Here is a 123,332-nt window from a genome sequence, read left to right as displayed (position 1 = left end):
AAAGGCTCATAGACAGTAAAGAATTATCAACTGATGGTATTCACAAATGTTTTTTAATTTGCGTATTGTTCTGGTTACCACATATACAATTCGTTGTTCCCTCTGAACACATGACTTAACAGCCCCTTTCAGTGAACGATGAACGTACGAAATGTTTTATTTAGTAAGGTTAACTTAAAAGTATTACAATGATAAATTAAAGCAGTTATAAAATACCTTGATCAGTCTGTTAATGATTCTTTGACGTACGATATGATGATAGACTTGATCGATGACTATGTAATAAACTGATAAGCAATAGCGTATTTTATTTAAACTACTACTAATCCCAATGCTTATTGGTCAATAAACAGATAGTACACTTTTATTTCAGAGGAAACTCTTTCTAGATTTCTTCACTATATTGTCGACAAGCTTTTTACCACGGAAATTAACAATGTAAAATATCCTACTTGGTAACAAACATGAGAATAATTATCCACTTCAATGTACATAAATACTTATGTATAGCTTCTGAGTTGAAGAAAAGTTTAAATGATGCTAATAGATGTCATTGTAGCTACTTTTTTTTTTACTTCAAACTATAAATCCATTAAGTATTGATATCTAATTTAAATTTTCGCTGTTATTCAATGAAATACTCACACCTGTGTATCACAATATCATTCCAGTATGGATAGGATTGATAGTTTGAAAGAAAAAAAAAATCGAAACCTAGTTATCATCCATATAAGTCTTTACTTTATAAATAACCAATCATATACGAGGATTTACTGACTCTAGGGTAATTGGGCAGATTGATTAGATTATTCACTTGCTTCGAATTCTATCATGTCATTTTGAGCTTACAATTTAAAATTATGACATATTTAGGAACATGCGTTATAATATTATGAAAAACATTGGTATATGAACTTGGTAAGTTCTTTGAGATGTTCAAATTTGAGAATAATTTCTTTTTTCTTTTTATCACTAGAGTATATAATATAAACTCGAAGAAAATGACTCATAATTTTAAACTGCTTTTAGGTTATTTTTATATACTATTTATCATATGGTAGGTGAAATTTCTATTTTGATGTTATATACAATTATGATTGAAGTAATCTGGAAAAAGTATAACAACTTTTATGTAAATATTGCTTTTTCCCTTAGATATACAGAATGAATTATGTATTTACATGTAAAGTTAATAAAGAGATGTACTTATTGTTTCTATAACATTTATCTATGGCTAATTTGTATTTCTCAACTGGTTATACTTCAATGAGCTGTACACGAAAGATAAATTAAACTACAAAAGTTAAGTATAACTACAGTTTAATCTTATATCTTTAAGTCACCATAATAGTGGAATGTATTATTTAAAGACTAAATGATTTGAAAGTAATAAACTGTCAAAAAATTAGGATATAATATTTAAACCGTCAATCTGATTCATTTTTACATTGAAGTTTTGACTACATTGTTTGATAGTTACCGACTCAATTAATTTAGTACTCTTGGGAAACTTACAGATATCCCTTATTTGTCCTTAACTATCAAATTTTATGTAACTAAATATCGACAGGGTTCTCTTCATAAAACTTTTATTAGGTACTCTTCAGTGTTATATTTTTTAAATTGTGGTCAGATCGTCTGTATGATTTAAATAACACGTTTATTGTAGGTATCGCAGTGTTCTAAAGATCTCAAGTCTTTTTTTCGAGTTAATGTACGACATTAAGTGATAGCTGATCAGATTAAATCAGTGAAAAACCCTGGACCTGTACTTTTCATTAATTCATAATTATGGTCAAGTAGCATTTGCAATCTTGGAAAAACTTATGATCTGTTAGAAATTTATCACATAAATGTACTAACCCTTTATAGCGAAACGACAATTTCAGTAATTGGATTTTAGTTCACATTTCAGAAGAAAGAAACTGTCAAAAAGTTAATCGTCATGAATGTTACTTGCTACTTCATAAAGTCATACACTCCTACGTAGAAACTATTGTATTTGTTATCAACCTAAAGACTTCCTAAGCAAGATTCGATATTATATCTTATTCAGTCTATGAATGAAGTCGATTCGATTAACTGTCAGTTTTCATCTATGATAGGAAAGTAATATTCAAAACATAATTGAAATATCAGAAGGGGTTTTGTGGATATTATAGTAATTTTAATAGTTGAGATCATGAGTCAATTGAAACTAGACCATCATGGAAAACCTGGAAGCACTGGATGGCCGTTTCGTCCTATTGTGGGACCCCTCAGTAGTGCGCATCTACCATCCCGCCTCGCAGGATTCGAACACAGGACTGTTGTGAAACAGTAACTCACTGAAGACAATAGCGGATGTGTCACTCAATCTTGTAGATTAGTTGAAGTTAGACATTAACACCGTTAAATGCTGGCTCAGTGGTCTAGAAGTTAAGCATTCACGCATGTGACCGATAGATCCTGGGTTCGAATCTCGCGAAGTGGGATCATGGATTCGCACTCCTGAGGAGTCCCATACTGGGAGGAAACGATCTTCCAATGCTTTCAGCTTCTTCATGATGGTCTAGCTTCAATTGATTCATGATCTCAACTATTAAAATAAGTGAAATAATTCCAGGATTTATCTCTTTATAAATGAATATTCATTTATTTTGTCATTTTAAGTAATTATTCATTCATGTTTTCTCGTTAGTTAAAATATTAGGTACTAAGCAATATTCTTTTTGACATTAGTTTCATACTGTACATTTGAGTAATAATTACCATAATTTGAAGATTGACTTCAATGATGGCCTTATAGGATGTTTTCTTTAAAATGATTTTTAATGTTTAGGAATCGTTGATATTTTAAAGATTTATGACTATATTCATACTTACAGAATATTAGACTAATAAGATATCATATTATAAAACAATATGTATTGAAATCATATCTCATTGTGTGTAGTTTACACTTTAACAATCGAATCAGGTTAACATTCAGCAAGATTAGAAAATCCTCCTTTTATAATATACATGTGTATTTTGTCGTTTTGTTCAACGTATCTAAATGAAAAGTTTTAAAAACATGAATTATACGAACACTTCAGTCAAATGAGTTCCTCAGATTCTTTTGTCTCAGGTAATTTAATCTAATAAATGATTTCATTTGAAATATTGCAGAAATATTGTAATTGAAATGTAGAATTAATATTTAAGTGAATGCTCTTTGTATATAACTGTGTATTTTTCTTTTTGGGTTTCTTACTAGATAGAAATGGATCAATCTGAAGAACCACTTGATTTAAGAGTAAGTTAAGTTTTTTTTATTATTATTTGGATATAATTTTTAGAAACTGCCTTAGGTTGAACTTTTCTTTTACATCCTAGACTGGATGCAGCAGTTCGTCTCAGGTTTTGGAAAGCTATGAAAATAAACACGAGCATTATGTGAAACGGAGACCAACATATTTAGAATTAGAATTTGGGGTAAATTTGTTCTAGTTTGTTCATTTCAAATTTTTGTGCTCAGTTTCAATTAACCTTGTCAGATCCAAATATCATATAGAGATTTTCAGCCACAAGGTTAGTCATGCTTCATTGGCGAAGCCAATCAGCTTTTCTGACAGGAAAACTGTCATTTTGAGGCACATCCGCCATATGTATTTATCTTCATAAGAAATCCGTGAGTTTTCTCTGAGTCTTGGCGCGCGAGCGTCTCACCTAAGACTAGTATACGTTGCACGCATACCGGTAACACATAGGTTTTCAACTATTCATCCCATGTTGTCTATCCACAGTTTGATTGTCAACTTATCAGAACAAAACTGTTTCACAACTATTTTTCTTTACCGAATACCTTAATTAATATCTAGATTAACAGCCTTGTTTAGATAATGTTACATACATAATTAACTTGAACTCATAACGATTATTCGTGTTTCAAGTAACCGTTTAATAAAACCGATTACAGAAACGTTTTACTTTCCTGAAGTCTTGAGAATGTCTACGCTAATTGGTGTAAACACACATAACTTCAAATGAAACTAGTCATTACTCAATGACTAATTAATTTTAAACATATCAATTCTACAAATGAAAAATGACAACCCGAATAGCTGTGGTAAGCTCTGTGATTGCGAAGCTGGGTGACACAGAATCGAATGCACTAGGTAGCATCAGTTACCTCAAAATTAGAGGTATGCCTGTCTGACAAGTGTCAAGTGGCACGAAAAATATAGGTTCAGGCTTCCCTGTTGACTACCTCAAATCACCATAATCACCTAACCACAAATGTTCCTGTCCAACTAAAATGTATTCCACCTCGTTTGTATATAAAGGCAATTACCACTTTTTAAAATACATACTTAGTATCTTGTGCATATATTTAAATGCAAAAATGAATGTAAGCAGTTCAAAATGAATCAAAACATCTTTCTTAAAGTTATAGCATTTTTAATATTCTTGTTGTTGGTCATCATCGCTTACTCTTAGTCTTTTCACCATTGTTTATCTATACTCTTCATGGTTAAAGTTTGTTATTATGAAGAATTTTTAATATGAAGCTGTAGTGACATTGGTTCCCAACTACATTATTCTTGAAACCGAATATACAATAAATGAGAAGACTTACGTTAGTAACTGAACACTCGGAGAAAGTCAGAAAATTTCAATGTGGGAACATTTAATGAATATGGCATGGCTCTGCCATGTAGGCGTAGTCACTCTATGTAACCTTATGTTTTTTATAATAAATATTTTATTATATTAACACCGTGAATATATTCTGTAATGGTTCTTGAGAGAAACATTACTGACATTTACGAAAGGATGAGACAGTACATATTATATCATGACTTCGATGTAAGAACTTGTAATAATGATAATAATAATTTCTGGGATTAATAATTACAGAACTTATGTCAGTTTACGGGTATGATCAGTTTGATATAGATAGTAATATTAAATTTAGAAAACATATGTGATATAAGGTTGTTTTAAATGATCTAGTTCAAAATTGTTTAGGTAACACATTTTTCATACGTGTTACAGCAATGAAAGGTATCAGTCGTGAACTCTTAACTCTTTTTAAGTTGATGTATGAACGATGCATTCAAAGTCATTTCTGCTCCATGATGATAACCATCTACAATTTGAGAAAATAAAACGGAATTAGAGAGCATGGAACAAAAAAGACAACAATTACTGCTGCTATAGTTTAGGTAATTATATCATGGCAAGTCCATAATATCGGATTAAGTCTCTTATTCTATCTAGTATAGATAAGTGTGCTAATACCATCATAGATGTAAATACTACATTGCCATCATATGAATATAATTTAAATTTAATTTTAGGTTCTCTTGTACATTGATTCTAATTGTTTTATTCTAATGATAGCGTTTTGTCCGAAGATTAACTCACGAGTTACTCGATCCTGATCTTTCAATTACTCAACAATCACAAGAACATTTAACTCAAATAGAAGAGGCTTGTAAAACCTCATTTCCTCAATTTGATTCACGTCAAATCAGATTAAAAATACGTGGCCAGCTGAAACTGTATAGACGTAATTTGAACAAAGTGAATAAGAATATATCAACATCTGGTCAATCCACTCTATCCCTAAAAGTAAATACCAGTATATCAATAAGTTCTATATACATGGTACCATTACAGTCAACTGTTATTTCTTCTTTAGCATCTCTTCCATCGACTAATCATTTAATTCCAAGTGACAAAGTAGTTTTTCAACAACAATCAAATACATCACTTTCATCAAATTTCAATGACCGATTCAATAGAAGTCCTGTTAACTCTGAATTAATTAACTTCATTCAACAAATGAGTGAAGAATATAAGTGTGAAGCGAAAAATAAGGAGAGATCAATAAATACATCCAAAAATGATGATAATGTTCAGCTGTTTAAATTTAAAGACAATTTATCTACCCAAAGTGATATAGTTGGGCTAGTTACAGCACCAGATGCCTTCACAGGAAAGGTAATTTAGTTTTTCTTTTAGATGACTTTAATCGGTTGCTTTTTTACGAATAATAAAATTCGGTATAATTTGACAATAAACATATTATCAGTTACAAACACAGAAAACTAAATATTTCATACTGTCAGTTCCTCCAATATTGTAGACAATCTCTGTTTAGGGGCTCCGATGATAACGGAGCCCAGGCAAAGGGCTTCTTTTCAGTCTTCTGTATATGACTCTCTACGTGAAGGGTAACCACAGTTAGAAAAAACTTTGTAAGGCTTAGAACAGTATTAGGTCTCTCTACTCACTTCAATGTATGATGGCTTATGATACTCACACTACAGATGCCTTATCAACTATAAGCTTCATTAAATCTTTTCTTTACTTGTTCGTAATGGTCTCGTTTATTACTTCTCTAATTAGTGTAACTATAATTCTTTTATATTGTTTGCATGTAAAATCAAAGTTCATAATAAAATCCATCCCAAACCATGTTGGAATCCTAGTACTTTTATGCTTTATTTTGCAATGTTTAGTCACACCTGAAAATGGAAAACCGAAAGACAGTTATTTACGCTTATTTTTGTATTATGTTACTAATCTTAATAATATTTGAATGACTAATTGGGCAACTACTTTAAAGCAACAGGTTCTTTGGTTTCGTTTTCATCTGTTTACTAGTAAGAAGCTAATCAATTCAGGTGAAAAATTTTTCAAAAATTCTAATCAACTTAATTATGATAAACATAAATTTAAATATCTTTGAGGGATTTTTTCTTTTTCAGCCAATATCATCTAACTCGACATCGAACTCAAGCATGTTAAACATACTGTATCCAGTTTCAGGGAATACAGATAGTATGATATCCAAAATGGAACTTAATCAAATAAACGCAACATCCAACACTTCTGTAGATAATAAAAATGATAATAATATAAATATGATAAACACTGAATATGTCTATTTACCAAATAATTCTATCTCAAATATTCCTTTTATTTATCCAATGTCGTTTACTCAACCATCATTAATCTATCATTTAAAACATAATGAATCGAATCCAATCAATTCAACTGTAAGTGTCTATAATAGTTGATTTGTTATTGATAATAGTTTTCTAATACTAAGTGTGTAATGTAATTAAAATTTCATTCAATAGTTTAGAACTAACCACATTGTTTAATTTTTGTTTGTACATTTCTTGAACTGATGTGCGTACGTACGAAGTTCTACGTTGTTACTGACTGACTGACTGTTTATTTCTCATTAAGTCTTCTACTTTCAAATGAAAGCTCCATCACTGAGTGTTGCTTACTTCTTCAATCTCGAAAATAAACAAATAAATAAATAAACATGAACTTTATTAATACATGAAAATATGTAACAGAAATTACTGCTACAAATAGTTTCAAATCAAAGTGAAAAATGTAAAAAATGATGTAGAACAGTACCTATAACTAGTACAAATTTTAAAAAAAGCAACACCCTTTAGTTTTTTTTCGAAAATATCTGACATTTTAGTTTCATGATTTATAAGAGAATTTCAATTCTTTACGGGTAATGAGAAATTGTTCACATCTGAACTCATTTATCCAACCAGTTTCATTTTGATTTTATATGCTTTGTATATATTATAGGGAAGAGAAAAAACCACTGTAAACAACAATATGTATTATAAGCAAAGATGAATGGTGGCTAACAGTGAAAACCAGGATGCGTGTTTTGCCCTGTTTGGGACTCGTCAGTTGGATGTACCTGCATCCTGGATTCCCTTGCTAGCCACCACTCATCTTTATTTATAATGCTTGTGACTTAAGGCAATCTCGAAGCAATTCGTATAGGATGCACATATGCCAATAAGAAACTGATGAATTTCAGTCTTAAACGTCATTGAGAAGATTCAAACAAGCAACACAAAATGAATTTTAACAATATGTATTAACTAAACATTTAAAATACATTGTTTTACATTTGCATCTTCTATTCATTTGTGATATTGCACTTTCATCATACATGCTATTGATGATATCGATCTCATGATATTGTTCACTAAACATAACTCACTGTTTTTTATTGGTTCTTCCACTAACATCTACTCATGAATAAAACTTCAAAAGTTTATACTTAAATTATTTAAACCTACATTCCTAACTCGAACACAACCGGTAGAGTGGGAGCTTATGGCGAACTGTCATCAGAATTGATTACCTCAAGTGGTGTTCGTCAGGGCTGCTCACTCTCTCTATTCTTGTTCAACTTTGTGGTCGACGTACTTTTAGAGATAACACTTTCCTCATCTAAATTTCCAGGGGTTGAACTTCTACCGGGAGGTTTACTTGTCGACTTAGAATATGCTGATGACATAGTTTTATTTGGTGAAGACGCTGACAAAATGCAGAGTCTTATGACCACTCTAAGCAACAATGCTAGCATGTTCGGGATACGATTCTCCCCACCGAAATGCAAAATGTTGCTTCAAGATTGAGTTGCATCGACACCCGAACTAGTGATAGGGAGTGAAGTAGTTGAGTGTGTCGACCGCTTCACTTATCTGGGAAGTCTCATCAGCCGTTGTGGTCTGGTGTGTGACGAAATCTCAGCACAGATACAGAAGGCTCGACTAGCTTTTGCCAACCTGCGTCATTTATGGCGTAGGCGAGATATCCGTCTATCAACCAAAGGACGCGTTTACTGCGCAGCAGTTCGTTCCGTCCTACTTTATGGCAGTGAAACATGGCCATTAAGAGTAGAGGATATTCGTAGGTTACTAGTATTCGATCATAGGTGTCTTCGAAACATCGCTCGTATATCCTGGGACCATCGAGTAAATAACGCGGTTGTTAAGAAACGGGTACTATGTAAGAATGGCAAATGAAGTAGTGAACTTCGATCAGTTGAGATGGCTGGGACACGTGTTACGTATGCCCAACCACCGACTGCCTCGATGTGCGATGTTTCGTTGTATAGGAGTAGATTGGAAGAAAGCTAGGGGCGGCCAGACCAAAACATGGCACAAGTCCATGAAGTCACTGACAAGTGGACTGAGCCATGTTGGTAGGTGTAGACTATCTGGTTGGGGACCGCGAGATGATAGCAACCGATGGTTAGAGACCCTGAGTGACATGGCTCAAAATCGTTTGCAATGGCGCAGATGCATCCACTCTTTGTGTTCTCCCAAATTCTAATCTTCTGAATTCTTCATGTCCTTTTCTTTTTTCTCGTTCCAAATTTATTTCACTGGATTATACTCCTTGAATAACATCTTCAAACCCTAATTTTTCTGATTACAGCTTGCAATTTTACTACATTTAGCACTACGGGATTTGAATCGACCACTGCATCTGTGTGCTGATGTGGTGTGGCAACTCGAACTGATGTACGTACGTACGAAGTTCTACGTTGTTACTGACTGACTGACTGACATTTCTAACTTATAAATACATCATCCATATTCACGATCAACTAATTTTTAGTTTCACTGTAAAATGTATTTTATAAATATCTTTTTTGAACTAAAATGTCTATTTACTTTTAGTGTGCAACTGATTTGTCAAATACAACAAAATATTTAGAGCCAGCAGTTTCAAATATTACAACTGGTATAGTATCCATGTCGTCTACAACTACACCATTGTCAGTCTTCTCAACACCAAATACTATTACCAGTCTGTTAGCTTTATCTCTACGTGCAAGTGCAAGTCATCTTATCCAAACTGCCAGATTATATAAAATGTTCATTCAACCTATTCAAAGCATCAGTGATAATCACCAGTTAAGCATTTTAAATTCTCAATATATAAATAATATATTTCATGGTACTAATCATCCACCAGAACTAGAAGACTTAACGAATATCCCATTAAATCTTGAACATAAACTATCCAAAACCAATTTACAACCGAAATAATTCTTCATTTATAGAAACTAAATATAATGTGGATAAAAATAAGTAATTAAAAAATCTCACGTTTTAAAATAAATTTTATAATATGTATATATTTACCTTTTTTTGTTAATATACAAACATGTTTTTACGATAATCTTATTTTCTTGGTTTATTCCGAAGGTGTGTTCCACGAAGTAGGTAACTCATCAAAGTAGCATGACGAACCAAGGTTAATTTTTCGATGAAATAATAGTACTCGCTACTGAACATTTCAAACGTACTAGGAGATTTTTTAAAAAATATTCCTTGATCACAAGAGAATCAATGTCGAAGTTATCATTTTAGATCGATATCATGAATGGATAAATGTCAGACCACCATTGAAAACCTTGAAGCCCTGGACGGCCGTTTCGTCCTAGTATGGGACTTCTCACCACTTATTTAACATCAAATGAGTGAATTAGATTCATTCAATAAGTTTAAGATTCCTTTCGATATGTTTAAAACAATATTCTCAACAACTGTGATAAAATCATGAATATGAATTTTTTAGGAGTTATTCTAAAACAGTTTATCCATTCATTTTCAGTCATTATGAATGTAGAACTTAGCACAAATATTTATCGTCACAGTCCGGTACACTTTACTATGATCTTTGTCATATAGTAAGTAATAACACACAAAATTAAAAAAAGATCAAAAAAATCTATATCAACCATAACAAAACCCAAAAGGTAACACATAAGTTTGAGACGGAGAATACAAAATCACAATAATAATATTCAAATTTCAGAAGCAGATAAAGATTGAATGAATCTGCACCACTGCTAAAGATTTCTGCACAAAATTACCTAAATTTTCCCCTTATATTATTTGTATTTTTTCAACAAATCTCAGGCAACCGAGATTTTACGTCTGTTCACTGTCAGATGTACTATTTATCGTAGTGTACATTACAAACTGACTTTAGTTGGGCAACCGCTGAAAACTGGGAAGTAATTATTATGGTGCTCTGCAGCAGTTCACAATCTCAAGTTCACCAGGGATTGAATCCAGGACCTTAAGGTCCAGTGATAAATACCCAAGCTTTGGACTACTAAGCACTTATCCAGTAATTTACATTTTAATTTTCAACCAGTTTGCAATTTCGCGCAACAGTTTTCCAATACCATTTGTGGGTTAGTGTCTCATACAAAACATGATTAGACTCTAATCGTCCCAATTTTTCATCGGATCTCTCAAAATTAACTGCTATCGAGGAAATTATTATTAATAGTACAAGGGGTTTTTACATATTTTTCACTTGCTTATATTTAGAACTTAGAGTTTAAGCCATTGGACGTTGACTCATTGGTCTAAAGGTTAATCGCTAACCGCGTGACTTGAAAGTTCTGTGTCCGATTTTACATTGTCATAATAAAGTCCTCTACTTGGATGAGACAGCTGTCCAGTACATCATGATTTTTATTGGCCACCTAACTAAAGTCTATCTGTGATGTAAACAACATAATTCAACAATCTCTACAATCTTTTTAGACTAATATTACTGGCTACATTTACTGTAGCCCAACCAACCAGCATATGACATGTCACAAACTTTAATCTGACATGGCTACACGAATTAACAAAACCGATATATTAAAAATATATAATTATAAAGCTTATAGATTTATATTCTGATTATGTAGTCTGACATATTCTATTACATATATCACAAAAATAATTTGGTTATATAAGTAATCCTATTGATATATAGACTAGTAATTGTTTAATCTATAACCGGTTATATTGTGTAAGCTTATTCACCACTTATTAATGACGCAAAGTAGGTTTAACTTTTCAATTTAAATGACCTGGCTTACTAATAATACATATATTATAATTAAAAATATTCTATAGGACAAGTGTATTTATACGTTCATTTGTTCATATACAATACCATTGTAATGATGTGTGCTGTAAACTGACCGAAATGTTTATTTAAATACTGAAAATGTAACTGAGTGAAACTGTGGAAGTTCATGCACAACCTTATAATTAAACACATAAAAAATATCGATAAATTCATTCGAATGATGAATACATTTGCAGCTTATATTGAAATCCTAGGATTATTGAAGTAAGTAATTAGTCGAGCATAACTACATAAATATTAATTGAATACGTATTTGTAATATTATATGAGGTTAATTTTTCAATAGTCAACTGAAATCAATAATCTAGAGAGACGTTGGAAATTCAGAAATAATGAATAATTGTTTTCTTACTAATTTTACGAATTTTTCAGTCCTAAACATACAGTTTTTATTTTTTGAATGAAAGTGTTACGAATAAACCATCCAGCTCAGAGAAAGAAATTTCGTGATGAAAACTATTTCAAGATTCTCTATAACTGTTTGTTTTACCTGGGACTCTTACCCGAAAAATCTAAAAATGTAGTTTAATATTTAAAAAAAACTTGGGTATAAAAATGGACGAAGGTGGGAATTAAACTCATTTTGCCTTCTACATTGGATGGTTGGCGATAATCATTATGAGATTTAAAACTTAGATTTCGTACTAGCTACTATTGTGCATTAGTAGTGATATCTTGAGAAGACGTATTCTCCTCTGATTTTATCGCATGCTGCTCAGTGGCATGATCAATGGCCATATTACTGAACTGTTTTGGCCCCAATTAATCTCCAATATAATTGAGATATTTGCACCAACCGTTCGCTAACTACCAAGCGATTGCTTATTATCTAATCCTTGACCAACTTACAATGTTTTCAATATTCGCACTAACTCGACACTCCAGTGGACTTTATCTGATATCATGTAGTAAGTAGGCAGTCTGCGGAAAGTCTTGAAGTACAATTAAGATTGTTTAAACATATGAGTACTTAATTGAGACTTAGAGACTAACTGGAGATTATGATTTCTTAAATTTATTTATTTAACTATGTACTTTTCCACTAGACGGATAGATTCATTGACAGTATTTGACAAATTTGAAATAATTTCTAAATTGGACACTTTAAGTTGAACAAACGAAAAGCATATAGTATTATTATTATTAATTAATTAGATGTTGCAACTTGTTGTTTCAGCGTGACCACAACTGGCATATATTCAAGCGGGAACAATATATAATTAGTTTTTAAGTTTATTGATATAATCATAAACTGGTTTTTAAGGCTGTAGATAGTTTACACAATTTGTCGTTTTTGTGCACCATTAATCTGTACGTTTATTCAGTATCCAGATATGAACAGTAGCATCTCGTTAGCGTCCGATAAATGAGTTGACTGTTCCGCACATCAGTGTCTCTACAGACACTAGTTTAAGTAGCTGTTTATAGACGATTTATGATGTACGATGACACTAAATAAAAAAGTAGTTTGTTAAACGGCGAGTACCATTTAGTTATCTTGTACTTTAGGCATTAGCAATATATACATGAAAACTTTCTAAGACAACACTTGGTGAGGACACTTCATACATGATTTAGAATTCGACATGGTAAATTTATTGTTTAGAATTATGGCATTTGAATTTAAGGTTGTACGTACACTAATTAAAGAAAGTCATTTTATAACTAAGAAAACTGCTGATTTATTGGAACTGAAGTTGGCTAATGTAAGATAATTAAGGGAATTAAATGTATGTAAGAGAAGGAGTTGAACACATTTCTTTTGTACAGATAGTTCCATTTTCTAAATCCGAATAACTATTACTTCTGTCATTTGGAACACTTCGAGGAGGATCGACTTTGGCATAAAAGCACATATTTCGATATTTACTGACAGATGCATAAGCTGTAGATAACCACATAGTATTAGGACAACTTTCGATGAATTCAAATAGTTTGAAATTCCATATTTGATTGATTTCATTAACACTTGAAAAGTGTATCTCTGCCATCTACTACCTCAGTTTTTAATCAGTAACTCATCGTCAAATCAAGTTTTAGTTGTTTTTCTCTATAACTTTTATATAAAAGCAGCCACAAAATTATCATGTTACTCATACACACCCAGCAATAGGCACTAATGTTAGTAACGTTGAGAAAAATATTCTTTTATGGGTTAATTTAATAGTTTAATTGGAAGACTGTTCATATAGTCAAAACATTAATATATTATCTTTGTAATCAACGAAAAAATGTTTCAGTCGTCTTAATGAACAATAATTAATTGACTGATAGTCAGTCTATTGGAATACTCGATACAATTGGGCGTACATTTCAACATCCATAAAAATAAATCAAATAGTTTTTTACTAGCTGACCTACTTAGAATCTGTCAATGAATAACAACGCTTAATGATAATTTGGAATTTATTAAAGAGTATAACAGAATCGTATGTATATCTCATGTACAAACGGGCATAGACTATACTCATCCTATATCAGTTAACTTCAGGTAGTAATTTTTTAATAATGAGTTTCTATAGTAAATAGCCATATGTCACGTAACAGTGTTTGTAGTTCAATATTCAACTTTTATTACATAATTAAGCATAAGTTGATCTGATGTATGTTCTATAAAATAAATACATATCCTAATATATATGTTTCTTTTAATAACACTTGTCATATTGTTATTTCAACATAAGTTTAAACTTATAATAACATATACTTTAATCGGCGATAATTCAACCAACCGATTAAAGAACATATTCAGAAAATAATGTATTTTAGGTAAACTATCACTTGTTAACAATCAATTTAATTTTTACAAAGACGCAAATCAATACATTATTTACTGTTTTAAGAACAACTGAAGAACATGTTGAATTTCATTGAAATGTTCTAAATCAACCTTATATTGAGAAAATAAAATTAGTTCATGGATCAAGTTATATGATAGATCTTTCAAAAATCTATTTGTTATTTAACGGTTTCATGTTTTAAAATTATTTCGATCACATTTACTTGTTTTAAAAAAAACTCAAATGATGAGGTAATTGCATATATTTAAAATGGTAATAAGACAATTGATTTAAGTTGGGATGAGAATACTCGCCTTGATAATAGTATTATTTGTTCAATATTTAGTTGAAACTTGATCATCAATTTAGTCACAAAATTTGGTGGATAAAACTATGAATCAGAATACAGATCCACATAACTTTGAGTGAAATCACTGATAACATTTGTATGAATAATTATAATTTGAAATGACATGAATAAAGTGGCCAAGTGTGATGTTTACCGGATCATAAGTGTGATCTGCATTCCCAACAACGAAAGACAGAATAGATGGTTAACAAAAATGAGTTATTTTATATAACGTAATAAAACACTTTCCCATAAAATTTAGACAAAAAACTACTTACTCCTGTTACCCCTCATGGGCGAGAATAGGCCGCCCATCAGCATTCTCCATCCAACTCTGTCCTGGACAATCCTTTCCAGTTGCTATGCATCCTTTTCATGTCTGATTCTATTTTTCGGGGCAGTGTGTTCTTTCACCTTCTTTTCCGTTAGCGCTTGCATCGTGATGCAGTTTGATGGTATACGCACCGTATGTCCTACCCACCTCCAGAGTCTTTTCTTGATTTCTTCGTCATTTGAAAGTTGTTATTTTCTCTCTCGCTGTAGGGTCTAACTGATGATATCCAGCAACCGGGTATTAGGTTACTTGAGTAGACTTGTTTATAAATACTTTTACCTTTTTGATGATGGTTATGGTAGTTCTCCAAGTTTCAATTCCGTAGGATAGAAATGTCTCGACGTTTGCATTGAACATTGTGACTGTGATATTGACTAACAGCTGTTTGGAGTTCCATATGTTGTTCAACTGTAGGAATGCTGCCGTTGCTTTGCCAATCCTCGCTCTTACGTCTGCATCGGGACCTCTTCGTTCATCAACGATGTTTCCAAGGATGTGACAGATTCCACATCTTCCAGAACTTCTCAATCAAGTGTGATTGTATCGGTGTTCTGTGTGTTGTATTTGAAGATTTTGCTTTTTCCCTTGTGTACGTTGAGGCTCACTGCTGCAGAGACTGTTGCTACACTAGTTGTCTTCAACTGTATTTGTTGGTGTGTATGGAATAGGAGGACTAGGTCAACTGTGAAGTCCAGATCGTCTAGCTGGATGCAAGCTGTCCACTGCATTCCGTGCTTCCTCTCAGATATCGAGGTCTTCACAATCCAATCAACCATCAGAAAAGAGAAAAAAGGGAAGAGTAAGCAGCCTTTTCTGACTCCGGGCCTCGCTTGGAATGTGTCTATCAGCTGTCCTCCATGCATCACTTTGCAGTGTACTCCGTCGTATGAATTTCAGATGGTGCTGATAATTTACTCAATTACTCCACAAGTTCGAAGAAGTCTATAATGTTCTCCTATCCACACTGTTAGACGCTTTTTCATGATCAAGGAAGTTGGTGTGTAGTGACGAGTTCCACTCAACTGATTGTTCAACAATGATCCGTAGTGTCGCGATTTGGTCTGTGCACGACTAATCCATATAGAGTCCGATTTGTTGATCTCGAAGCTGGGCGTCTACTGAATCTTTCATTCTCTTCAGCAACACTCTATTGAAAACTTTTCCTGGTACCGATAGTAGTTTGATGTCTGTGTAGTTCTCACATGTGTTCAGATCTCCTTTCTTTGGTATCTTGATGATATCCTTCTTTCCAGTCGGTCGGCAATTGTTCCTCATCCCAAATTTTCCTGAATAGATTGTGGAGCATGTTTGCGGTTTCTTTTATTTCTGATTTTAGTGCTTCAGCTGGTATATTTTCAGGTTCAGCTTCTTTCCCAATCCTTATTTGTCTAACGGCCATCCTGATTCTTTGGTCGTTGATGGGTTGCCACCCATAAGAAGGTGTATGTGCTGCTTTGATATCCGGTGGTTTTGATGGAGTTGGTTTATTCGAGAGGTCCTCGAAGTGTTCCGCCCATGTATTCATCTGTTCTTGAATCTTGGTGATTGTCTTGCTTTCTTTGTCCTTGACCAATCTCTGTGGTTTACAATATTTCCCTACCAGTTTCTTTGTCGTCATATAGTTGTTTCATATCTCCCTCTCTTGAAGCTTTTTTCACTGTGGTTGCTAGGTCTTCCACGTATTTCTGCTTGTCAGCTCTAATGCTTCTCTTCACTTGTTTGTATTCAGCTTGTGCCTTGACTTCCTCTGTTCTTGTTTGGCTGTTGTTAATTGCGGTCTTCTTGTTCTTCCCTTCTTGAATCTTATCTAGGGTTTCGATAGGGATCCATTCCATATGATGATGCTTTTTTAGACTCATCGCTTCCTGACACGTTGAAGTTAATGTTTCTTTGATCCCTTTCTAGTTGTCCTCCATAATAGTTTCTTCTTTCGGTAGATCCTATAAGACTTGAAACCTGTTGTTAAGACTTACCTTGAGTTGGTTTAGTTTGTCAGTATCTTGAGGAAAGGCTGTACTGAACCGTTGTACTTCTGGTTCCCCAGTTGTCCAATGTTTCTTCAGCTTCAGTTTCAAGCTAGCAACCACCAACCAGTGGTGATCTGAAGCTATGCCAGCTCCTCTTCTGGTTTTCACATCTTCCGTTCTCCTTTTGAATTTTTAGTCACTCGAATATGACCGATCTGATTCTCTGTAGAGTGGTCTGGTGAAACCGTACTAACCAACATACTTAAAATTCTTTGAATGCTTTTATGAGATGAAGGATTTTAAGTTCTATCATTCATTAAAGTATGATATCATGACCTAAATATCAGTCCATTCTAGAAATAAAATAAAGAATTGCAAAGTCTCTGGTCATATTAAAGAAATATTTATGTCTACATCGTAGAGAAAGTTGTCTAAATTCTGTTGTCTTTAGAAGTAAAATATTAGAACAATATTCGCTGACTTCTTGCTTAGATCTTTCATACATCAATGAATCGAAAGAAAAACCTCTCCGTTGTTCAATCGATATATATCTATATATATATATACCATTTTGACTATTTTATGGATGTCTTTTGTGATTAGTTTACGCAACCGACTAGCATAAATTGAGACTTCATATATGTACATGCGTACCCGTGAGTAATTAGAAATCAAAATAACTGTTCATTACTTCATAGTTTTTAGTTTATCTCTGTTTTTCTAACAAAATGTTTTTGTCAATTGTGTATATAAATATAAGTTTATGAAGAGTAATCTCAAACATTGTTATTTTTAAATCCAGAAATTAAATAAAATTGTATAATCTCTTTGAGAAACCTCTTATTAACTAACCTTAAAATGATACAAACGATACATTTTTACTTCAGAAACAACTTCCAAGTTCTAATTAGTTAGTTGAATGGAAAAAAAACAAATACAGATTATTAAAATCAAAAGATTTTTCATAGTGATGATACACTTACTTACGGCTGTTACTCCCGATGGAGGGCTTGTCTTGTAACACAGTTAAGTGCTTTCCTCAATGTGTGTCCTATCCACTTCCAGCGCCTCTTCCTGATTTCTTCCTCCGCTGGGATCTGGTTTGTTCTCTCTCACAATAGGTTATTGCCAATAGTGTCTGATCAACGGATCCGAAGTATTTTGCGTAGACAACTGTTAATAAACACTTGTGTCTTCTGGATGATTGCTTTCGTAGTTCTCCAGGTTTCCGCCCCATACAGTAGAACTGTCATGACATTTGTATTGAAAATTCTGACTTTGGTGTTGGTTGACAGTTGTTTTGAGTTCCAGATGTTCTTCAACTGTAAATATGCTGCTCTTGCTTTTTCGATCCGCGCCCTCACATCTGCATCAGATCCATCATGTTCATCAATGATACTGCCCAGATATGTTAAGGTTTTTACATCTTCCAAATCTTCTCCGTCAATTGTGATTGGGTTGGTGCATGCTGTGTTGTGTCGGAGAATCTTGCTTTTGCCTTTGTGTATATTGGGATCTACAGCTGCTGAGGCTATTGCTACACTGGTCGTCTTCTCCTGCATTTGCTGTTGCGTGTACCATAGAAGAGAGAATAAACTCACAGACCAATAATAATCTTGAAATCATTCATTTAAAGCTGATTCTGTTCACATGTATCTCAGATTTGTTTTATTATTTTGATTTGGTTATTTAATCAAACTTAATATTTCATTAAATATAATTAAATTTGCATTTTATTGTTTTATTTTCGTTAAACTTACCATCTTTACTGCCCTTAAAATAACCTAATTATTTGTAAAATTATAACTTCTTCTTTTGTTGTTGACAAACTGTTATCTAAATCAAATGAATCTAATTTCCTAATTGCCTAATGTTATTAATAATATTATCATCAGAAATACTGTAACGAACAGAACACGGTTGGGGACAACCTGATGTACATGGCACGAAATTACAGAGCATCTCAATAAAATCTGAGAACTATATATTAAATCGTTAATTTGCAAAATGTACACCAATTGTCTCAAAATGCCTCAGACTTCATTGTTCTTACATTTTCATACAAATTGCATTTTATTCCCGCTCTTGCTTCCTTGATCTTCCCCCATCTTCTGCTGCCAGACATTACATTCCGGACTCGCATAATATACTACTTATATCAATATAAGTAGCACGCACCACAATACTAGTAATCATGGCTAAAGAAGACTTGACATTTTTTCCCAAATTAAAGGATTACAATAAAAAAAATCATTAACAAATATGACCTGAAAATATTTAAACTTATTAAAGGTGTACACTTCCAAGAGTGACTCATTTATATAGTAATAATAATGTTTTTACAAATAACAAAAAAAATACTTCAATTTATGAAATAAAACAGTTATGTGCTGCAAGTATTACATGTACAACCTATAACCCCATCAATCTAACCAGTTTACTCTTTAAAATGTTTTAACTAACCCATCTAGAATGAATAGATAAATAAGTGAAGTCGACAAATTGATTTAATAGCTTATATGAATTCAATATCCAATGTTGTACACATTGTTGTCATATTTTTTTAGTCTATGTTATAAAAATCATCAAGATCTCAAAATACAAGTGCTAATTATGGGAGTAATATAATTGAATCTCTCAAATTCATTAATATGATAGTCAGTATTAGTAAACGGCAAAGTTATACTGTCTTTATAAACAGTTTTCACCATTTTATGCCAAAAATAAAATCACATTCAATTATTTTGGGAATTTTTTACATATATATATATATATATACGGACAGTTGAACTCATTAGTCAAACTCAGCTAAACTACCATTGGAAATCTTGAATCACTGGACGACCGTCTCTTCCTAGTATGGGACTCCTCAACATTGCACACCCATAATTTCGCACTCAAAACTCGAACCCAAGACCTTCAGACACACACTCAAATGCTTAACATCTAGACCACTGAACCGGCATATGGTGGTGTCAATATCTAAGTTCAATCAATCCATGGTCTTGCGCAACCCTTCATCCATTGTCTAAGGTGGATAACTGTATTCACCCTACACGGATTGAACTCCAATGATAGTGGCCTCTCACTAGAACTTCAGGAAATCCATCTTGAATCTAGTTACTAGTGAGCACATGATTACTATCAGAATGGAGATTTATGGAAATTGTAATAACTTTAACAATTGAATTCATGCGTTGATCTTCGCTTAACCACCATTAGATCGTGGATGTTCACTGCTGAGGAGTCCCATGCTAGGACGAAACGATCGTTACGTGTTTCCAGATTTTCAGTAGTGGTCTAGTTTAAATCAACTTATGAATTGAACTGTTAAAATCACTACAATCTCCACAAATCTGCATTTCGATATATATATAATGCAATATTTACTAATCTACAGATTGGAAAATATTTAAAGGAACATGGATTTATTATCTTCAATAAGTAGTAGCTTCAACAAATGTATCAGACGTTCTACATAACGTTCACTTGTATCCTTGATTTATTTCTCAACTAACAAGTCATATCATCTTAATTGAATCTAATAATTTTAAAGTCCATTATACGTTCTTATCCATTTAATCAACTAGTCAGTAATTCTATTTTACCCACTATATATGTATATATACAAACTAAAGTTTAAGTAAGAATTTTATAAGTAAACCACATAAGTGATCACTTGAATTATTTCAGTAGTTTACCAAGGTGATTATCTTTTAATAAATGTCATTTTATCCATCGTATTAATTCCACTCTGTTTACTGTTCATTTTGTAAAGTTGTTATAATAGTATCATGGAAATTAAATTTGAATAAGCATGATCACACAGTGTATAAATTGTTCATACTTATTTGTGACAGAGTTATAAATTAAGCAAAGATTGAAAATATTGTTACATTTTTCAAATGTGTTTATTTTTACCTACTCTTTGACTTTACTATGATCAGAATAAAATGACTGTCTTTTCAACAATATAATTCAATTTAACTAAACATATAAAACAGCTTATAAACAATATTCATATCATACCAATAAGTTATCGGGATGAATGTTAACAAGATCTACATAAATGTCTATACACTTGATATGATAATATTTATTCTTAGTGTGAGGGTTTCTTTAATTCTTTTTTATATTTCAATGGTTAAGATCATGAGTCAGTTGAAGCTAGACTGCCATAGAAAACCTGGAAGCAACGAATGGCCGTTTCGTCCTATTGTGCTCGCGCGCGAAACCAGTAGGTCCTGGGTTCGAATCTCGCGGGGGGCGAGGTCATGGATACGCACTGCTGAGGAGTCCCACAATAGGACGAAACGGCCGTCCTATGGTGGTCTAGCTTCAACTGACTCATGATCCTAACCATTGAAATTACTATAATATCCACAAAACCCATCTTTTTTATATGTTTGATAGTCGGTGAATTAATTGGTTTAGCATCATCATCAAACCATGCAAGATCACCAGTTAATCATCATTCCTCTAAATTAATCGACAAGCTGTCGGACATACCTACCTATACATATCAAACATACATACATATATATAAAATAATTATATCCTTACTACATGTTCACACTAAATAAGAGCTGAATTAATTTAAGATATTTTTTTAAATGAAACTACTTAAAGCAAGAACATACTAATGTTGATTGGTTTGTTAAATAACATCGGTTACACTCATTTTGAAATCACAGAATAGACATTACCACCCTCATGTTCAACATTTTGGGTAAAAAGTATCGTACGAAAATAATATTAACCTTATATTATGACTCATATTATATATAAGTAAAAGAAATTCATAATCCACACATCTATACAGGATTTTTTTTCTCCATCAAGTTAAGTTAGAACTGGAGAACTTGTGACTTCATTTAACATATCAATAAGGTAATACTCATATATATTTAGGACTTGTAGTGTTTGTTATCAATAATACGAATTATTATTCACATTCCATACGTATGTTCATGTTCATTCATCAATGAATGAAAGAGAGGTGGTCGTAACATCATTCGAACAACCGATAATTCAGACAACCATTGAAGCTATCAATATAATCGACTATATTTACAAAGAATAAGTATATTTATATTAATAATATAAAAAAGATTTTAGTTTCAAACGACTAGTATCTAATTGAAACCAGTTTAGAATGTAAATTATGATCTATCGTTAATAAGTTACATTGTTAGTTAGTTTAAATCTGGACGAAATTTAACCAGTGATAATAGAATGACTCATTATTCATCGAATTATTTATTTAATACTAATTTCAGTTCTATACGGGCTCGTTTGAATAAATCACAACATAAAATTCAATTTCGTAATGTTATTTATTTTTAAAGAACCTACCAGTAAAACATTATAAAGTTGTTTACAGTTACCATGTTAAAGTTTAATCGTTTATTTCAAGTTCAATTAAACAACATAACATGACTAGTTTTTTCTTTCAGCAAGATGTTTTTCTACATGATAAGGTTGCCGACCCCATGTCTAACCCTTCTCCTTTACCCGGGTTTGAGACTGACATTAAATCTAGAAGAACTACATGAAGAGTTAGAAGTCTGAATAAGTCGATTCAAATTAAAATAACTAACATCAAGGCATGTCAAATCATTAAAACATTTTTCCAGGATAAAATCATGCTATTATTGATTTTTTAAAGATATGATTATTTTTCGTACTTTTGAAACTTTTATACACCAAAACACTATAGCCACTTTGTATATATTTCGTTATTCTGTTCAGTATTTGTGACTATTTCCATTCTTTACTTATAAAATGCTACATTGGTGTAAAACTACTACACATAGTTATGATTACTTTTTCAAATAAGAAGAAACAAAACACTCTTTTAGTTCGTTTACAATGTTTATTCATTTGACCTAACTAAAAGTATAAACATAAAGTTTCAGATAACAATATCACTCAAAAAGAATGTAGTCTTTGTTGAATTATCGTGAACTTCTTGATAGAGTACAGCCGAATAAGATCTCATCTATAAAATATTGTCAAAACTCTTTAATTAAATCCTTACTTTAATCTATCAATTAAGATGCTTAATAATTGCATAACTAGTGATAGCATGTGATTTTTGTCCGTAATGTTCAATTTGTTTTCTTTCTTCTCTTGAGATTATATTCATCAATTATTTATGGTAATATGAAGAAAAAATCTTGCACAATTAATTATAGGCCCGATTAGCAATAATCCAATATTTTAAAAAGTGATAAACAGCTTGCGTACAATAAAAAGATAAAAACCAGTTTTTTATGTTTGACTATTGGTGATACTAATTTATGGATGACCTTTGAGTGACACTAAAGTAGCACTGAGAATGTCCACCTACGTACTATGGCTAAACGAGGGTTATAAAGCGGTGCGAGGAATTAGAATTATGATTTATAGTTGATGGTTAGGGTTAGGAACTAGATTTAAGGTTTTCATCATGAACTGACATCATTTAAAATACCGAAATGCTATCCAGCAAAATGGATGAATGGAAGTTGCGCCAAAGTCCAGGACCTGTTATCATAAATCTGATTGGTTCGTCCATAAATTATAATCTGGCTAGGCTATTTACTTCTTCAAAAGAGAAAACTATGGTGATCAAAACTCTATTCAGTAAATATTATTAATATGACTATGGAAAACGCATAGAAGGATAATTAAATGTAATAACGGCGACAAAAATTTTATTTCTGACGTTTCGTGACTTGATGAAAGTCATTTCTTCAGAATAAATAAGTCATTATTTACTTTGGAGAAGTGACTTATGAAACGTCGTGAAACGTCAGAAATACAATTTGCTACTCGTTGGGATATCACGAAAAAAAACATGTTTATGATTAACCTTCTACCCAATGCTCAATTTATTTGGAACTATCAAATCCTTTGATAAACCTTTGTAAAATAACAAACTTTTTGATATGAAAACAATTCTTCTCTTCCATATATCCACTAAAATAACTTACAATGATAATATTATGAAGAGTGCGGTTTAAGTAACATGGTTCGTTATCAAAAAATAATCATTAATTCTTTACACAACCATCAAAGTCTAAAATATAACTAATAGTTAAGATTTATTCGAATCTGCTTCCCCCTCCATGTATGTTGATCAGGTCAATTTCGGCATATATGTATCTAATGCCAATTGTCTCGGCATTCTCATTAAGTCATAAGCAGTTTAAGCAGAGTTTCTATATTATGCAAAAACAAAATAATTGAAATAATATTTTGATGTTATTTGATCGCAAGAAACATGTTCAACGTCTTTTTAGTGTGGGTGAACCAATCAATAGAAAACTGACGGTATTTATGCAAAAAATGATAAATTTATCGTAATAATTGTAAATTATACTCTAATGTTGTATTAAAAACTTTACAAACGTGTTCAGATAAAGTGGTAGCAAGTCTAATCGCTTTTTCCAAATATGAATTATATTAAAAAGTATTATTATTATTATCACTATTATTATTATTATTATTATTATTATTATTATTATTATTATTATTGGAAGAGACAAGAAAATATAACTTAAACCAAAGATAACAAAAGAAATATAACAAAATGGTTGGTTGTAGCGTGTTTTGGAGTATTAACTATTATTCATCTGATATAATTTCGTGGAAGTTGGTTTAATTTGTAGGTTGTTTTCATCACAGACTGATCTCTACGGTAGTTATGGCGTTCGACGCCTACCAAGCAGTTCTAATAGCCAAACGTTCCCATAAAGACTTGAAAGTATTGAGTTCAACTTCTTGTTAGATCTTTGATATGCACTTCTGAAAAGCTCTATGATAGGATAAAACAGCTACTTAGTGTTCCCTGATTTTGAATATTATCTCAGATGAGAACTGTAAGCAGTAAATCCAATCTATGTATTTTTTAAACAAACAATAATTAAGATTTCGCTAAAATTGTCTATATTTTGTAGTGTCCTAATTATCACAAATAGTTACTCATCGGTTATCCAGAAATCATCAAATGAATATCCCATTGATCAAACCGTTTCATATTCTTTACCAAAGGAATGTACACTTTTACCAAATCAAAAATTTCTTAGTGTATTACCTGGATTTGGATGGGATAATCTGGTCAACCGTGAAAGAGGTCCTATAATAGATGTGGAAAGATATTCACTATGTCGACGTTCTGCAGACGGGAACTTTCTAATTCCGGATGATATAACTGTTCGTATGTAATTGATTTTAACGTTATTCTTTAATTTAAATTATTACTTGTAAAATGAAACGTGGACTCATTATTTTAGTTTTTTGTGTTAGGTTACTAATGGGTAGCAAGACAATAATAAAATGATTTTCTTACTTCAATAGAAACATAGCTTGTATTTACTTTTTACTACTTATTTCATTAAACGTCAAATGATATATTGCACTGATTTTTTCTACAGGAAATAATCTGTTATTCGTGGTTGCAGTATCTAGACTGACATTCAGAAAGTGGAAAATCACATTATATATAGTTATACGTTATTCAGTGATCAGGTTCGTAAAAACAGAAAACATACACCTGGTCAACGAATGCTAGTTATTTAAACGTGAATCAATGTCCAGTGTTTCCTAATTATTGTTTTTATGTTAAATAAACTGCAAAAAACCGCACAAACATAATGAATGATTTAAATTACTGACCATATATTGCAATTCTATCAGCACTGATGACTAGATAAACATGATATTAGTTAGCAAACAGTGATGATTTATTGCAAACATCTTATATTCCACATTCAGGAACAGTAGAATTAAAAGGAATATTTCAATGCTCCAGATTCGACTAGGTAAGTAGTATCAACAGACGTGATACCTATGTCAAAGTTTTATGATGATCGAGTCCTACTACTCAGATTTAAAACAGAATAAGTTATAACAAAAAAGTTCTTCACTAAACTTCTTTTGATGATGGTTTAATACCAAGGTTACACTTGATAATTTCAAATTAACTGAATATTCAATAAGAACTTTCGTCTAAATTTGAACGAATAGTTTCGCAATATTTGGGCGCCGAGTTAATGTGAGTCATTAAAGAGGAATAACTGAATATTCGTTAGAAAGTTATTCATAATAGAATAGATATATTTTTGTTATATCCTAATGAGTGAGAAATATAGATTTTTGACGCCTCACAACATGATGTAGGTCACTTCATTAGAATAAGTAAATAATTTGGTTATTTATTTAACTATTCTGAAGAAGCAAACTACATCAAGTCACAAGATATCAAAAATCCGAATTTCCACTCTTGAATATTCGGTTAAAAGTGTTAACTGTATGAAAATTCCCATTTTGACATTTGGTAAATAAAGAAGGGACGAATCGAGCGAAGAAGTTTCTTTTCAGTTAGTTTTTCATCATGGCTCTACACTAATATATATATATATATATATTACAATAATGAAATAATACTCATCAAGTGGATAAGTTACGTAATAATTACATAGTAACATTTCGATTATAAATTAACATCGAGTAATTGGAAGAGAGATGAATAATAATAATCAAAGTAATTATTCGAAAATCAAGAAGTTGCTACGTTACATAATATATGAAAAAGAGAAGGAACAGAATATTTTGATGAATGGTCAGTAGAATAGTAGATATGTAAGAGTCAGGAGATGAATGTTGAGAATAAGCAAAACACGAAGTTCAAAATACAAACAACAAAATGGAAGAAGTATGAAAATAGTTTATCAATGTTCTGTTACAAACTATATGACTTACTTGACAAATATTAAGTGATAACAATTTCAAAAATTTTCCACACATAGATCCATTTATTAGTTTGAAGAGAGAAAACACAAAAATTAAGGCAGAATGATATGAATTAATTTTATTTTGCCAGGTTCTCATCAACTACTTACAACTGATAAAATATTTATAAATATATATGTCATGATAGGGAGAAGATTTCAATAAAGTTAAAATGATCGTAAGAAATTCACTTGATATAATATAAGATTTCAGATGGAATTTTCCAAAATATCAAAATAACGATTAAAAATTGTAGAGTTAACAAACTTTCAATGGTTCTTTAATAAAGTAACTAAAAATAGAAATTTAATGATTATAAAGAATAATCCAAGTTAAAATTACATGTTCAAGACCAATAAAAATGATGTAATCTAAACTTGAGAAAGAATTCAAATAAAGAATAATTAAATAAAACAATTCTTCATGTATTCTTTTAAACAATTGCGATCATTTCTATACATTTACATTATTGCCGTTTCCAGTGTAATTTACTTATTATATACTTAATACATATATACATTTGATATTTAGAACCAATAAAGAATTCGAAAATTAAATTATCCTCTGAAGTCTATGAATCAATTAGTCAATGTCATTCATTGGTAGCTTATTCCATTAATTCAGCTGTTGGTGGTGAATATTCGTTTTTTCGTATTAATGGAGATTTTTCATCGGATAAAGAAACATTACGTGAAAAACTAGTATGTTATTATGTTAATAGACTATTACTATAAGTACAGTTATATTGTTTTATTTTAAATTAAATTATATTTTGAAATTATAAAGGCTGACTATTACTTCACCTTTCATTAATGGAATGACATTTTCATGCTTTAGGTCTATCATGAAACTGTCCTATTTTTCAAACAATCAATTAAAAGACAAATGGAATAAAGTAAATCATCAGTTTACAATTCTTATCATTCATAAATCTAAATAATTATACAATTAAGATATTTCTTGTAAACATGCTAACCATCCAGTTTTCTTTGTTTGTCATTTACATAAAGACTGTAGCTCTTCAAATGACAAATATATTGTATATTTTAACTAGTCATTTGATTTATTTACCGAAATCCATTCATTTTCTTTAAAAGAAAGTGTATTTTATCAGTAATTTGTCCTTTGTAATTAAACGTGATTTGATTGGACTTCATATCACTTAGAAGTTCGACTAAGTAATCACAACCAGAACTATTGTGATATTCCATACTCACATGAAATTACTTTGGAAAACCTTCGACTAGAGTTGTATGACTGAAACTTATGTCATCAGATTAAAAATTGAGGTAATATCTTTCTGTCTGTAATGTAAGTAGTTTCCTCATCTTAATTGTTGTGTAGATATGGATTGGAAATTTTGCATTATCATAAACATGCGATGTAAACCATTGTAATATAATAATGAACGTACGATTGTGCTTAATATATATACACTAAGTTTTAAACAAATACTGACTAATAATTAATACGGACACAACAGTAATTTAATTTGAATTGCTGAACTAACAAACACGGAACACTTTTTTTTACTGTGCGACAATGTTTATTAGTAGTATACACACACTTCATTTGTACATTTGTACGGTTAAGTCGTTGTTAATAATGGCACACATCAATCAAAGTAATGACTATAGAATAGTGGATAGATATGTACTTTATATCATTATATTAACTGGAAAAGACAACACGAAATTAATTGATTGTTATTTGATGAATTATTTTCAAAATGATCATCAGGAGATACTAAAATTATTGATTTAATACTATTATAAACAGATGATTTTCCCTATTCAATAGTTTTAATTTAGTATCAGAAGAGGTTTTTGTGGATGTTATAGTAATTTCAATAGTTGAGATCACGAGTCAATTGAAACTAGACCACGATGGAAAACCTGGAAGCACTGGACAGTCGTTTCGTTCTATTGTGGGACTCATCAGCAGTGGGATCCATAATCCCGCCTCGCAAGATTCGAACCTAGGACCTATCGGTCTCGCGAGGCGGGATCGTGGATTGCACTGCTGAGGAGTCCCACAACAGGAAGAAACGACTGTCCAGTGCTTCCAGGTTTTTCATGGTGGTCTAGTTTCAATTAACTCATGATCTCAACTATTGAAGTTTCAATTTAATTCAAAATATTGGTTCACAATTTGTCCTAATATAAGACTGTTAAATAATGTACATTTAAAACCTCACTAGTTGTCGAACCCAAGTTTCAGTTAAATATTCATATATTTATGTTTTACGGTTATATCATTCACATTCTAATGTCTATTATTTATTCTGATTTAACAGAGTCAAAAATTAGGACTTATTGTTCAAAGTGAAATGCGTCATAATCGTTATTTTATTCAATTAATACCTGATTCAAAATTACATCCACGTTTTAAAAATCGTCTACTAGATATTGCTGCTTATTTAGAACATGGAAATGTAACAATGGAAACTATTGAATTATTTAATAATGGTTTAATTGGTAATACATTAAGAAATTCATTAGGAATTGTAACAAATGATAATTTTAAATCATTAAGTCAAGGTACAAATGCATTTTATCTAGCTGATCTAGTTGTTCGGTAAGTAATTGTGAATTAACAGTTTATTAATAATAATTACTATTATTGACTTTTATAGCCGAATAATCTGCGCAAAGCTCATGTATATATTACTAATTCAGATTTCCAAGTAATGACTTAGACTGTTAGGTGAATTATTCATATAATCTAATATTATGTTTAGTTTGTACCTCTCATCTAACAGTGGGCATAAGACAAGTAATCATTTTGCAATAAATAAAGTGGGAAAAATCATCCAGATCATCATTTACTTAGGAACTGATCTGAATTAGGAAGCAGTTTCGATCTGACATTAAAAGATACTTGTTTTATTCTAGTTTAAAATTACCTAACAGAATGCACTCATTAACCCACAAGTAATCGATCTTAAGGCCTAAAAGTCTCTCATCAACTATGATGCATATATGATTACGAAGCTGAAATTTCAGTAGTTTATATTTATAGTCTAGAATCAATCCCTTGATGATAATTAACTACAATCTACGCTTGAGGCATTGTTTATATGTACATATCTCCGCACATAATGTCCAACAAAATACACTAATTTCAAATTTATTTTGTATGTTCTTTTATACATATCAATTTTTCTTCTTAAGTATTTAACAAATTAAAACATATATGTATTTCTTTATGTAATTATGTTTTCTAAGCGACTTTGGTACACATTGTATAAACTCAGTTCATGCTGGAGGTGTTTTGGCAAAAATTGACACATTGGATACAAATTCACTAAATACTAAAAAAGAGGATCGATGGCATTTGGGTGCATCAGCTACAATAAGTTTTGCTAATCTCTTTAACGTTAAACTTGGTGGATCTGTAAACATTAACGATTCTTTGGTAAGTTTCATTTCATTTTTCTAGATTTTAACGACGAAATATCTTTCAGCCATCATTGTAGCGTTTTTATTGTTTTTTTTAAAGATTTCAGATTTTTGGAATTAGAACATACAATTATTTATTCGTTGTATTCAGTATAATTGTTTGTCGGAACGTTATTTATTTTTAATTGCAACACATGCCAGGGTCAAATTCATTTTTTATTGTACAAAATAGTGGCTGCCTGGAATGTAGCTAAATGGATAACGCAATGGCGTTTGAAGTAAACTGAATTGGGTTCGAGTCTCGAAATAGAAATTAACTCTTGGAATCAGAGGCATCAAGCTGACTTGTCCTAGATAGAACGAAACGCGCAAACTGGATGTCACTGTTGGCCACCATCTATCTCTGCATACATGCTAGGGTCATTCACTAGAGTTTAGAAAGAATGTGAACCAAAACTGTACAATTAACAGCCAACGAGTACTCGAAGATAAAAAAAACACACAGATAGCACAGAATTATACTTATAAACTGAGTGTGACCATCATAAGGCACAAAAGGAGAGTCTTTGGAAAATACAATTTTATGCATTTTGCCTTGTATATCTGTAGAAATAAGTAGCATACACCCCAATATAAAGTTAATAGACTGTTGGATTATTTCAAAATTATCAATTCCTGTCATATTTGTATAAAGTATGTATACACATACTAATAATATTTCTATAGAGCGATTTCAGCTAATAACGTTTATCACCTACAGTTTAGTTTATCTTGATCAAACATTTATCTTGATTTTGATAAAATTCGATCTACACCAAGGATTATTCATACTCTCAGTGGATACGCACTAATAACAATAATGATGAAAACAACTGTAAAGTCTTATTACCTCATTCCCACAGTTGAAATCACTAGTCAATCTAAGTTAAACCACCATTGAAAACCTAGGAGAACTGAATGGTCGTTTCGTCCTAGTATGGGACTCCTCGGTAGCGAGTATCCACATTTGCTTCATAACGGATAAAAATGGTTAAATACTTTCACTGTTTAGATTACGTGTGATAAATTAAAATAAGCTGCTATGAGTCTTATTACAAGTATAATAATTGTCAATTATGAATACGATGTCGATCGAACATACAGATCAAGATATATATCACATAAAAGTTATAAGGACAGGTGGAATAATTTATATGAAGGTGAGCAATAATATGTATATGTAGTGAGTAAATAAATAATACTCGACACTTAGAGTGATACTTTCTGACTAAATTCACCCCAGTGAATTCTAGCGTTCCCACGTAAGAGAAAAACTTCCATATACTACTAGCAATGAACATGGTATAGCTATTAATGCTCAATAGTTTTCTAAACGACACATTTGCTTAAAGTGACGAGTACTGAGTTTGGGAATCTGAGGGAAAAAATGTAAACATAAAGCTGAAAACTAAACAATTTAGCATTCATGACTCTCTAAAAGGTTGGTTTATAAGGTCAACAGTCTTTCTTTAACAAGTTTACACAAAGTCCCGACTTAAACATATGAGCTTTGAGTTCTTTGGTCTTAATTTTATTTCAAGATAAAATGTTGAATATTCATAGTTTCCCTCAAGGTAAACAATTTCAATAGAAAATCGAAAGCAAGATGAATGGTTATTTTAAGCACAGATGGATAGTGACTAGCAGTGGAATCCGGGATGCGTGTTTCGTCCTATTTGGAACTCGTCAGCTGGATGTGCCTGCATCTCAGAGTTGATGTTCACTCTGGGACTTGAACTCAGTACCATTCACTTCAAATGCCATTGCGTTATCCACTCAGCTACTGAGACTCATTACATCCAGCGAATGGTACTGGGTTCGAGTCCCAGAGTGAACATCAACTCTGAGATGCAGGTACATCCAGCTGACGAGTCCCAAATAGGACGAAACGTGCATCCTGGATTCCACTGCTAGTCACTATCCATCTTTGTTCATAAAAGCTTGTGAACTAAGGCAATATCAAGGTATACACACAGTATGCACACATGTCAATAACAGACTGACCAGTTGGAGTCTTAAACCTCATTAGGAAGATACAAGCAAGACAATACCAAGTGAAGATGAATGCTTATTTTATTAAAAATGCAAAGTTTACTTGGAAGGCTTTAAGTAGTATATGATTAAAACCATAATTTTATTCGTTCGACCATCCATACAAGTTGAATTCATGAGTCGTTCTAAGCTAGACTATCATTAAATACTTGACCGTTTTTCAATAGTGGTCTAGCTTAGATCGACTCATGAATTCAACTATTAAAATAACTAGATAATTGTCTGATTATCAACCTAACAATTTGTACATTTTCTTATAAACTATGTTTCAGTTTTCAATTCTGGACACATGTAAAATAAACTGACTTCCTTTATAAAAGCAAAAATTACAATTGACTTGTTGATATTATTGACAGACTGTTTATAAGTAGATAAAGAAAAGTGAATAGTTTTTTTCTTTTTTATAGTGAACAAATATAAAAGAAAGTTTACTATTTTAACTGAATTATATAAAGTGAACAAAGTTGTCTAAGTATTGCATTATTCAATATTAATTCAACATTAAACATTGAATAATCACTATACAGAATTACTTCGTTTATTAAGTTATACTAGTTTAAATAAAACTAGGTCTTAATACTGAACAAATAATTAGTTTATTTCAGTTTAGAATTATTAATTAGTTCTATTGAATTGTTCCTACTAATGAACTAAGTAAAACAAAAAAATAACAAAAAAGAAAAAAACAGTTTTTCACTTAGATACAACTGGTTCTAGAAAAATAACACATTATTTCTATATTGATTTTTATTTACACTAAATTAAATAATTACATGTTATACAATTCAATGAAAATTTTAAACTCAAAAGTCAATAATATTTATGATCTGTCGTTTTCTTTATTGACTTTTTTTGGTCTTTTTCTGTTCAAGTTTTTCTCTGTACAATGTTACTTTGTTTGTTGCTCAGATGAATTGGTATACATACCTTTGTTTTTTTATTTCTAATGTATTGATCAATAAAAAGAAAATTGATTTTTTGTGATAGTTATTAAAAATTTGTGTTTTATATCATTGTAATAGATAAAATACTTGAAGATAGTGTAGATCATGAATTATTATAGTAACTAGATAATCATTGAAATTAAGAAGTTTTAGGATAGTTGTCTAGCTATACTATGAAACTTTTCAATAGTCTCTACTTATGACCTAGCTACAGATTAAGTTTAGGAGCTTTACACTTTATAGCTACGTTTAAACTAAATACTGATAGAAATTCAGTTCCTAATATCAACAACAGGTTAATTCGTACCTTAATTATTATGATAAAAAAGTCATAAACGTTACATAAATTAGTGGCTATCTGAACTTAGTATGTCAGAGGATAAATCGTTGGGCTTTTGAAACAAAAGGTAATTAGTGAACAATACCATTGAGATGCATGTATACTGAACTGACGAGATCCAAATAAAACAAAATGCGATTCTTCAATTTTACTGATGCCACAATCTATCTATTCTATAAAACTTTAAACTATTGAGTTAAGATCCAGTTATTAACATGTTGACTGGATGCTAACTCAGTAAAGCACGAATATCTTGGATTCAAGGCTTATAAAGTTCATGAGTGAAAAGTTCTAAGGAATCAAAAATTAAAATAAAACAGTTTCTCAATTTCCTCTGATTCTCAATAATTGTCTCAACTTAATTGATCATGTAGATGATCTTCAAAAATTCAATAATCTTCACAAAACTCTTCTAATAACAATGAAAACGTCCTGAAGTTTAGTGATTTTCTAATCTGACTGTTTCCTTGTTTTATTTTATTTCTATTAAATTTTAACATCATCTTTTTTTCCTAACAGATTCAAAATTATGAAAGTAAAATAACGTATAGTCAAGTTTTAACCTATGGTGGTCCTATTATTTACATGTCTGATGTGAATTTATCACTTTGGGAATCTGGTCTAGACAATCAACTAGTGGCTATTGACAGAAGTGGACAACCAATTTATGAATTAATTACAGATAGATCATTACCTGAGTTACCTAGTCATATGATAGTTCGACTGACTGCAACAATTAAATCAGCTGTTGAAAGATATTATAAAGCTAATACAGTAGTTGGTAAATTATATGAATTACATTAATTGTTTAAATGTACTTAACTAATTTGCTAATTGAGCTAGCAGTAAATTCCGTGATACATTTTCAGTTTGCACCACAGTCTACCTCCTGCACCTCATTACTTATAATCGACATATTTACCTTAATTTTATTAGTTCATGTAGACAATACTAAAGATCTGCACCTATTATGTATATGGATTTCCACAAAAAATATTTATTGCCCTAATCTCATACAAATAGTCTACACAATCCTTATTCAGTAAAGAGTTGTGAAGATTATTGAGTTTAGATCGATATTATGAGTGGACCAATGTTAGACCACCATTGAAAATCTAGAAAAACTGGGCTACTGTTTCGTCCTAGTATGAGGCTCCCAAGCAGCGCGCATCTGCGATCCCCCATGTGAGGTTCTAACCCCCCATTGATATTAACACCGTTGGGTGGACTGGAGGTCATACGCTCGGATCCCGCGTGCGGGACGTCAGGTGCACACAGCTGAAGAGTCCCATACTAGGACGAAACAGTAGTCAAGTGCTCCCAGGTTTTCGATGGTGGTCTAATATTGATCCACTCATGGTATCATTCTTAGCTTAATCTCTTTTGTTTTGATAATATTTATTGAATTTATTATAGCTTGTTGACTCATTGATAATTATTCTAACATAATTTAGTAACCGTATATGATTATAGGAAGAGGTCGAAAATAAAAAATGTTTTGTAGCTGACGAAAAGAGGATTAACTTATTTCACAAAAGTTTACATTGATCCTTAATGATAATAATGACTATATATATATAACTGTATAAAACTGCAATATAAATATGCGTTTCTGAAAGTGTAAAGTCATAAGCAAGCAGACACCAATAAATTTATCATTGGGTGACCGGCTAATTCTACCAACCGATTCCTCAACTAGGCTATCAATACAAGTGACTTGATTTCGTAATATACTATAGTGAACGGTGATGAGTGTCAGCTGAAAAACCTAGATTAAGGTTTTGTACTTGTTAGTATTCATCAGCGTAACTTCCAAAAAAAAACTCGTTCATCGTCAAGTAGTTGGAGGTGGTCGACAGGAAACCTTGGATCTGCGTTTCTTGCTACTCGTCATTTTGAGGGGACTGGTTACTCCCTGATGGATTCAATTTCCTGTCACTTAACTTCACAGTCAGAGACGTTACCACTGAGTGATTCACGCCGTGGTTGACCTTCTGTAGGACCGAGATGTATTTACAATTTATTGATCACCAGGTAGTGACCAATGTTATATACATCAAGTTCTTCATCAGTTTTCTCAAGGTTACAGGTTCACCTTGCCAACGAGTGTTGAGTAGGATGAAACCAAGGTCCAAGGTTTCCTGTCGACCACCTCCAACCACCATCTTGCTTCTCGGCAGTCACAAAGACTAGTGGCCACATTGCAGCTTGACTGACAGAGTACGATCAGCACTAATAATAACTTTACATTTATGACATTAGTCATTACCCAGTGATCAATCAATTGTAAATATATTCACCTCCTAAATAAACTCTATTACTACTGGTTACTTTGATTTGTCATCAGTGGTTAAGTGGTAAGTAATAAAAAACCTAGTCGTGACTACAGTTCAACGGGAAACCTAATTAGCAAAAGGCATTTCAAATTACATTTCAGCTTTAAGCATCTTATTCAGAGTTTAATTTGGATATAAAGTGGAAAATAACGTCTAGGATAACCCCAGTTATATAACACTTCACTAAAACACTCAATAATAGTCATATATGTTTTTAGTCTCTCAAACCATTCAAATATTCTAGATCAGTGAACTAGATGACTCGATACCAATTTACATTGTATTTAATCATGTAATTCACCGACACCACTGTCTGACTATGAATTCATTTTTCGTATCATTAACAAACAAATATGTAACTACTATTTCAGTAAAGCGGATATGCCTAATATTTGGTTTAGCCATTTATATGATTTCTCAAGAGTGCATGCATATGCCCCTATCAGATATCAAATCAAGCTTCACTATCTTTGATCCACTTAGTTCGTATCCAATTATTCGTACTTCAGATCTCAGGCTATTCATAATCGAATGCTTACCAGTAGAAAACTCTTGAGGTTCTAGTAAGAAGCCTTAACCAATGAAGTTCACGTGTGTTGGATTTAAGACAAGTTTCATCGATGAGATCCATAAAACAGTAATTGAGTTAGCTAAAAAGTAGTTCCGTTTATGTAGTTAAACTGTAATCCCTAATGTTTAAATTTAATTGATTTTTTCAGGCTGCATGAATCCTTTATCAGTTTTTTATGATAATGAAGCAAATGTAGCTTCACCGGAATGTGATCTACACAGTAAACAAATTACAAACTCAACTTTATACCTTGGAGGAGTTTATCAAAAGTGTACTGGTCCAGATGATTTATGTCTTGGTGAAACTATACCTAATCCACTTACTGGTGATTTATTTTGTTCACAAGGTTATACACCAATACAACTGTTACCACAACAAATTAGAAAATGTTATAGTGTATGCAGTGAAAAATCCTGGTTTAAAAATCCCGACTGTACAACTCAATGCGCTATTACTGAATCTTACTGGTGTTCACGTGATCCATCATTATCATCATCTAATATATTAGACAACATTGATAGTGGTTATTTATTTGGTGGTCTTTATACAGATAAAGAGGTGAACAGTTTAACTAAACAGTATAATTGTCCACAATATTACTGGCCAATAACACTTGGTCGACGTATGCGTATATGTTTATCAACTGATCGTGAATTAGGTGGTAAATATTCATTACCATTCGGTGGTTTCTATAGTTGTTATTCTGGTAATCCTTTAACTGCTTTAATTAATATTAATCAAACTGATGATATAGATGGCAACAGACAACATACTCGAATACCAGAATGGTTTAAAATACAACAAGAACGAATGTCATTCACTCTTCCATCACCACCACCACCACCACCACACAACAACAACAACAACAACAACAAAAGCATGGAACAGTGCGGTCAATGTTGCGTAATGATAATTTCAATGACCAATTTGTACAGAATGATTTTTCCCAACTATTTGCTGCGTTATGGCCGAAAAAATGTCCAATTGGATATACAGCACATTTAGCTGCTATGGAAGATATATGCCAAGTAAGAAAATTAATACCTTTAAATTATTTCTTTTTGGTGTTTTTTAGAAAAATACATTAATGAATATGGTTGTTTAATACTAGTATTGGGGTTTTTATGGATATTATAGTAATTTCAATAGTTGAGATCATGAGTCAATTGAATCTAGACCACCATGGGAAACCTGGTTGTGATGATGATGAAAGTAAAGTGAATATATTTCATATCTCGTGTGTTGTGAACCATTAGTACTGTTAGAATTGCTACGATGACATCACTATTACTTTTTATTGGAATTATCATTTTATTTCATACACGTATTTATGGTATGATTTCAACCGCTTATTCTGTTCCTAGATAAATTGAACCTGTAGCATTATGGAAGGTATGCATGACTATTTTCATAATGGTGAATTAAATGACTTTACGGATATTTCTCAGAAAACTTTAATTACTAAACATCAACATATTCATAAAATTAGTATATATGCAAAGGGTTTCAAGTGTATCAAATGAGAATAATTCACTTCATCTCAAAATATTTGAGATTCTTGCTTTACAAAATAACCGAAGGTATACTGATTCTATTCAGTGATATTGTGCTCTCCAAAAACTGGTCTAATTGTGAAATTTTCACTTTCGTTCTGAGCATTATGAACAACGCAAACCCCGAAAACTGCAGAATACGCGAAAGTATGAGTTATTGAGATTGTGAAAGACTGGTTACTTTGAACACTTCACGAATGAGAAGGCAGGAACTGACTACATAATAAGATTTATTGCATATTGCAGAAACACAACTACTATACCCGGAAGTACCATCATTTATATATCGATTTCATCCATAATTGATGATTAATTTAACAAATATCACATATGGGGAAAATAAGCAAATTTGTTAGAAAAACCTATTGTCCATAACATACTAAATGAAGCTCAGGCTAAATTAATGGAACGAATATGCTACTGAATTAGGTTCACGGTGAATTAATGTTATACTGCACAAAATATGATACTCAAAATAAAAAAAATATTACAATGACTAATTATTATGTTGAATTAAAATTTGAATTAATGTGGAACAAAAACCAAAACGAGTTAGAAGTGTGATTTCTACTTTGTCCAGCCTTACATAAACTTAAACAATGGAAACAGTATGGTTTTTTCCACAAATGGTTAGCAGCTAATACTGATGATATAGGACACGATCGATTGTCCTCAGCAACTGTGCTATTACTATCCGTCAATAATATATATAATCCATAGTCTAGACATCAGATACTTAGGCAGTTAAACCATTCTACTGAGAATTCCATATCGTACTAAGCATAAAGCAATAAATAAAGTCATTATTGTCATAACATTCATTTATTTCATAAATATTTCAAACATTTGAAAGACTTTTGATAATATATTGGTTGTAGTTAGTAGTGGAATAGCGTATTGTAGATCCCACTGTTAAACAATCAAAATTCAGTCATGAATTTCGACATTAAAATAATTTAGATTCTAAATAAGTATTCAAATATTATTTTAAAAGGAGTATATAAAAGGAATTTTCACTGAACAGAAAACCTATCCTGAGAATAATTTTCTTTTTCTTATTGAAATGGTTCTAATTGTATACCAGTAAGAATGAATTATTCATTGCATGATTATGATGTTTGCTTAAGTTTCATTTGATTAAAAATGACATTTCTATAGTCAATCAAATAAAGATTATTTTATTGAAATTTGGAGACGAAAAATATTGACTGGAGTTGTTTTGTTTTGTAATAAAGCTTTAAACAAATCATTCATGGTTAATATAATTCTAGATTCGACAGAAATTATTCATTTTTATGTGGATCCATTTTTTCATACAATGGATTATGATGTTTCTACCTATTTCATCGTTTTGAAATTTAATTAATTCTAAATATTTCTGTACAGAACATGAATTTTTCATTGATTGTTTGGATTCATCTCTGCGTATAATGCTTGTGATTTTAGTGGGACTATCGAGGAAATCGTTAAAGGATACAAATATCTCAAAAGATATCGATCATTTCTAGTTGTGAACATCAGCGCGAAACTTCAAACAACTAATACAAGTGAACTGAATTTCACTTTATTGCACAAGCTAGTGATTATCTGAACCCATTAGTTAAGTGAATAATACAATGGCGTTTAAAGTAAACCGTACTGGGTACGAGTCTCGGAATTAACATGAACTGTGGGATGCCAATACATCCAGCTGACGAGTCCCAAACAGGAAGAAACACACGTCATAGTTTTTACTGTTCGCCAACATCCATTTTTGCTAATAATTTCATAGTGATAGTTTGGGAAGCCAATTTAATTACATTTCCATTCAGTCCTTCATTTGGACTTTTATACAAGAATATGCGGATCATCTGAATACCTTATTAAGGATGATAAAAAACCCTCTTAATATAATTTAGAAATCGTTCTGAAACTAGTTGCATACGAGAAACACTAATTTGTCAAATATATTTTATTTAGAATTTTTCATATCCTGAGATCTTCAATGTACATAGGAGTTCTTGTTAGTTAGCATGGTTTAAAATAAGAATCAAAATTTATGAAATACCACATACATTATTTAAAAGTGTAGCACCTAATTGAACAATCCTTTGATCATGGTTACTGCGTTAACAATCTGTATACGTTTAAAATTCATAATAAAGTAATTTTTTGAGTTAATGCACACACTGAATTATGTATTCAACTCAACACAACAGCATTTTATTGAAATCATGAACCGATTTATGTTAAACCACAAGTCAAAACGTGGAAGAACTGGATAGCCGCTTCCTCCTACGTAAGACTCGTCAGACGTGCTCATCAACGATCCTGTAAGCGGGAATCGAGCTTCATGAAACCCAGTAAACTTAATAAGAACTCAATAGTCCCCAAAACTATACTCACAGCAGCATTTATTAATTGCAATATTTCTTACATTGTAAGACCTTTGTAATAAAATTATCATCAACCGAATTCATCAATAAAAGAAAAAATCACATCCTTAGAGAGTAAATAAGAAATATGTAGTTAAATCATACATATAACTCTCTCTTTACCGTACCAGCTTATTTTCAATTTATTAAGACCATACCTATAATATATTTGTTGTAGAGTTAACCGAATACAAGATCATATGGGCGGCCTGTTTGAATATTTGGGTTACCTGTTCCTGCCATCTAGATATTTCAACACGTTATCTGACTCTTGTTTTTTTCAACAGATCATTATGTCAATTAATTGCACAGCCTATTCAGATGCCTTTGTGAAAAGTTCACGACCTTTCTCAGTACGAGTTAGGAAAGAGCACAATCAGAAACATTGTAGTTTCTGGCAATATACATTGAAAAGAATGTACATTATTCAGATGTCGATTCCTGAACTGCTAACAAATAATTGATGATCACTCAATATTTATCGTCAGGATCGATCAAGAAATAAGAAATGGAAACTTGTTGAAATACTCTGCGCTGAGAACTCCATATTGTACCAAAAATATAATATTGAATAAGGCTAATAATAATAATACTTGATCATTAAAAACAGAAAAACTCCTATGATGAGAAATAAACAGCATATCTAAATTCACTTGATATTGTTTGTTTGAATCTACCCAATGGTGTTTAGGACTGTAATTGATTAGTCCCTTATTGGCATATGTACATACTGTGCATATTGCCTCGATATAGCCTTAATTCACAAGCATTTAATGTAAAGATGGATAATGGCTAGCAGTGGAATCCAGAGTGAACATCAACTCTGAGATGCAGGTACATCTAGCTGATGAGTCCCAAATAGAATGAAACGCGTGTCCTGGATATATTGAAATGAAAGATTTGAATTCGTTCTATACTTTTTTTATTATACAACAATTACCAATAACTAAAACAAATAAAATTTATTATAGAAATAGTAGAATTCTTACTCTTAAAAAATATTATTATTATTATTTCTATAATAATATTTTGACAGGTAAATTATTGCGTTCAAGCAAACTTCTTAAAAGAACAAGTAAGACGTCAATTGAAACGGCCTCCATTTATTTTACCAGTAAGCGCTGATTAATATTTTCTAAATATAAATAAAATAATTACTTTGGATTTAATTTTATGAAATTTATACAGATGAGAAATCTTTGACTAAGAGATTATATTCAATAATTCTATCTATTCACTATACAGACATCGGTAAATACTTTTGTAATTAAGGTATAGAATTAAATTTCGAAACTGTAAAACAAATGAAAACGAAGGTATGGATTTACATAAAAGTACGTTTACACTGATGGAAGATAATAATTTGTTGTTCTACTCTAAAGGACGAATACTGTTGAATTAAATCTCCCTCTCATACCCTAAATACATATATGTATATGTACATGCCTAGCAAACTAGATAAACTTTCTGAGGCCAATAATCTGTATTGTATGTATCCATTTAGTTGATTTGTTGCATACAGATAAGAAAATCTGCATCATCCTACATGTATCATTTCATCTCTTAGTCAATTCATGAAATGAAACCATGATTTAGTCTTTTCACCTGAACATAGTCAATAAGCCACACCAAAATAAGTAGTAGATAGGTATATATTATTCATATATCATTTCGTACTTATTCATTCAGCTTCACAACAATACCAAGAAGGTTGTATATGCTAAAGTACAAAACGGATAGTTATTGTAGATGATCCCAGTATGTGATTTGATCTGTTTTGTATGTTTCCTTTATTTAAGATGGTCATTATTTATAGAAAAACCATAAATATCAAATTGTAACGCCAATGAATTTAATCAATGTTTCAATTTTCAGTGTACTTATTTGTTTCAATTTAAAATAAAACTGTGGCTTTATTATGAAAGGTGATATTCATGTATACAAAAACACTGTAAACACAACAACATAAATATGCATACATGTTTAACAAATTCTTACAGATTTATACAAAAGAAGAGAAATTACCATCATTTTCAAATGATCCATATGGTAGATCTATTTTGACTGAAGTAAGTAATTGTCGATTATGCACAGAAAAAAATGACAAAATAAGCACAACCACAGATTTAAAGGTTGATTCCATTTTGTAATTGCACAGGCGTGGGTGTGAGCATACTTTTTTAAGTTTAGTGTTTCGTAGTGTCGGTAATTTGTTAAGCCCATATACTTTATTCTAGCTTCCGGACAAGCCAATTTATTCATTCTTCTTGAGTCACGTTTTGACCTTGTCAATTATTTACTTATCAACTCTGAATGTTTTTATATCAGCGTATGTATATGTACGTCTTATCCTACTCATCACGTCGGGCCCACTACTTTAGTGGCCCGAGATCTGACTTCAGGTTGATCGTATGAATGATTGTTATTGAATGACTGCTATCGAAATATACATCCTGACTATTCTCGTATATTATTGTCGACTTAAATCGCGTTAGTGAATAACGGAATTAAATAATACGAGAACGAATTTCGAAGAAGTGTACTTTGTACAATCATTGATCCAGACAAACGAGCAAAGAGAAGGCGTGTAAGCCAACTCGATTTCATCAATCGTTAATCGATAATTATATTCACACAAAATAATTAACAGACATGTGATGATTAAGATGAGAAATTCACGCACATACGCTTACATAAAAATAGTCAAGGTTGGTAAGCGAATAATTAACAAGATCAAAATATGACTCAAGACGAATGAATAGATTGGCCTGTCCGGAAGCTAGAACAAGGTGTATAGGCTTAACACAGTAAACGACACTAGATTATGTATCAGGTGTATTTAGATCATAATTACATGAACACTATTTTAGTGTATTTTAAACACATTGTTTATTAATTACATCCATTAAATTCCATTAAACCAGGATATGTACTAAGTTGTAAAACATAAGAAAAACAACGTGATTAGTCAGTGTATTACACGGTAGAAATGCACTTTAAAATTATGAATGACTTGATTTTTAACCACTGAAATGTATGTTTACATACCTCTTTACTAAATTTGATTTGAAGAATAGAGTAATATAACTTGGTTATACATAAAAAGCATAGTTCAAAGCATAAGTAAAAGACAACTTGGTAACTGAGTTGTCAAAGTTTTGGATCATCACTTTATAACTTCATACTGTTATATAAACAGGAATCTGTAGATTTACGAGTTTTTTTTCCCGGTAAAGGAAATATTGAAAAACTCACTAAATATTTTTCGAAGAAATAAAGGCGATCTATAGTAAAAAGTATAAGATAATGTTAAAAATCAAGATTTGGAAAAAAAAGACAAAAATGATGTGAATTGATAGAATTGTGATTGATTTCTAGTCAAATCAAACCATAGATTATGATTATTTTAGGGAAATCAAGTAGGAAGTGTGAAACTCCTGCTTAAAAGTCACTGATTGAACGGTTTAAAACAATGTCTTTCCCTGTGTCTTTATCTTTTCTTCCAGTTTACTATGTTATCAAGGATAATGTATCAATAAATGTAGGGGTTCGATGTGGATAATCCATATATCAATAAAAGTTCAAAGTCTGATTGGTAAATTTATCATCTCTACATAGTACCTTAAAACTAACTATATAGTGTTTCCACTACAGGCGATCATTGTTTTATAGTGAAATGTTCAAATAACTACAATCTACACAAATGTTCTAACCTCAAATGCCACTTATCACACTGGTGAAGTAATATGGAGATAATTTTTTTCACAATACAATAATCTGATAATCAAGTAGACGTTTCACCTTTCATAAAATGAATGAAAATTAGACAAAGCTAAGTGAGCATATAGTAATCATATAGAATTCTCATTAAACACAGACCAACTAGAATTGATCACACTTCGATGATAACTTGGATGGTTAATATTCCACCATTGTCCTTGTTTTGTTTAAACAGATTGGGGACTGACTCAAATCATACATTCATTATCACTGTTAAAACTGAAGCATATTACAAAAAAAGTAATAAATCCACTGAATTCCAATGTATTCTTGTAGCTTGAATTGCAGATAATATGCATTTTTTTAGTAAATACAATGAAATATTTTAATGGCCCCATATCTGACTCCAACTGAATCATATGATTGATTGTTGTCGAAATACACATGTCGGCTGTCCTTGTATATTTCATTGACTTAAATCTTATTGCTGAATAACGGAATTAAATAAATCGAATACGGAAATAAATTCCGAATACGTATACTCCATACATTCGTTGGTCCAGACAAAAGATCGGAGAAGTGGAGAGAAGAGAGCGATACGAAGTGACTCGCAGTGGAGGAGGCGTGTAAGCCAACTCCATTTAGTCAAGCGTTAATTGATATTTATAGTCACACAAAAATAAGTTACAGACATGTGATGAATAGGATAAGAAGTGTAAATGTAATAAAAAGACGAAGATTATCAGAATTATGTGATATATTAGCGCAATACATTTCGAGCAATCTGATCACAAATATACTTGTTAAGAGCATTTATATATAAAAATAAAAGGTCAACTAGACTGAAAATGGGGTAAGAGGAGATAAATATAATAATAAGAGTAATAATAATGTGAACACAATTCGAAACCTAATCACTCTGGATAATAAGTCAATATTACCAGAGTAGGTTTAAGGTAAGAACAAACTGCTTTTGAACACAAAGGGGGTTTGAATTTTCGTATACGCCCTTTTACAAATTTATACAAAACCAAAAAGGCCGAGTTTAGATCAATCTTGTGGCCCTTTTCACTTATATGTTTAGCAACAGAGGATGATGGATGTTTATCCTCTACTCTTATTGGGTCACTTGATTGTATTTGTTTCTACAACCATTTTGGTACATGTTCACACACCCTAATTTTTAGATCACGATTGCTCCTCCCTATGTATGTGTGACCACACACATACATTTAAGTTGGTAAACACAGTGGGATGTGGCACAATCGTTTTCATTTCTTTTAGGTTTGGGATGAAGCATGCACCTTGTTCTTTCTTTGATAATGACCTTTGCTGCGCCATACGTTTTGTTGATAACTGATTTAAGTCTTTGTTTCAATAAAAGGCTATTTGAATCACCTCTGAATGGTAAGGTGATGTATATATATAAATGCTCTTAACAAGTATATTTGTGATCAGATTGTTCGAAATGTATTGCGCTAATATATCACATAATTCTGATAATCTTCGTCTTCTTATTACATTATCGAAACATACGCTTACATAAAAGTAGTCAAGGTTGACAAGCGAATAAGTTACAAGGTCAAAATGTGAATCAAGAAGAACGAATAGATTGGCCTGTTAGAAAGCTAGAATAGGGTATATGGACTTAACATAGTAACTGACACTACAATATATAATTAATATGAAGTGAATGCTGTAAGTTAAATACATAACAAAATATTGTTTAATCAACCAAATTAAACCACTCATTTATAATTTTCAAGTACATCCCACAGAGGTATTTTGGTAATTATCTACAAATTTTATAGAATACATTTACTTCAAACTAACTAAATTGTGTACAATCGAATTATCATCCTATGAGCTGTAGATTCTTTTAAAATATTAGTTGAAATAATCAATAAACAGAATAATCTCATCCTATTTAGATTGGTTGAAAACAACAGTAACTAGGTGGATTAATTTAACCTTTGTATTTGGGAAATGTAGATGATTAATACTCAACTATCTTGGTAACGTAAATAAACAATGTGTATCACTCTATTAAAATTTACTCTGCTCTCATTACAATTTAATAAGATTAATTTTTAAACTATTTACTTCTTTTTATTCTCCAGTAATCTGGAAGTATCATTTAAAATATTTATTTTTATGGTACGATTTAGTTGGATGTATGTAGTCACTTTAATAGCGGTCTAGAGGTTAAACATTCGCGCGCGAGACCAAAGTTCCTGGATTTGAGTCCCGCATGTGGGATCGTGGATGTGCACTACTGATGAGTCTCATACTAGGACGAAAATGCTGTCCAGCACTTCCAGATTTTCAATGGTGGTCTAGCTTACATCGACTCATTAATTCAGCTATTAAAATTATTACAGTCTCCACAGATCCCCATTCTGATCATAATCATTATGTACTCATTAATGACTGGCTTCAAGATGAATTCCTGGAGTTCTTGTGAAAAACCGTGACCAGTGGAGCTCAATCCATGTCGGGTAGAGACAGGTATCTACTTCAGAATTTGATAAATGTTTCCTTTCTAAAAATTTACAGGTCAGAATTATGAAAGACAATTGTCCGCTTAACAGATATGACCCGTAATTTATTTTCATCCTTCGATCCTTCCCTAACCCACTGATTATTACGTAAACTCACTTGATAATTGAAGTCTCAAATCACTTTATGATGCACTCTTTTCCTATCCTTCTATAGACATATATTTACCATACAACTATTCTTTATTTCTTTATTTTGAAAATAGCTTTCATTTGATTCACATTTATTTAAACTAAGGGATTCAAACAATTTCATTGAATCAAGTTCAAATGAAATACATGATAAAAATGGTAATATAATTAGAAAAATTAATGGTCGTTGGGAGGAGCCTAATGAATTTAATATTGATAATAATAATATTATTCATAATAATCAGAAATCACAAAATATTCAATATGCATTCATTGCAACACTTAGTACATTATTACCAATTATCATTGTTTTAATTATAATCATATCTATCCTTATATTCTATCATATACGTCAACAAAGTAGATTTACATCACAACGTCGTAATTAAACATCAATTTACACATTGAACTGTAAACATAACATCTGTATGTGAATGTAGATTGCTTAAAATTAACCACCGATAAGCATTAAAAGTTCAACATGACATTTTATACAACATTCTTTATTTGTAGTCAGTTGAGTTATTCTATTAACTTATCTTTGAATTCGTTAATTCATTTATAATACAGATATATTTGGATTTATGTAACTTTATTAAATAAAATTCTTGTTCGAAAATGCTATGGTTAAACTCTTGACGAAATAAGGAGTAAACTGTTTCATTATAGTTGATATTTCAAGAGGATTTGATAGATTTTTTTCGAGCTCACCAATCCACATGACAGAAGAGATATCCAAGTGGCTGTCAAAATTGACAATATTCGCCTTGGGAGTTCATTATATTTTGCTATTAAACCGTGAAGTGATCATGACAAGCGGAAAATATTTATATATTGTTCGTGTAGTTGGTATTTTTTAAGTACCAAAACCTTGCAGTGGAAATATTGTGAATACTGTTAAAGTTAAATACAAAATTTAGTGCAAGTAAACTGTTTAGTGTATGAATGTCTTATGAGTAAAACGTTTAATCATGAACAAACCGATATACTATGTTGGTCGGGGATTAGGTCGAGAAATCCTGAAATTGGCCAACAAAATAAAGGATAATACAATCTAATAAAATTTCCTGTTTGAGATTCAATGTTACAAAATGAAATTCTCGGCAGTGTGGAAACTTGACTGATTACTAAATAGTGACTAATTTCATGTTCGTCTTGTAACTAGCGCTGATTGTATTCTATCAATCAAATTATGATGTGCGCACCAGACTAAGGGGCTGAGTATTGTAAACAATACGTTTCGAAGCAAATTGGTCGTCTCGAATACCTCGCTGGCACTTTCTTAGAGTGTAGAGGTGAGGTATACAGGTTTGAACCTCATAAAAAGCACAATTTTCTTAAAGACTGAAGTTGTCTTGCTGATGCGAGTCGACTGGCACGAAACATAAGTTCAGGATTCCATAATGATCACTTCAAACCACCTTACACCAAGTAAAATCCATCTAAGAACTCGTCCATTATCCGTCTGAGCTGCCTAGGTGAGTTCAGACTAATTGGTTGGGATCCGAGTGACAATCGCGATAATAAATTGAACAGATCTTACGAGACACGACTCAAAATCGGTCATGTTAGAACATAAACATTTCCCTCTAGATTACGGGTTTCAATATTTCTCATGTTTTTATGCTTTTACAACTATCGTCTCTGTTTCTAATCTTCCATAATTTGATAATTTGCTTCAAGGCAGTGAGGTACTTGAAGCTATTGAAAGCTTCATTTACTTTAGGAGTATTACCAACCCTGAAGGTTTGGTGTCTGACGAAATTTTGCCAAGGATTCTGAGTGCTTGGTAGGGTTTAGAAAACCGATGTCAATTGTGGCGTAAATGAGGTGTCTTTGTCAATCAAAAGCATGTATATTGTACAGCAGTCCATTATGTATTATTTTATGGCTGCAATCAATGCTTACATTTTGTGGAACAACCGAGTTAACATTGTTCAGGTTAAATTATAAAGTGCCAAGCAAAGATCGGAAACCGGTATATGAGGTAATGAATCTTTGTCGACTGGAGCGTCTGGAAGATGTTAGATATCCCTAACCACTACATACCTTGACGGGCCGAAAGAAAGCTGCAGGCGCCCACGTTAGAACATCATTCCATGAGGTCATTGATTGTCCATCTGGTAGATCCAGACTACGTGGTTCGGTTTCACGCAAGAAACGTGATCAATGGTTAGAGATTGTACAAAATTGCTCAGAATCTCTCACAATGGTGCAGATGTATCCACCGCTCATCTTACTCTCAATCTTGAATTCCAGCACTTCTCCATATATACCTTTCGATTGTCTTTTTGGCAATAACTGGCTGACCGTATTATGTCCTACAGTAGTTAAGATCAATTCTCATCAATGCTCTAATTGAACTGTTCAGCTGAGAAAACGGTATTAATGATAACTACGGGTTAAGTACCGATCACATACTACTTTTGCAAAAGTTCTTAGATCAGTCATATTGTCTATTGATAAATATGCAATTCAAACTAGATGTTATCTTTTAGGAGATATGAGTTATATGTTACCTACACAGTACAAAAATAACAAATAATAATAAGAAAAATTATTTAATTTTATAAATGACCTTTTTGTTTACACTGGACGATTATTGTTATCATTTTAAAAAGATAATATTCAAAAGAACAGTCATCACTATGGTAAGAACAATAGTAATAATCATGATAACAATAATAATAGGTAACTTTTTATTGCTCTAAAACGATAAAATAATGAATAGCCTACAATGAATACACAAACAGAACTAAATTATTCACACAGCAAATCTCCGGAGAATAAACAAAGAAACATTTAAGAGAAAATAAATCAACAAATAAAGAGGGTTATATGTTTCAGTAAATTTGAAAATAATACGAGAAAATTGGTGACAATACAAACGATAACAATAACAACAGTTAGGTAATCAGCTAACCACCAATCATTGTCATGAATACAAGGAACTGATGACAACTATATAATTGTACTAGTGATGGATAGGGAACCAGAAAAGAATGCTCTACGTTGTCTAAATCTAGATTAGAAATTGTTATCCGAAAAGAATATAATACAATATTCACATAATAGAAAAGAAAACACAACATGATGAGAGAGACAAAACCCAGTTAGTGAATAAATGAGGGGAATGCACGCAAAAAAAAAAAAGACAAAAATCAGTGTAGAGATGGATGGTTCTTAGTGAAATCGCACAGCCATTGACAAGGGAAACAAATTAATTAAATTACAAGAGAAACTTTAACACGTGAACAACTACAGTAGTTATGTAATAGAATATTTATCATTGTTCTTCATTTACTTACATACAGTGATGATAATTATGATTATAATGAAGAAAATAACAATGAACAACACATAATGATATGCAATGAAAAGAATAAAAGATGTATAATAATAGGGTAAAGTGTTTTCATTTGTTCATTTAGACAATATGTTATGCCATTAAATATCAACAAAACAGTGAAACAATTATTCACTAATTGTTTATCTTTTGTTTTTTCTTAATAAACAAACAAACAAACAAAAAATAAAGCACAACATAATAAGTGATTTATTTTAATTTGAACGATAAGCATCACAAAACAATAACACCAAATCATCATCAAAGTCAATCGTTCAGTTACAAAACTTTAATTTTATCAAAAGGCACTGGATTATTGAATAAATTCATATTAATGTAGACCATAATAATTGTGTTTCTCCTTATTTTTTTTCCGACAACATTGACAAATAAAATAGAATTAATGATACGTGTTAAGGGTAGTGGAATTCATGGATAATTTCGAATAAATAAAATATTTAGTTGTATTTTAAAAAAACAAAATGAGAAGATGAAGACAAGGAATACTAATCGACGTTTATCACAAATTTTATGGAATGTAAATCTAAAGAGAACTTCATTTGAAAAAGAAGAAGAAAGAATAACACATATACGCGCGCAAACAAGTAAAGAAAATAATGATTATGATGATACATTCTTAAGCTTTTCTATAATAAGATTTTAATAGTGGAAAACAATGAAAAATAATAGGAAAATTGTGGAAGATAAGTATATGAGAGAAATGGATAGAATGAATAAAACTATTGAATCAGACATATATATATATATATATCCCACTACCCATATAGATATTTCTTTCTTTGGCACTCCAGTATACTTCAAATGAATTATCTGGTAATCAGTCAAAACGCAAAGATACATATGTAAATTTATACTGTTTATGAAGAATTTTCCGTCTTCGTAGAACTATTGCTACTACTACCACCACCACCACTGGTCATAGGTATGAAGAAGGTTCCACAACGTAACAGAAAAACACGCATTAAAGCAGCAACTTGGGGTGAAATACCACCAGCCATTGCAACTAAATCACACAGACCAGGATATAGACAAGTAGCATGTTTATGAAATCTTGATGAAGGTGATAACTGAATTAATTGTGTAATAATTAATACTAAACAAGGATCCCATGCATGTCGATGTCCATCAATAACTAAACCATGATAATAATGAAAAGCATCCAATATTACATGGTCCAATAATTCATCAGCCTATTCATAAAAAAGAGGTGTAAAAGGCAGAAAGAAATTAAACGGTTTATTCATTATTTTAGTGTAAAGCAAATATAAAGTATTACTAAGGAGTCTCATATTAGAATGAAATGTCTGTCTAGTGTTTTCAGGTTTTCGATGGTTATTTAACTTAGATCAATTAAGTGATTCCAATGAGATTTAACAATATTCATAACTCTAAAGTGACAAAAAATATTTACTTTGTATAAATATAGAGTAAATTATTAGTTATACATCAGAAATTAGTTTGATTTTCATGTTGTGACACAAGAGTTGATGAAAGAGTAAATGTATCAATGATATTAGTAGAAAAGAATAGGTGTAGATAAAATGAATCGAGATGAAAGGATGACTCAATGGAATAAAAATACCAAATAATTTCAGAACTCAAGATCGATTCATTTAAAATAACTATGTGAACCTCAACTATCTACAATGGGGTCTTCACATGTACTTTTTGATAAAATCGTTTGAATAAAGAAAGAAACTGTAACTATACATTGAAGGTAGAGGATGAAACTAAAAATTCAACTGAAGAACCGATAACGTAATTAAAATGTTTCGTACTTCACTTATCAAGTACAGGTTTATATACCTAGCTTTGGGTCACATTTTGTAAATGTGAGGAAAAGTGACAACACTCAGTTGCGTAAGTCGAAGTAAGTGACAGACAAATTGAGAGGTTAGAACCCCAGACTAACTAATTGAAAACTTAACAACTCTGAACATTCAATCACTAAAATTGATGTCAATTTGTTATGACAGAAGAATATCTCTGAGTACACCATATATATGCTACATTTCAAAACATCAATAATGAAAATTGAAAATATCTATTTAAAAAAAACTGTCAAACAAGAAAATTCAAAAACAGGGAATAGTTGAGCGGACAATTGTTTTCTAAAATTTCTAGTTATAGAGCCAATAATTATTGTGATATATGTTAAAAATAGTGAACTTTTTCATCTGTTACGACAAATACTTCATGATTGTGTTAGTTGTAAGTTAGAAAGGTCAGGTCAAATTCCCATACTATGCATTTTATTCAAACGATTTATTGTAACTTGACACTACTTCGAACCATTCTGACCTTTATCATCATATGACCTTTCTAACCTACAAATAACATAATCCTGAAGTATTTATGTCGTGACAGATGAAAAAGTTCACTATTTTTAACATATAACGTTGTCAAACTCATTAATGCATGGCTTGTTTTAGTCTTCTTAAAATATCACAATTATTATGGACTTATAACTGTAGAGTCTGAATTCACTTGATATTGTTTACCTGAATCTTCCCGCTGATGTTTGGGACTGCAATTGACCAGTCTCTTATTGGCATAGGTGCATAAAATGCGAATTGCCTTAATTCACAAGAACTATAACCGAAGAAGGATAGTGGCTATCAGTGGAATCCAGGATGCGCGTCTCGTTTTATTCGGGACTCGTCAGCTGGATGTACTTGCATCTCAGAGTTGATGTTCACTCTGGGACTCGAACCCAGTACCGTTCGCTTCAAACGCCATCGCATTATCCACTCAGATACTGAACCCTAATAGCTGCAGGCACATCCAGCTGACGAGTCCTGAACAGGACGAGACGCGCGTCCTGGATTACACTGCTGACCACTGTTCATCTTTGCATGTAGAGCATGATGATGAAGTCATAGAAAGCAATTGTTCGCATGACCATTCCCTATTTTGAATTATTCTACGGGAAATTTTATAATGAATAAATTAATTCATTTATTACTCACTTGTTCACGTATATCACTTGCTTCTTCAGCTAAACGAAATAGTATACGCAAAGCACATAATAAACTATGTGTTTCTTGTTTTAATAAATTCGGTTTAGCTTTAACTTTGAAGCCTAGAACAAACAATTAATTGGAATTAAAAAATTAAGAAATTATAGATATCTGCTCTCATAAAATCAATAATAATAATAATAATAATAATAATAATAATAATAATAATAATAATAAAAGCATTCAGAAATGAATATAAACAAATATGCTCATAAAGTAGTTACAAATTAATTTATGCTGCAACATTTACAAATCAAAAAAGGTAGTGGAAGTACAGATGAAACTCTCACAAAAGAGGAATTTCTAATTTGTACATCAACATTTTGCTACAAACGATTTATATTGCATTTGTTTTATCACTGTGATTACGTAACGTCACCATAATCCAAATGACTATTGAATAAAAGAACCAATTTTCTCCAGACAACAAACAAGAACAAAATACGTAATTAAGTAACGAAAACAACTGACCATGAGTAAAAGGTAAAATTGTAGTCTTTCTTTAAATGTAGTGAACTCCCACCTCTGACTGATCGCTACCAGACTGGTTGTGAAAACGATAAAATGGTACGACACAAGTAAACATGTGGTATAGTGAAAAATTCCCATTTTCACATTTAGTAAAGAGAACGACTAGAGCGAAGAAATTCATTTTCAATTGGTTTTTCATATCAGTCAGTCAGCTACAACATAAGACTAGGCACATATGTGCATCCGTCCAAGTTGTCACACCTCATTAACATAACAAGATCAACAACAAATTCATAAAAGTAGTCACTTCAATCGTAGTAATACATAAAAGATTGTGTATAAGGATATGAAACAGGAAGAAAGAGTTAGTTCGTAGAACGAAAGGTATAAAGCAATTTTAATCTCTTAGTTTAAGGGAAGACAAAGTGTATACACCGACGGCATTATGATCGATTCTGGGTCATGTCACCCAGAGTCTCCAACCATTGGTTACAATAGTTGCGCGGACCCCAACCAAGTAGTCTGCATCTACCAACATGGCTAAGACCAGAAGTTAGTGACTTCAAGGACTGAGACTTATACCACGTTTTGGTTTGGCCAACTGATTTACTATCATTCCCTAATACCCTGCGTTTTTCATATATATATGATTTAAAACAATCAAAGATTGAGTAGTTCTATTGTTCACCTTGTGAACTTTATTAGCTTTATTTTGATCAATAATTAATTGATCAATCAGTAACCCGGTTACGGTATGTCGAATGAATATTTAGCATATCAATAACAATTTTAACTTTACAAGAGATATTGTCAATAAATTGGTCAATGAATCTGCCTTTTAAAATTAGTTCAATAAGCTAATGATACTTTATTACAATTTGATGTAATCTTTATTGTTTAACTATTGTGCAATTAGACTTTTCTATGTGTCAGGACTAATGATTATATGTTTATTCCCAAGCCCTCCATATATTTTGTATAAGGCTACTGAAACAGCCATGAAACGCTTAGGTGAGTGTAGGACAATAACAAATATCACAAACCAAGCCGGTTAAAAAATGTGATGCCTACTTAAACATCAAAGTACTGTAATCCGGGATAGCATAGAGAAAAATGCGTAAATTTATTCTTATTAAAACATTTCCATCGACGGATCTGTTGTCTTTGTGAAAGTTTGCTTATTTTTTAGAGAAAAAAAGTGGATCCCATGCAACGATTAAACACAATAATTCCAAAATTTAAAATGAATGGTTCAAAATTTGTTAAACCTAATGCATAATAGAAGCATAGTAGTTATTGAATGAATTACACTGTTTAATTTCTTTTTAATTAACCAGCATGTTTGGTTAACAGCATCCTGATAATTTATAACTTACAAGTGACATAAACTGAAGCAAAATAACAGGCTTCAGCAGTAACATTACTAAACAGTGTGTGTATCCTAATCATGACTGTAGTTACTGAAATGAAACCAAATAGCAGATTGAGTACTTAGGGTGAAGAAAATATATTGTGTAGGAGTCAACTTAATTATTTGATTCCAAAAGCTTCACAACGTAGGACATATAATGTTGCATGCTGCAAGCATTGGTTTTACTTAAATGTTTCCTTGTTCAATAAAAATGGTATTTCACTATTTAAATTGGATACATCCATGAGTGAGTATACAACGTTTAAAATTTGTTAGAAATACGTTATTATCAATGACAGCTTATCATAAAAAACATAAGAAAAAACTAACCTGCTTGAAATAGAATATTTCGTTGTTCATCATCTGAATTAAATTTTTTAGCGAATGCATGTGAATCTAGCAGACACTTTGCCAAAGTAAAACGTTGTTGCGGTGACAAATGAGGATACATACCTCGGGAATCAAACGGTAACGGACTAGCTCCGACTAACTGAGTCGTATTATTTAGATTAGTTTCAAAAAAGCATTGAGTACTAGCCTTTTCATTTTCAAGTACACTAAGGTTTTCAGAAGAATCTAAAATGTCTACAATGGAAAAAATAGTGGCAAAGTTGTATTGAGTTCGACAGAAAGAATGAATCACAAATAAACTAGACGTCAGAAAGAACAATTCAAAAATTTAGACCGATCAAGTCAGAGACAATATTTGCAATCAATTTACTACTTCACTAAGCCACATGTTTGAGAAGAAAACAATTTTATTTAGAATAAATAAATGAATACATAGCCCGGGTCTTATTCAAGCGCTCGAGAGGTAATATGTGACTATCAAAACAATCATTTCTGTATAATCTCACAGAAGCATGATATACTCTTTGAAATGAGAAAACTATAGTTCATTAGCAAATTTACTTCGCTACTGAGCTATATACTAAGCAATATAATAAGACTTATTACAGTAATTTTTTATAACTTGCTTACTTAGTAACGAAATGAATCTAACCATGGAATAGTTTATAAAGTAAATTGTTCAATGCACTACATAGATAATGAAAATGTCTAATACAAAGGAAGCTATGCATAACTACATGATAAATTCAGGAGTCACAGGATCTGGACTGTTTTCGGCATCAGTCTAGATGTTACATTCAGTGAACTTAAAAACAAAATGAATATGGTGCATTCATAGAAGTGAATTCATTTTACAAAGAATAATAATGGATGGGTGGATTAATTCACTTTGTTATCATAATAAGCCTAATTAACAAATTGATTATAATTCTACTTTATTTTGCCCAGCTATTGTACTTCAAATATTTTCTACTGTAGTGAATATTGTTCACTAGGGTTCTTCTAATATGTGGTCATTATTTTAACGACGATTATAAAACTAACCCCTAAATAACAGTTTATCATTATTAATTAGTCCGAAAAAAGGTTGAACGAAAATGACTTTCAGCTTTCAGACACTGATCTTAATCATATTTACTGTGATTAATAATATGATTTTAGTATTTTCACAATTGAAATCAGGAGTCGATCTAAAGTAGATCACGATTGAAACCTGGAAGCACTAGACGGCCGTTTCGTCCTAGTACGGAACTCCTTGGTAGTGCGCATTCACGCCCCTGAACTTGGGATTCCTCACGAGAACGCTTAGCCTCTAGACCACTGAGCCGGTATCGTGATTTCAACTGTGAAAATACTACAATCTGCATAAATCTCCATACTGACAATAATCATGTGCTCACTAGTGACTAGTTTCAAGATGTAACCCCTGGAGTTCTAGTGAGAAGCCGTGATCAGTGGAGTCCAATCCATGTAGGATGGAAACAGTTATTCACTTCAGGTAATGGATGAAGGGTTGCGCAAGATCATGGATTGATTAAAGTTAGACATTAGCACCATCGGATCTCGGCTCACTGGTCTAGAGGTTAAGCGTTCTCGTGAAAGACCGAAGGTCCTGGGATCCGGTCCCAAGTGTGTGGTCGTGGATGTGCACTGCTGAGGAGTCCCATACTAGAATGAATTGGCCGTCTAGTTCTTCTATTTCTCAATGGTGATCTAGTGAAGATCGACTATGTAAATACAGATTCTGTTTTCGGAAAACAAAATTGTGAAAGAAACTGATATTTTATACGATGATTCAGTAAACTTATATGACTAAGAAAGGAGAAATTTTAAGCGAGAGGATAACAAATAAGAATACACTTACGTAGATCATCTTTATGATTAGTTATAGTTTTGTTTGTACTCGAGTAATCATGATTAATGATATCTACTGATATTCTACTTCCTGTATTATTATTACTATTGCTATCTTTAGTAAGAAAAGATGACGAATTGAATGATGTTGGTTGGTTTGATGATGTAGCCGCTTGTAAAGCAACTTCAAATGCTGGATAAGATGCAACAGCTAACCGACGTGCTTCATGTAAATAGTGAATATCCTCATTTCTACTATGAGCTGAATAAAATAAAATATGATCAACTGTTTGTATTAATTCATATTGTACTACACATTTATTGAGTAGATCAGCGAATAAATGTGCTCTGGCAACATGGCCAGGTATAGATTGTTGATTCGTATTTCCAAATGATGTAGCCATAGTTTGATCGTTGATCTCAATTGGCATTTGTTCCTATTTACAATAATGAAAATAAATAAATAAATAAACACATGGAATTTATTTGGCACTTTAAACACTAGCTATTTTCCTGGACATACTAAGTCGGATGTAGTGGCACAGTTTGTGTCATAACTACACTGAAATATAACTTTTATGAAGTGTTTTTAAACAGTGTGTATGCAAATAGTATACCATTAATGATATTTGATACAGTAATAAAACTGCAGGTTTTTAAAATGGTTAAAGCATTCAGTTTGAAATAGCTAGATCGCGAGTTCGAACCTCGTTATACCTATTTAGGTTTGGGCAGTACTCGCATCCAATAAGATTCTGATTAAAAATTAAGTAAAAAAAAACTAATGTACTTGGTAGGTAAATTGGGAAAAACATTCTAGGTATTACAAAAAGCTATGCCACCAACTTAAAAAGTTTACTTCCACGATTTAGAAAAATGCTTATTTGATGGCAAAGTTATTTGATATTTTCCTGAATTATATCACACGTGAAATAAGGTAATTAACATGATTAAATGTAAATAACTGCCCGCTTGATGGATAATATTCCAACTTTGTATTTTACAGCATAATTAATTTGTGGTAGACAAAGGAAAGTTTCATCTTGACAGTATGTTAAGATGTTGTCAAGCACAGAAAAACATTTCGACTATAAATATTTTCTCAGAAGCAATATTCGCTAGTAGGTTGAATTCAGTATGAGAATCTCTAACTCAAACATAACTATACAAACGAGTGATGAATATTTGAAGAACGTAACTAAGCATTGAGAAATTGGAGCTCAAAAGACTGGTACCATGAGCTTTTTTCTAATCCAAGATCTTTTCAAATTCAAAATTGTTCGTTGGAGATCAAAACTATCCTCTTGGAGCTGAACACGTTCGAAAGAACAAGTGCTGAAAAAATTAGAAAGCAAATGAATTTCATCATGAAATAGTTGTGACTAAAAATGCACTGTTGAATCTAACCCAAAAGCATTCTTGTCAATATAGGTGAATGTACCAGATTAAACCGTTATAAGGAACCTGGTGAAAATAAAAACAGTTGTCTAGTGCTTCCTATTCGTTAAATTATATCAAATTGACATCTAATTATGATAAGATGATGAAAAAATTACAATTTCCAATCTACTCATCTGATTTTAAAATTTATTTGAGAATCTTGAATAATATTAGATTAAACGTATTGTAGTGTGTGCTACATATATTGACATAAGCAGTATATGATGTTAGTCGTGAACAGAAGGTCTGGCAGCAGAGAGACAAGAGAATCGAACAGTAAAGAATGGAAACAGAATGCAATTCGCATGAAAATGCAAGAACAATGAAGTCTGAGTCACTTTGAGACAATCGATGGACATTTTGCAAATTAAGCATTTACTTTGTGAGTGTTAGATTTTATTAACAAGTCCTGTAATTTTGTGTTAAACACATTCGATTGTCCCTACCCGTGTTCTTGTTCACTACAGTATTACTAAGAAGACTGATTTACACTTACTGGACGCCATGTTAGCAATTGATGGGGTACTGTAGATTTGAAGAGATCAACAATTAAATTTACTGTTGATTCCCAAATTTTATCATTGAATCGTTTACCATTAGATAAAATTAAGGTTTCCAAACAACTTGTTCCAGAACGAGCTAACTGTTCATATTCTTGTAAACAGCACCATCGAAGTTGTTGGTAAATATCATCTACAGTAAATAAAATACCGATTAACTATTAAATTAACCAACTGTTATTTAATGGAATTCAGCTTAAAAAGAATGGTACATTCATTTTGTATGTTATATTATCATTGAAGCTCATTATTCACAAGTGAAATGATCGGTGAAAGTACATCAAACGGAGTGTAAGTGATATCATTTTTAGGTTAGCATTTCTGGAGACCTAGTGAAGCAGATATGTATTGGGAAACAACTCAAACTGGTCAGATCAGAGTACGGCATCAATCCATGATGTTCATGACTAATGATCTGATCACTATCGATGATAAGGTAAAAATCCAATAGTAATGATATAGATGAATCCATTTTACGTAGATTAATATAGCAAATATAGGGGCATTCAGTCGACTTGCAAAAAAAATTAGGCAGAAGAAGAATTAGGATTCTGCTTAATATATCGCATTTCGATTTTTGTTTTTATTCAAATTCACTGAAAGTAACACATTAGCACTGTATAGTAGTGAATGAAATTGATGTTTAATAATTTATCAGAAAGAAATTTCCCGTCTTTAATACTTCAATGACGGCAGATTAAACATATTTTGTCTCCTATGTTACACTACTATGATACAATAATATGGCCGGTGTCCAATATTATGCTACCAATAAACTAAATACTCGGTCGTTACGTTATACAAAGACTGGATTACATTGTACTGGATACATGGTTCACGACCAAATAGCTTATTCAACACAATTACAAACTGTCTACATTCGGTGATTTCAGAATAAAAATAAAAAAACAGGAAGGAAATCATATATTAGCAGTCAGTAAGCTGAGTGCCTGTTTTCCCACCTTCAGTTCTCAATCACTTCCAACACACAAACTGTCCTAAAATCTGAAAATCAGGGGAATGTACAGGTACAAATAACTCAACAGTAGGATCATAAAATTGTAAACGTCAAATGCAGTCAATTAGAGAGTATAAATTCACTGTAATAAGGCACATAATTGACTCAATTCACATTGGTTTCCTGATTGTTATATTTGCACATGAAGTCGATATACAAAGTGAGGACCTTAATATGTGCTTGGAAAGTCACACCCGATAACTACATTAAAAACATTGCAAGCAAAAGAATTTATTTTCCTACAAACTATACTTAACTGATAAAACAATTATAATTCCTGTAAAATGATCACATTGAAATATTTTTTTCTCCACAAACCTTAGCTGAAACTATGTGCATCGAATTAAAACAGTAAATGAGTTAAACTTCATCTTACTGCCCCGTATTGACGTAGATACCTTTTTAAAAAGAAATATTTACCCTAACACAGTGAATGGCACTAATGATTAAATATCTTTTGTGTATGGTAGACTAAATTATTTGTTACGATGATATTAAGTGCCAATTATATATTGAGATGTCATCCGAAAAGATGTGTATAGTTCAAAGATGGTTTCATGATAAAACGAGATCTGTTGACGAACTACTAACAGAAATAAGTATAAGACATGTGGTTTGTTCTATTCTGAAACGTCTCAAATATGTACCCTCACGACCTTTTAGGTGGGATTGAGGATAGGATTTAACAGGTCTAGTAAAGCGTGTACAATACCTTCAAACCATTTAATCACAACCTAGTGATCCGTATGTTTATCTTTAGTCAGTTTATTACAAAGTATGTTAGATATGATAACTCTTTTTAGTCCAAGTATCTGACTCCGGTTTGACCGTAGTGTAAGCAATACACACATACGCTCATATAAGAGTCAGGGTTAATAAGCGAATAGTTAACAAGGTCAAAGTGAGATTTGAAAATAATGAATAAACCGGTCTTTCCGGAAGCCAGAACAACACGTTTGCGCTTGATAAGGCACTAGACACTACAAATTACATATATTAGAACAGTTAGTTTAAATTATATATGCACTGGAGTTATCTAGATCACAACTTATGTATTGTGGAATCGAATAACTTTACTAGCCTTGTATCTTAAAATCCAGTGGTTAGCAATAAATTGTTTTCATAATAATTCTATCTGCATATCAGTTAGTCAGTGGAGTGGGAGATTAGACTATATAAAATATCATTCAGAAATATTGATGTAAATTATTATTGAAAGCGAATTACAGATATTCAGTGCTGTAAAATTAAATATTTACAAATCGCCGGTGTGGAAAAACTCGCAAGCCTGTTCTGAGAATGCTTTTTCTTGTATGATCAATAGTGCTAATAATAAAAAAGTTTAACAATTGGAATGTATTAACCATATATATATATATATATATATATATATATATATATATGAGAAATTGCTGTATTTTCAAGAAAATATAATGAAAACTATTGACATACCTAAAAGAATATCATGTAACACATCATAAAATTGAGTGAATATATCCACAACAGAAAATAACGTATGATTACAAGTTGTATTCATCCATTCAGTACGTTCCATATTTGAAAGAGTCTGATGATGAATACCCCGATTATTGGTGATAGCTTGTTCATTCCATGCATTCGAGTACGGAGGTGTTTTTACCGAAGAAATATGATGACCGACTGTTTCCAAATCAACATTTGTCATGGTATTGTTATATTCTGATGATACTGAAGAGATTCGGAAATGTTGAAAAACTCGAAAGATAACAGCAAATGTTTCACGCCACCACAATGGTTTAAATTTATTGCCGTGTGATTTTAATATATCGAAAAACACAGTAAGGCCACGAGTGCGTACATCTAATTTACAACTAAGGAAAAATAAAACGTAGTAATATATTTGTTTTTATAAGGAAAAGAGAGGAAATAAACAAGCCAGTAAATATCATGCAATACAAATAACCGTAAAATTTCGATAATGACATACTGCATAATACAGTAGTATGTAAAAAGTAAGGATTGAGAGTTTGACTCATTCATTGGTCAAAAGACATGATAACATCATTTACCAAAGCAGCCCCATGACTATTCCTAATAGCCAGAAAGCCGGACGGATGAAAAGATTAGCACAACATCAAACATAAGTAAATCAAGTAAGTATTCTTTTTCCGGGTAGAATAAACGTACAGAATAACGTCAGGTTCATCAAAGAAAGACAATACTGTGTTGAAATATCAGAATAGAAACTCCATTTGAAACGAGAGAAAAAATGATAGAAAAATAAAGAATCAAACGTTCGGTTAAGGAAACTAAGAAAAATTGTTTTAACAAAAACTGATCACATACACCTAACATTAAAAATTGATCGGCTTTACAGTCTGTATCATGAACTGACCTTAGTTAGACAATTCTATTCAAAACTGAGAAACATTGGCCATCTGATTCATCCTAGTATAGAGTCCCTCGTCAGTGCGCATTTACGACCTCATTGGGAATCGAACCAAGAAACCTTTTGGTCTTTTGCCGAGTCCCTAACCTCTAAATGATTTGAGTTGGGATCCAACGGTTTATATTTTTAACTTCAATTGATTAGCGATACTGCTTAACCATCATTCATCTCTAATGCTGGGTAACTATCTGCGGTGTCTATATATAACGATCGTTACTTTGTACATGATTTTGAGCCTAACTCGTATTACAAATACATTACCTTTGAATAAGATCGCTGCTTTTTCTTTGGCTTGAGTCCTGGTTCATTCGTGACTACTAGAGTACGACATGTTGCACAGTCCTGAGGTTTGCCAGTTCGTATACAAAACTCAGTTCTACCATTCATACTTCTTAGAATGTCGCCCTTTCGACATTTTAAAGTTCGACTAATCATAGCTTATCACTAGGACTCTGAAAATTAGCTTTCAAAACTAGTGATTACCTAGTGATTATTAGGACAAATAGTTTGCAGAGATTGTTGAACAATTTGTTACAAAACAGAGTAAACTACAAACGAATAAATCACATACCCATTTATTATACGAAATAATTCACATAGTACGGGCATCCAACCTCTTAACCAAATTTGATCATCTTCAGGTAATAAATATACATATTTCAAATCAGAATTGGGTAATTCCATCGAGTTATTATTATTTACAATAGGAAATTCAGGATTTTGTAGACCAATAAACACTGTTTCGTTTTCAGCTACTGTACATGCACAAATACGAATTAAACGGATACTTTCCATAGCTGTGTCAGGAAATCGAGGATTACATGCGAATTCAGCTAATGCTTTTACTAAAGGCTAAAAATTGTATACAAAACATACAGAAGAAAGATCAAATAAAAGGAATTCAAAGTCCGGTTTATTATTTTTTTTTTTAAAAAGACGATTGTTTGAAAAACCATAATCTGAACATATATTTAGTCAATGAGTTGAATGGATACACCATAAGTAACTAAATGATAAGTTATCTACAAAATTTAATATCATTCAACTAACTAACTGTACGTTTCTAATCACTCAATTCAACTAACACGTTGAATGACTGACAGTCAGTCAGTAACAACGTAGAACTTCGTACGTACGTACGTACGTACATCAGTTCGAGTTGCCACAACACATTAGCACAGAGATGCAGTTGTCGATTCAAATCCCGTAGTGGTAGAGGTAGTAAGAGTATAAGCAGTAATCGGGAAGGTTAGGGTTTGGAGATGTTATTTAAAGAGTATAAACCGGTGAAATAAATTTGGGAAGAGAAAAAAAGAGACAATGAGGAATCAGGAGATTAGAATTTGGGAGAACACAAAGAGTGTATGCATCTGCGCCATTGCAAACGATTTTGAGCCATGTCACTCAGGGTCTCTAACCATCGGTTGCTATCATCTCGCGGTCCCCAACCAGATAGTCTACACCTACCAACATGGCTCAGTCCACTTGTCAGTGACTTCGTCACACACCAGACCACAAGGGCTGATGAGACTTCCAAGATAAGTGAGGCGGTCGACACGCTCAACTACTTCACTCCCTATCACTAGTTCGGGCGTCGATGCAACCCAATCCTGAAGCAACATTTTGCATTTCGAGGGGGAGGATCGCATCCCGAACATGCTAGCATTGTTGCTTAGAGTGGTCATAAGACTCTGCATTTTGTCAGCGTCTTCACCAAATAGAACTATGTCGTCGGCATATTCCAGGTCAACAAGTGAATCTCCTGGTAGAAGTTCAACCCCTGGAAATTTAGATGAGGAAAGTGTTATCTCTAAAAGTACGTCAATGATAAAGATAAACAAGAATGGAGAGAGTGGGCAGCCCTGATGAACACCACTTCGCTTATTTTGAAATTGTGTACAAAGGACAAAGTGATTACAAATACTTCATCATCTTCAAGCACAGAATGACAGACTACTTTTAAAATAAAATTCTATAGGAGAAAAAACACAAGACATAGTTAACTCTTGAGTATTAAAAGCTATCTGACAATAATGTGTATATTTTTTCAGCTTCAGTCAGTATATTTCGACAATTAGAGAGTTATTCCTCTATGTGAATTGATAATTACTAGTCAATTCATTGTTCGTACATTTGAATTTCAGTCACTTCTGATTTATTATCAGCACGGGGATTTGTGGAGATTGTGGTACTTTCACTATTGATTGACGAGTCGATCTAAGCTAGTGGAGTCCAATCCATGTAGGATGGAAAGTTATTCACTTCAAGTAATGGATGAAGGGTTGCGCAAGATCATAGATTGATTGAAGTTAGAGTTAACACCATCGGATCTCGGCTCAGTGGTCTAGATGTTAAGCGTTCTCGTTAAAGACACGAGGCCCTGAGCTTGAGTTCCGAGTGCGGGAACGCGGATGTGCACTGCTGAGGAGTCCCATACTAGGACGGAAGGGTTGTCTTGCGCTTTAAGGCTTTCAATGGTAGTCTAGCACAGATGGACTCGCAAATTCAACTGTGAAAATTCTGATTTTTTTTTCAAAAAACGTAGAAGTGAAAAGCAGATAACGAAACAAATTGTGAACAGATACTTTAACTACATTTGCGCATCAGTCAAATGAATAGATAATTCAATGGTTCCGATAAGTATACAAATTAAACAGTTGAACTATTTATTAGCGTTATACATTCGCGTGTAATTAACCTTTTCATGTATTTTAAAATATTATGATTATGAAATCTATAAACAACAAATATGAATATTAACTTCTAGTCTACTATAGCGATTTTTACATGCATTATTTAAAAAAGAAGAAAAATAATTCTATCTACCTGAAAAGCATCAACGACAATACGTAAATGTTCTTTGAAAACAGTTTTCACAGTAAAATGACAAGTTTCAAATGCCATATCAACTATTGCTTCATTTAAAGACGATGCTATTAAGTGTAGAACAGCAAAAATATTTGTCCATCCAGAACGTATATTCGAATATTGTGAATGGACTAATTGATAAACACAACGAACTATCATATCTTGAACTTTATGACTGACATTTGGTTCAGTTTCCAGTATATTTACAAAAGGACTAAAATATATACATGAAGTTTATATTAAAAATAGATAAATAAATAAACTGAACAAATGATAGACATAAATAACGATGAAACATTTATTTGAGAAAATTTTCAAGAATTTCATTGATGATAAAATAGTCTGGTATATTACAGTTTGTTTTCATTGAATGAAGTAAGATAGTTAATAATAATTGTACAGATAATACATATTTGTTAACTATCAATAATAACTAAGCATATTTATTGCTTGAGGCCTTGAAAAAAAAATTGTTAGGAATGAGTTAAGCAATGTCCAAAAGAACCCTTTAACCCTATGATAACCAAAGTTAAGCTCATAATATTACAAGCGGATTTTAATTTTAAAAATCAAAACGGAACAGGAAGATGATTTGTAACAAGTATTGACAACAATAGAAAAATCATAGGGAATTGAAAGAGCACTAAACTGCTGTTTCAATCTAGCCAATTGCTCCTACTAAATAACAAGCAACTACAACCCAATAAAGAAACGAATTCAAAGCTCTCCTGTCTCATGGTCACCGTATTATAGTTGTACTCATGGTTTGGAAACCAATCGGTTATATTTTTTTACTTGAAATGATTTATAATAAATTACGAATTTAAATGATGTTTAAATGAATTTTCATTGCGTTAAGTACATTTTTAATCTATCATTGTCAAGGACGAACATGACAGAGATACGTCAGCTGACATAAAAGTTGTAGCAAAACAATTTCTAGATAAAGGATGAACTAAGCAAAAAAAACAGATACACAATATCCGGTTTATCAAAGAAATTGAAAAACAGAATGCAGTAATTTTAACATTTCAGGGTCGTGTGAAGGTGACTTACATCCTAGAAAAAAGTATAACACAGTTATCGACTTGTATAAAGATCACATGTTTAAAATAAGTGAAACTTGATGTATTTAAGATTAGATCATCACTTCGATGTCATTGTTAGCGAATTCTTAGAAACAAAAAACACTATTCAGATTAAACTACAAACTTTTTATACATGATTTGAGGTCAGTAGTTTAAATGATAAGTTGATAGTCAGTTTTCTAATCCAATTTAGATTGTTTTAAAATGTTTATATACAAATAAAATTATATGTTCCAACCAGGTGATTGCTAATAGAGAACTAATTTTGTTTTATATTCAAACAAGGAGAAAAATAAATGAAGAGTAATACAATTACTTGTTATGCTATTCAGTTATGTCTAAATGCATGATAAGAAAAACAAATGACCAATTTTCAAGGAACTCTCACTTGGTCAACTTTAGAACTAATAAGATAATAATCATATCTCTTACGAGATGATAGGATATTTATTTGGCTGATGTTATCTTGAACTTTTTCAAAATTCAATAGGTGTGTTGTATCTAGTGCTTTCGGCCATTTTTCTGTTCATTTAGTAAGTAGGTGGTATAATTTTTGCCCGAGATTTCGTTTCAAGGCTTGATTCTTACTACATTAATGTTTTTCGTTTGGGATTTTGATCTGGAATACACTATTGGCGTTTATAGCAGACTGTTGTGAATACACTTGAAATTCAATTCTTAGTAAAAAAAAAATTACACTCTGATATTTAGCAATCACTTACTAAATGAACGGAAGAATAGTCGAAAAAGCAGGATACAAAACATATACTAAGCATTAGATAGATTGACGATAACCCCTATGGGTTTACTTAATGCACATATTTCCTTCCCATCTAAATATACACAATTGAAAGTTTTTTACAATTTAATTTTTTACAGTTACCAAATAATTAAACAATTTACTTAATACTCAGTACATTATTCATAATCTCTTACTTCATCAGCATTATTTTATACATTAAATAATCGATGACAGGCGAGGTAATCTTATATCCTGTTAGAGGTATGAGGGCGATTATCACATTCTAATTGTCAACATCGCGGAAGGATACTTCTTATTGAGATACCAGGAAAAAAGTGGGTTCGGAGCGCTCTAGCGACCCATGAGCGTGACAGAAGAACACAAAGGACGATTTTTGAGGATTGTCACACATACAGCCTTTCTTCTAATACTTTTACATAATCTCATGCAATCGATTCCCTTTACGGACTTAAATAAAGCCAGGGCAAACATGGATGCAGAAAAATATGAATTCATTTTCGTGGTAACTGATCGGCTGCTTACGACCATCTATATATTGAAAGCATGTGAAGATATACTTGACAAGTCTATTTCGTAAGTAGTCTTTAATATTATTTGTATTTATTTTGTCAATCTTTCGCTGTATGTATATTTATCATTAAATGACTGTACCTGTTGTTTTAGTGAATGACCTTGAACAACTTTCCGTTGTTGTTGATTGCTAACAAATACATTGCTATACACACATACCTTGTTCTACTTTCGCTTGTGATTGAACTAACTGCATTCTAAATCAAACATTATCTGCATTTATAGACAGTGGGTCGGAATATATCATACCTAACACTAGTTTACATTACTGGAGAGTCCAACAACCTGAGCGGAGTTACCAAACATTTATAATTGTGGATTTTCAGTACCAGACCCAATCCGAACACGCATCAATTTGGTGAACTTAAGTAAAGTCCCAATTTTCTATTGTATTTGTAACAATTAACTTATATATATTAACATTACTATTGATCATTAATAACTTTGTTGATACTTTTTACGTTTACATATCGTCTGGTCCACCACAATTATTTGGTGAGCCCGACGTGATATTATAGACGTTTACTGTTTATATATATATATATTATTACTTGGCACGCTGTTCCATTTTTGTTTTTCCCACTATGAACTCTCCTGGTAAACTCATTGATATAGATAGTCCACCGACCAACCCCCTAAACTCTTCACAACCAGAAGATAATGCTTTAAGCTCGATCAACGCTATTTCAGAGCTAAGATTATCAACGTACGGTGTTAATAATCTCAGAATCTGGTTTGCACAGGTTGAGGCATTATTTTTGGCGAGAGGTATACGCTCGCAAGCGACAAAATATGCCCACGTCGTTGGAGCATTGCCCATAGAAGTGGCAACAGGATTCGGAGACCTGATTGATAATGTACCAGAAACGGACCCCTATGGCAAAATAAAAGCCACAGTAATCCACCGTACATCGCAATCTGACGAAAAACGCTTACAGCAACTGCTCACCGCATGCGAGTTAGGGGACAAAAGACCTTCACAGTTGCTTAGACATATGAGACAGCTAGCAGGCTCATACAAGTTAGACGAAGCATTACTTAAGCAGATGTGGTTACAAAGGTTACCACATAACGTCAGACAATTCCTCAGTATATCAGGAGCCTCTGTCAGTCTTGATGATTTAGTAGACATGGCCGATAAGATGATAGAAATATATCCCGATAGTCGCGGCGTTAACGCGATACAATCCTCAAGTAGAGAAGACATGAGCGACGCACTAAACATCCAGCAACAAATAACACAGTTAACACAGCAGTTAGCATCGCTGCATATATATATATATATATATATATATATATATATATATATATGTTTGTGCAGGAACCGGTCAGAGGTTATTTGGTGTTGGAACCCAAAAATCATAGTGGTTTATGCATTAAGTGCGGCTGAGAGACAGAAAAGATACGAACCAAAACATACATTGGAGGAACAGAGAGAAGAGTACATGCTCCAAAGAGCTTAAGACTGAGGGGCGCGTTGGATCTTAACAGTGTAATAGCTCGCCATTTACTTAGCACGGGGAACACCATTGACATTCCTCAAACTTTCAAAATTATTAGCAGACAAAGAAAGAGAGTCTCTTCAATTCACTGCAACAATGGCGTTAAAAAACAAACCTGATTTATGCATCCAAAATGAAACAGTAATAAACCTAATACTACCCTGGTAAATCATTGTTATTACCTTTATTTTATTAGTGTTCATTTTGTTATGTAGTCTTCCCTTACCGAATTCTTATTTTGTGTACATTAAAACCACCCCTTCACTCATGCATTTGGATTCACTTAATTTTCTTAACTTATGTAAACTCTTCAAATCCTTTTCAATTATTACGTAACCCATCCTATCAGTTTTCCAATCTCAGGAACCTTATGTAAACCCTTCATAACCTCTAAAATCATCACACAATTTATCTGATGTTTCTGAATCTCACTTTATTAATCCATCACTAACCCCTTGCTTTTTATCTCAAAATCAAATGACCTCCGACCTGTTCCTGTACATATATATAGAGTTATTATTGATGACTTTTGTCATTCCAATTCTTTACATTCATCTATGTCAATTGTTTCACACTATATCTTACTTCAATGCAGACTTTCAGTATATATATATGGTTATAAGCAGCTGATGAGAAACTACGAAAATAAATTCATATTACTCTGCATTTGTTTGTTTTGACTTTAAATAAGTTGGTTCCGTAATTTAAAACTTACTGCCAGTGACGGAAATCTGTGGAGTATGGCGAGAAGTGCTACCTTTTTTAGCGTCAACCGTTTTTACCTCAATCTGCCGTTGTGGGAAGGCAGAATTACTGTAGATGCTGACTATATGAAAGAAACACCTTACTGCTGCACTTATACAATCAACAGTACGACTTCACCATCAGACCACGAGCTTGCTACTTTCAGTAATGTATGATGGAACGTACCATAATTAATAATAATACTACTAAATTACTTAGCTTACACCATTTATATATATATATATATATATATATATATATATATATAAATTACTAGCCTATGCTTCATTGGGAGTAACAGGCGTAAGTTAGTAAGTAAGCCTCTCAGTTTTATTTGACCAATAAGTTGATTTAAATGATCATTGTGTATTAGTCATTTCAATCTTTGCAAGCGCAATAAGAAAACGCTTCTTTAATAATATATAAAACTGTAATATAAAAATTGACCGAACTCATAAAATAAAAGAAACTAATGATAACTTATTGTAAAAAGTATTTTTTTATTTACAGCAGATTGAAAATGAAAGGACTTACAAGTTGAACAAAATAGTTTTGTCATTGGATTTTATGTTTTCAGGACTGAATAATTTAATTGAGAAACTTTTATTATTCTAAAACTAACAATTAACTTTATCTAAAGTAATATGTATAATCATGACCTTGAGTATGATTGGACGTTTCAGTAGTTTTACTCTGTATACATTTTACAAAGGTTAGCAAGATTATTTTCTTTACAATCCCTTTGTTTAATTTAAGAACAAGTTGACTTTAAACAGAAATAAAAGTACAACTTGTGATAATTTGTTTACATTTGTAAAGTTATCTTTTAATAGAAACATTTACATCATTTAGATATTAAATATTATTGCCTGTGTATTCAACACTACTGTGTATCTGAGAAAATCGTCAATATCATCCGGAATTCATACGACGGACTATACTGCAAAGTCGTGCGTGGAGGACAACTGGTAGATGTACTCTACGTGAATTCCGATGTCAGACAAGGCTGCTTATTTTTGCACATTCCTTTTTCGCTGGTTTCCGACTGTATTATGAAGACATCCATAGCCCAAGGGAAGCACGGAATAGAATGGACAGCTTGCATACAGCTAGACGATTTCGACCTCGCAGATGATCTAACTATTCTATCCCATACACACCAACAAATGCACATGAAGACAACTAGGGTGGCAGCAGCCTCTGCATCAGTAAGCCTCAACATACACAACGGAAAAACCAACATCCTCAAATACAACACAGAGAACACCAACACAATCTCACTTGGTGGAGAAACTCTGGAAGAGGTGGAAACTTTCACGTACCTGGACAGCATCATCGATGAACAAGGAGGATCTGATGCAGACGTAAAAGAAAGGACTAGCAAAGCAACGAAAACATTCTCACAATTGAAGAACATCTGGAACTCGAAACAACTTTCAACCAACATCAATGCCAGAATCTTCAATATGAACATCAAGACAGTTCTACTGTCTTAGTGTTTCGAACTCTACAATACTATCTATACTTAAAATTATTAATGACTAAAGATAGAATAGTTGATTTTGTTGTCTGTGGTGTAAGACTAATCACAAAAAATGAACAATTCCCATTAAATTTCTGCTTTATTGACAAAAAGAATTTACATCTACTATTTAATTAATAAACTGCTTACCGAAGAAATTCTTTTTGGAAATGAAAATTAGGTAATTCACCTTTTTCTATTAATTTTACTGATAATTGACGTAAAGAATCCACAACAAATTCAGCAACATCTTCATCAACTGATCGACCAGCTGTAGTGAAATGACTACCAATATGTTCCCAAATACGTGACCATTGTAATCGAATACGACCCATGTTATAATATGAAATTTCAACAACTTTCTGAAGTGAAAATGTCCTTGCTTGTGGAAGATTCAATTCCTCTTGACTAACCTATAACCATAGAGTAATAAGAAATAAACGCTATATATATTTGATGACATGTAGTGTATAGTATTATGTCTGAAAATATTAACAAACTGAAGTCGGTTATTTGTGTTTAGGCTTTTGATAAAGATCTGATTGACATCTCAACAACAGACTAATAAGTATTGTTTGAGGCGAACTCATCTTGTAGCACTAATAACTGTCGCATGCACAACAACGTAAGCTATACAATACTTAAGATCAACGCATTCTAATGTATCACACTGTCGAGGAGGTATTTTACGATTATCACATTAGATTACAATAAGACCAAAAACTTTACTGGTAGAATTTAAATCAACATTTAACAACTGACATTATGAAAGTAGTTATTTTTTATCTAACCGGTTTAAATTCGATCTCCATGACATGATACTGCCTCATGAAAGCAATCCAACCAGTATAAACACGAAAAGTACTTAAATAAAGAGTATGATTATGGGATTCAAGGAGAATCCCTTAGTTAGTTTTAAGTTCATTATTTACAAAGAACAAAAAACTGAACCGTGCTTTTTTACGATGAAGTTCTGGTAAGTCACGAAATTCGAAAAGTCTTCAGTAAAATAAAAATAATCAGACGATCGTAAGTCCGAAACACAAATATACTTTTCATAAAAAGACATGTTATACTATATTTTATGGAGGAGTGATGGCATACAACTTCCAAACACTAAGTTCATGGTTCGGGCCCCACACTTCGCCTACTCCAGTTTGAACAATCAGATGTTAATATTATTAGCCGTTATACTTAATCCGGTTTACTCTTAAGCACCCGAGTAAATAAATTAATTTTAATTTAAATGAAAACTATTTCTATAATACTAGAAAAGTTAAAAAATTATTTATAAGCTTACTTGACATAAAGCTTTTACAAATTCTACAATAGCATCACCATTTAAACGGACTGATCCTGTAAAAATTTTGTCAACAGCAACTACCACACTCTGTGATCCAGTCTCTCCCATTACTTCTTGTAAAACAGCAGCTTTTTAGAGTCGACAATAGAAGCCGCTAAACTACCTGGTGCTACGGGTTCATTCAAATTAGAACTTACAAAATGATTAGATGTAACTGTCGGACTAGATGCTATTAAATTATTGGACTTGATAGAACCATTTTCTGTTGTTAATGAAGTAACCATAGATAATTCATTTATATTTTGGTTATAAGAATTGTTATATGAATCTAAAGGGAATTAATATTTAAATTGTATAACTTAATGAAGACATGAAAAACAAATATCTTTTATTAAAAAACACAGTGGATTAAGAGAATTCGGAGTACTTTTAAAAACGAATGAGAAATAAGTTGTTTCTATTCATATTTAATAATCACTATCAGTTTATATATTTCATTATATATACAACCGTGTATTCGAATTTATCAATTCTTACAAATAGTACTATGATTTTCAGTTATTCGTCAGAATCCAGTAGTTCAGATTATTAAACTTATTCTAGTAAACACATGCTCTATAGCTTGAAATATAAGAACAGTATAAATTGTATTTTTCAAACAAAATTAAATGATAATTGCACTGAATTCCAAAAAATAACTTCAATTATTCCAAATATGGACTGTTGGATTCTAAGTCTGCGTCAGAATGTTAGCATACTTATTATGAGTTTTTATGACACCGAGTTTAGTTTTGTACAGCCGAGGATATGTATTTTGTTATGGGACTGACTGCGTACTAAAAAAGAGAAAGCTGCCTGACAATATGATGACGTTTATTGTTCATTCAAGTAACATTAGACAATGACAAAATTTAGGGTGAAAGAAACCATAAATAGATACTTTAGCTTGGTATCCGTTGGAATTAGAAAATTCAATCATTCAAATGGGAAATAACTATTTAATGGTTACTCTAGATATTGGAAGGATATTTCCACAAAATCATACAACCAGCAAAAAATAATGTAGAAGCCGCCCATAAGAAAACTGTGTCTTTCAAGCAACACATATCATTAAACTTCCAAGTCTATTGAGGTATTCCAAATTGGAATGCAACATCTCTCAAGTGCTACTACCTTTTCCGTAGTTTTCTAAACGTTAAATCAAATTTATATGGATCATTATTCTATGAATAACCAAATAACTAGACTGGACAAAATTAGTTTAAATAGCAAGTATTCAGTTAATAATTACTTTCATTAAAAAAAACGAATACATATAATCTGGAATAATTTTGTCCTAATAAATAAGCTTTCAAAATGTTTCCACTTTGAGAAAAATAATCGATGTAATCAGTCACTAGTATTAATGATTTACAATAATCGTATTGGGTTAATCCATTTGCATCAACTGATTCCTTAAAAAGAAATGAAATTATATAGATTTGACAAGGGTTTATGTTAACTAAATTGAATATTGTTTAGGTTAACTGTTGCAAAGAAATAAAATAAAATCACTTGATTCTAATCAAAATGACCAATGCTAGAAAGAAGACAATAGCTTATTATTATTAGTAAATATATAAGTTTGGTTCATATAAATTATGTTCTTAAATGTCATTTTTAAAGTAAATGTGAAGCTGTTAGTGAATTTTGCAAAACCAATGCATATTATTATTATCATTATTATTATTCCAAACACAACCAGTCATCTAAATTGTAGGCTTGAAGATCCCTCAAAATGAATACATTTTTACCACTGTGATTTCTTATTATCTTTTGTCAAAGTTTTAATTATGAAATTCCCCACTAACAGTATTGAAAGCTACTAAATGAATATACATCTGCGAATAGCCTACTTTTTTATTTGATGCACAAGTAAAACGGAGTACTTTAAAAAATATTTATAAAGAATCGTGTGATATATCAAAGTTTACATGTCTTTCAAACATTTACATTTTATTATCTAGTATGAATGAATTCATTTCTTTTCAGTTCATAGTTGCACTTTTAAAGTAGATGATAATACCAAGAGCATTATTTTGTGGATTAGTGGGTTCATTCTTTCGAGTATCCAATAGTACATTCGAAATTTTTTTTCAGAAGTCTATAGCAGAGATCGCTGCAGTGGTGTTAATTCAGTTGATGTTACTATCTTGAAACACCGAATTCGATAGCTTGAATGTGTGAAACGAATGTCGTTCCACCAAATCCCAAATCGTGCTTTATTTATGAGCACTGAGAGAAGTGATTAATTATGAAAAGGTCCGGAGGTATGAAAAAATTCTGAACAAAACTGACATCTATCAGCCCATCACAATTCGCTAATTAGGGTCCTAGAGAGTGGAGTGGGACTCAAAACGATGACCTACTGATTGAAAGATGAGTGTATTAACGACCAAGAAACCTCCCTATAAAACATAATGTGGTAATAAGGTGGATAACATATCTCAAACAAAAACATACGACTATAAAAGTTTTTTTGCATCAAGTCGACTGGAAATACACACCAACTAACCATTTAGGTTGAAGGTCGCAAACGTAAAAATATGATTTGAAATAGACTATTTTTCAACAAACGGACATCAATCCTTTACGACTTTTGGGAAGAGTATACCACAAGCATTAAAGAGATACTTCAAACTTAGTATACAAAAAAATCAATGGATATATACAATTGGTAGTATGGTGAACAAACCGTGTTGTTGTAAACAGTAAGAACCAGTTGTCATGGCTTTAAAAAAATAGCGGAATTCATATTAATCAATGAAAGAGAAAAAACCATGGTGATATGCATAGATATTCAAAAGTAGCTGTGAACCCGAGTTGTAAACAACATAGAAAATATTTATTTAGAAGAATCAAGTTTCCCGGTAAACACAAAAAACAACAACAGTTCTGCATTAGATACTCAGTCAAGAACCAAGATATAAAATCATCTATAATAACTATCGTCGGGACGAGTAATTAGTTATGTAAAAATTAAGCACTGAGCACATAAAGGACATTAGATAGTTACCATCAATTTAAAAATTATTTGATTTATTACACGCGTTATCAGTATGCAATGCGAAACAATATGGATGGTAGAATCAGCTAATTACTTACGTATATTATATGGCTCATAGGCTCCTTACTACAATGGGGTTTTATGAAGTATGCAGTGGATGATACATGGTATACAGAGGTAGACGAAACAAACGAACACAAAGGATTTACTTGCAATCCATGACGTGATTACAGGGAAATTTAGTCCAAGAAATATCGACAACAGTCAGTCCATAAATAAAATATCCATCGTCACTATCTAACCTAATACACGTTTTTATTCATGAAGATCTCATTAATTGGAAATGAGTAAACCTGGAAATACAATAATTAGCGTAATACAAGTATAAAATTACACCAAACTTCAAATAAAATTGAAATGAACAGGTCTATTCAATGTCTATTCTATCTATTCAGAAGTATGATTGATTTATATCCAGAGACCATTTAATGAAAAAAAGTTAATTTATGTAAACTTACTGAAATGTGTTGGACGGTTAACAATATGCGGATTGTTAGAATTTAATCCATATGTCGATGAAATGGCATGAGTAATTAAATGTGCTGATTCCAGTTGAGATATACACCGTAGAATTTCTAACCATGCACGTCCTAAATAATTACCATCCGTTTGAGCAACTGTAATCAATGTACGTATTGTATCAATATTTTTCTGTTTCATCGCTTCTGGAGTAGATAAAGCTGGATTAGAAGTATTTGATCCTGATGCATTTGTATAAGCATTGCTAAGTGTAGATGATGCATTTGTATTAATCTTCTCAGATCGTGGACGACGAGTATTAACAGTTTGATGATTATTTCCATTTATACCTGATGAATTTCCACTCGTAATAGTAAGATTTACATGTGATGTTGTTAATAGCAGTGTGAATCGTGCTAGTGCTTGTACATAAGCATCTCGTTCTAATTCCATATGAAATATACATGCTATACGTATGGCATATCGAATACCTTCTAAGCACAGATGATTCACATCTAGTGCGTCAGAATCCTGTTCGAAACAAGAATATTTTGAAAGAATTATATATATATATATATAAACAAAGTAAAGACAACAGGTCACTGGTTAAACTTAGAAAGTCTAAAATGACTGAGACTGTGTCTGAAACGACAAGGTCACATTCTTTCTCAGTGTGAATTGATGAAACCAATCGGCCACGAAAAATAGACAGAGTAAAATATAACCTTGTAACATATTGGTTGAAAGGTATTTTGACTATTAAGTAAGCGCTTGATAATACTATCATTTTAACCTTTGAAATTGCGAGTTTTTCAGATACACTTAAGAAATAATAAAAATTCTAAACTCATATTACATTATAATAAGACATGATAATTTGAACTAAAAAGAAATATGTCACTTTAAAAAGTTACAGCAATTTAAAAAATTTACTATATATATATATATATATATATATATATATATATATATATATATATATATATATATATATATATATATATATATAATGCATATATTACCAAATAAAAAGGCTAATCAACGCCTAATGGAAAGAAATTACATTAAAAGAATATATACGAGCCAAAAAATCTTCGAAGAATATTAAGATATCGATTTATGCTCAATGAAAGATTATTTCATTGGAATTCATTATAAATAAGAGTGAAATAGATTGAATTTTGTATGGTTTATGCTGAATCAAATATTAGACAGTAAGTCATAGCTAATGTAAAACCTGGCATCAATGTGTATTATAAGTCTAAGTTACTACACCTTATATCAATACATTTAGAAAAGAAATTAGCAAAATAAAAGATATAGATAAATGATAAGCTAAACATTAGAAATGTGATTTAAAAGAAACAAATGAGATCAAGATTTGAAAAAAAAAGATAAGAAACAAATGAATCTGAGAAAATTTGACTGATTTCAAGTCATGTCAATCTTCACTTGCACTTGTAAATTATGTCTGCTTTCAGGGCTCTAACCAGGAAGCTTTCAAATAAGAACACGGGTCAGACCAATCATTAATGATTTCATGGACTAATGATATGCCTTGATCATTATACCTATGGCTTTCTTATAACCTACTCTTTTGTGTCAGCTAGTATTGCAAGTCTAGGTAGTTGGTAACTAGGCCTGTGTAAAATATTTTAATCTTCACAGACGGAGAAAATTGATGACTTCATCAATCGATCTGTCAGCTTCAAATAGCATCTTGCGTTCCATCTTAATAATATTGACCTGAGTCGCATCGCAAGTGAGAAATGCTTCAGAGAAATCTATAATCAAATAGTTGTGGCTTACGTGGATGTTGATTAGGCTAAAAAATTGGTTGCATGAACAGAGGAAAAAAAGAAGTTCGGAAATTAAATATGTCCGTACAAAGATTAGTGGGACTTTCGTTTGACAAAGTAAATTGTTTACTAAGTAAAGTGAATTTTCTCTTTAACTGCTTAGTTTGACTCCAAAAAAATACGTGCACTGGAGTTAAATAGTTATTCTAATGTTTCCTGAATTTTCACGGGCGAATTAAAGTGTGAATTACCTTTGATTATGAAATTGTCAGTATAAGGCGATAAATACACAAGTGTTTCGCCTTGTAACTTATACTGATAGGAATGTTATGCTGATATGGGAATAAAGTTATTTGGTTGAAAATTGAGGCGTTTAATATTTAACATCTCAAATAACTGTGTGAAAATTGTTAGTGATACTAGACAATTGGATGAAGTATGTTATTAACAATGATAATATCCTACAATAAAACCTACTTTAAAATGCAAAACAGGACCGAGATACTTATTCAAGAAGTAAATAAGTTGCCAGATATTGACCACTTAAGTCTTGAATAATAACAACTGTAAAATTCAAACAAATAACATAAAATAGTATCTTCAGCAGTGGGGATAATACATATAGGATCACTTTAACAAAGTAAAGTATCCATTTTAAGCTGTATGGTTAATAATTTCAAAACATTATTACCTGTAATCCAACACTGAATGCGGCCAGAAATGGTGTCCATGCTAGTTTGAACATTGGACGAACATGTTCACAATGAGTTGCACAGGTGAATTCAGATGAACCAGACATTACCTATATAATTAGAAATTAAAATTGAAGAGAAAATCATGAACAATCAAAAGATATTGATGATGAGTTATCATTACTCGACTTGGTTATACTTTGCAGTAGACACTAAACATTTTTTGGCCTAAACCTGTTATAGGAAATAGAAAACTATAACCACATTAAATATGAAGTTGAATAACATGAAAGCTGACGCGATGATTTATATTAAATATTTTATATTTATGCACTCCGGGATATAAGCTTTATTAAGTTTTATAAATTTGAAAAGAAATAGCATATCAGTCTTTTCAAAAATTTGACTACAATAAATTACGTATTGGTCCTGGTATCACTAGACATCTTAACATGATTTGTTTACACTATTCTATCATTTTTTAACTGGAATTCGCCTTAGCTAACATAAGAATGTAACGACTCGTCTTTTTTCCACACGAACATTTTTTTTAGGTTCTAAGATGTCAATGAAGTCGGTTGAGAAACGGCATGACTAAAAGAAACAATTTTCAGGTTCGAGAATGAGGTCATACTGTTAACTGCATCGAGGCATGAGAATGTAATTCCTATGAATAACCGGCATGCATGATGGTGCTGTTTTATCACAGAGGGGCTTAGAAAGGGATCATCCAACGTTATGATAGAACATTTGACTGATGGAATACTAAGATGATTGATGTACACAAACTGATGACTAACTCACACAACTAAATGAGAAAGGTAAGTCACTGATGAAACCACGAGTTTTAACAAGATTTCCAGGCTCTAATCTGCTTTTCACAACTTCGGTCAAGCTCCAGACTACTTCTCAATCATTCAATATCCACCAACATCCTGAATAAGATATTGGTATCTCACCTTCAACTCAACACGAGAAGTTAAGAAAACTGTAATTCATTTGAAGTGAAGGAGATCAGGAAGATCTGATTACAAGGGAAGGGGCTAGGTATAGTTAGATTCCTTGAAATATTAACTGTGTGGTGACATTTGCCAATGAAACAATGATCAAAGTAAATAAACCCACTAAGGAAATATTTACTTGAACATTCTTAGTAAAAACAGAGTTTAAGGTTCATATGGATTGACTATGTTAGAGACATCTACTTTTTCCCAATTTAGATTTGATTTTGTCATAGATAACTTCCTAGAGGTAATTCTTTCTTTGTTTAACCTTGCATTGATTAATCTCTTTAACTGGATACACCTGTATTGACTTTAAAAATTATAAGAATAAATATTTGTGTATTGGAATATACTTTAATTAACGTGAATAGTGTACAATCAGAATAATCATGTCTATGAACATAATTTATAAACACTATATATGAAATACTGAATTTTTATGAATATCTCTAAGGTGTTCCAGATAGAGTAAACTCGAGCTGTTTTAAATAATTATGTTAACCAGTGACAAAATTAAGTTATGGTATACTTATGGATACTGAATAACTTTATTTTCGGTAAATATTATTTACTGTTAAAGTTAAATTTTAGCATGGATTAACATGAGCTGAAAAAAATGGAAACTGGGAAACACTAGACGGCTGTTTTATTATGGTTTGCTACTTGTCAGTGATGCATAACTATTCACTATCTAGTAAATCACGCAGAGAACGCGTTAAATATTTAGACCGCTGAGTTGAAATCTAATGGTAAACAATCCCAAATTTAATCACTTCTCAACATAACATGATCAGTCAACGCGATCGGTGGTATTTTTCATGCGCTGCAAAAGATTGAATCTCGTTAGTAAAGAAATCTCACTAGAAATTCGTAAACTAACCACTACCACTAGTAAGTACACGACTTTTGTTAAAATTATACAGTTCGAGATAGGGTTTTCATAATGGGTTAATATGTATTTATATGAAATATATCATGATGTTGGATACGATTAAAAGATATAATGTTATTGAAATCAGAAACCAGGAACAAGAGGTATTTTGATAATCTTTCTGAGGTTATTCAAAATAAATTATATGATTAGATTGTGAACTGGATCAGTTAAATAATAGATACATTGATATTCTTAATTTATTGAACATTCCTGTTTGTGTTTCACATAAACTTTTGTTTGGTTCTACCTAACAATTTCTTATTGTAACTGACAAATCAATAACACTTGATACAATTTAATTACTGACTAAATTACAGACAATGCTGAGAATGAAATGTAATCTACAAATTTATTCATTCTTGACAAAATAATATTAGTTTATTGTTACCGAAAATAAACTTCAATTATAAAACTAATGACAAATATACAATATGACTTTAGTCACATTCTATTAGATAAAGATAAAAAATGTTAAAATGTCAAACGAAGTAGTAAGTAATAAACATCAATTCAGTGTTTGATTTTATTTATTTTTTGATTATTATGTTTCTTCTATATTGACCTTGTTATCGATGTGTAACCGTAGTTAAATGTGTATTTGATTTGTTTATTTGTTTTTTACAAGAAATATGATAAACACATAATTGTGTGTATTTGTAGTTACGTAAAAATAATATTTATTTAAGAAGAATATTTTTCTTTAATAAAAATTTAGTATTATTCGTTCTGTGTTTTAGAATGGAAGGATGGTAAACAGAAAATTAAACAAATACATCAAAGTATAATACTTTTCAAAAATTGATTAACTTAGCTGGAAAAAAAACTAGTTCAGTCATTAATGGTCATAGGATTAATGTTCAGTTTTTCTTAATATGATTACTGGTACTTTATTTAATTTCCCTACTATTCATCTCGTTGTGCTGTCCTATGAGAATTTGAACCAACGCAAATATGTATTAGGCTCTATGCTGATTGACTGATTGTAATGGTTAACCGTTTACGATGAGATCTGAATGTTCTTAGTTTAATCCCTAGTGTGGTCGTGCGTGCGCACTGCCAAAAACTCTCATACTAGGACAAGATAGATGTTCAGAATCTCCTGATTCTAAAATGTACCTTCAACTAAGATCAATTTGTCATAAAGACAGCCTAAAAATAATTCGGCAATAATTTGGCTGAACGGCTTTGTGGAGTTTATTCGCATCATGTATTACAGTCTGCTGAAATATCAGTCAGTCAGTCAGCTACAACGTAGGACCAGGCACATATATGCATCGGTTCAAGTTGCCATACCTCATTAACACGACAAGATGGACACCGGATTCATAAAAGTAGTTAATTCAGTGGTGACAATATATAAAAGAAAGATTGCAATAAGGATATAGTACAGGAAGAAAGAATTAATTCGTAGAAAGAAAGATATGAAGCGATTTTAATCTCTTAGTTTAAGGGAAGATAGAGAGTGTATACACCGACGCCATTGTGATCGATTCCCAGCCATGTCACCAAGAGTCTCCAACCATTAGTTACGATAGTCACGCGGATCCCAACCAAGTAGTCTGCATCTACCAACATGGCTCAGACTAGAAGTTAGTAACTTCAGGCACTGATGCCACGTTTCGGTTTGGCCACTCATAACATTCTTCCAACCATCTCCAACACCGGTTAGCATTGCACGTCGTGGTAATCGGTGTTCAGGCATACGTAACACGTGGCCCAACCATCTCAGTCGATGAAGATTCACAACCTCATCAACTGATTTACCATCATTCCCTAATACCCTGCACCTAACCTCACTATTACTTACCCGGTGATCCCAGCAGACGCTAGCAATATTTCTAAGGTATCTGTGGTCAAATACTAGTAGCTTACGAGTGTCTTCTACTCTTAATGGCCATGTTTCGCTGCCTTAAATTAAAACAGAACGGACTGCCACGCAGTATACTCGTCCTTTTATTGATAGACGGATATTTCGCCTTCGCCATAGGTGACGTAAGTTGGCAAAAGCTAAACGAGCTTTTCGAATCCGTGCTGAGATTTCGTCAGACACCAACCCATTAGGGCTGATCAGATTTCCAAGATAAGTGAAGTTGTCAACGCTTTCGATTACTTCACTCCCTATCCTTAGTTCAGGTGTTGACGCAGACCAGTCCTGAAGCAGCAGCTTGCATTTAGAGGGAGAGAAATATCACTGGAAATCAGAGAGAACTAGACAGTCGTTTTGTTTTGATTTTGAACTCTTGCTAAGATACTCGTATGCTCTGAGCTTCGATCTCCCATGTGTGGTCAAGAGTGAGTTAAACTAAGAGATCGGAGGGACTATAATTTATAGATGAACCAATCAGATTTACGATAACAGGTCTTGAATTTCGGCGCGAAATTAACTCATCCATTTGGTTAAATATAGTTTTGGTATTATAGCTTATGTCAGTTCGTGATGAAAACCCTATATCTGATTCCTAACCCTAACCATCAGCTGTAAATATTAATCCTAATTCCTCACGCTGGTTTATAACCCTCATTTAGCCGTAGTATGTAGGTGGACTTTCTCAAGGTTTCTTAAGCGTCAAAGGTCGTCCATAAATTATAGTCTCACAAAGAGTTCTCTTCAAAATAGTTTTAAACAAATATTATCTAGTTCTGTTTACTTTTCAATAGTTCTCCAATTGATGTTCATCGGCAGAAGGACTTAATTGCTGAAAAATGAATTTCCTAAACTAGTCGCTAGGTTGTCAAGCATAAAGTCTTAGTGTGCTCAAAGTCAATAAGTAAACAATTCGTCTCGGGAAGCTTGATTTGTTTCCAAAAAAATTAATTAATACAGTTAGAGCAAACGAGAATCAATGCAATCTGTTAACGGGAAAAAGATGTTAAACAGCCCATACTGAACAATAACTAGAGGAAATAAAAAATTAGTCAACTATATTAACAACAATGCATTTTATCGGTGTGATACAATGGGAAAAGTCTTAAATGGTTAGATAGTTAATCACTTACAAAATTGATTTTTCTCAATCATCAGTAACATTTAATCATGTTTATTTCTTTGTCAACATTTTGTATATAGATATGTTATTTTATTAAGAAAAACTATTCTGCTAGAAAGTTATGTTGTCTTCTAACATTAGCTCATTGGGAACTTATGTTATTAACTGGGTCTCGTGAGCAGGCATCATTTGACTATGTTAATTTATCAACCAACATTCTTTACTTTCATTTTAACAACATAAAATTTATCAAATCAAATCTTGTAAAATACTACTCCATAAAAAGATGAGAAGTGGACTAGTTGTTACAGTCGAACTAATCTATATTGTGAACTATATTTAAACATAATTCAGGATGTTGTTTCAACCTTACGGTAACTATCTTAATAATTGTAAAACAATAAGAAATATGTAATGTTTACTAATTAATTCGTCTTGATAAAATTTCACGCTATACACAAATTATTTGTTTTTTAAATAAAACTTAGATGTTAACTTCAAAAGATAGTAGAAGAAAAATAATGTTAAATACAAGTAATATAGCAAACACAAAAAAATGAACGTTTATCAAACCATTGAAGACAAAGATTTCAATGTAAATTAACTTTAATTCGTTTATTTATTTTTATTTGCGAAAAAAAAACTTACAGAATCTCCTAAAATCTCACCATCTCCTGTTTGTCGTCGGTTATCTAGCTTAGGGCTGATTTCAGTTGATGTAGAAATTTTTGTAAGTTTGGTAACATTATCATCAGCTTTCAATTTTATACCAGCATTAGCAATTTCATCATAAATTTGAGCTAAATAGGATTCTGGTAAATCTTGACTATCATTTATACCACGATTCATGCGTATATAATCCTCCTTTTAAATATGGTGATAATAAGACAGAATGACAAAAAAAATAAATTAGTCGGTAGTCAATCGAATTACACTGAACTGCAATAAATTTCTAAGAATAATGAATATAAATTATTAATTTGAATAAAATAAATAGGTTTTTCGCATTCTTTTTTCTGTACGATTGTTAGGTTTGGTGTACTATGCGCATGAAAAATAATAAGGATACTCAGCGAGTGTACTTTTTAAGGATGGTGGTTTCTGATTTCGCGTCTGTATTTCACTAAATCTTCAAATGATATGAATTAACAAAAGAAAATCCTTAAACTGATGAAGTCACAAACACAACTGAAAATTCATGAACATGTTTTAAAACCTATTAACTCATCCTAACTGCTAATGTACAAAGTTTACTTAGCACCAAAGCGCTGGCATCAAGAAGCACTATCACATGAAATCAACAACTTGTGGAAATCAATGAAAAATGTGTGGTCCAACTGTTCAAAATATATTACACGAATGCATCAAATTCTCAAGATAAACTTCATTCATAATAAACCTTGATAATATTCAGCGTTGAAAAAAAAGGTTAATCCAACAAATATAAGGCGCTGAATATATATTTCTATAATCTATGATATCCTAGTGACTGATTGGATTCTTAAAAAAATGAAATATGATGAAATATTGTTAAAAGGAATTATTTCACGAACTCATTACCTTACTCATACGATTATGCGGTTTAATCTGAGAACTATGCAAATCTGTAGTCAACATGATTATTGAGAAAGCCAAAACGTATGCAGTATCGGCTGAAGCAAATACATTATTATTTGGATTGCATGCAAAATAACGTGCAGCAAACTTTTCCATAAGTCTATCAATTTTCTGTGCTTCACCGGGTAATCGAAAGCCCGATAAAAATTCCCTTTTGATTAAAATGCAAAAAAATAATAAAACAATTTAACTAGGTAAAGCAATCTATTAATTTGTTTTGAAATGGACTTTTTATCACCCACCAGTTAATATCAGCTGTTGAACCATTGAGGTTAGCGTTTTTTTAGCGAGTTGGTTTTCTACGGGTTGGGGTCGATAACCCATTGCCTGACCCTCCTCTTTTACCCGGGTTTGGGACCGGCAGTAACTCTAGAAGAGCTACAGGCAGATGGAGAGTGCTAATGGGAGGCCTATGCTCCTCCACAAATAACAGGCGTAAGTTAAACCATTGGAAAGTATGGAAAAGCGGACAGCTGTTTTGTTCTAGTTTGACACTTGTCAATAGTATGCATTAAAAAACTCACAAGGGAGCATCGATTTCAGGACTTCCAAATCTCGTAGCAAAGTTCCAAAAGAAGACGAAACAGCAGCTGTCTAATGATTCTTCGTTTTTAATGTTCACCAGATGATATCAATGGATTAAGACTATCTTCAAAATGAAGAACTTTTGTCCCCTGTTTACAAGTTACGGGACCAAAAATCACTTCATTTAAAGATGTATGAAATTCACGGACTAACAGCGATAATTTATTTTTAATTTAGAAATAAGAAAATAATAAACAATCTCTCGAATTACAAAAAATTATAATAAGCCAATTAGTTACACACATGCTTATATACTGTAGCTTTCACTAACAATTACCCTTAATAGTTGTGATGCAACTTAAAATGATGTTGAATGAACGGATATCTTATGAGTCCATGTTTAGAAGTTTTTTGTTCAAATTAACGAATCTAAAGGGGGAAATCTCGTTGTACATAAAATCAAATAAAGTATTAACAAATCAAATTTCACATAAATGTTGGTCATTGTTATTTGAAAGAGAAAACAAAATAAACGTAACATGTTTCGTTTGTCTTGTATAGAAACAGTGATGGTTAACAACACATTAAAAAAACACGTAGTAAACACGTTTAGAACGTTACGATGCAGCAAACAGCATCAAGGAATCAAATGATAATGAAATGACCAACTATTTTAACAATTACAAGCTGTTCTCAAAAAGAAAACATTAAAGGAAGTGTTAGAACGTAATGTCTGGCAGCAGATGAGGGGAAGATCAAGAAAAGAAGAGCGAGAACACAATGGAATTTGTAAGAAAACGCATGAACAATCGAATGGGAGACAATGGATTGGTGTTTGAAACAGGAACAGTCCAGTTTGATATGATGCATTAATATTTTGCAAATTGGCGATTTACTATATGGTATTCAGATTTTATTGAGATAGTCTGTAATTTTTGTGCTATATACATCCGATTGTCCCCACCCGTGTTCTTGTTCACTACATTACTACTTCATTCGGTGCATATTCATTAGCAGGACAATTAACTATACTTATTATGTGAGCATATATTTATGCATTAACGATACAACTTGACAACTAAAGTCTAAATTAAATAGAATGAGTTAAAAACACATATTGTTGACAACTGAATATCACAAAGAAATCCTGATCCATTAGTCGTAAAGTTGAAAGATAATAAACTCACCTTATAGCAGAAACAAAATCCTTGTCAGTGAAATCAAACTGATCAACATATGCATACATAACACGTAGATTGTACGGTTCATTTTCACCGAGAAAATTACCGATATGTGATTTTAACAAACGATCTTCAACTAAGAGAAACTGTGCTACTGACTCAACAGATTCTCCAATCAATCCATTTTCTTGCAGTAATTGCAAACAACGAAGAGGTTGATTTTGATTGAACAATGCTAATCCAGATTCATAAATTTCTTTTTGTGCCTTGCGAGATTCAAATGCTTCAGGGTCATCATAAGGCTTAACAGTGCCTAATTTCGATAAAAACATATATGTAATAATCAATTATAATATTTAAATATTTATTAAAATATAGCTACAATTATCTTTAGAAGTAAAAGACAGAGGAAAGATTAAGAAAAACCATTTAACAACAAAATGTTGAATAAAATCGGAATAGATAAAGAATCGAACCACTCAGATGCATGTCAGGGTATATTACTTACGCAAGTTACCCCTCGCAGAGGATCATAGGCCATCCACCAGCATTCTCCATCTGAATCTGTTCTAGACAATCCTTTCCAGTTGCTACTCATTCTTTTCATACCTGCTTCCAATTCCTGGTCTAGTGTGTTCTTTGGTCTTCCTCTTTTCCTTTTCCCTTCAGGATTCCGAGTTAGCGCCTGCATCGTGATGCTGTTTGATGATTTTTGTAATGTATGTTCTATCCAACACCACCACCAGTCTTTTTCTAATTTCCTCTTCAGTTGGAAGCTGGTTTGTTCTCTCACACAGTAGGCTGTTGCTGATGTTATCCGGACAACAACGGACATTGATTATATCGAATAGACAATTGTTTATAAATACGTGTACTTCTTTGATGGTGGTCGTTGTATTGGTTCCCGAAGTATCAGCTCTATTCAGTAGAACTGTCTTGATGTTCATATTGAAGATTCTGGCATTGATGTTGCTTGAAAGTTGTTTCGAGTTCCAGATGTTCTTCAATTGTGAGAATGTTTTCGTTGCTTTGCTAGTCCTTTCTTTTACGTCTGCATCAGATCCTCCTTGTTCATCGATGATGCTGTCCAGGTACGTGAAAGTTTCCACCTCTTCCAGAGTTTCTCCACCAAGTGAGATTGTGTTGGTGTTCTCTGTGTTGTATTTGAGGATGTTGGTTTTTCCGTTGTGTATGTTGAGGCTTACTGATGCAGAGGCTGCTGCCACCCTAGTTGTCTTCATGTGCATTTGTTGGTGTGTATGGGATAGAATAGTTAGATCATCTGCGAGGTCGAAATCGTCTAGCTGTATGCAAGCTGTCCATTCTATTCCGTGCTTCCCTTGGGATGTGAAGGTCTTCATAATCCAGTCGTAAACCAGACGAAATGGAAAGTGCAAGAATTTAAAGGTATATGGTGACAACTATATTTGAGAACCAGTCTCAGCATAGTCAGACATCCTATTCTTGTTCGTATTACCAGTAGTTCATTCGCGCTACCTAATCTCGACTAACATTGCTACTAGAGGGATTATTTATGGTACGAAACATATTTCAACAATCTGAATGGTTAACTGATTACTGTCAGCTGTTATCATACTTTAGTGCTATTTTAAAAACACCAATCATACTACACTAAATTCAATATCATATACAAATGCTCCTGAATGAGAACCTAATTGATTCCATCTATACTAGCATACACAATAAATATGCTTGATTAAAATTAAAAATTGAGTAGAATACACATAAACACATATGAATGGTATACACGATAAAACCAAAAATCTGTTTGCTTTCCATACTTCGAATTGAGCGAAATAATGTTATTTATTTTATCAAGTGTCTATAGGACGTGAATGACCCCATACAATACACCAATGTATATTTGATGCCAGAAGTCGTAAAACATTTTATTATAGTTGCGTAATGATTTTCTACGAACATTAGACTTTCCGTAATTGATTAGTTTTAAGAAACCCAAATTCATGTACATATAATTTTACCAAAGAAGTTATTTCATGTGCCTCAATAACATATATACCGGTAAATTTCCCCGTAACTTAATCTTACCAGTAAATATGAATGCATTTACATTACATGATCTAAATTAAACCACACTCATCTCAAAAGTTACAGTAGATTCACTTCAGTTAATATTGAAATCAAGGTTAAAGTCTAGGTTCCTGGAGAGGACTGTAAATGATTGACATAAATAAATGAAAATCGTCCCGACCGTTGTTGCTACCTTGACGTGGTGATCGGGCTTGTCTATCGTGATGAAGCAACCGAGCTATACTGGCTGGAACAACCGTTCCTCAAGGTCCTACCATGTCAGACAGGTCGGTTGAAGAGCGGTAAGACTAAAAGCAACAAACTCAAGGTCCGAAGGCGAAGTCGTACTGCTGACTGTACAGAGGTGTGACAGCATTAAGGTGTTTCCTTCAGACAACCAGCATGACAGCGATGCTGCCTTCCCACAAGGAGGGGTGGGGTTAGAAAAGGTCGACTCTAAAAATGCACACCTTGCCTTACCTCACGGATTTCCGTCTCCGGCGGTAAGGCCCTTTGAAGAACGGAGCTAACACGTCAAAAACCTCCCACGAAAAGGCCGTGCGCGACCGGCCTCAAGCAGTTGTCCCTTGGGCACTGCGGTCACGCTCTCAGGTCACTGAGACCGCCTCTAATCCAATTTCCTTTTCAGGTACCTCCAGAAGAACCATTCCTCGGTGTGGGCAACCGGGAAGTGATAACCGCCCTCATACCTCTAACAGCACCCAAGACCACTGTATTCATGATCAACCTTCCTCATAACCAACCAATGAAAATCGTCAACTAATTGCACCATTGTGGGTGGTTCCGAGTGTTTGGTTTAATGGCATAAACACCTTTTCAAACTGACGTACGTGTTATGGATTTGAAGTTATGAAAAATGGACAGAAACCGAGTATCTAGGCTGGGAGCACAGTTTCACTAACAACACGTGATAACGTAAAGGCCTATTTCTCATGAAGATCAGTTTATAATAATCGGCTATCGAGACTGAACTAATAAATGTTTTTAAGATGAAGTCCTGAAAGTGGTGGCTGAATTCCAAGACGATCGAGTCACATATAATGTATAAAGTAATAGTACTGAATAAATATTGTTTGAAACTACTCACCTAGTGAAGTCATATTATGATTACCATCCACACCAGCATTCTCTACTGTATTAGTATTACTGCCACTATTCGCCAACATTGGTTCAGAACCCAAAAACGACTGGGATTCTGGATTAACATAAAGCTCCTGAGACCATTCAGTCATACAACGTAAAATCAGTACTAAACACTCTAAACCACTAGATCGTAGTATTTGTTGTTGTTGCTGAATTGATGACGACGTATTATTCCCATGTTCAGCGACTAGATAACGTCCTTGAGCAATTTTAGCTAAATCTGTTGTTAGTCGTTCGAATATGTTCGCCATACTTAAATCACAATCATAATTTAGATAAATATCAACTAAGCATTGTGCATCACCACATATACGTTTCAATGCATCAATAACAATTAATTTATGCCCATATGATGACTTGGATGACTCTAAAATGAGTAATAAGACATCTTTGAAGAATACTTCGATTTGTCTTTTCAAGTATGGTTTGAAATATGTTAATAGGGCAAGAAAAATAGCAACAGATAACTCGAATATTTCTACAATTGGTGAAGTACCATTTTTAAATAAAGCTACACATAAATACTGTTTGATAGCAGCTATGAATATTTCACTCGTTGAAAATAACGGACCAGGTTGTTGTAACAAATTAAGTAATAATTGTAATGACAAAGATTTTGAGCGAACAGCATGTGATTTAGGATCATTTGAGTCTGAACCCGTGAAATCTTTCACTGCCAAACGACATAAGCTACGAAAAACAAGAAATGCATCCTTCTGTGTAACATGCGCTGAAGTGACAACTTCACAATTATTATCCGCGACTAATGCAGAATTCGGATCTCTTAAATCCGACTCATGTATGTTATTGGTAGTTGTAGCAGTGGCACTAACAATACTAGGAGTGACATTACCACTTGACCATTCTTGATTAAGGCTAGTATTTACTGAAATTGAAATGGATGAAGAACGTGACGAATCTATGGATGATTTACATATATCAGGTAGCGATTCAGAATTTGGTATACAATGAGGTGATGACAGAGAATTACTATCGTCTTCGCCATCTACTGCGACTTTTTTGATTATTTCATATAGAATGTTTTCCACGATCTTATTAACTTTCGATTCAGAATCCTTGTCTTCTTTCGAAGGTATATCGCCATTGTCAGCATCAGGAGAATCACAACTGTTGATATGAGCATCGCCATTTAATAATTTTTCACCAGTATTATTTTCATCCTACATTACAGTAAAGGAAGATATACACCAACATGTTTGAAATTGTTTATATTCTGAATCCGAAATTTAACTCACTGGAAAAATGGTTATTATCATTAAGATCACTGATCATTCAGAGAAACAGTGTACAAAACAGCCAGTATGATAGGACGATATATGAGTATGATAAGTAAGAATGTAAAGTACATCTTTTTATCAAGTTAAGATCCTGATTGTAAAAGTGACTTAAATTAAAGCTCGTTTACCCGGTAAAAATACTATTCTCTACCGCTTTAATCCCTTACATTAAGTGATGGACAACTGAAAGATGACTACTGATAACCAAACTATAAACACTAGGAACACTGGTTAGTGATGTACACTATCTTTTATTTAAAGAAACAGGTAAAAATGTGTGTGAAGACCTGTAGCATTCGATCTGCACTAAGAAGGACTTGACACAAATGACAGTGATCACCACCCAGTGATCAATCAATTGTGAATATATCTCAGTCCTACAGGAGCTTGGTCGCGGTCCGGATAGCCCAATGGTAACGTCTCTGATTGTGAAGCTGGGTGACACGGGATCGAGTCCGTCAGGGAGCACCCGTTCCCTCAAGATTACAGGCACACTTTACTGACGAGTGCCAAGTAGCACGAAACCTAGATCCAGGGATTCCTGTTGACTACCTTCAACCACCATCTTATCTCAACGTAGTGCACGCAATGTCGAGTCACCTGAACTAGTGGCCACATTGCAACTTGGTCGATAGCATTCGATCTGCACTAGGAAGGACTTGATACACATGATATTTATCACCACCCAGTGACCAATCAATTGTGAAAGACTGATAGCGCTTAAATTAATGCTAACTAAATTACAACATAGCTAAAGGAAAATTATGGACATAGAGAAACATTTATGAACTTCATCAAAACAATAAGCGAGTTGAAATAACTTCCATAACTGGGGGTGATTAGTCAAGTGAATACAGAAAGATCATCATTGAATCTAATATGAGAATGAAAGTCACCAGAAATTCTAAAGGTGAAATTTATCATGTAAAAGAAAAGTTCGAAGAAAAAACAAAAATCATACATCACTAGTGGGTTAATCAGTGATATGTAAATCTCGAAGCATTATTTTGGTCAATGTATCGGTTAAAATTGAGCTCATATTGTTACTTATTGTTTACCTACTTCTAGTATCACTGGTAATGCCGTGTAAATGTCTTATTGGAAAATAACTATTTATAAAAAACCTGTCGACAATCAATATTAAAACATTTCAACGGAAATCTTTGGAGTTAGGTTTGATACTCGTTGGAATTTATGACTGAAATGTATCAAGAAGTTTGTTCCTCTGAAATTTAAGTCCATACCTTTTTATTATTTTGAAGTCGGCACTTATTCCTTGTTAAAGACTAGTACCAGTAGATATGAAACTCAAACTGATCCTTTTTTGAAAACCACTTAAATAAAATATTTTAGTCCTGCTTTCAACAGTTACATTAAATTAATTTAAACTTTGGTCAACACTACAGGATAGGGTACAACAATAGCTACCTTTTAGCGACCGATAAGGAGAATGAAGATCAATCCTAATCTGAAAATCAAAAGAATAATGGTGTGCATGTTTCGCCGAAAATCAGCAACTACATCAGAAACAAAAGTCACATGTAAACTTAAAATTTTTCTGATAAATTAGATCGGGGGATAACCTACTTTTTGCGAATCTGATTCATTTTCAAATGATATTTGTGTTGAATTTTCCAAAGGCGACTGTTCAAGCTTGTTACACTCATCTGTAGTTGAATCAGAATGAGGAGAAATATGTGCGTTAATTGCAATCGCTGCTTCAAATGCATTTTGTTCCATCCGTTGAAATAATACACTAATAATCTGTGTAAGAGTTGCACGTGCTGTTGCTTGATTAATTGGGTTTTTTGTTGCCATAAAAATGTTATAACAGGTTCTTACAACAAGAAGGATATCAGCTTCATGAATTTCAACGACTGAGCTTGTGATTACAGTTAAGAGTGCCTTTAAAATTTGTAACTGAATGCCATCATCAGTTTGCACACCCTATATGTGAAAAAATTTGACAAAATACTCTAATATAATTGCTCTGAAAAGTGGTTGCGCTTAGAGAAACAATATGGAAAAATAAGAACTTTCATAAAATGTCGAAGATGTGAGTTACACTGATCCTGTAAATCTCGAGAATACTAAATAAGAACTTTCTAAATTTGATCGCATAGTTTCACAATATTTGGGCGCCGAGTTAATGTGAGACATTAAAGAGGAAGAATGTATTTGTAAAATCTCAGCGAAATAATTTGAAGTAAATCTAACGTTTCGCCTGGCAATATGGTTCAAGCTTCTTCAATTAAATATAATCAAACATCAAAATTATCCAATACAAATAGGTACATGGTTCTCCGGTTTACTGTACACTGAATAAGTCATCCAATGAACATTAACAGTGTTTAAAGTAATACTAATTATTTCCAAGTTTAAAACAGATTAAATGGCTTAAAACATCTATTCTACTATTTGAGTAGAAATACGTTAGATATGAGGCTTAAATAGAATTGGTAAATAGAGTTTATCTAGAGGAGTTGTAGCGTCTTTTCTATACATAAAGCTAGATCTCATACAGAGCCTTTTGCTGTAGATAATCAGGAATACATAGGCTGTATATATCCATTCTAACCATATATTCTGTTAGATATACATACTTCACATCGAGTATTATCGATAGGAAAATGTAAACGATCTCTGGTAGCGATGAAAACAATACAAGTTGTTGGTTACTGATTAACTTTACGTAATATTGGTAATAATCAAGGTCCGAAAACAAACTGTGTTGATAATACAAATTATGAATCTTAGGACTCACTTGGAAACATGAGCATATGGTAGTTACAACTTGTTCAATTATACGAACTTTTCCAGAAGAGCAAACAGCTGTGTTTGGAATATGACCATAAGCAATTAACTTCTGCAATGAATCGACTGCTGTGTTGACAATTTTAGGCGATTTCATAGTACAGGCCAGTTGGAATGGACGAAGAAGTCTTTCATCACTCAACAATATACCACAGTCTGATTTTAGAGGTGGTAGATGTGTGCTAGATTCGTTTGTTGACAAGATTTTACTACTCGGTAACACTAGTGGTTGTTCTTTTAGCAAGACAAGAGCCTCCTCACATGCCTTTTTCACAGCTGAATTGTTAGACTTACGGGTTTCGCGTTCGCTAGCGATTTTTTCAATAGACCTGGTTAGAAACATACTGAAGGCCTGTGATGATATTGAAAACTGGGGTTGCGGTATCTGAATTGTGTTGTCAGTTTCAGGAGTAGGAAGACTTGAGACGGTACGTGTACTTGGTATATTTTGTTTTAAAGAGTTTAAGTTGTGCAATGGAAGTTCTTGATCATTTGGATTTTTGGATGAAATTGCCAGCATCTCATTTACCTCTCATCCAAAATTGGACATTTAGTTCAAACAGTTACACATTAAACATGACGTTTCTGAAAAACTAAGATTAAATAAACAATAAGCTCAAATATAGGAACGCTGAAGCAGCATAAACCAGCCGTGGATAATCACAAAACAGTCTTGACATGAGAATTGATGCAATTTTGCGAGAGCGTTTGTAATGAATGAAGTTAAGTAAGTTTTATTTATTGAAAATATTACAAAATACTTCAGTACGTTATTCGGTAGCGAATGAGGAAACCAACTAGCTAGGCACAACGCTTAGCATACCTATTTGTCTCGAAGTGAGCAAATACATAATATATATAATTATTTTTCAAATTACCATGTATGACCAAAGTAGGCAAGGTAGTGTTGTGTAAAAAAGGCAAGACAGTCGATAGGTGAGATGATTTAAAAAAATCTATTTTTGACAAACAGACTTCAAGTTTGAACTTTACTTTGAGCACCTTGGTTTTGGAAGTCATAGATTCTTGCTAAACTCCACTTGGTATACATCAATTCATAGCACACATAGTGAGAGCAAACCAAATGGATGCCATTTAAGGAACACTTAAACTAGGAATTCTCTGCTATCTTACGACTGTGTAATACTCCTAACCGAAAGACATGAGGTTTATAGATATTCAACAACACATACCTTTGAAACTGTCCAGGGATAGGGAAACCGTCGAGGGGACAATTATGTAAAGCGTATACAGTAAGTCAGTCAACAAGGCTCTAAACATACATTAAATAAGATGGAGGACAGACAAGACATACCGAATAGACGATAAGCTATGTCGTAGGTTGACAAAGGCAGGTAAATCTCCAGAGCTTAAGGTATTCGCTGTGGCAACAACACTGAATATCCCTAACAGGCATACGGCTTCTTAAGGTTGTGACGTATAATTATAAAAGAAAAACAGTAACATAAAGAGGGGCAAACTCCAGGTGCAAAAGTGAGATAATGCTCCTGAATATTTTAGTATGTCAAGTCACTGACTCAATGAGTTAATCCCCATAGGACCACCCGGAAGACACTACACTACGGACCATTTAAGTGAGTGAGGTTGGAAGTCCTAAAGTATTATATTAAGATACATGTGAATATATCCCTTCTAAATCTCCCAACTTATGAAAGTCGTGATTTGTAGTGGTCGGATTGAATATATAACTGGATAGCTTTCTTACTAAAACGTAGTCCAGCTAGTAATACCATTGAAACGGCACGCCCCGCAACTACAGAGCATATATATTTAAGACGAGGCTATCGAGGTTGTTATCTAAACATATTATTTAACTTGTTGAAACCAAGATGTCTTAAAACTGTGTATAGTTGATGAGTTTGTGATGTTTATAACAGATCCGGAAATAAACTCCAAAATAACTACTATATTAATCCGCGTTTACTTTCATTTTATTGAGTTATTTTAGGACTAACAAAAAAACACTCACTACCTACAGACCAACACCAACGTCAAGAAACGTTTACAAACCCCGCTATTTACACTCAATACCCAATGAAAAACTAATTTATCAGCCTCAAATTATAGTAGATGTACATTGGTTGTTAAGTGATGATCTATAAAGTGTTCATTGTTTGAGGGAATCATTTCAAACATGCATATTTCAGATACATTCTGAAAACACAGTCATGAAAAACTCATGCAAACGTCCGGGATGCCGTTTTGCTGTTACAACTGGCATGCAGTGCGACAACTGCAAAGGTTGGTTCCACGAAGCATGCACAGATCTGACAGCAACTGCTTACAACAGACTCAGCAAGTCAGAGCAAAAGTGGGTGTGTGTCACGTGCAGCACGGACACTGTAGTCTTGCTGAGTAACATCATTGTCCTACTGACAGGTCTTCGGAACAAGTTGTCAGATAACTTGGATAACGATAGTAAAAAAACCGGTAGACAAACAAGAGCGTGCGACGGATACAAAAATAGGGATGCCGATAGGTATACCACCGATGGAGCATCCGTCAACACTAATGATGACGTGTCGAGGCTTAGCACCATCATTACGTCGACGGTACTAGACTCCTTAAGCAAACTCGGGTCTCCCAGCTTAGAGTCCCTGAACACAACAGTGGTTCCCAAAATCCCTGTAGGTGATTCGACCCACGTTAAGAGAGCCCAAAAGAACCAGGCATCACTGCCTAAGCCGAGCAACCCAAGTTTTGCTGTACGGAAAATAACTGGTGATTTGGTCGCACAGTCTACCCCCAAGACTGTTCGTCCGGTCAACAAAGAGCCTAAGACTCGAAAACGCGCACTGACCTCCAAACAACAAGCTATTAAACCTGAACCCATCGTGAAATCTGGTAAATTAACAACAGTTCGTGACGATTCTCTCATTATCATGAACCTCGTTGACAATCCTGACCTTCCTCTCAGTCTGCAGGACAAAAACGACAGGATGCTCTGGGGTGAATTGAACAAGAAGCTTGAACTTCCTAGAATAGAGCTTATGACGGTCACCCGGCTCACTCGAGGAAAGGATTCCAAGCATCTAAATCACCCGAGGCTTCTCCGAGTAACACTTAAGAATGCTGCCGACGTTGAGGACGTCTTGCTAGCAAGTCACTTGTTGAAATCCGATGGTAACGTAAGGATATTGCCCGACACACCGTACTCTGAGCGCAATATCATACGGAACATCCCCAAAGAAACTGGCGATCAGTTTTTCCGCGGAAGAAACATAATTGTGCAAGGTATACCGGAAAATGCAGACCCTACTCAATCAAATTCTGACATCAGGGAATGGAAATTCATCAAACAGTCCTTGAGGCTCAAACACATACTGACTCAGCATGTGACGAGACTAGCCGAGAAGGACGGTGATCCTAGACCTCGTCTAATGAAGATAACCTTCCCGTCTTCCCACATGGCGGCTGCAGTTCTGGAAGCATTTCGTGCCAACAGACGTCGATTGCCACCTGGAATCCACATGCACCCGGATAGGCCATATGAAGCTAGGACCAAACACAAAAGCAAGTTGGAGCTGACCATACCACTTGTGGACTGTCTAAATGATAAAAAAACGTGTAAAGGACAGGGCCTACCACCTCGGCAAACCGCATATAGGTGGGCTACCTGTCCATTCACATAAGGCTCATACAGAAAAACAGGACGAAGCTCGCGCGTTCCAAATTGAAAGCATAAACTGCTTATATATGGACGCCGCGAGACTACCAAACAAACTGGATGTATTACGTGAACTTAGCAACGCTAATAAGGCCCATCTGATAGGAATATCTGAAACCTGGATATCTTCTCAGTTCTCGGACCAAGAGTTAGCATTACCTGGGATGACTTTGTTCCGCAACGACAGAAAAACAGGAATTGGGGGCAGAGTAGCCATATACATAAGCTCTTCCTTGGAGGTGCACCAAGTTCACAACCTCGAGTTTAACAATCTTGAGGAATCCATATGGTGCTCTGTAAGATTGTCAAGTACTTCGAGGTGTCTAGTCGGAGTCATTTACAGGAAGCCAACTGCCGACATCGAGTACGATAGTCGTATGCTGGAAGGACTGTACCGCTCTACCTGTCTCGGTTTCACACACATCCTGATTCTAGGGGACTTTAATCTCCCTAGAGTCAACTTCGCGGAACACACGTACACTGGAGGCGACAACTCAATTGAAGCTCGGTTCTTCAACCTCATCGATGACTTGGGCTTATATGAAAATGTGAGGTCGGCAACTCGTTGGAGAAACAGTCAGACACCATCGCGCTTAGACTGTGTATTCACTAACGAAGAATTCCTAGTCGACAACCTCTCAATCCTGGCTCCTCTGGGAAAAAGCGATCATGCCGTCATAGCCTTCAGTTTTGTCATCAAAACTAAGCTAAGGTATCCCAACAATAATTTGCGTTGGAATTTTAAACGGCTGAATGTGCCAGCTCTACATGACTATCTACAACAGGTGGTTTGGGATGTTCACCCTCAACTCGACGTGGACGGTCATTGGGACTTCTTACTGCACATGCTCCTATGTGCTACAAACCATTCAGTTCTTCAAACGGTTCCCAAAAGCTCCAAGCCACCTACAGTAATCAAGAACCGTACCCTTCGCCTCCTAAGCCACAAAAGGCACTGTTGGGCGGAATACAAACGAACTGATAACGACGGAGCGTATAGGCAATATAAACATATAAGGAACATATGCACGAAGGCTATAAGAGAAGACAGGCTTCAGTATCAGACAAAGCTTATGGACAAATTCGCCTCTAACCCTAGAGGCCTATTCCGTTATGCAGCCTCTCTTCGTCAAGCCAAAACAGGAGTTTCTCAACTGGTAGGTCTTAACGGCCCGACCAACAACGATGGCGACGCCGCTAACCTTCTGGCGGCACATTACTCAAACATTTTAACCGGCTGACATCAACTTTACTGACGACAGTTTCATCTGCAATTCCACAGGACTTTCCGAAGTAGACCTAAGCGCTGACTTGGTGTTCCGGAAATTGCAGCACTTAAGACTTGACACTTCTCCTGGCCCGGATATGGTTCATCCTGCCATACTGAGAGAGGCAGCCCCAATCCTGGCAACGCCGCTTAGCGTGATGTTTTCACACTCGCTTAGCCGAGGCAAATTACCGGAAAATTGGAAGTTGGCTCACATCACACCAATTTTTAAAGGTGGTCGACGCAATGAACCTTCAAGTTATCGGCCGGTGGCTCTTCTGTCATTACCTTCAAAACTCATGGAGTCCCTGATATGCGACGGTTTAAACGACTATCTACTGTCCTTAAATTTCTTCTCACCCCAACAGCATGGTTTCAGGAAGGGTTACTCTTGTATAACCAACCTGCTGACTGCGGTGGACAGATGGACAAGCATCCTCGATCGCAAGGGAAAGGTTGATATCATTTACCTTGATTTCTCAAAAGCTTTTGATAAGGTTAACCACTTGTGTCTTATCAACAAGCTCAAACGACTAGGTATCAAACCACCTCTAATTGATTGGCTTACTTCATACCTAATAAATCGACACTTTAAGGTCAGGGTTAATTTCACTTTATCTCAGGCTATGGAATGTCCTAGTGGGGTCCCCCAGGGCTCAGTACTAGGGCCTCTTCTCTTCTTGACCTACATAAATGATCTTCCTCAACAGGTAACGTCAGACTTATTACTTTTTGCCGACGACGTGAAACTTTGGAGAGAGATACGCAACCAAGACGATATACAGGCACTTCAGGAGGATCTGACTCAACTTCAAAGTTGGGCAGACGATAACGGACTTACCTTCAACACTTCAAAGTGTAAAGTAGTCCATCTGCGACATGTTGCAAACTACAGTTACAACTTAGGAAACTCCTCTCTAGTAGTATCCCAAGTCGAAAAAGATTTAGGAGTCCTTGTGCCCCATGATTTAAAGTCTTACGCTAACTGTGACAAAAATGCCTTCCGAGCAAACCTTGCACTGGTAACGTTGAAGCGCATTTTCGGACAGTTTAGCGGACGAACTTTCCATACAATCTTCAATAGTTTCATCCGTCCCCATTTAGAGTACGGAAACATAGTACTCCCCCCCTCACTCCAAAAGGACAAGGTCACTTTGGAGCGTATCCAACGGCGAGCCACGAAATCAGTTCGAGGACTAAAATCTAAGCCTTACGAAGAACGCCTCCGTTCACTAGACCTTTACCCATTAGAGTATAGGCGTCTTAGAGGTGATTTATTAGTGGCTTATAGTATTCTTAACACTTCTGGACATCCTCTTAAACACCTACTCAAGCTTAGTTCGAATAATAATCTAAGGGGTAACACCCAGAAACTGGAAACACAACATAGCAAGACGGAATGTAGACACAACTTCTACTCCTTAAGAGTTGTCAAAAGCTGGAATTCGCTGCCGGCCGAGCTAGTCCAAGCGACTTCTCAGGAGTCCTTCAAGAGGCAACTTGACCTATTCTTAAGGACCAAGGACAGCATCACATTATGATTTACCAATTTCTTTTCCTTTTTTATTGTTAACATACCTAGGTTCCTGCCTGGAGGATTTGGTGATCCCCTGCTACTAGACACGGAAGCCTGTTAAGCGAAAGCTTCTTCTATTTCGTCCACAACCATTTGAACCATTTGAACCAACAGCAATTACTACGGAACGCTACAGGTCGGCATGAAATAAGTGTATACATAGACCTCAGCAGAGCATTTGGTAAGGTGCCAAGAAACAGATTACTATTGAAGCTGGGAAATCTAGGCATTGTCGAACTCCTTCTAAAACGGCCTCGAGATTTCCTGGTAGGTCGTAGACAGAACGTAAGAGTAAATTCGAAGTAGTAGCCGTAAATAAATCCCCAAAATAAACAGCTCTGTAAGTTTTCGACATTGGATGCTGGCCCCATTAGTTTTAATGGACTCACCTAGCTGAAGGCGCTCGGTCATGCATCCGCACCAGACAATGAGTGGGAAAGCCGTGATCAACATCCCCTGCAATCGCTAGCCAGATTAGATCAGTCGATCCTCGGTAAATTGATAGCTTATCAGATATATCTTCGAACCTCATCGCTTCTGTATTTTGATCTCACTTGGTCGGTACGATTCTTAGTAGAAAGTGTTACTGGTTAAAGCGTTGTCAAACTCCGAATACCTGTGGCATCGTCAAAATGTTCCATTTGGAGTTCAGTACTCAGGGGAGTACTACGGGTTTCTTTCCTAAGTCCTTTACCTTTCATACTGTACGTAAATGAATTCTGAAATATAACTGAGTCCCCAATGCTGCTATACGACGATGTAAAACCCTTGCGAGAAATAACAGGAGACACAGGTGCATGCGCACTCGGGCAGAGTTAGCTGGCCCAAGGAGTGTCCTATGCCTATCAACGTGGCAAAGTGTGTTTACATTCACTTTGGAGATGCTAAGGTAAATAGGTATATCAGGGGAAAGTGCCTGTGCTCATGGTTTGGTCTCACAAAGATCTTGATTTGACGGTGAGCCATGATCATAAGATCATGGCCCACTACCGGGAGGTCGCAGCTAGTGGTTTAGAACACTATGGGCTTTAAAACGGACATTCACCAAGTTGGATACTGCCATGTTCACCGAAGTATATATAACCCTTGTGAGGACTAAGCTTGAAAACTGAGTTCAGGATGCAAGCTCCTGTTTAAAAAATGGCTCCGATATCCCGAAAAAAGCATAGAAAGCAGCTACCCGTGCGATTCCAGAACTCCGGGATTTGTCATACAAAGAGCAGCTTGAAAAGCTAGACTTCTTTACTCTGTCTTATCTCAGATTACGAGGTGATATTTTGATGTATAAAATACTAAGAAATGATTTTAGACCTAGTATATCTGTAGTGGTGTTGGTCCTAATTATACAATTTTCGAAGCTGAACATGAGATAACAGGGAAAATAGATATTCAAGATTTAACACGGAGAGAGGGGCAACAATGGTGAACGCGGGAATATTCATTCGATCGGATGGCATGGCTCGGCCTTGCAGACATGGTCATTCTGTAAAACTTGCCTTTGCTCAGATTAAATGTATTATTCTATCTTTTTATCTAAATGTATTCTTTACAACTGCCGAACGTCATATCGCGGATTGTTACGATACGACGAGTCAGAATAGATAATGATGTGACTTCCATGTAAGATCTTAGAGATTAAGTTTTCACATCAAGACAAATGTACAGTTTTAGGGCAAGGTCTATTTTTAGAGCAGTACTAATAACGAGCTAGACCATAGTTCTACAAATCCTCTCATTTTTCTTCCCAATAGATCGAGACATTTTAGAAGATATAGCAGGTGAGTAGAAAAGCAAAGAATGAACAAAATACCTGTGGCATAGAGATTTTTCAAGAGAAGACTAGACACTCACAGAAGCATAATAGGAAAGGAAAAACATAGGCCGTAGGTCTGATGTCCTTACTAAACAAAACAGGATTTGAAAAATCCGAATCTGAGAAGGTACACTGTGCTACGCATCCCTTGCAATTGTTAACCAGTTTGAACCAAACACTTCTGGACATACCGATTGTCCTTCAAGTAAATCTTCGAACCTCTTCATTTCTGACATCTGATTTGACTGGGTTTGTACACTTCGATTATAAAGGTGCTACATGTATAACCGTTGTCAAACTCCGAATACTTGTGGCATCTTCAGGGGTTTCGGCAATTCATTACCAACCTGAAACATCTCTCGACACTTCGTTTCTTAGTCTGACTGCTTTTGGGAACAAAAGCTATATTCATACCATTGACATAACAACAAAATTTCACAGATCGAGAGTTTCTCAACATTTTTATGACTGAATATCGCCATACTATTTATGAACAACTTTAAATGACCATATTCTAACACATCATTATCAACTCAAAGTCAAGAACAAAGTTCTAGTTGGACCAGATAGACTATTTAACCGGCTAATGGATGGAGAGAAATTTCTCCGTCGACGCTATCATTAGAGTCGGCACATTGATACCGTACATTCATATCATCTACGTTGCTTATCATCAGTGTATAGAATTCAGAGACGGAGTTATATAAATTGGAGTTGTGGGGAGTACTTTATCACAAGCTTTATAACTTTCAGTTATCGTATGGTTTCATAGTATATCCACCGCCAAACTTTTGGCTCCGTCCCAAAAGGCTCGGTTGGTTTATTATAGCATTTGTATGAACTAATGATTCTGTAACAGCTTAGGTTGGTTGGTTAAGAGTTGACCACAAACAACCAAGCATATGCCAAAATAATATAGTTCAAATATTTATTCACTTCCTTATTTTGTATAAGCGTTATATTTCCTATTATCTTATATTGAATGTTAAGAGGCTTTGTTTGTCTAATTAAATAACCCCACGCTCCACTGTGACTGCGCGAAGATCGAAATAAAGACCTATTCACTACTTGTCTGGTTTCTTCAATCAATAGCACGAGAGTTACCTTAAGGCACGAAAATTCTTTTGTACTTGATGTCCAATTGATTTCTAATTCTAAATAAAATACGTTCGTTTTTGCTCATCTAGTTCTCTGTGGTCTAAATTGTGCTGTTTCGGGGATCATTAGATTGTCCAGTAATTCAAATACTTCAAACTAATAAATTGGAATCGCGAGCAGGATTCTGTGATGGTACAATTGGACATACATTCAGATTTTAATTTTTATGAGAATTATATGGAAGGGTTCGACATTTGTACTGTGATCAACGAAGATGTTGAGGATATTGTTGGGATATTCAGGAAAGTATCTTAAAAATTATCCTGTTAAGCCTAATGCTATCCTTGGACATGAAATGGTATAATCTTATTGGTCAATATTTATTTAATGTGTCATTTTCCTGCTGGCCAATATTTTACAATGTTATTTTCTATTTTATGGTACGATGTGGTCTGCTTGACTGGTATATAAACAAATATGTTTGAAATATAATGATTCATATCTCTGAGGCTGAGACTTGTGTTCTGGACTCAACTGGCTGGGCGGGACAAATCAGAACCCTAGGCCGTTCCTACGTGTTTGCGCGTCTTTGGTCCGATCAATAACTCGCTACACTCTAAGCCGCAGCATCACAGTCATAACAGTTATTAATAATGCGGCTCATTTCCTTACATTCATCGGAAAAGTAGACTCACTTATTGAGAACTTTGACATTTTCAGAAAATTCAAATCGATTCTAAGGTTATTCGAATGGGTATGAGGAAGATACATATTTTCCATTTTGTTTTTGGCAGGGTAATCTAGTCTAGATGAATCACAAGTGTTAATTACACACATCAAGGCATAATTGTCTGATAACTTGAAAAATGGCCTTGAGTACTTCAACATGAGGGAGGGTGGCGTTACTGACCAGCAAACATGATGGTGGGGAGATAAATTCAATCCACCCATGTCTGTAGGGCAGAACATTTTGTCTAATTACGGCTCCTTATGGTTTAGTGGGATGTCACGAACTTATGGTATTGATGCTGATTTATCATGCAAAATACCTCTTTAAATCGTGTTACGAACGTTAAATTGGTTTCACTTCCTATCCAGAAATCCTATTACAAGCAAACTAGACAATTCGCTAATATACGAAGCCTACTCAAGACCCTATAATACCTGAAAAAAAATAAAAACGAAATGGGCTCTAATAGCTTCGATAATAAAAGGAAGACAGCCAATTATATATCACAGTACTGTTTCTAGCACTATATTTTATTTTATAATCACACATAATCCCATACTCTCAGCTCCTTTCTGAATCCCCTCCATTTGTCAGTTGTATGTCCACACACACTTTGTTAACACTTATTTTCTTTAACCTATTAAAATGCTCCTTCTTAACAAATACCTTAATAAAAGAAAATTAGACTGAGTAATCATACCTTAAACATTCCTTCATGAATATTGGCTACTCTGCCTCTCGTCCTTCCTTTTACTTGCTCCCTCTTTCAGCCCCCTTGTGATATGGAACGAAAGATTTTATCCTGCACCATCCTCAAAGCCTTAGACATTCCAAAGGGACATAAGGTTGCGACATTTAGAAGCTCCCACCTTCAATGAACCTATCCTTGACCATCAGTGGCACATTCGCAACGCAACTTTCGTGAAGCGCGCCAACTTGATACTGATTAAAACTATCTACATTCATATCTTATAAATAATCAACCCAGCTATGTAATTTACTACAGTGGATATTGTATCATTTGTATCAATTTGATCTTACCTGTAAGCTGGCATGCCTCATGTAACAAACTGTTATTTGAGAATAAATTATTATTATTATTATGAAAAGCAAAAGGAGTTCGTCATTTCTTATTCAGTTCAAAGTCATATGATGTAATGCCCCAAACTATATGTAAGTGTATATCCCCCATATACTTACGTATAATGATCAAAATGTGAGATGTGAGAAGATAATGCGAGCTGGGAACGTCAAGTTGGTCATGACATTGCGACATCAGGACCCTTTATTATTTCGTGGCGGGGATTGTGTTGGAAAGTCTATGTTTCAAATTCTAGATGTTACTGATCCCAGTACACAATCGACATGTTGATTATAAACAGTTCCAGCACCCAGATGAGTCTGTTTCTTCTTCAGTTGTTAATTCTAAAACATATGAGCTTGTTCCAGATCATGCAGATCTGTATTCAATTCATCGGATGACATGGCTCAGTCTTGCAGGAGTGATATTTCTTGTGTAAATTGTCGCTTTTATTGGTGTCAAATATATTGTTCTATCTCCAGCCTAAACATGTTCTCCAGAAGTACGACGAGTCAGTGTTGACAATAATGTGACTTCCACGTAAGATTTTATAGATTAGGTAGTCACATCAAAAGCAAAGTGTAACTTCTGAAACTTTCAACGTCTACTTTATTTTGTTTTTATTCATCTTAATATGTGAAGTCTGCTTATGTCCGTATTTATAATTATTACTGTTAATAATATCATTATTAGTCCCTCAATACATCAGATATTCTTTTCATCTCTTTTTGTCCTTCCAAACATATTTTACCCCTAAACATCCCAAATCTATAACTACCAACAAATTATCTTGTGTTACGCTTAAATGAATTAACTTCTGAGATTCGTTTTTCTTCACCATATATATATATATATATATATATATATATATATATATATATATATATATGATTATCCATTGTCATTAATTGTGACTTTCATAGCATAATTCTTAATTATTATTGCACAGACGTTTATAATAATATCCGGTTTCACTCTGTATACTAATACATAAATCTACATGTATTTATCGAAGTGCACTAAAGGATTTTTTTATTTTTAAGTTGATGGTTTACTTCAGAGGTCGATATTCATTACACTTATTATTATTATCATGATTTAACCTTTTCACTAGGTGTTCATTTCTTTTCTCTCTTACATTTAAATAAATATTATTCCTAATTTACGAAGTTTGTAATTAAGGCAATAACTTGTGTCCCACTTAAATTAACTTCTCAGACTCGTCTTATCTTCACTATGCATATATGACTCATATTGATATTTGGTTATCCTTTTCACTTAATTGTGACTTTCATAGCATCATTCTAAACTATAACTGCACAAACACTTATTTCAGCGTCATATCTTACTGCAGTATAAGTTATTTTTTCTGAATTATTTCATATTTTATTTTTGTTACTAATTTGACGATAGAAACAAATACGTTCATTCTTGTTCTGTGTTCATAAACACGCCTATTAAACTATTTGCGTATTTCACGTCTCCTTTGTTTCTATTGCCCTACTTTCTCCCTTCCCTTCTTTAAAGTTAATTCATTATTCTTTTCAATTACACAGAACCTGATTTATTATTAATATCCTAGTATTAATACTCTCATTTTCAAATATGGCAAATATGATTCTTACATTATTGAAACCTGTGTATTATTTCATTTTTCAAGAAACTCGAGATGGTTTCTTCACAACACTTATGTACCCATATTATGTTTTCGAATAGTAATAATAATAACAATCACAACAGATCTACAATTTAAGGATTAGGTTTATTATTGTAATGGTAATAACATTAAAGTAGACCATAATTCTAAAATCTCGTCCTTATTATATTACTATATTGGTCACATACTTCATGTCAGACTCAATAAAAACCCAAAGTCTGGAGGATTTATCACCAGTGGAGATAGACACTGATTTGACTGCGAAAGTTCGACTTTTAGAATTCAATCGTAGTAACCCCGAGTTGTGGTTTGCTTAACTAGAACATTATTTTGTTACGGGAGAACTGAAGATATTTGGCGGATTAAAACCTTTTATTGTACATTAATAATTTACTGTGTTTTTGGATGTAATTGTTTTACTTAACTTTGGAACTTGTTTGTTTATATTATTATTTCGAACATTTTGGTTTGTCTTTGGTTTGGTATTTTGGTGCTCTCTTTATCTTTGGTTTGGTATTTGGGAGTTTTGCTCCGGGAACCTACAAAATTGAAGGTTTGTTTTGTAATTGTTATAATTATTGTTGTTAGAACGACATTTGGTCGATTAGTTGTGAATTACAAATAAATTTGGTATCTAAATTGGAGCTTGGTTCTGTTGTTAATTTGGGTTCGTAATTTGCAAGTAGATCGATAGTCCTTACTTCAATAACTGGACGATCAAAACTTGGACGTGACAATTTCACGAAACGCACTATCAAATATAAAGGAGTTAACAGTAGAGACTTCCGTTGACCCCTTTTCGGTTGTCCTGCATAGTGGTTACTTCTTTGTTGAGCAGATATTGTTGGACCTGGAACCTGCTGTTGAGAGCTATCTTGAATATGTTGAGTTTGTCAGCATCTTCAAGAAAAACTGAATAAAACTATTTTAATGCTTTTTCTCCGGTACACCACTGATACTTTAACTTCAGTCTCACTTTGATAACTACCAGATCGTGATCCAGGTCTATGCCAGCTCCTCTCCTGATTCTCTCGTCTTCCACTGACCTTGTGAATACTTTAGTGATGCAAACATGACGATCGGGTTCCGTGTGTTGTAATCCGGTGAGACCTATGTTGCCTTATGTATGGGTTTGTGGGGGAATATAGTGCCGCCTATAAACATTTTGTCGAATACACATAAATTTGCAAAACTGTGAACATTTTCATTCCTTTACCCCATTCAGTTCATGTCGTCCTATGATAAGTTCATACCCAGTGTTGTCCATTCCGACTTTGGCGTTTAAGTCTCCCATCAGAATGGTCAAGTCGTTCCCTCAGCACTTCGCTATGACTGATTTCGGCCTCGAGTAAAACTGATCTTTATCGTCGTCGTTGCCATCGTTGGTTGGTGCATACCATTGGATAACATTTATTGTGATTTCCTCCTTTTTTGTTTTGAAAGATGCTTCGATGATTCATGAGATTGTAGAATTATGGACTACTTCGTTATTAGTACCGCACTAATAATAGACTGAATCCTAAAATTGAAGATTTGTCATGATGTAGCTGCCTAATCTTTAAGACTTTACGTGGATGTCACAACACTGTCCAACCTGACTCATCGTATTGTAACAATTACCAATATATTATGAAGAACACATTTAGGCTGGAGATAGAAAAATATATTTAATATGGATAACAATTATGTTATGGTTAGCAAGTCACTGGAAGAGACGGTATCAGAAACAAAAACTCCACTGCGTGTCAAGATAGATCTCTCTGAGAGGTCAGTCATTTTTTATAAGTTAAGAGAATCTTTCGATAAGGAACCAAAGGCTAGATTTGAACACGATCTCAGTCATATTAAGTCCTTAGTAAGCAAACTACTCCCAGATACAGTTTCAGGAGTTAGTATTTGTAAGCTTTATAGAATAGGACTAAAGGTGGATTCTGAAAGTCCTCAGAAAAACCACCTCTTGAAGGTTACATTTGCCACGGTTGAAGAAAGGGACCTGATCCTAGGTAACTCACGTAATTTGATTGGATCCAGAATAAACGTCCATGAGGATCTCAGCTTAGCTGATCATGTCAACAGATGAGCTGCAGAAATGGAAATAAATGAGCGTCGCCCAAACGGTAAAAGAAACCTCGTTCTTAAGGGTTTTCAATTTGTGAAACTGGGTTAACTTAGAAGTAGGGTCATCGATAACGTCGTTCGATTGCAAACTGTTAGAAACCTTGATTGGATTAGCTTTATTCTAACACATTCGAAACCCCACGATATATGACTTAAGAAACTCTTCTTCTTTCTTAGATTTAGTCTTCACACACGGTGATGACGTTGGTCAAATGAATTTTCTCCCACCACTAGGGAGAAGTGACCATGCGGTCATTTTATTCAAATTCATGGCTGAGATTGCCTGTCAAACAGTGGCGCCGGCTCGTCCTAATATATCGAAGGCAGATATGGAGGCAATCAACTCCACAGCATCAGCTGAAAACTGGGAAATTGACTCAAAGGCATCAGTACAAAAGGCATGGACTCTTTTTCAGGCAGTTACACAATTGGGTAACTCAACCATACATACCCTGGTCAGTTCTAAAGAAGAAGAAGCACGGCCATCCCTGGATAGACTGGGGTATTCGGCGTTTACTAAGACAAAAGAAGAAATGCTGTGATGTTGCCATCCGCCTTGGCACAGCAGGTACTATGGAATGCTACAGATCGGTAGGAAACAAGTGTATAACGAAAATTCGGGAAGCTCAAAGAAAATATGAAATGCAGTTGGCACAATTTGCACTCAAGCAGCCTAAGAGAATATTCTCGTACATAAACTATAGAACAAGGATGCATCATTGGATTCCCGACCTGATTAAAGAAGGGAGTGAACCTGAAATGACAGAGGAAGATCAGGAAAAAACAGAGGCTATGGCTGACTATTTTAGGGCAATTTTCACTCAGGAACCCCCTCTAGACAAAGAACCAGACCAAAATAAAAAGTCAACAAACCATCTGCTCACCTTGAACTTCGATCAAGACGATGTGCTTAAGGCTCTTAGCACCTTAAACATGGAAAGGTCAACAGGACCAGGTGAATTACACCCCAAAATCTTGAGACATATTGCACCATATACCGCGGCCCCACTGACTGTGATATTCAATATGTCACTTGACCAACTTGCTAATCATAGAACAACATGGTTTTAGGAAGGGTCTATCTTGTACAACGAACCTCCTTATAGCAAGGGAGTTTTAGATAAAGGCGCTAGACAACGGAAACTTAGTGAGTGTTGTCCACATAAACTTCAGTAAGGCTTCTGACAAGGTGCCAACTGCTATTGAAGTTGGAAAACCTGGGTATTGCCGGACCTCTTTTAAAATGGATTAAGGATTTCCTAGTAGGTCGTAGACAGAAAGTAAGAGTAAATTCCAAGTGCTCCATCTGGAGACCAATACTTAGTGGAGGACCTCAAGGTTCCGTCCTAGGTCCTTTGCTTTTCATAATTTATGTTAATGATCTTCCAAGTATAGTACAGTCTCCAATGTTATTATACGCTGACGATGTAAAGATCTGGAGAGTAATAACTGGATACACAGACGCATGTGCTCTTCAGGTAGACCTAAATAATATGATTAACTGGTCTAAAGATTGGCTGATGCCTATCAACGCGGCAAAGTGTGTCTACATGCACTATGGGGATTCAAAGGTTAATAGGTACAACATAGGGGAAGTGCCACTACCCATGGTCCGGTCTCATAAGGATCTAGGGGTGACAGTGAGTCATGGTCTTAAGACGACGGCTCATTCCCGGAAGGTCGCAGCTAAGGGGTTTCGAACCCTCTGGGCCTTAAAACAGACACTCACTAAATTAGATACTACCATGTTCACCACAGTATACACATACTTGGTGAGAACTAAGCTTGAAAACTGCGTACAGGCTGCAAGCCCATTTAAAAGGTGACTCGGATATCCTAGAAAAGGTACAGAGAGCGGCTACCCGCGTAAGTCCAGAACTCCGGGGTTTACCATGCAAAGAGCGTCTTGAAAAGCTGGACCTCTTTACTCCGTCCTATCGCAGATTAACGAGAGATCTAATTTTGATGTACAGAGTACTGAGAAATGATTTTGGACCTAACTTATTCTCTCTCTCTTCCCACTAGATCGGGGCATCTCAGAGGACATAGCAGGAGAATAGAAAAACCAAGAATGAGCAAACTACCCGTGGCATACAGGTTTTCACAAAGAGTCATCTATACTTGGGACCTGCTGCTCGAAGCAGTGGTGTCTGCACCTACAACTGGCTCTTTCAACAGAAGACTGGACACTCACAGAAGCACACTAGAAAATGAATAACATAGGTTGTAGGCCTTCTGTCTTTGCTACACAAATCTGAATTCGAATATGTAGCATATTAATCTCCCTAGAGTCAACTTCGCGGAACACACGTACACTGGAGGCGACAACTCAATTGAAGCTCGGTTCTTCAACCTCATCGATGACTTGGGCTTATATGAAAATGTGAGGTCGGCAACTCGTTGGAGAAACAGTCAGACACCATCGCGCTTAGACTGTGTATTCACTAACGAAGAATTCCTAGTCGACAACCTCTCAATCCTGGCTCCTCTGGGAAAAAGCGATCATGCCGTCATAGCCTTCAGTTTTGTCATCAAAACTAAGCTAAGGTATCCCAACAATAATTTGCGTTGGAATTTTAAACGGCTGAATGTGCCAGCTCTACATGACTATCTACAACAGGTGGTTTGGGATGTTCACCCTCAAATCGATGTGGATGGTCATTGGGACTTCTTACTGCACATGCTCCTATGTGCTACAGACCATTCAGTTCCTCAAACGGTTCCCAAAAGCTCCAAGCCACCTACAGTAATCAAGAACCGTACCCTTCGCCTCCTAAGCCGCAAACGGCACTGTTGGGCGGAATACAAACGAACTGATAACGATGGAGCGTATAGGCAATATAAACATATAAGGAACACATGCACGAAGGCTATAAGAGAAGACAGGCTTCAGTACCAAACAAAGCTTATGGACAAATTCGCCTCTAACCCTAGAAGCCTATTCCGTTATGCAGCCTCTCTTCGTCAAGCCAAAACAGGAGTTTCTCAACTGGTAGGTCTTAACGGCCCGACCAACAACGATGGCGACGCCGCTAACCTTCTGGCGGCCCATTACTCTCAAATATTTCAACCGGCTGACATCAACTTTACTGACGACAGTTTCATCTCCAACTCCACAGGACTTTCTGAAGTGGACCTAAGCGCTGACTTGGTGTTCCGGAAATTGCAGCACTTAAGACTTGACACTTCTCCTGGCCCGGATATGGTTCATCCTGCCATACTGAGAGAGGCAGCCCCAATCCTGGCAACGCCGCTTAGCGTGATGTTTTCACACTCGCTTAGCCGAGGCAAATTACCGGAAAATTGGAAGTTGGCTCACATCACACCAATTTTTAAAGGTGGTCGACGCAATGAACCTTCAAGTTATCGGCCGGTGGCTCTTCTGTCATTACCTTCAAAACTCATGGAGTCCCTGATATGCGACGGTTTAAACGACTATCTACTGTCCTTAAATTTCTTCTCACCCCAACAGCATGGTTTCAGGAAGGGTTACTCTTGTATAACCAACCTGCTGACTGCGGTGGACAGATGGACAAGCATCCTCGATCGCAAGGAAAGGTTGATATCATTTACCTTGATTTCTCAAAAGCTTTTGATAAGGTTAACCACTTGTGTCTTATCAACAAGCTCAAACGACTAGGTATCAAACCACCTCTAATTGATTGGCTTACTTCATACCTAATAAATCGACACTTTAAGGTCAGGGTTAATTTCACTTTATCTCAGGCTATGGAATGTCCTAGTGGGGTCCCCCAGGGCTCAGTACTAGGGCCTCTTCTCTTCTTGACCTACATAAATGATCTTCCTCAACAGGTAACGTCAGACTTATTACTTTTTGCCGACGACGTGAAACTTTGGAGAGAGATACGCAACCAAGACGATATACAGGCACTTCAGGAGGATCTGACTCAACTTCAAAGTTGGGCAGACGATAACGGACTTACCTTTAACACTTCAAAGTGTAAAGTAGTCCATCTGCGACATGTTGCAAACTACAGTTACAACTTAGGAAACTCCTCTCTAGTAGTATCCCAAGTCGAAAAAGATTTAGGAGTCCTTGTGCCCCATGATTTAAAGTCTTACGCTAACTGTGACAAAAATGCCTTCCGAGCAAACCTTGCACTGGTAACGTTGAAGCGCATTTTCGGACAGTTTAGCGGACGAACTTTCCATACAATCTTCAATAGTTTCATCCGTCCCCATTTAGAGTACGGAAACATAGTACTCCCCCCCTCACTCCAAAAGGACAAGGTCACTTTGGAGCGTATCCAACGGCGAGCCACGAAATCAGTTCGAGGACTCAAATCTAAGCCTTACGAAGAACGCCTCCGTTCACTAGACCTTTACCCACTAGAATATAGGCGTCTTAGAGGTGATTTACTAATGGCTTATAGTATTCTTAACACTTCTGGACATCCTCTTAAACACCTACTCAAGCTTAGTTCGAATAATAATCTAAGGGGTAACACCCAGAAACTGGAAACACAACATAGCAAGACGGAATGTAGACACAACTTCTACTCCTTAAGAGTTGTCAAAAGCTGGAATTCGCTGCCGGCCGAGCTAGTCCAAGCGACTTCTCAGGAGTCCTTCAAGAGGCAACTTGACCTATTCTTAAGGACCAAGGACAGCATCACATTATGATTTACCAATTTCTTTTCCTTTTTTATTGTTAACATACCTAGGTTCCTGCCTGGAGGATTTGGTGATCCCCTGCTACTAGACACGGAAGCCTGTTAAGCGAAAGCTTCTTCTATTTCGTCCACAACCATTTGAACCATTTGAATATTATAGCCGCGTGATCTAAAGTAGTACGTCACTCTTGCAATGTGTTCTAGTAAATAATTGTTTAACATTCACTTTTGAGAACAGTCCCTCCAAGCAATTTGAATTACTTTCTCAATATTTCCTACGGCCTACGTTTTCCCACAGAATTCCAAGTTATTTCGCGGGAAACTAAAAATTTCCAGACTGAAAATTTTCACATTACATTAAGGAGAACGCTGAAATTTCACCTAAATTCTAAGTCATGTATAATTTATGTGATAAAAATCAACTCAATCACTGTCGTTAGGCAACTTTGACGCTCACAAGGAGTCTCTATACATGAAATAATGTTTTTAGCACTGAGTGGTATCAGCTGATTCAGTAATGAGTTCTGTGCTGAAGTTTCGGATTTTTCTTGTTCATTCGTTTATATACTTCATGAAACGTACCACGACCGATTTCAAGAAAACACTCAAAATTCTCTCATTATGCTCACAATTTTCACATGTAGTCACTCTTCATTAATTTTCAAAAACTACCCATGCAAGTCCTCGAACTTTCCAAACACCTGGCATTCAAAAATTTCACACTTATCAAGTAACAGTTGTCTTTTGGTTGTCTTAAAGAATCCTAGCTTTTGCTTGTAGTTTATTGTCGGAAAAACAATGAACGGATATTATGAACCAAGGAATTTCATTGACGTAATCAAGTAGTCTTGTTCCGAAATACTTTTCATATCTAGCGTTTGAATTATGTACCTCTGTAATCGGAAGGTCAACGTCATGTTCTTGGGAATGTGTTTTTAGTTGCTCTAAAATGGATATACAAGTGCGTGTAGTAGTAGTACTATTAGAACGTGACGTGCTAGAACAATACTCAGGATTGAAACAAATAGCACTCCTACTGTAGTTTTCTTTCAGTGCTTCATAAAAACACATGGAAAATTATCTCTAGTTGCATTTTAACTGTACTGTTTTTCCTACTACGTGCTACTTTCGTCCACTCATATCTATCCATTTATGTTTTTAATTATGATCTTCCTCCTTACTCTTTTTTCACAATTTTGTCTCCATATTTGTATGGCTTAAGTGTGCTTCATTTTTAAAGTGTTATCCACACTTTTTGTGGCGTGTTCTTTCTTTTGGTGCCATGTGCCAGATTTTATGTGCGTCGTTAATTAGAAACAAATTGGATTGCGATTAATTTAGTAAATATCCTATAAAAGTTAATAAGTTCTTTTTTGTTTTCATGAAGACAAACGGTGAGCTCTGAGTATCTAAGTGTTCGTCACTCCAGTGTTTTTCCAACGGATCTCCATGTGCACCATTTTAAGTCATACTAATACGAACTAAGGTATTTGAATAACTCTCACTTTATTAGTGTTTATTATTTCAAGATAACAGCCTTGTGTTTTTTACCTTTGCTCAGCATCTTGTGGTAAATCAGCTGTCCAAATACATCAGTAAACCGATTTCTTTTCTACCTATCTTTATTTGAAACTCAGGCAACAATTTAAGTCTCTTCTTTCTTATGCTTACATGGGTGAGTTCAATTCGTTTTATCACAATCTTTGCAATCATATTATTTTACAGGGTGCAAACAGCCATGGACAGCTGGGTACAGGAGATGATAAAGATGCTTATGAACCTAAAATCATTAATTTCACTGATCCGATCGCCCTGATCTCCGGAGGTGGTGGTCACTCTCTGATTTCTGACGGTAAATGAAAAACAAAGTAATATTATGTACTAAGAAAACAATATATTCAGCTGTGGTTTGAATTCTGTTGGTCAGCTGGGTCGTTCAAATGACTGCAACCACTTTAAAATTATTCCTTACTCTTTTGCATCAACTGTTAATAAAGTATCGTGTGGCTGGGATTTTTCTGTTGCAGTACTAAGTGATGGATCTGTTTTCTCATGGGGCTCAAATGAATATGGACAGTTGGGCAAAGAAAGTATTAATTCAAGCATAATTCCTGTAAGTTTTTATCGGGTAAATATGATGCGAATGTAGGTTCGTGTTGATATAGAGCCTGTTCGATCTATATCTGCAGGTCTAAGGCATGTCGTTTCTGTGACAGGTGATTTTTGTTTTCTTTAAAGCAAGTTATTTTTCAGTCTCCGGAAAACTGTATGGTTGGGGTTCTAATCGCCGAAAACAATTATTGTTTGATAAAATGATGATTAAAGCTGAGCATTATGACGAATCGAAACAAATATGTTACCGTCCCACTCTGTTGAACTCTGTATTTGGCTACACACACGAGTGGGTCGATTGTGCCGCTGGTGCGCATCATTCAATTGCGAAAACAAGTATGTCATAAGCTCCTGTAAGTGTACTCTTTTTTATCTATTGGTTTAATAGGAATTTATAATTTCTTCATCTTTAGGAACTAATAAACTGGCCCTTTTTGGAGATACTAGATTTTTTAAACTCAAATCAGAAGTTCACGGTCTTTCTTCGAATATCGAAAGTGGACTTTCATCTCCTATCTGGTATGATGCCGAAGTATTCGACAACAATGAAATAGAACAAGTGGTCTGTGGATGGAGTCATGTTCTCGTTAGAACTAGTAAGTAACACCTATTAGTAAGAGTAATTGTGTACTTTTTTATGACTCATCTAACTAAAAAGTATTTCGCAAAAGTAAGTGCTATGTTACAGGAAACTCAAAAAAGCCAATCAATTAAAACTTACACATCTCACTAAACACCCGAGTAATATTGAAAGAGATATAATAATAGAAAACAGTTTACTAAAAACATTATGCATACGCGAGAAGTTAATAATAATGCTTAGTTTTTCCCTTATATACTTAAAAACGCTTTTGTAAAATCGTAATAGTAATAATTGCTTTATTTAGTATTGTATGTGGGAATATGGTTTTACAATGTTGTGCGCAGAATATACCAATAGCTAACTCCTGTACAGCAGTCAAGTCATTTGTACATAAATTCCTCACAAAATTTTAAAGAACAATTGGTATCCAAAACGTCGTCACTTTATAGTTTAACTTCTGAAATAATCAGTTGTAAAACCATTCATTCCTTGAGCTTGGTTAGAACCTACTTCTCACATTAACCGTCTAAATTATGAGAAAGCCAAACTGATAAAAAGTATTTTTTAAGAGCAACAAATATTCAAACAATTTTGGATACCAAGTGTTAGCAGCAATGGTGTCGCCTTCATAAAAGCTGAAAAGTAATATTAGTGGCTTTATTCAGTGTTTTTGTTCAATACAGTAAGAATTCTCACCATAAATTATTTCAGAGAGTTTGTCCTACTGTTCCTGTACATCGCAATGTATATACGCAACGGAAAGTTGTTGAGATGTTTTGCAAAAATCTCGAATAGGTTTGTATTTTCAACCGCGAAGGTTTATGTTTGGTTCTGCGCTTGTCTTTCGTGTATCAAATAATATATTATGGAGTTTTTTGTTTATCTCTTTGAGTGTGAATTTAATGTACTCATATCTATCTGTGCTAAACAATAGATTAAGGAAAAATTTGTAGGTAAAGCGAATAGTTCTGTTTAATAAATTAGCTTTAGCTAGTTGTTCTCAAGATTTCGGATGACTATCCACAACTATATTTATAAGTAAACCAAAAAATGGACCACAAGATTAACAGCCTTCCAACATACATAAAAACCAAGCGTTTGGTTTGTTAGGCAACTTGTTATTATGACTTCAACAGAATTCTTTTTGTAGTCTTTCTCAACATTTCATGTTTATGTAAAGTAACGCGGTTTAATCAGAGTTGAAGATAACATCTGTTATATTTCCGATTGATTCCTATGTAAACAAGTCCCAGTTTGTGTTTGAAACATTTTTCAGATTTAGGTTTTTATCTCTTGAGTAGTTTGTATAATTGCCCAATCTCACCATTCCTCTTCAACTTTGCCATCGATGACATTCTGGAAACAGCTCTGATGGATGTAAATAACGGGTGTGTGGATCTGTTGCATGGAGAAAGACTTCTCGACCTTGAGTATGCGGACGATATTGTCTTACTGTGCGATAATGCCCAAGGCATGCAATCCGCACTTAATCAGTTGGCAATCAATGTCCGTAGGTACGGTATGTGCTTTTGCACCTTCGAAGTGCAAAGTACTTCTACAAGAATGGCAGGATTCTAATCCTGTACTCACCCTGGATGGTGGGCAGAAAGAAGTAGTCGAGAAATTCGTGTATCTAGGTAGCTGCATAAGTGCTGGTGATGGCATGAGTGATGAGATCAATGCACGTATAGTGAAAGCCAGAGTCAAATCAGTAGTCTAATTAAAACCGTAACCTTTTAATTCTTCGTGTAATTATATTAACTGTACACTATGTATTAAAAGTTTTCATTTATACTTACATATTACTGAATAGATTATTTACCTAATTATTGTTGATCGATTGAGTTGTTTTGTGCACTTATCTTAAACGAAACTAGTCACAGGCAAGTTATTGTTAGCTCAAGTCACTCACGCTCAACCTTATCTACTTTTATTTTTAAAAGCTTATTTTTAATAAACTACTTACTACTCAATATCATCTCTAATAAAATCAAATAAATTATGTCAAAAATAACTATTTCGTATTCAGGGACGAATTACAAGCTTATGCACTTGAGTTCGAACTGTAAATTTTGTGCAAAGTTTGGTATGGTTATCCGAACTGATGTCAAGGAAATCGGGTTTAAACTTTTCAAGAAATAAAGGAACTTCTAATAGTGGATGATTGTTATTACCCAACTTCTTTGTAGGGAATGCTCATTTTTATTGTTTAAAGATTTACTAGTTATAGTTTCTTTCATATGATTTCATTTAGTAAAAATACACTGTTATTTTGACAGGCATTGTTATGATTAATACTGATCAATCGGTGCATTATCTGTGAATAGTTTAGCGGTTACTTTACCAATTATGCCATCAAATTTTTAACATGAGTTGTAATTTCTTGATATTGTTTTTTTCATTAAGTCACTTTTCGGCATAATAATTTTAACATAAATATTTTTATATACGTATTTGTTTAAGAATGTGTTTGCTTTATATTTCTAGGTGTTGGAGAAGTTTATTCGTGGGGTCGATCAGACTTTGGACAGCTTGGACGAACTGTTAACGTATTAAGCAAGTTTATAGGAAAATCTAATGAGATTTTCCCGAACTTCGATGTACATCCTGGAAAAGTACATTTTCATTTGAATACTGGTCATGAAGTGACTATAAAATCTGTTGCTTGTGGTTCAGAGCACTCATTGGCTATAGATTCAAATGAACAGTTATGGGTTTGGGGTTGGAATGAGCATGGTATGTGCGGTGTTATAACGAAAATTGCAAGTCACATAGAAAAACATTGGACTGAAGAAGAAGTTATTCCTTACATCACACAACCATATCGAATAAATTTCCGATGTTTTAATCAAAATTACAAAGTGAAACATATCGGTTGTGGATACGGTCATTCAATGGCGTATGTAGAATTTGGTTCGCAAACGTTGTAGAAATCATATTGGATTTTTGTTTGTAATAAAATTTGATGAGTTTTTCTCGTATTCACAATGAGTGTACTAACGCATATGAAAAGTATGTGCCAACGGTTGATAGCCTAGACAATATTCTCACCTATATGAAATCTCGATTAGTCAAGTCACTTGGAAGATTAACCCAGTACCTTATATTATTCTGTACTACCAAGGCTTATGAGCTTAATTCTTCGTGTGCAAGATACGAGACTATGACATCATAAATGACAAGTATCATTATCTACATAACTAGGACTCGGGACATAGAAAGAAGTAAATCGTTTATGGCCATCTAGTTTGCTATACCTTATGGACTGTAAAAGATAACGCAAAGGTTATTGAGTTGAATAAAAATACATGATTATGACAATATAGAAACGTATTTAATAGGAATAACCTCGAAAGTCTTATATTTTCAATCATTTGCTGCATCTTAATAGAGTCGTATTGTTTTGCTTGTGCTGGCATCAAAAATCGGTAAGCTGTAAATTTTGGGATAAGTAAAAAATAAGTACTCCAAAAACCATTATTTTCGTCGCAACACCCTAAAGTTCCAATTATATATTTAAGCATGAGGTAACGTAGCCGCTCACACTGCATTTGTTTGAAATTCAGACTGAGTCTATAGTCATTTGAATATGAAGACATTGTTTTTTTAATAGCCTGAATCATCTAGCTAGACGCTGTTGTAAGTTCTCGATTTGAGGATTATTGTGGTGAATGGGAAAATAAAGGGTCATACTGTCTTTACTTCCTGTACGATTTACTTCATCGTCCTGAAAATAAATCGTGAAGGGGTGTTGTGAAGCTTATTTCGCAGACGTCGTGTAAAGTTCAGAAGGGCATCTCGTCTAAGTAAAGTTCTGACATGAGATGGTGGTAAGTATCAATTCATACGAGCTTTTTTTAAGCAAAAATGTTTGACGGATGAATATATATATATATATATATATATATATATATATATATATATATATACTTCCATCAGACATTTCTATGCTAATCAGTGGAATCACAACATCGATGGCGCAGAGCAGTTTACCAATAAGTATGTCACGCTTGTTTTAAATGTTCGAATATTTTAGGCGTTCTGTGCACTTCAGTTTCCTCAGATTACGTTGACCTTGTTTGTTGGAATCTAGGTACCCCTCTGGTAGTCACTGATACTGGGATGTTCTGCCATGATTTGTCGTGTTATTTTTAGTCAGAATATCAGATGAGGTCCAAGGTTAACACTTAAGTATCCAATTTCTGTTTGATCGTCAGTGATGTGTCTATCTTTTCCATTTTTGGCTGGTTTTATCTACTTTTGATCGTAGTTTAATAGCGTTGCAGGATCCTTCACAAACCACACAAGTGTTGCAAATCATAACGTGTGAGGACGCATCCACTGTGCCGCAAACTGTAACAAAGGCATCTAATGGCAGGGGTCGAGTTGTAGCACAGTTAGTGTTATGTCTCGTTCATGTAGCATATTGTTATGTAAACATGATGTATCATGTGGGTAGTATTGTACGTTTAATGGATAAGAAAAGGATCCTAACAATTATCTTAAATGAATTTCTAGTTTCATGCATTAAAGTTTTCTTGCCAGTTATCTCACTTACAGCTAGTAAGATATCTGCACAGTGAACTAAAAGCCTTAACAAAATGGCTGGAACATGATGCAATACGAAACCACCGACTATGGCGTCCGTAGACTGTCTAGGACAGTAGATTAGAACCATGTAGTAGTTTGATTTCCCTTGTAAGCTCGCACTATTGTCATCTAGCATACTGCTTAATAATTATATATTATTATTTTCATGTTGAGGGTGGAGTATGAAGACTTAAATTCAAAACACCAGTTCATATACAAGTGAGGTCGTGGTACACTCGGCGTCAATACTTAATACACCATGGATTTCAAGGAGGATGAGTTGTCGGTCTCCTGCCCATGCCAATGCGCTTTTAGTTGAAAACGAGGCTTTAACTTTCTATGACCTCGCTTTATTATACTTTTTCTAGTGACATTTCGAAACTGTACTAATCATTAGGTTCCTCATATTAACGTGACAGATGTTCCGAGTTGTACTGTAAGAAAGACCGGACCGAAAAATAAACTGATGGCACCTGAGTGGTATTTTTTCCAACTGGTACTGACACTATATAAGACAAGTTTATCGAAAAAGAAAAGTATCCCCATAAGTAAACGGACAGTATCCCACCTAATGCAACAAGATAGCTTAATTTAACTTCTTTCAACAATGACCAGCTAACAATGATTGATAACTAACGTTTCTTTGACGAGCAAGCAACCTGCTTCAAACCAATAACATGGGACGAAACAGTTGATCCACCGGGTAGCAAGTAAAGTATGACAGTTGGGTGTAGCAGCTGCGATAAAACTATATCAAGCAAAGCGAAGGGTAAATAGTTCTTGAAAGATTTAACAATACCAGGGAGTTAGTTGCGACTCAGAGTTTTTAGATGGTATTGTAATCATAATTACAATCAAACAGTGAACAACAAATATACAGACAACGGGAAACAGTATGTGCAACAGAATCAGAAGGGAATAGTCATAAGGAAAACATACACGAACGGAGTCTCTCCGTATTCACCTGAGGAATTACCAGAGTGGTGTTTACATGAAGTACAAATGATTGAAATCTGTCATTTGACGACAACATGGAGACCACTTTCTCACCTATTCCCACCTTTATTCAAATATTCTGTTCCTACTAGTGATTATCGTCCTCCCCGTTTTCATCCTCAAAGTAACGTCTATAAGGTATCAAAAAAGCACCATTGTCTGATTTAACCCTACCTAGGATATCGTCATGATACTTGAGTAGTCCCAAGCCTATGACGGACACTGAGACGTCTATTGTTTCGACATTCTACTGCACAAGTCATATGACCACACATTTTTCCATATAAGGTTGTAGGATTTTCACTGACCGTTTGTAAATTAGACATTGCCAACTTTTAAAATTGACTAAGTTTGCTGGAAGAATAAGGACGACAAGAGTCGAGAGGAGTTGTGTGTATATGCTAGTAGAGATAGATGAACATAAAACTATGAATGAACGCTTTAATTCATAAC

At 33.7% G+C, this 123,332-nt stretch overlaps 5 protein-coding genes across 9 annotated transcripts; 4 read left to right on the top strand and 1 right to left on the bottom strand.

The window, feature by feature from the left end:
- Positions 1 to 823: 823 nt before the first annotated feature.
- MPEG1_1 (macrophage expressed 1) lies at positions 824 to 9,942 on the top strand (the record flags this gene model as incomplete). 2 transcript variants are annotated; one of them, XM_051211896.1, is made up of 7 exons in its annotated part: positions 986 to 1,057; positions 3,239 to 3,277; positions 3,358 to 3,456; positions 5,368 to 5,598; positions 5,647 to 5,970; positions 6,741 to 7,031; positions 9,492 to 9,942. In XM_051211896.1, exons 1-7 carry the CDS (start codon positions 1,055 to 1,057, stop codon positions 9,861 to 9,863), a joined length of 1,359 nt encoding a protein of 452 aa, XP_051072017.1. In that variant the 5' UTR covers positions 986 to 1,054. The 2 variants fall into 2 exon arrangements, with proteins under 2 accessions (XP_012795744.2, XP_051072017.1); XM_012940290.2 differs by lacking the exon at positions 986 to 1,057 and adding an exon at positions 824 to 918 and having other exon boundaries at positions 5,368 to 5,970; positions 9,492 to 9,863.
- A 1,972-nt stretch (positions 9,943 to 11,914) lies between these two features.
- MPEG1_3 (Macrophage-expressed protein 1 protein) lies at positions 11,915 to 37,652 on the top strand (the record flags this gene model as incomplete). Its single annotated transcript, XM_035731784.2, has 7 exons — positions 11,915 to 11,961; positions 25,131 to 25,390; positions 27,496 to 27,665; positions 29,261 to 29,541; positions 30,192 to 30,381; positions 34,260 to 34,521; positions 36,796 to 37,652. The coding sequence occupies 7 exons, from the start codon at positions 11,915 to 11,917 to the stop codon at positions 37,650 to 37,652; spliced, it is 2,067 nt and encodes a 688-aa protein (XP_035589750.2).
- A 4,941-nt stretch (positions 37,653 to 42,593) lies between these two features.
- MPEG1_4 (macrophage expressed 1) lies at positions 42,594 to 47,413 on the top strand (the record flags this gene model as incomplete). Its single annotated transcript, XM_051218801.1, has 2 exons — positions 42,594 to 42,683; positions 47,099 to 47,413. 2 exons carry the CDS (start codon positions 42,594 to 42,596, stop codon positions 47,411 to 47,413), a joined length of 405 nt encoding a protein of 134 aa, XP_051072016.1.
- Positions 47,414 to 47,967: 554 nt separating this feature from the next.
- On the bottom strand, positions 47,968 to 96,980 carry ARFGEF2_1 (Brefeldin A-inhibited guanine nucleotide-exchange protein 2). 3 transcript variants are annotated; one of them, XM_051208704.1, is made up of 19 exons: positions 96,934 to 96,980; positions 94,887 to 95,529; positions 93,710 to 94,069; positions 90,769 to 92,005; positions 87,615 to 87,921; positions 85,846 to 86,053; positions 84,934 to 85,149; positions 79,360 to 79,470; positions 76,869 to 77,400; positions 73,302 to 73,632; positions 72,152 to 72,414; positions 65,771 to 66,026; positions 63,516 to 63,796; positions 61,969 to 62,366; positions 59,435 to 59,631; positions 57,509 to 57,935; positions 55,624 to 55,878; positions 53,361 to 53,473; positions 47,968 to 51,581 (listed from the first exon to the last, which is right to left on the bottom strand). In XM_051208704.1, exons 2-10 carry the CDS (start codon positions 95,454 to 95,456, stop codon positions 73,412 to 73,414), a joined length of 3,762 nt encoding a protein of 1,253 aa, XP_051072013.1. In that variant the 5' UTR covers positions 95,457 to 95,529; positions 96,934 to 96,980; the 3' UTR covers positions 47,968 to 51,581; positions 53,361 to 53,473; positions 55,624 to 55,878; positions 57,509 to 57,935; positions 59,435 to 59,631; positions 61,969 to 62,366; positions 63,516 to 63,796; positions 65,771 to 66,026; positions 72,152 to 72,414; positions 73,302 to 73,411. The 3 variants fall into 3 exon arrangements, with proteins under 3 accessions (XP_051072013.1, XP_051072015.1, XP_051072014.1); XM_051208706.1 differs by lacking the exons at positions 47,968 to 51,581; positions 53,361 to 53,473; positions 65,771 to 66,026; ... (9 more) ...; positions 94,887 to 95,529; positions 96,934 to 96,980 and having other exon boundaries at positions 53,621 to 55,878; positions 57,509 to 58,833; positions 63,516 to 63,857; XM_051208705.1 differs by lacking the exons at positions 47,968 to 51,581; positions 53,361 to 53,473; positions 55,624 to 55,878; ... (12 more) ...; positions 94,887 to 95,529; positions 96,934 to 96,980 and having other exon boundaries at positions 74,950 to 77,400; positions 79,146 to 80,780.
- A 17,767-nt stretch (positions 96,981 to 114,747) lies between these two features.
- MS3_00004011 (uncharacterized protein) lies at positions 114,748 to 121,144 on the top strand. Of its 2 annotated transcripts, XM_051211894.1 has the most exons (9): positions 114,748 to 115,328; positions 115,366 to 115,938; positions 115,986 to 116,084; positions 116,128 to 116,450; positions 116,485 to 116,711; positions 116,748 to 116,814; positions 116,852 to 117,046; positions 117,124 to 117,306; positions 119,781 to 121,144. In XM_051211894.1, exons 4-9 carry the CDS (start codon positions 116,270 to 116,272, stop codon positions 120,221 to 120,223), a joined length of 1,296 nt encoding a protein of 431 aa, XP_051072012.1. In that variant the 5' UTR covers positions 114,748 to 115,328; positions 115,366 to 115,938; positions 115,986 to 116,084; positions 116,128 to 116,269; the 3' UTR covers positions 120,224 to 121,144. The 2 variants fall into 2 exon arrangements, with proteins under 2 accessions (XP_051072012.1, XP_051072011.1); XM_051211893.1 differs by having other exon boundaries at positions 114,748 to 116,084; positions 116,128 to 116,711.
- Positions 121,145 to 123,332: the final 2,188 nt, after the last annotated feature.

Source organism: Schistosoma haematobium, chromosome ZW (genome assembly GCF_000699445.3).
Source record: "Schistosoma haematobium chromosome ZW, whole genome shotgun sequence".
Classification (NCBI taxonomy): domain Eukaryota; kingdom Metazoa; phylum Platyhelminthes; class Trematoda; order Strigeidida; family Schistosomatidae; genus Schistosoma; species Schistosoma haematobium.
The sequence above is the reverse complement of the archived record's forward strand: the minus strand, read 5'-3'. Positions and strand labels throughout refer to the sequence as shown.

Excerpts from the sequence above, each read along its gene's own strand:
- ARFGEF2_1 (XM_051208704.1), bottom strand. The coding sequence starts at position 95,456 with ATGCTGGCAATTTCATCCAAAAATCCAAATGATCAAGAACTTCCATTG. Across the intron at positions 92,006-93,709 it reads ATGAATCAGATTCGCAAAAA|GATGAAAATAATACTGGTGA; the intron begins GTAGGTTATCCC and ends ACTGTAATGTAG. Across the intron at positions 86,054-87,614 it reads GATTTTGTTTCTGCTATAAG|GGAATTTTTATCGGGCTTTC; the intron begins GTGAGTTTATTA and ends TTTAATCAAAAG.
- MS3_00004011 (XM_051211894.1), top strand. The coding sequence starts at position 116,270 with ATGGGTGAGTTCAATTCGTTTTATCACAATCTTTGCAATCATATTATT. Across the intron at positions 116,451-116,484 it reads TCACTCTCTGATTTCTGACG|AAAACAATATATTCAGCTGT; the intron begins GTAAATGAAAAA and ends TTATGTACTAAG. Across the intron at positions 117,047-117,123 it reads TCATTCAATTGCGAAAACAA|GAACTAATAAACTGGCCCTT; the intron begins GTATGTCATAAG and ends CTTCATCTTTAG.